This window comes from Jaculus jaculus, chromosome 7, assembly GCF_020740685.1.
Source record: "Jaculus jaculus isolate mJacJac1 chromosome 7, mJacJac1.mat.Y.cur, whole genome shotgun sequence".
NCBI lineage: Eukaryota > Metazoa > Chordata > Mammalia > Rodentia > Dipodidae > Jaculus > Jaculus jaculus.
The window spans coordinates 81,846,235-81,990,413 of NC_059108.1; the positions used below are offsets into that span (position 1 = coordinate 81,846,235).

Below are 144,179 nucleotides of genomic sequence, written 5' to 3' on the forward strand. Positions count from 1 at the left end.
TGACAGGGTATCAATATCAAAAATATACAAAGAAATCAATAAACACAACAATAAGAAATCAAACAACCCAATCAAAAAAAAGGGGGGGCTATGGAACTAAATAGGAGTTCTCATCAGAAGAAATACAGATGGCATATAAACATCTAAAAAAGTGTTCTACATCCTAGCCATCAGGGAAAAGCAAATTAAAGCTACCTTGAGATTCCATTTCTCCCCCATCAGAATGGCTACCATCAAAAAAAAAAAAAAAAAAAGACAATAAGTGTTGGCGAGGATGTGGTAAAAGGGGAACCCTTCTGTACTCTTGGTGTAAATGTAATCTCGTACAGCCATTGTGGAAATCAGTGTGGAGGTTATTGAGATAGCTAAAAATAGATTTACCATATGATCCAGTTATAGCACTCCTAGGTATATATCCTAATTACTCTTCTCAATACTTTAGAGATACTTGCACAACCATGTTTATTGTTGCTCTATTCACAATAGCTAGGAAACAGAAACAGCCTAGATGTCCATCCATAAAAGAATGGATAATAAAGATGTGGTACATCTACACAATGGAGATCTATTCATCAGTAAAGAGAAATAAAATTATGAAATTTGCAGGGATGGATGGATCTGGAAAGGATCATACTAAGTGAGGTAACCCAGGCCCAGAAAGCAAAACATTGCATGTTCTCTCTTATATGTGGATCCTAGCTACAAATGTATAGACATGTGAATGATCTGGAACCAAAACTCAGTAGCAGAGGCCCATAAGCTAGAAAAAAAGCTATAAGGGAGGGAGGAGAGGGAAGGTTTTAAGGGGATGATATTGTATATATGTAAGTAGAAGAACAGATTACAAGGAGGGGAGAAGCCTAAACAAGGTCAGGGGAAAGGATTGTATAAAACAAAGGTGGGGGGCAATCAAAATTCAAGATATTCTATATAAGACATATGAAGATCTACTTTCTCAAATAATGGCACATCCAGAAGCCATATATTATTACTAGAAAATTTTCAGTGCCAGGGATAGGATACCTTCCAGTGAGTTGTTGGCCAGGGAGATCCCTGTTGCCTCCAAAACATTATATGCTATTGCCAAGGCCCTTCATTTTCCATGAAAAATAGATGGCAATACCATATTGCTGAAGACTTTATATGCCTGAGCAGCAAAGTCACTGAGAAATCAAGCTGGTGCTAAGCAGAAACTTTCTCCCTGTAGACCAGTCAACTGAAAACTGGAAAAAGCTGCATTGTATGCAGTCTTATGGGAGACATAAGTCATCAGTGGTGAAAACAGTGGACACTGGAAACCTCAAGTTTGGCCAGACAGGCCAAGTCACTGAACGAGTGCAATAGTGGCATGTCTGCTCCAGGGGAAACCAACTGCTCTCTAATTGGGCTGAAGGCCCACTCTCTGGGAGGGAATACATGCCTGGTACTAAAACCTATTCAAAAGCCTATGGCAGAGAAGGTCATGAGCCTGAGGGGTATAAAGCCTGCTCTTGTCTGGGTAAATGCATATATTATTCTCACCAAATTGCCGTGAAAGCAATACACTTAATGTTCATACTCATATATTAATGCTAATCTCACTTCTGGTTAGTGAATTTTCTCTTTTCAGATGGCGATATCTGCTGGGATGACCCAAACGTCAACATAGTGCTGAGAAGAAGGGACAGAGGAGTGTTCAGCACTGAAACATCTCACACCCTCCAAGGCTCAGGGTCCATTGCAGAAGAGGTGGCAGAAAGAATATAAGAGCCAAAGGAAGGGTACCACTCCCTACATACAACTGTCTGGACAGAATTTGGCCTTGATATCCAGGCCCTAGCAGTGCCTAGCAATACCCACACAAGACCCTCATGATAGGAGAAAAAGATGATGACATCATATTAAAAGAGAGACTTATGGAGAGAGAGAGGGAATATGATGGAGAGCAGAGTGATGAAAGGAAAATGAGGGAAAGGAGGGAAGGAGGGGAGGGGAGGGGAGGGAAATACCATGGTTTGTTGTCTGTAAGTATAGAACTTGACAATATATGTGTGTGTGTGTGTTTAAAAAAATCAGAAAAAAATCTTTTAAAAAGTTGTGGGTCAACATGCCCAGCAATAAAATGTTAAACATTTATAAAATAATATTCAAATCCCATTCTTTTAGCTTTTTTAACACATAATACATAATCATTGCCTGTAGTCAGTCACCCTACCATGTAATAGAATACCAGAATTAATTTTCTCCTATACAAGTATAACTTAGAACTTGTTGATGAAAATTTCCCATTAACATTTTGATATAGAGAACAGAGGAATACAAAAGGAATGAGACAATAAAATGAAGAAATGACTACCTTGGAAGAAGAGGGTGTTCAGTGAAATAGGGAGAAGGGAATGGGGACAAAAGAGGATAACATGATCAGAACATGACCAAAGTATATTATGTTTATATGTTATAATTCTCAATAAAAACTTTAAAAGATGTTACATGGAAATCATTGGAAGTTTTGAAGTAAATTTGAGGTAAATAAAAATTTAAAGAATTATAATACAATATCCCTTCTGCTATTAAAACTATATAATTCAAAATGTTACAACTATTAGGAAGGGATAATAATTTAACTTCTAATGTATTATTTATTATCTCTACTACTATGAGAACAGAGGCAGCAATACTGATACAAGCATGTGTATGAGAGTAAGGATTCAGTCAGTCATCTGATGAAACCATCACATGCCTGCTCTGTATCAGGAATGTGTAGTGCACTGAAGTGTGACAACAGAGCATTGTCTGCCACACAACTTTACCAAATAAAAGACAATCTTCTTGACTTGTGCACATTAAGATTCATAGGCCATCTTTTATTTGGCAAGAGAAGTATCATAAGAACATCCACTAAGTTTTTATCCAGACTTAACCACTAATACACCTTTTTTAGATATGCAAATTTTCCAATCATGTGATGTGTTGATACCTGTGTACACAACTAATTCATCTCCTCAAATATCTGTCATTTTCTTGTAGTGAAAATATTCAAATCCCATTCTTTTAGGGTTTTTTTTTTTTTTTTTTTTTTGAGGTAGTGTCTCACTCTTGCCCAGGCTGACCTGGAGTTCACTATGGAGTCTCAGGTGGCCTTGAACTCACAGTGATCCTCCTACCTCTGCCTCCCAAGTGCTGGGATTAAAGGCATGCACCACCACGCCTGGCAATTCTTTTAGTATTTTAAACACATAACACATAATCATTGTCTGTAGTCAGTCACCCTACCATGCAATAGAATGCCAGAATCAGTTTTTTCCTATACAACTCTAACCTAGAACTTGTTGGTTAAATTTTCCCTATCATTCTGTTTCTTCTATCCTTTCTAGCTACTAGTAACTAACTACTGTTCTACTCTCAACTTCTATGAGATCAACTTTTTTAAGATTCCATGTATGAGTGAGATCATACAGATTTATCTTTCTGCGCCTGTAAATTTGGCTATTTGTGATAAAGATCTTTATCCATGTTATAAAATGAAATGAATTTCATCCGTTTCTTTTATTGGCTAAATAGTATTTCATACCACATTTATTCTATATTCCATTCCTTCAGTTGACTCTTACTTTTTTCCATTTCTTGGTTATTGTGAATAGTGCTATAATAAACGTGAGAATGTAGAGGTCTCTCCAATAAACTGATTTCATTTCCTTTGGATCTATACCCAGTGCTGGGATTGCCATATTATAGGATAGTTCTGTTTTTAATTTTTTGAGAAACATTCATACTGTTTTCCATATGGGCATATGAATTTACATTCCCATCAAGTATCTTAGGGTTGTCCTTCTCTGAATTCTTGTTAACACTTGCTACTTTTTCTTTTTTGACTTTCTAACAGGTATGAGGTACTCACACATTTTGGTTTTGATTTACATTGTCCTGAAGTTCATATGGAAGTACAAAAATTCCAAATAGCCAAAGTCATTTTGAACAAAGAACTAAACAGGAATCATTATGCTAATTTTACTGCCTAAGTTCAAAATATAGTTTGAAGCCATAGTACTCAAAGCAGCATGGTATTTACACAAAAAGAAACGCGGAGATCAAAGGAACAGAATGGTAAGCCTCAAAGTAAACCTGCAAATCTCCAGCTAACTGACCTCAACAAATCTGCTAACAGCATGCATTGGAGAAAGGACAGTTTCTTCAATAAATAGTGCTGGAAACATTGGGTATGACAAACAGAAAAGGCCAGATTCTATTCTTACCTAAAAAAACAAAAGGGACTGGGGAGATAGTGGGGGGAGGGGGGTGCTACTTGCCTTGTAAACATGAGGAGTTGAGTTTGATCCTCAGTGCCTTTGTAAAATGCTGGATGTGGTAACACACGTCTGTAATGCTGGTGAACTTCCAGGCCAATAAGAGAGCCATTTCAAAAAGAAGACAATAGCATTCCTAAGTGTTGCAGTCAGGTTTGCATTGCTGACAGAAATCACCCTATCAAGAGCAGTTTTTGAGGGAAAAAAAGTGGGGGGTTATTGGCTTACAGACTTGAGAGCTCCATGATGGCAGGGTAAATGAGGGCATGAGCAGAGAGGGTGGACATCACCCCCTGGCCAACATAAGGTGGACAATAGTAAGAGGAGAGTGTGCCAAACACTGGCGTGGCAAAACTGGCTATAACATCCATAAGCCTGCCCCCAACAATACACTGCCTCCAGGAGGTGTTAATTCCCAAATTTCCATCAGTTGGGAACCAAAGACTAACTGGAAACCAGTCAGAACACCTAAGTTTATAGAGGACACTAAATCAAACCACCACATTCCACCCCTGGTCACCATAAACTGATAACCATACATGACATAAAATGCAATGCATTCAGTCCAACTTTAAAAATTCCCATAGTTTTTACCAATCTCAATGGTGTTTAAACATCCCCATAGTCCAAGGTCTTTTAATTGAGTCACAATACCAAAAAAATCCCCCCCAAACAACCCATAATGGCACAGAAAACAACACTCACACTGAAAAAGATGGCACTGGGCATAGCAAAGAACTATTCAACCAACACAAGATTTAAGGAGGGCAAACATCAATCTCTGTAGCTTCAAGTCCAACAACTCTAGTCAGTGGAAAGTATGCAAGTCTGATAACTCTAACCAGCAACAAGTCTCAGGAGTCCTAATTCTGCCCCTCCAGCTAGGCTACTCACCGTCCTGGAAAACTTCATCGGGGCTGGCAGCTTTCCTTAGCAGCCTTCTCATGATCCCAGCATCTCCACTGGGTCTCCACTGCAATCCACAGTGCATCCTCACAGCTCCATGGGGTCTCCATGCAGGTATCCAGCAAACCTGCTTCACACTGCCCATGGCCATTTCCAAAACACAAGACCATGCTGCAAATTCAATGACCCTCTCTTTTCTGCATTTCTTATACTCCATAATACCAAGTGGGGTGCCAATTTGGTAATCCAGGGAAGGAATAAAGCAGACTTTGAAGAATAGGACACTCCTTGAGCACTCAGGCCCCTTCAAAAGAGTCTACAATAATGAGTGAAGAAACATTGGCAAAAGACATCTGAGCAGTGGGGTGATATCCAACATGAAGAAGAGACATTCAAACAAGACTGTCACAAATAATAATCAGACTTGAAAAAAAATGGCCAAGTGTCCTACACAGATATTTCTCAAAAGAGGCCATATAAATAGTGAACAGATATGTGAGTAGAGGCTCAATATCACTGGTTGACCTGGCTTAAAACACTTCTACAAGAGCTCATAGAACCAGTGGAATTTTTCAATTTAGCAGTCAGGATATTTTTCCTTCTTTTTCACCATATAGCAATGTGAGCTCATTTCCTTTTGTTCATTCCTCATTGCATCCATCATAGGCTCATAAATAATTTTTCTTTTCTCAAGCAAAAGCATCCAAGTTTCTTCCATGCTTCTCAGGAGTATTTCCTATAAATTAGCATGCTCAGAAGCATTTATATTAAATCGTACTCTGTGTGGACACAGCAGCACAAACATTCTGCCACAAGTCTGCATAAGGTAAGGGCCAGAAAAGAAAGAAAAAAAGAAGAAAGAGAGGGAGGATGAAAGAAAGAAAGAAGGAAGATAGAAAAGAAAGAGAGTGAGAGAGAAAGCAACCACACCGAGGCTTTCCACGCAGATGAGACCTTGAGGAGGGAGTCGGCATATGACACCGTTTCCCTGCAGCAAGCCAGTGGAACAGCCATAGTCCAAGTGTTCCAGTTTTCCTCTGTGGGGTTCATTTTCACCTGAATTCATGTGTCTCATTCCATTAATTCTCACAAGTCTTACCAGCATATCAAAAAGAGCTGGGGCTGGAGAGATGGCTTAGCAGTTAAGCACTTGCCTGTGAAGCCTAAGGACCCTAGTTCGAAGCTCGATTCCCCAGGACCCATGTAAGCCAGATGCACAAGGTGGCGCCTGCATCTGGAGTTGGTTTGCAGAGGCTGGAGGCCCTGGCACGCCCATTCTCTATCTGCCTCTTTCTCTTGTCTGTCGCTCTCAAATAAATAAATAAAAATAAACAAAAAAAATTTTTTTAAAGAGCTGACTCTCATATTTGGGGGTTGCCATGCTCAGGAAACAAGATGCAATCAGAATGCTACATCAAAATAGCCAAGGTCTTCCTTAAGGCTTCCTCTCCTTAATAGAACATATCCCACTATTTCTGTTTGCATTAATGCCATTTTGAGGGCTGGAGATATGCTCAGTGGCTAAGGCACTTGCCTGTGAAGCCTAAGGACCCAGGATTGATTCCCCAATATTCATGTAAGCCAGATGCACAAGGTGGCACATGTGTCTGGAGTTAATTTGCAGTGGCTAGAGGCCCTGGCACACCCATTCTCTCTCTGCCTGACTCTCTTTCAAATAAAAAAAATATTTTTTTTTAATTAAGTGTTTTGAGGCCGGAGAGATGGTTTAGTGGTTAAGTGTGTTTCCTGTGCAAGCAGGAGGGTCTGAGGGGGCCTGAAACCACCCTAATTTGAATCTCAAAATCCCATGTATACAGCTGGGCATGGCCATGCGTGCCATAACATCCCATGAAGGGCAGCTGAAATTAGGGAACCTTTTCTCCCCAACACCAGCTTGCAAAAAAAATAGCAAACTCTGGTATCAGAGTATCCTCATCAAAATGTCTCTCAAAATCATATGCATACCCCCTTAATCAAAGCTGCTGTCACCCTTGGCTGGAGAATCTGCTTATTTTACAGATGGCAGCAGATGGGGAGATTCAAGATCCACCAATTCAACCAGAAAAGATAACTGCTTACCATAAGATGTGCCACCACTGCCACATTTGCCAAGGCCCAGGAGAAACCACAGAGGAAGCAACAGCGTGAATATTGTCCATTGCTAGCCTGACAACTGCCGCCAGGGAAATAGCAGCAAACAAACACAGAGATGAACTGAAACACATTGTAACAGAAATACAGAGGCTCCAGAGAATGCAGTACTAATGACCATCTGCAGACACACCCAAGGCTCAGGGATCGTTGGGAAGATTTTAAGAGCCACAGGGTGGGTAGAAATATTCTGAGGCACAGCACCACCAGAAACTAACAAAGGTCCTAATTACCCCACAATGAACACCAAGGTCCCTACTGAGAAGGACCATCAGGGGAATTGGAGACTGAGGATGAGGATATATAAGACTATAACCTATGTAAAAAATTATATATTATAAAAATTATATATTATTAAATTAAAGAAAGAGAGACTCAGACTCAAGATGAGATCTGAACACCCAGTTCTCTTCAGCCACCTCAGGTGAGCACATGACCCACTCCAGGGGCACACACACCACACACACAAACCACACACTCACACACACACACACACACACACACCTCACTCATGCACATACCACATTATATACACTTACAAGCAAGAAAAAGTAAAAAATAAATAAAGTGTTTGGGTTTCTCTGTGAATGGTGGCACATGCTTGTAATCTCAACAGTTGGGAGGTGGGGTCAGGGAGAGCAGGAGTTCAAAGTAATTTTCATCTACATAGGGAGTTTTAGGATAGCCTGTGCTACATAAAATCTTATTTTTTTTAAGTGTTTGGGTTCTGAATCATTTTTTTCATTTAAAAGAAAAAAAACAGGGGGATGGAGTGATAGCTTAGCAATTAAGGTGCTTACCCGCAAAGTCAAAGGACCTCGACTTGATTCCCCAGGACCCATGCAAGCCAGATGCACAAGGTGGTGCATGCATCTGGGCTTCATTTGCGTGGCTGGAAGCCCTGGTGATGTCTCTCTTGCTCTCTCTCTCTTCTTTTTTTTTTTTTTTTTTTTTTTTTTGTTTTTGTTTTTGGTTTTTCGAGGTAGGGTCTCACTCTAGCCTAGGCTGACCTGGAATTCACCATGGAGTCTCAGGGTGGCCTCGAACTCACGGCGATCCTCCTACCTCTGCCTCCCGAGTGCTGGGATTAAAGGCGTGCACCACCATGCCCGGCTCATTGCTCTCTCTCTCATTCTGCCTCTTTCCTTCTCTCAAATAAATAAAAAAATAAAATATTTTAAAAACGAAAAAGAAAAAAACAAGATTTTTAGATTAAAATATTTGACCATGCAGTAAAACCTACTTTTATTTAAACAATTTGAAACCACACATATTGCTAAATAATGGGGATTATTATTTGTATTAGATCATCTGGTGCATGTATATAATTTTTTAAATTCAGGATTTTCTGGATTCATTTAACAGGATTTCTCTTTTAAGCACTTATGCTATGATTTTTATTTTCTGTATAACTACCAATTCTGCAGCTATTACTATTAATACAGCCAGGACTGGCTGTATAAGAAATTTGTGCTTTGCTTATCTTAAAACTCCTCCCTTCATCACTTTTCTTGGAATGTCCTGCTAAAAGCTTAGTTACATGGAAGGAAATTGAAACAGTATATGAAAGAGGGATGGCTTTTATGAAATGGAATTTGAGGAATGCCCTTATTTTGGATGAGTTGCAGGCTTCCAAATTCCACAGAAACCCAAATAAAAACAGTTATATGCCAGTTAAAACAAGACTTCACTCAGTCTCAGAATGTCCTCTGTTTCACTTGATGGCATGGCCCTAACCTGAACACTGCCAAAAATCTAAACCACGAGACTACAAATCTGACAATAGCAGAGGAAAACAGCCGAGTTCATTCAAAGTGCCTCTAACACTAAAAATGTGAGTTTTGAAAACACCCTCATCCCCAGAGTGATTTGAACAAGTTATTTAGTCAGTTTGAAAAGGGTGAAATTATTATCTTTCACATTTTTCTCTCTCCAAAATACTATCTTACTGTGCTTGTCATATTTAAAATGAGGAGTCATAAATGATAAAGCTATTATGCCATGACAGAAATGCAAAGATTTATTTGTTATTTACCAAAACATCATCTCTAGGCATACTTCTTAGTTAAGAACCAGTCCTAAAGTGAGACAACGAGCTTGTTGCAGGCAGGCTCGCGCCTTTCATCCCTCTGTATCTGACGCAAGCATAGTCTGGCACATGGTGGATGCGAGTCAATGGTTGTGAAGTAGGAGACTGTCTTAAAGTAGCACTTCAAAGAATCAGTGTATCTAGGCCTCAAAATTTGCGTTGGTCAGCCAGATGCGGTGACTCATGCCTTTAATCCCAGCACTCAGGAGGCAGAGGAAGGAGGATCACCATGAGTTTGAGGCCAACCTGAGACTACATGGTGAATTCCAGGTCAGCCTGGGCTAGAATGAGACCCTACCTCAAACAAACAAACAACAGCAAAAAACTTATGTTGATCATATTGTCCCCATCAGTGCAATTTTCAGAATGTTTTGAATGGAAAGACACATTTAACATGCACAACATTATAAAATACTCCCTTCTCTTTTTTCAACTCTAAAAAAGTTTAAAGATATATGAGAAAGTATTCCTAAGAATGTAAGATAAAGTGTAACAAAATATAAAATGAATATTTTTTTGGACAATTACTGAGAGATGGCTATTGTTAATTTTTTTCACATTATTTCTTGCAGGTTATTTAACTACCCTACTTTTTTTTATCTGTACAAATTTGAAGTCATAACTGAATTTTCAGAATATCTAAAACCTTAAGCAGGGGCTGGGGAGGTATCTTAGTTGATACATAAAATGCTAGGTTCAACCACCAGGCATAGTAGCTCATGCCAGCAGTCCTAGAACTCATTAGGTAAAAGTAAGAGGATTAGGACTTCAAGAAATTTTAAAGCTAGCCTGGGGTACATGAGACTCTGTCTCAAAATACACACACACATGAGAGAGAGAAAGAGCGAGAGAGAGAGTGCCCACAAAATTTAACCATGGTGGCATGTGCCTACACTCCAAGGATTGGGGAGGCAGAGACAACAGGACCCCTGGGACTCACTGGCCAGCCAGTTTAGCCTAATTCATGAACTACAGGGCAATGCTGCAAAGGAGGTAGAAGGTGTTGCTGAGGAACAATGCTTGAAGTCCTCTGGTCTCCACATGTGCACACACACATACACACATGCACACACACACATACACACACGCACACATACACATACTCGTGCCCATGCACACACCTGCATGTAGAAGAACATGTATACACACATATAAAGTACTCCAAAGTAGGGCAATATATAAAATGATTCAAGCTGGTGAACTAGAAATTCCTTTAAAAATAGCTTAAATAGGAAGATGGAGGGATAGGTTGGCAGTTAAGGCACTTGCCTGCAAAGCCATAGGATCCAGGTTTGATTCCCAGGACTCACGTAAGCCAGATGCACAAGGTGGCATATGCATCTGGAGTTCATTTGCAGTGGCTGGATGCCCTAGCATGCCAATTCTCTCTCTCTTCCTCTCTCTCCCTTTTCCTCCCTCTCAAATAAATAAATTAAATTAAAATATTTTTAAAAAGAGTTTAAACATAATACATTTCACTTTTAAGCAGTAAGAGTTGCCAACAAGATAGGCATGGTGATGTATGCCTGCAATCCCAACACTCAGGAGCCTGAGACAGATGGATCATGCTCCCTCAGACAGTTCTGGCTAGACAGAGTGACATCCTGTCTCAGAACAAACAAACAAAAACAAAACAAACTCAGTTCTCAACAAAAATTTTTAAAAAATCAAAACACCAGAACTAGAGCCGGGCATGGTGGTACACACTTTTAATCCTAGCACTCAGGAAGCAGAGGTAACTGGATTGCTTGGAGTTCAAGGCTACTCTGAGACTTCGTAGTGAATTCCAGGTCAACCTGGGCTAGAGAGCAAGGTCCTACCTTGAATGCTTCTAACCCTCCAAAACAAATCAGAACTAAATAAGATCTGCATCAATTCAGTAAAACTAGGGTGCAGCTGAGGAGAGTTCCTGAATCTCTAGATTGTCAATATTCCTAAAGTGTTTTCTACTTTGTTTTCAGATGAAGACATCTCCTCTTAATAACTTACAGAGTATTATCTATGTCTCAGGGGAATTTGACAGGCAGGTGTTTTAAGCAAAGGCTTCATAAAGTTTTTCTATTCATAACCACCTTTTCCTAGAGAAAAGTTAAAACAAAATAGGTACACAAATCAAGCATTCACTGGTAATAAGTCATGACAAAATATACTTTAAAACTATTCTTTGGTATAAATTTAATTTTATCACATTAAAGATTAAGACAAATCTGCATGCCAGTAAGATGATTATGTTTGATTATTTTTAGGTAAAGAATTAAGTCTTATCTGAATATTTGCTATTTCAGGTCATGAAGCATATTCATGGTTTTTTGGAATTGATCAATATTTTGTTATAATGGTCACTGGTGACAATTCGGCTTCACACACATAGTGTAAGATGACTGAAGAGTATTTAGGGCCATTTAAAAAATCGTTGGAAATCCAGTCCTATCTCAAATCAAAATTCATTTAATGATTTTTTTATGAAACCTAAGTCATCAACTCAAATACTCATTTTAAAAATCAAACATTCTAACAGCAAATTTAAATATATACTAATTTAATACATGCTGAGGAATGATCATAAGAAATCATTGTCTCTTTTTTGTAAATAAACCATTATGTTTCTGTAACAGCAAGAAACTGTATATACAGTAAAAAACCCATCAATTTACAACATACGACAGTCTTCAGTCTGAGCTGGATGTTTTAGGCAGCAGCAGGAAGCATCCATTGGTGTTGATGGTGTGACGAGAGGCACCATGCAAAATGAGCATGTGTGTTTAGAAGCAAGACTGCAGCACAGTTGTACAATGCAACATGAGCACTGCCAGAAACACCTTACACGTTTGATTTTGAATTAAGTTTTGGTCACTGAATGTTCAGAAAGATGTTTACTATTGCCAATTTTTTGCAAGCCCACATTTAAGTTTCCCAGTCATACAAGGGGCTGTGACCCACGGCTGGGTTCTAAGCTGTGGCTGGACATAATAGCATAGGATCAGCAAAGTTTTGCAAATACTTACCACCCTGATGACATAGCTCACAATGTTTATCTTGGGGGTGGGCTGTGGCAGTGGATTACTACGAGCTGGCTGATGAGATGACTAGGGAGAATTGAAAGCTTTGCCCGCAAGTACATTATAAGAATTGTCAGACGCTTGTCCCATTACAAATATGCAGAACACTGTCAAAACCAGACTTCTGTTATTAGAATTAGCATGACACATGGGATTTGTACCACTGAACCACCATAACATGAACCTGCAGATCGCTGATGGATGTACACACAATAAGTCAGAAGTAACCTCTTCTTTCTTTCTAATCTCTAATTCACTGTTACCCATGATTTCTTTGGAGCCAACACATTGCCTTGCACTGTAAAATGCTAAACAGCATGGCAGTATCCAATTAAAAATATCAATTTGAATGATTCCAAAATTGTGTTTTCTTGGCTTATAAGGGTTAATTCAGTTTCCAAAGCACTAACTGGAAATGAATTAGACACTAAGGAGAAAGTGAGTAACAACTTTTGTTTGATATGCATCCAGTCATGCTTAAGACTCACGAGATGAAGATCCCAATGGCAAGTGGACTGGGGAACACTGTGGATACCATATAATAGCTCATTGCACAGTTTCTGATAGAATGACTATAGTGTTTCAATCAACCAACCAACCAAACCAACCAACCAATAAACCATCAAACAAAATATGTGACATGTACCTATACTATTTGAGCAAGGAAAAAATAAGAAAAGGAAGTGTAAATACTATCAACGAAGTAGGCTGGCCCAATGAATTTCCGAAAGAGAAAAAATGGATTATGCCCAATGACATTGCATTTTTTATAATATTTGTAAGTTTGGAAAAAGAAACACTGCAAACATACATGGAAATGAATTTTGGGAAGTATTACAGGGAAAATATTCAAATAAAGTTTTCTTTTTTTTCCTTTTTTTAAATTTAATTTTTATTAACATTTTCCATGATTATAAAATGATCCCATGGTAATGCCCTCCTTCTCGCCCCCACACTTTCCCCTTTGACATTCCATTCTCCATCATGTTACCTCCCCATCTCAATCATTCTACTTACATATATACAATACCAACCTATTAAGTACACTCCTCCCTTCCTTTCTCTTCCCTTTATATCTCCTTTTTAACTTACTGGCCTCTGCTACTAAGTATTTTCCTTCTCATGCAGAAGCCCAATCATCTGTAGCTAGGATCCACATATGAGGTGCTTGGCTTTCTGGGCCTGGGTTACCTCACTTAGTATAATCCTTTCCAGATCCATCCATTTTTTCTGCAAATTTCATAACTTCATTTTTCTTTACATTAAGAAAAATTGTAAGGATTTTGTTGCAGTCCGGTTCGCATTGCTGTTAGAAATCACCCAACCAAGAGCAGCTTCTGGGAAAAAGAGATTTATTTTGGCTTACAGGCTTGAGTGGAAGCTCCACGATGGCAGGGGAAAACGATGGCATGAGCAGAGGGTGGACATCACCCCCTGGCCAACATAACGTGGACTATAGCAACAGGAGAGTGTGCCAAACACTAGCATGGGGAAACTGGCTATAAAGCCCTTAAGCCCACCCCCAACAATGCACTCCCTCCAGGAGGCATTAATTCCCAAATATCCATCAGCTGGGAACCTAGCATTCAGAACACCTAAGTTTATGGGGGACACCTGAATCAAAATACCACAGATTTATTTTGAAAATTCAGTCCAATAATATAATACCCAAAAGAGTCTTAGCTCAATTATAAGAAAATAATCCAGTTTGAAAATGGACAAAATGCTGAACTAATACAGTAAAGAGATATTAGTAACTAATAAACACATAAAAATTAATCTGTGCTCACTTTGGCAGCACATATACTAAAATTGGAATGATACAGAGAAGATTAGCATGGCCCCTGCGCAAGGATGACACACAAATTCGTGAAGCGTTCCATATTAAAAAAAAAATTAATCAGCATTATCAATCATACAGGAAAATGTGAATTCAAACCATAATAAAATTTTTCTGTACATCTATTAAAATGGATATTATAAAAATATTGACAATAATATATTGACCAGGTTGTGGAAAAATTACAACACTCATACACTGTTGGTAAGAATATAAAAAAATACTATTGCTGTGGAAAATGTTTGGTATTTCCTTGTAAGGCTCAACATAAATACCATGAACTATCAATTCTGCCCAGTAAGTATCGTCTCAAAAGAAATGTCAATGTGTTGGTTGTGGTGGTACATGCCTTCAATCCCAGCACTTACTTGGGAGGCAGAGGGAGGAGGCTCTGATCCCTGTGAGCTTAAGACCAGCCTGAGACTACATAGTGAATTCCAGGTCAGCCTGAGCTAGAGCAAGACCCTATGTCAAAAAAAGAAAAGAAAAGTAAAGAGAAGGAAAGAAAAAACATATGTCCATAATATTCATACATTATTTTTCAGAGCAGTATTGCCCACAATAATTAAAAGATGAAACAATTTAAATGTCAATCAATAAGTGAATGGACAAACAAAATATAGTGTATTCATGCAATGGAATGATAGTAATGAAAAAGAAGTACTAAGGCATGTTAAACATGTATGAACCACAATATATTAGATTAAGTAGAAGAGAAACCCTAAAGATCACATATGATAGGATTCCATTTATATGAATGTCCAGAATAGGCAAGTCTCTGGAAAAATAAAGTACATTAGTGGTTGTCTGGGGCTAAGGATGGAAACAAAACTGATCATAAATGGGCAAAAGGAGGAAAAGACATGGCCTGAATAGATTACTAAACATGGTTATGTTTTTAAATATTTTCTAAAATATTTTATTTACTTATTTGAGAGAGAGAGAAAGAGGCAAATGAGAGAGAATGGGTGCATCATGGCCTCTAGCCACTGCAAATGAACTTCAGACACATGTGCCACCTTGTGCATCTGGTTTACATGGGTCCTGGGGAATTGAACCTGGGTCCTTAGGCTTTGCAGACAAGTACATTGACCCCTACGCTATCTCTCCAGCCCTTAAATATTTTTATTTATTTATTTGAAAGGAGAGAGAGAGAGTATGAGTGAGCATGATCACAGTAGGGCCTCTTGCCACTGCAAACAAACTCCAGATGCATATGCATCTGGCTTTATGACAGTACTGAGGAGTCAAACCTGGGCCAGAATTCTTTGTAAGCAACTGCCTTTAACCACTGAGCATCCCCCTAGCCCTGAACATGGTTATTAAGACCCAGAATGGGCTACTGGATGCTCTGAGTTGTGCTGTTTGGGGACAAAGTGATGACTAAATTTGTGGACTAAATTCTGAGCTTAGAAAGTACAAGGCAACACTCTGGCAAAGAAGTTACAGAGCAGGAGACCATCAAGCAATATAGAACACATTTGTTCAGAGAAGTCTGGAAACTCAATCCTAAAGAACAGGATCTTAGAGCTGGGGGTCGCATAGTGGCAGAGTGGTTGTGTAGCATGTGCAAGGCCCTGGATTTAATCTTTAACACCAAGAAAACAAAACTAAGAAATGGATTTTAGGAATGAGGTTTATACTTTTTTCTGTTTGGCTTGTTTGTTTCTGAGAGTTCACTCTGCAGCCAAGAATGGCCTGAAACTGTGTAACTTAGGCTGGCTTCGAACTTGTAACGTTGCCCCTGCTTTAGCTCCCCAAGTGGTGGAATTGCAGAAGTGAGCCACCACACCCAGCTTAGGAATGGGGTTTAAAGGAACATGAATTTACTTGGTTTCAGTGAAATGAAAGGTTTTGTTTTTTGGGTTTTTTTTTGTTTTTTTTTTTTTTTTTTGTTCTGTTTTGTTTGATTTGGTTGGTGTTTAATCTTTGTGGAGAAGGGTGTAGTAAAAAAGCAAAACCAAAAGGGAACCTAACCAGGAGGAACAGCTTTGTGTTGGGTGTGATGGTGGGTGTGGGTGAGTGTAAATTATGTTGAAACTAGTATGAAGGGAAGCCTGGTCTGTGGGCTAACTGTGCAAAATAACTTCAACTAAACAACACTGGAGTGGCAAAAGGATTATTTCCTGCATATAAACACACATACCCCAGTGACTTGATGATCACAACAGTGAACACAGCCTAGATGAAATTCAGATCTCCTGGCTTCAGTTCAGTAGTCTTCCCACCGCAGACTAATTTGTATATACTTATTTGTTTGCACTGTAGGAGGATCACGGTGAGTTCGAGGCTACCCTGAGACTACATAGTGAATTCCAAGTCAGCCTGGGCTAGAGTGAGACCCTACATCGAAAAAACAAAAACAAAAAAAAAAAGAAAGAAAAAAAAAAGAAAGAAAGAAAGAAAGGAAGGAAGGAAGAAAGAAAGAAAGAAAAAACCATGGACTATCAAGGCAAATATTTTCTATGTGTTCAGGAATGTATTGGAGTAAAATGCGCTGCAAACGAAATGCCCCGACTTGGGAAAGTGACCCTCAGTGACCTAGGGTGGTAGAATACAAAGGTACACCAGGTGCCAGCAAATCCAGGTGGGAAGTCATCCAAATGAAACACATTTTTGCCATAAACCTTTTAGTCCAAAAGGGAAAGAGTAAGCCTGTGGAAAAGTCAGCTTGCTCTACTAGCACTGGTGAAAATTGTCTGTAGTCTGTACTTGAAAGCTTGGGAGAAGTCCTCCTACAGAAACAGTTTTCTCCGTGAGACCATTTTCAATATGGCAATGCTATTGATTAGCAAATTCACATATTTAAAAATTAAGAGGGTTGGAGAGATGGCTTAGCAGTTAAGGTGCTTGCTTGCAAACCAAAGGACCCAGGTTTGGTTCCCCAGGACCCATGTAAACCAGATGCACAAGGTGACACATGTGTCTGGAGTTCATTTGTAGAGGCCCTGGCATGACCATTCTCTCTCTCTCTCTCTCTCTCTCTTCCTCTTTTACTCACCCTCAAATAAATAAATAAAATATTAAGAGGATAAAAAGGAGTCATGGAATATAATGAAATGTGTGTTCTTTGCTTGGTATGTTTAGTATGTAAGTACTTTACAGAAATGAAATCTAGTGGTGGTAATGATGTCCACCTAAACTGTTTCATTCCATCAGAGGTTGATGCAAATGGAACCAGATAATGCCCAAGGTGGCTGGTAAGGTGTCAAAGATATGAGAGACAGAGAGGGGGGGAGGGAAGAAGGGAGGGAGGGAGGGAGGGAGGAGATAAGTAAGAGGGAGAAAAAGAAAAAAAGGGAAGGGAAGACCAAGGAGAGCATAAAGAGATATATGTGGTAATCCTGCTTTAAGCAGTTCTCTTTCTTGGTCTTCACTTCAGTAAAATACAAATGTTCATAGTATAATAAATAATATGTTCATTGTATACTATTAGGGAATATCAAAAAGCAAACAGAATAAAATGGACATTAGCTGTAGCTCCACTATCTAGATTAGATATTAACATTTTGATAAATAACATTGTATTTTGTTTTCAAACATGCTCTTTTTAACACAAACCATAATTCCATTTATTTCTGTATTTTGTAGTCTGTCTTCCCTCTACATAAACTATTATGGCTATTTTTCTCAATGAATATATACTTCCAAAATATCATTTAAATAACTGCCTCCAGCACTCTGGTTGTAGCTCAGTGATTGAGTATTTAACTGGCATTTTTAAGTCCCTGGCTTCCATTTTCAATCCCATTAAAAAGGGGGGGAGGGCTCCACTTAATTTTGTAAGAATTTGATTTACAGAGTAAATATAGTACTTTGTAAATTTCTATGATATCACTTTTGTCATATTTATAAAATCCCAGAGTCCCCAATGTAAGAAATTTTGTGATAAAGAATAAAAAGTAGTTATTTAATAGCCATTCTTATAGGAACAAGAATTAGAACTAAATGAAGCATGTTGACACAGGCTGTCCAGCTCTGGGCTGAGAAGGGGTGGGAAGCCTAGTTAGGGAAAGATTTTTAGGTATTAATATTCTTTATTATAAATAGATACATGTGAAAGAAGCTGTGTCTATCAGAACAACCACAATGTAACTTGAGAAGCACAGACATATTTAGAAGTATGAGAGTCATAGTCATACATACTTACAATCCCAGCAATCACAAAGCTCAATGAAGCAGAAGAATGAATAGTTCAAGGCCAGCCTGGGATACATAGTGAGAACTGATCTTTCTTTTTTAAAAAAAAAGGAAAGAAAAAAATCATGCTTAGAATTATTGAATTAGAAAACCAGTCATATTTTTGGCCTTTTTAAAAAAGAAAATAAAAAAGCCGGGCGTGGTGGCACACGCCTTTAATCATAGCACTTGGGAGGCAGAGGCAGGAGGATTGCTGTGAGTTCAAGACCACCTTCAGAATACAGAGTGAATTCCAGGTCGTCCTGGGCTAGAGCGAGACCCTACCTTGAAAAAACAAAAACCAAAAAAAAAAAAAAAAAAAAGAAGAAGAAAGAAAAAACCATGGACTGTTAAGGCAAATATTTTCTATCTACTATAATTTATAACAAATCAGGAGAACTGACAAAGCTCTAAATGCAGAATGATTACCTAATTGTTGATTTCAGAAACTCATACTGCATGCACTTGTTGGAACATTCCCTGGTGTTTCCCACCCACAGTTATCTGTCGCTAGTAACTCACATTACCTACTAGAGGGATGTTTTGTAGAAAGTGTGGGCTGTACTTGGGGAAAGACATCTAACTCAACTTTCACAGCTAATTCAGCAATTTCTTTAAAGGATTTTTTTTCTCAACATGATTATCTCAGCTAGTACTTCACAACATAATCTAAATCCTTCTGTTAGCAATAAATCCACAGAAATCCATAAAACCTAGAGTGTTTCATGTTACCCAACATTTGCTAACCTTTTGACCAATGATCATTTATTCTAGTATTGCATAGAGCCAGTCGTTGGTAATTCCCATCTAGAGATACAATCTAAATTTGACCTAAACTGAGTGAGAATAGGAAGATTCAAAAAATTAAAGAGCAGGGCATGGTGGTGCACGCCTTTAATTTCAACACTTAGGAGGCAGAGGTAGGAGGATTGCTGTGAGTTCAAGGCCACCTTGAGAATACAGAGTGAATTCCAGGTCAGCCTGGGCTAGAGTGAGACCCTACCTTGGAAAACAAAAACAAGAACAAAATTTAAATAATGTGCATGTGGCTCAAGAGTCAAGCAATGCAAGTTCTCATTCCCCATCAAAATGACTGACTAATAACAATCTCAAAGATAGAATTCAAATCCTCCAGCTAGCAACCCTTTCAATTAACTTTTTGCTTTATAGGGTTAACTTTATTGGGGTTGATTAAATTCAAGCTGCGATCTTACATAAAAACTCAATGGAGGGTCCAGATGGCCCAACAATACCACCTTTTGTGAGGAAATAACTTAAAGACTTTTTGTCTAATTAAAGTATTTGTGCTGATGGGGCCTGAGTGAATTGTTATTACTTTAAGAAAAGTCTATGTTACAAATAATCTTTACAAAAGAGTAATTATTTTCAAATAGAGTGCTGCTTTCGTTATTTCAATCATGTCCTAGGACAAGGGTGGCATGGACATGACATTTTGAAGCTAGACTGATACCATCTTTGGGATTTCAGTCAGAAAATACAATTCTGGAAAATCAACAGAACAAGCAAGGTTCTGTGGAACAAAATGCCAGGAAGGTCAATACATTACTTTTCTCCTGTTCCAGTGCATGCTTGTGATTACCTTAACTCTTATAAAAATATTTTCTATGGTAGCAGTCAAGACATAGTTAGCCCCCTTCATTGATAGCTATAAAATAAAGTTGTGGGAAGGCTCAGGCATTTCAACAAATGGCTCCCGTGCCATTGGTATACTCTGGGTTTACTTACCTTCATGAGTGATGTCTGATTTTGTTCTTCCTCCACATCCCAGGAGTCCTAACTGTTTGAGATAGGGGGAAAGAGGGACTTCTAGGAAGGAGGTAGGAATAAGGCAGAGGGGTCAGAATTGCAATAGAAAATTAGACAATAATTTTATAAGTGCTTTTGAATATTCCTACTTGCACCATTACTGTCCATGTTCTTTGTGTATTGAATCTGTAATCAAGGTGAGAGTGTTTGTTCTCCAACAGCCATTGTGTCATACAGTCACGAATGGAAAGGTCCTGTATTTGACTTACTTTCTTAGTTGAGGCTATAGAAGACAAAGTTGTTATGATACAAGATTTCCAGCAGGGGGTGTAGACGCTTCTGTAGGGTAAATTCTTGCAAGGCCATCATATTTCATTCATTTGAATATTGTAGTGTTACCCGCACTGTTACCAACAGAGGATGGAGTTATCATAACATTTTTTATGGCAAGCATCTCTTTTGATCCAAAAACGACCATGCATATTAATACTCCGTTAGGATATGATGAAGAACAAGAAATTAATGGAGAAGAATGTTTAAGTTAAAAACCTAAAATACCTGACTGAAACCTTATTTTATCAAATTTTTTTTAGGTAAACGAAGAACAAAGCTCTGGGTGATTTTAATTATACAGTACAGCAGAAAAAGTGCTTAATTTCTTTATTCTAGATGAGAACAGTGATTGATCTGAGGGGGCTTGGTAATATTTACCCCATCTCCCCCATACTTGCACATAGGAGTATAAAGAATTTCTTTCTCAAAACATCTCCTTTTGGGCAGGAGAGATGGCTTAGTGGTTGAGGCACTTGCCTGCAAAGCCAAAGGATCTTGGTTTGATTCCCTGGGACCCACGCAAGCCAAATGCACAAGGTGGCACATGTATCTGGAGTTCATTTGCAGTGGCTGGAAGCCCTGGTGCACCCATTCTCTCTCTCTCTCTCTGCCTCTTTCATACTCTCAAATAAATAAATAAAAATAAAATATTTAAAAAAATAATAAAAATCTTTAAAGCTTGTGTTTTCTCTGAAACATACGCCATCAGTTTGAGATGGCATTAACACCCCCTTCCCCACTCTTTACTGCCTTATACTTCTAAACATGTCAACAAAATTAATCACAGTTCCCATTTCCAGATTTCTATGAGCACTACATGCTTCATTTTTTTCTCTTTGAGAAACAAGTAATCTAAAAACTATAGCCTGGTGCGGTGGCACACGCCTTTAATCCCAGTACTCGAAGCTGAGGTAGGAGGATATCTGTGATTTTGAGGCCAGCTTGAGACTACATAGTGAATTCCAGATCAGCCTGGAATATAGCAAGACCCTACTTAAAAACAAACAAACAAACAAAAACAACCTTACAAAAATGGTACATGTAAGCTGATTTAGATTATTAGTATTAATAAGAAGCAAAATCCTAAATTTCCAGATACCCTATATCAAGTTGAATGATATAAAACTAAAAAAAAAGTCAGCTGTGAAAATTATTGTTTGCAAACTATGATTTAAAATTTTTGTGACATTATGAGAAATATTCCAGTCTTCAACCCCCCTCCTCCCGCCCCTAGTATCATGTTGTATAACTGATAATTACAATCTTTATAGGTCAATGTTTCCTTTCAGGTCCTGATTTATTTGACTTTAGTTTATATTCATACAGGTCAATGGCTGAAAAGTTTTCTGATTGTTTAGGAAGTAATTTTAAAATTATTTTTAGGGTGGACATACTATATAGTATTTAACATCTTATTCAGGTTATGACTTTGCATTAGCTTCATGCATTTTAAAAAATACACAAAAAATGCATTAACATTCCAGTCTATAGAAGTGGTGTACCTATGGGATTAGTACCACATTTTGGAGGCTTAACCTCCCAGTTCCTTCACGCCTATTCTTTCGTTGCAAGCTGCCTTCAGTGTTTTCTTCACCTATGCTTTATAACGGAAAGAAGTACTTACAGATTTTAACCCACTCTTTTTGTTTAAGAATTAGCTGGGCACGGTGGCTCACACCTTTTTAAAAATTTATTTAATTTATTTATTTGAGAGAAAAAGAGGCAGAGAGAGAGAGAGAGAGAGAGAATGGAACTGCCAGAGCTTCCAGCCAAGCGCATAACTGCTAAGCCATCTCTCCAGTCCCCACTCTTTTTTAAAATTTTATTTTTTAATTATTTATTAGAGACAGAGAGAGGGATAGAGAGAGAGAATGGGTACGCCGGGGCCTCTAGCCATTGCAAATGAACTCCAGATGCATGTGCCACCATGTGTATCTGGCTTCCGTGGGACCTGAAGAATCAAACCTGGGCCTTAGGCTTCACAGGCATGCGCCTTAACTGCTAAGCCATCTCTCCAGCCCCTTAACTCACTCTTAAGTAATCTGCTTGATAGCATTCAGATACAAGCGAGTGGCTAAAACAAGGAATTTTAATGATGCCTTCTTAAAATTAGGGAGCTAATGACATAGATTGAAATTAGAATTTTTTTTCTGCTTTTAACTATTAAGTTTACCTTTGAGAAATATGGACAGTGGGGGGATATGGGCAAAGAACAAACAAACAGTACTGCTGGAATATTGTGACAGATTTACTGACAAATATTTTCTAACAGATTTTTACCAACAGGCAGTTTTTGTTTTCTTTCCTGACAGAGCCTACATGTACTTCTGGTTGGCTGCAGCTGCACCATTATAACACTGAAAAGCAACCTTGGCCAACTTCAGTACCTTATGTAGCATAAAAATAATAACTTGAATTTTAGAGTTGTTACATGCTTACTGATGATAAACTATTTTCAGCTCAGGAAATAAATCTTTCCCCAAAGAGATATTCTCCCCAAATTACTTTAGACGAAACAACGAACTGGAGTAGATTTGGTTTTTGCTCATTTGTCTGTGGGCCACTATTTTAGACCTCTGGGTAAGACGGATTCTGATGACCTTGGCAAAGTCGCAGGATGTCAGTTTCTTCAATGCTAAAAGCAAAGGCAATGGTTTCTATGTCCATCCTCTTTACTATTCAGCGTCAATGCACATCTGAAAAATACACCAAAAGCCCACCAACTCTCAAACTTAAGAAATTTCTAAACCGAGCATGTTGACACAGGCCTTTTAATCCCAGCACTAGGGAAGTTGAGATAGGAGGATTGCTGTGAGTTCAAGGCCACCTTGAGAGTACATACTGAATTCCAGGTCAGACGTCGAAAAACCAAAGGGGGTGGGGGAAACAGAAAGAAGAAATAAATTAATTTCTAGAAGTCTCAAAAATATACTGAGTATATTTAAGGTAATATAGTAAAAGTCAGGTGGTCCATGATTCCTGAAGTTGGGCTGCTGGGATGTCAACTGGGGGATCTTTTGGGCCATCCCAAACCAGTGGAGTCATCGCATCTCGCTCAACTTCCCTAAGGACTAACAGAATCAAGGGCCCGAATTCTTCCCTGTCCATGGAAGAAAGGATTCCTTGCTTCTGGGGCTCCGGCTTCGAGGTATATGCCAGGTCCCGGGCTGGTGATGTCTAGTTGGCAGGCAGACGACTAACCTTTCCCCCGCCCCCCAACACACGCATCCTGAGAACGAGCTTGGGCACATTCCTTCCTCCTTGGCATTCTTCAACGCTCAGAGGCCACAGAGGCGTTCGGCGGGTGCCTGTGCCCATGCCATGCCATGCGTTGCAAGGGCTCACTCAGCACTAAGTTCCTTTGCAATGCTGTGCGGTGCTGAGTTACCGCCAGAGCCTGGAACGCAGGCCGGGGAGAAGACGGCGGAGGCTCGGGACGCCGCGGCCGGCGTGCAGCTTCCACGGGCGTGGAGGATGGGGCGGAGGAGGCGCCGAGCACAACCCCGAGCGAGGGCAGCGCGCACGGAAAATACTCACGCCGATGGGCAAAAGGGAAAGGTGAGAAGCAATGGAGTAGGAGAGGAACCAATGGGTGGGTGGGGCGGAGACTGGGGGAGGGGCAGAAGCCAATGGGGGAGCGCGGCCGCGGGCGAGGACGCGGCTCCGCGCTCCCGCGCCCCTCCTCCCCCGCCCTGCGGCGCGGCCGCTCGCGCCGGTCCGGACTCCCGGGAGACCAGGCAGGGGCGGGGCCGAGGCGGGCGGGCGGGCGGGCGGGCGGCGCGCGGCGGCGGCGCGGGAGGCGTCTCGAGGTGAGGGCGGCGGGCGGGGGGTTCTGGGGCGAACGTCGCGGGCGCGCGCGGGCGCGTCCCGGAGGTCGGCGGCGCGCGGGCGCGGGCGCGCGTTCCGGCGGCGGTGCGCGCGGGGAGAGATGCTGAGGTAAAGTTCGGGAGAGAGGGAGAGAGGGAGACCCGTCAGCGCGAGGGAGCGCGAGCGGCCGCCATTACTGAGCGCAGCGCGACGGCGGGCGCCGGGGACGGGGCGGGCAGGGCGGGAGGGCCGGGCCGCGCCGCCGCGGCCGCGGGTGGGAGCCCGAGGGCTGAGGGGTTCGGGGCGTGTGTGGCGGCGGGGGCGGCGGCGGGGGGGCGGCGGCGCCGGGTGAGCGCGCTCCCCGGCACGAGGAGGGGAGAGGCGAGCCGCGAGCGGAGGAGGCGGCGGCGGCGGGAGCGCTCCCCAGGAATGTCGCTGCCGCCGCCACCGCCACCGCCGGGGCCGCTGCCGTGGACGAGGACGCGGAGGAGCGCGACGGCGCTAGGTAGGGTCCGCGGGGCCTGCGCGTGCCCCGCCGGCTCGCCCGGCCGGTGGGGGTGGGGGGTGGGGAGCTGGCGCGGGGGCCGGGCGGGAGCGGGGCCGCGGCCGGCGTGAAGGGCAGCGAGGCCGGAGGTCGGCGCCCGCCCGCTTCTCCACAGGTGACCGGGCCGCGCGGGCCTGCGGGCCGGCCGGCGGGCGTCCGCTCGCTCCCCGCGCCGCCCGGGCTCGCGGGGTCCCGGCGGTTCGCGGGGAAGGGAGGTGGCGGCCGCGGCGGGGCCGCCGCGGCTAACGAGTTCCACCTGGAGCGCGGAGAAGGGTGGGCGCCGCTCGGCGGAAGCGACCCCGCCTGCAAACTTCGGCCGCCCGGCCGGGGTGGCGGCCCTTTTCACTTTTCTCGTATCTCCGCGACTCCTCCCCGCGTGCTCCGCCGAATCCCCGGCGGCGCGGCGCGGCGCGGCCCGAGCTCGGAGTGCCCGGTGCGAAGTTGCACTGCGCAGCCCACCCCCGGCTCCGGTCGCAGGTCGGCCCTGCACTGGGCTGTGCAGTCGCGTTTGTGCTAGCGTAGCCCTGGATTTCCCCTCGGTTTCCACGGAGGAAAAGTATCGGGTGGGGGTGGGGAGCCGCGCGGGAGCGCGCGTGCACTTATCCACGCATAAATCCACTCCCTCTCGCTCCCGCCTGCCCGCCCTCCACCGCGTTATTAGAAATGCAAGGGAGGCGCAGGCTCTGCGAGGAGCTGAGCCTCAAAGGTGTCGGGAAGTGAGGGCAAACTATCGGGAAGAATGGTAAAATTTCCAGAAAGTTGTAAGGGACACGCTCATGCTTTTATCCCAAGATATGCATCCAGTTTGGGCCAGTACTCAATACGTGACAACTAAAGTGCTGGAAAACTACCTCAGAATAGTTACACACATGGTTTTTAATATTTAATATTTCTAAATTTCAATTTCCATCAATAATTGGCTTTTTGTGTGTGAGTAGGAAACCAGGACAATTAGAAAAATGTGAAATAGTGAAGTGTTTTTCTGTGTTTACTACTCTAAGGCAAGGTGTTGGAGGTGGGATTGATTGCCCATACCACGTAAATTCAAAACCAGTATCCACCTTGAATACAATGTAAGATGTTTGTCTGTATTGTCATGACTCACTTCATAGATTTCTCTAAGTCTCCATTTAGCAAGCATTACATCCAGATAATTATTTGAGAAAAATTTTAGTTTAAATACAGACGAGTTTACTGTTAACTTCAGTTTATTTGTACCTTAAATGACATTCTTTTTTTAGTATTTTGGCATACTTATATTAATAGTATAGGATAACTCAGCTTACATTGTAAATTTTGTTTCAGTTTTAAATGTCTCATGTTTTACTTTTTCATCTATTCTTTATAATTGACCCACATTTCTCCTTTATACAGTAAATAGAGCCGAGGAAGAGAGTGGCAAGTGTGAATCACCAAAACCTTGCAGAGGCATTGGCACTGTTTTTGATGAACCAGATTGAAAGGCTAGGTATAGATGTGCTTAAATTTGAAGAAGCAGAGGAATGGATCTGATTGATTCAAAGCACAATTAGTACAGATTATTAGATAACTGTCGGGTTGATTGACTTATTTAGGCTACATTTTTAACCTAGGTCAATATGTGTTTGCCTTATTTTGTACATTAATTATTGAGGTCATTGGGAGTGGGCTTGGTTACACTTTGAAAGACCAAATTCTCTTATCAGTTCTTTTTTTTTTTTTTTTTTACTGAACCTATGTTCATTTATACTACTTTAGTAATAAAATTTTTTATTTTGTGATGGGGATTGAACTGTGAACAATTGTGCTCCATCTCTGGCCCTTTTCAAAATTAATATCTTAGTGCTGGAGAGGCGGCTTAGCAGTTAAGGTGCTTGCCTATGAAGCCTCAGGACTCATGTTTGACTGTCCAGGTCCCACCTAAGCCAGACACACAAGGTGATGCAAGCATGCAAAGTCGCGCACTCACAAAAAATGGCACATGGGTCTGGAGTTCCATTTCAGTGGCTGGAGGCCATGGTGTGCCAAGTCTCTGTGTGTGTGTCTCTTGCTCTCTCTCGGATAAAAAATAAAAATTGGTATCCTAGTACTGTCACGTTACTTGCCCCTCCCTCTTCTATTTGAAAGGCAGATTTACTACGTTTTTGTTTCTGGAGAAAATAATTTTGACCTTGAAAGATAAGATATTCTATGTAATAAAGTACTGTATTTGCCTTTTACAATTTTGTTTGAAGTTATGAAACAGCTTAGAATAATATTTATGTAACTTCCTCCTCCTTTTGTTGGAGGGGGGCTGGTGGTAGGGATTAAACCTAAGGCCTTGAGCACAGTATACAGCTATGCTACCACAGAGCTAAAAATAACAGATTTAGTTATTTTATAGTAAACACAGAATAAGTTTTATCACTTCCGTTTCTGTGGGTACTGTTTTTAAACTGTTAGGCTATAGATTTTGTAGTTTTTTTTCTTTTGACACCAAGAAGGTGATGTGGGTTATATAATTAATTGACACAAGACTTACTGAGTAGTATTGTATTAAAGTATAAGAAGGAAACTGATTTCTAAGAGCACAAGAGAAATTTTAATAAAATCATCCGTTATTTGGTAATTTGAGTAATCATTTTGTGTAGTTTGTTGACGATTTCATCAAACTAGGAAAAAATATTGTGTCTCTTGACTAATATGTGCCAGGTCTTTGGTACATTCCCCAATACCTCAAGCAAGCTAGGAAAAAGCCCTTTTAGAAATTATGAAAAGTAATTGCAAGCTAAGAGTGTACTTGAGTGTCAAAATCTGTACCTTGAATACCTAGAGTTTGTCCCCTAGGTGCCCTGACAAGCTGTGCTTCCAAACCAAGGTAGCATCAATGTGTACCTGTGAGAGTTAGTCTGCATTAAAAGGTGTTAAACCTCTGATGTGTTATTCATTAATTCTACTATTATTTAGCACTTAGTACACATCCTGGGAATACAACAATAACAGAAATAAAGGTAGCTTAAATTTTAGTTGGAGAGGTAGTATCTGTAAAAGTAAATAGACAAAAGTACTGTGAGGTGCAGAATAGAGAACAATTTCCATCAGCTCTTTGGGAATCCTTTACAGAAGAAACGTTTGGGTGCTGTAGTCTCAAGTATGAGTTTGAGTGTAAAAGAGAAAAACAAGGATTGTCTTATTTTCTCCCCACTGTGTTTTGGATACTGACTGTACAGAATGCCTGAGATATGCACTACAATAATCTAACTTTGTAATTTCATGGTTAAAATACAACTAAGATGTGTAACTTGATTAGATTCTTAAGGTTTTCATCATGAAGAGTTAAAAGTGGAAGTGAGTTTTTATTTTTTTTCTAGCTTCAGATTAGATTTGTCTTATTATACCTGGCAAATTATTTGATTGAACAGCTAGGTACTATGAATAATACAAGAAATGGAATTTGCCACCTTAAATGCTCTTACAGCTTATAGCTTTAAGGGAGCTGGGGAGAACTTAAGCATATATCATAACATAGGAATAGTTAAATGCTAGTTTACTGAAGAATAGTTGAGGATAGTATCTTACCGTTTTAAATTTTGGTATTAAGGAACTTAGCTAAAGGACTCAAAGGTACCATAGGATTGGGTTAGTGAGGAAGAAAAAAGATGTGTAGATAGTAATGCCCCAAAAGTACCTGGGAAGTGTAGGCCATATTGGCAAATGAGAAGAAAATAGGAGATTAACAATGTAAGTGTATCAGTTTGTTCCTTATGAACTAACTTGAAAGATTTAGGGATGTGTTAATGCAAGGTTAATAAAAGGGACCATGGAGAAATAAACTATTTGTTCTGCCTTTGCCATTATTAAACAGGCTTAGAAAAACACTTAACCTTGGTTTCTGATATACTATAGTTTTGTCCATATTCTTTGTGTTGACCATTGTCTTACTGATTGAAAATTGTGTGCTATTTTTGTGTTTACATTTTTGGAGTCAAGATAACACTTCTTTTACTGTTATTGTTCACTGTTTAAGTTTACTGGTAGAAGATTATGATCTGGTGAGATGGCTCAGCCGTTAAAGGCACTTGCTTGCATAGTCTGCTGCCCTGGTTCAATTCTCCAGTATCCATGTAAAGCTAGAACCTCAAAGTTGTACATGTACCTGGAGTTCATTTGGAGGGGCAGTAGGCCCTTGTGTGTACATCCTTTCTCCCTCTCTCTGTCTCTCTCACACACACATAATAAATATTTTTAAAAGGGAATTAGAAAATTAATATTCCTATGGTCTAGAGAATTGAAAGACTTTATTTTCTACTCTTCTGTATTTGACTAAGTATTTTATTCCTCAGATGCTTCTAAGAATACCAAATAGGGACTGGAGAGATGGTTTAGTGGTTAAGGCATTTGCCTGCAAAGCCTAAGGATCCAGGTTCCACATAAGCCAGATGGACAATGGGGCACATGTGTAAGGACTTCATTTGCAGTGGCTGGAGGCCCTGGCACATCCATTCTCTCTCCCCTTCTCTCTGTCTCTAATAAATAAAAATAAATTTTAAAAAAGAATAGTAAGTAGTCTTATAGATACTTTCGTGAAGTTTATAGTCTTGGTCTTGTTTGGCTATTGCAGTCAGGTTCGCATTGCTGGTAGAAATTGCCCAACGAAGAACAGCTTGTGGGAAGAAAGGTTTATTTTGGCTTGCAGGCTCAAGGGGAATCTCCATGATGGCAGGGGAAAATGATGGCATGAGCAGAGGGTGGACATCACTCCCTGGCCAACATCAGGTGGACAACAGGAACAGGAGAGTGCTAAACACTAGCAAGGGGGAGCTGGCTATAACAGCACCCATAAGCCTGCCCCCAATAATGCACTGCCTCCAAGAGGTATTAATTCCCCAAATCTCTATCAGCTGGGAACCTAGCATCCAGAACAGCTAAGTTTATGGGGGACACCTGAATCAAACCAACTCATTACACCCCTGGCCCTCATCAACTGATATCCAGACATGATGTAAAATGCAATGCATTCAGTCCAACTTTAAAAGTCCCCATTTTTTAATCAATTCCAATGATATTCATAAATCCTCATACTGCAAGATCTTTTAACTGAGCCATAATACCAACCCCTCCCAAACCCATAATGGCACAGAATAAACACTCGCACTGCAAAAGATGTCATTGGACACAGCAATATTCACTCAATACAAGATTTAAAACAGCCAAGGAAAACATTAAACTCTGCAGCTTCAAGTCCCACAACTCTAGTCAGTGACAAATCTCCAAGTCGGATAATTTTAACCAGCAACAAATCTCTGGAGTCCCAATTCCACCCCTCCAACTAGGCTACTCACAGGCCTGGAAAACTTCAACCAGTGCTGGCAGCTTTCCTTGGCAGCCATCTCATGGTCCTGGCATCTCCACTGGGTCTCCACTGCAATCCATGGTTCATCCTCATGGTCCCACGGCGTCTCCATGCAGGCATCCAGCAAACCTGCTTTATACTGCCCATGGCCATTTCCAAAACTCAAGACCTTGTTGCAAATGCAATGACCCTCTCTTTCCTGCATTTCTTGTACTCCACAATACCAGGTAGGGTGCCAATTTGTTAATCCAGGGGGGCATAAAGCAGACTTTGAAGAACAGGACACTCCTTGAGCACTCCGGCCCCTTCATAAGAGTCTACGTTCTTCCTGTTGCCCTAATGCTGGTCAGCTGACCCATTCTCAATTATAGCTGAATAGGCAGCAATTTTGGCCCAGAGATTTCATTTCCGTGCCATACCCCTCTGCTCACCCCAGTCCATTTCAACACAATGCAGCCCTGCACAAATTCTTAGGACACAGGCATAACAGCAAGCATCTCACACAAACTGCTTCTAGCCCAGCCATGGCAAAGCTCTTTCTCACCCTCACAAGCCAAACCTCACAGTCCAGAGTTTATACTGCAGTTAGATCTTTCATTTCAGACCAGAATAGTCCTTCATGCTGTACTTAAAGCGCTGCAAGGTGTCTCTTAGGCCAAGGTTTCAAATCCTTCCACATTCCTCTTAAAAATCAATTCCAAAAGGCCAAAGCCACACATGTGTCTTAGCAACAACCCCACTACTAATACCAATACTATTGCAGTCAGGTTCACATTGCTGGTAGAAATCACCTGGCGCAAGAGCAGCTTGTGGAAAGAAAGGTTTATTTTGGCTTGCAGGCTCAAGTGGGAAGCTTTCACGATGGCACGGGAAAAATGATGTCATGAGCAGAGGGTGGACATCACCCCCTGGCCAACAGAAACAGGAGAGTGTCCAAATACTGCAAAGGGGAACTGGCTATAATACCTATATGCTCAACAATGCATTGCCTCCTGGAGGTGTTAATTCCTAAATCTCCATCAGCTGAGAGCCTAGCATTCAGAACACCTAAGTTTATGGGGGACACCTGAATCAAACCACCACATTCATCTTAACCTTGCCTCATTTCATTACTAAAATTTTATTTGTCTTTTGTGATAACACCTGAAACTCAAGTGATATCACCAGTCTCTTGCTAAAACTGGTTTGCTTTTCATTAAGAAATATTGACTCATTTATTTCTTATGTCTAATGCCAATCACTAAGTTCTCTGTCTGGGATTGCTATTTTCATTTCTACTAAGATAGTTTAGGTATTTCAAACTTAAAAGTACCCATTTGGGAGAGGGTTGGGTCCCCTCCAAATACAGTTTTGTATTCTACTTTTAGACTGTTTAGTTGCTTATTGGCGTCTGCCTCCTGTTGGTCCTTAGGGTATGTATTATACGTATTATATACATACAACTTTATTTCTCTGTTTTCTAATGAGGCTATTGTATCACTCCACATTATTTACACACCTGGAATGACTGTCCTGAAAAATCAAACCCTGTGTATTCTAAGGTTTAGTTAAATCCATTCTAGTTGCAAGAAACACTGTGCTTCATTTGGTTTATAAACCAATGAAGTCTTTGGGTCAGACTTGGCCTGTTAGCTGTTTTTGCATTATGGCTTTTTACAGTGACACGAAATCCAAATACCTGAATCTAAATAAATAAAATTATTGTAAATATTATATTATTAAATAATATATTATATAATAAGATATATATCATATATAATACATCATATTATATATTATATAATATAATTATATAACATTATATATTATATAATATATTGTAAAGTTATTGTAGTACAAATAAGATCATTTAAGCATGGACTACAACTACTTTTGTACTATGATGGCAGAGTCAAGTAGTGTAGCAAACATTATAGTGTACACAAGCTTAAACTATTGCCCGGCCTAGTCTGGCATATATTTATCTCTTATTTCTTTGAATCCCTACTGCATTTTCACCTCCATGATAACAGTACATTTCTTTTCTGTCTTATAGTTCTATAAAGATTTAATTGGGGGAGTAATTGTTGTAACTGAGTAGATGGCTCAGCAGTTAGAGGCATTTGCTTGTAAGCCTACTGGCCAGAATTGAGTTCCCTGGCACCAGAAGGACACAAGATGACACATGTTTGTAATCTCAACATGCTTATGGCAATGCGATGTGGAGCCAGGAAAGTCCGCTGGCTTGCAGGGACCAGGTAGCCTGGTGCATGTGAATTAATAGAAAACAACAATAAAATTTGACCCTGGCTCAAAGTGGAAGGTGAGGACAAGCATCTCAAGGTTGTACTCAGCCCTCCATACTTGTATGGCAATGTGCCTATGCATGCACGCACACATACTCACACACATGCGTCATCATCATTATCCACATATGAAACTTAAAAGAGAAAAGGACTTTTTTTTTTTTTTTGGAGGCAGGGTCTCATGTATTGCAGGCATGTAGGATCACTTCCTAAGTGAGATTACAGACATGTTACCATAAATGTATTTTTGAGACAGGTTCTCACTCTTAGCCCAGGCTGTGTAGTCTATATTGACCTGAAATTCATGGTGATCCTCCTGTGTCTCTGAAATGTTGGTGTTACAGGCATGAGTCACCTCAATTTACTAGGATTCTTATCTTGCTTTTCAGCTCCTTAATACCTTTAAAAAAAAAATCTGGGGGCTCAGCCATCTTAAGACACTTGCCTGCAAAGCCTGAGGACTAGAGTTCAATTTCCTAGTACCCATGTAATAATGCCACATGTGCCAGGGTGGTGCTTGTGTTCATTTGCAGTGAGAAGCCCTAGTGTGCCCATTCTTGCTTTCGCTCAAATAAATTTTTAAAAAATCTTTTTTTTTTTTTTTGGCTTTTCGAGGGTTTCATTCTAGCCCAGGCTGATCTGGAATTCACTATGTTGTCCCAGGATGGCCTTGAACTCTCAGTGATCCTCATACTTCTGCCTCCCAAGTTAAAGGCATGTGCCACCACACCCAGCATAAAACATCTTTTCAATTCTATGCCCCTTCCCTATGATTATTTTACCTGTTAATATTTTCATCACCAAGTGTTCTTATTTTATTATTTTTCTTTATTAGTTATATACATACTCAGTGTGTAAACAGCCATGTTGGTATCATTAGCCTCCTCCCTGTCCTCCCCCCTCCGAAGGGACTCTCCTGGTTGGGGATTGTGACTCATGCATTGTGGGTGTAGCCATCAGTTATGGGTAAGAGGCAATGTCTCTCTGCATAATGTCTCAACTTGCGGCTCTAACAATTTTTCTTCCCCCTCTTCCACCAATTTTCCTGAGCCATGTTGGATTTGTTTTAGGTCTACTTCACTGAGCAATGGTAGCTAGAGATGGAAAGAGATTTTGTTTTTGTTTTTGTTTTTGTTTTTGTTTTTGAGGTAGCGTCTCACTCTAGCTCCTGCTGACCTGGAATTCACTATGTAGTCTCTGGGTGGCCTTGAACTCACAGTGATCCTCCTACCTCTTCCTCCCAAGTGCTGGGATTAAAGGCGTGTGCCGCCACACCCGGCTTTTTTTTTTTTTTTTTTAATTCTTAAACTCTTGTGGACAAGTTTGCCTTAAATTGTGCGATATAGAATAATCTTTTTCTGTAATTGTTTTATGAGAGGGAGAAAGAGAATTGGTGTGCCAGGCGTCTAACCACTGCAATCAAACTCCAGAAGTGTGCACCACTTGTGTACATGTGTGACCTTGTATGCTTGCATCACTTTGTGAGTCTGGCTTACTAAGTCTGTCTTGTAAATAACTGATTACATAGGAATATTTATTTGACAATATTTAACAGGTAGTTACAAAATTGTTTCTGCATAATGAAGTCTTAGAAATGTAATTTCCTGTAATACTGTTAATTATTGAAAAGCAAGATATTTTCAATTAGTTATATTTAAGTTTATACTCTCATTTTAAATAATTAGGTTTAAGGCTGCAGAGATGGCTTAGCAGTTAAGGCATATGCCTGCAAAGCCTAAGGACCCAGGTTCGGTTCTCCAGGTCCTACATAAACCAGATGCACATGGTGGTGCATGTGTCTGGCGTTCATTTGCAGTGGCTAGAGGCCCTGGAATGCCCCTTCTCCCTCCCTCCCTCCCTCCCTCCTTCCCTCCCTCTGTCCCTCCCTCTCTCTCTCTCTCTCTCTCTCTCTCTCTGTCTCAAATAAATAAATAAAATTTTCTTAAAAATTAGATTTAGGGCTGGAGAGATGGCTTAGCAGTTAAGGTGCTTGCCTACAAAGCCAAAGGATCCAGGTTTGATTCCCCAGTACCTATGTAAAGCCAGATACACAAGTGGTACATCCTTTTGGAGTTTGTTTACAGCAGCTAGATGCCCATTCTCTCTCTCTAAATGCCCTCTCAGATAGATAGGTGAAATTTTAAAAATTAACCTTAAGTGTTAGGAATAGAAATTATATGATTATTCTGGTCAAATATATTACTATAGATTATAATTTGCCTTCATTTTCTTGTGTGTATATGGGCACACATATGCCATAGCGCACATGTAGAAGTCAGAAGACAACCTCAGGGTGTTTGTCCTCTCTCTACTTGGAGGTAAGGCGTCTTGTTTTTGCCACTGAGAAGTCTAAGATTATTCTGACTCCTCCTCTCATGAATTTAGCTTCATTGTGATTAATAAGCTTTATGTGGGTTCTGAGGATTTGAACTCGGTCAGCAAGCACCATTAACCACTGAGAAGTCTTCCTAGCCCTCTCATACCTTTATTTTTTCATTTTAATATTTGTTAGAATTCATGTATTTATTGAGAGCCTTTATGTAAGAAGTACTATCTATCCTAGGATCTTGGACTGTTCTCATGCTGTAAAGTTAGATTTGTTAAATAATAAAAAATAAATCAAGATTAAACCTAGAATATATTGGGGTTATGGATAGAGTTATAGGTTATTTAATATCTTTGGGAATACTAGGAATGTATAGACTAGAACATGTGACCATATTGTTTTCTTCAGTGTGATTGGGGCAGATTGTGAATGGAAGAAGAGTAGTAGAGTTAAGTCAGAGAGGGAAGAGGTTTGGAAAAGGTAAATTTTGTAATAGTAGGTCTTGAAAGTACTTGGTGTTTACCTTTAGGAGCAAGCATTAGTTTTGAAGAGAAAAATCGAAGGCTCTGATTTTAAAAAGAACTTGCCTGCTTTGATAAGAATGGAATAAGGGAAAGGAATAAGAGTGATGCAGTGAAATGAATTTAGAAAGCTTTGGAATCTACCAGACATGATGGTGAGTGTAGCAGTTAAGTTATGGATAAGGTATGGTAAGTTACGGAAATATTTTAAGGACAGGGCCAGTAGGAATTTTCAGAAACAGCACAGTAATGTAAAAGCATAAGCATTTTGAAAATTACATATTTGATGAAACAATTTTATGAAAAGGCACAAAACTTTTGTCTAAAAATTAATGCTTATAAATTTACTTTTATTTACATATGTTTTGATTAACAGTAATTGTACATATTTACAGAGTAAGGTGTCATTTCAGTACATGTAATGAATGTTGACGTCAGGTTGATTGGCACAGGTATTACCTTGAGTATCTTTTCTTGCTGTTGGGAAGGTCCAGAATCATCTCTCCTAGCTGTTTTGAAATATTTTATTGTTCACTCTGGTTAGCATAGTATGTATGCCATAGTACATTAAAAGTTATTCTTATCTAACTGCATTTCAAAACCCATTAACCATCCTCTCCTCATTCCTCTCTCCCGATACCTTTCCTAGGTTCTGGTTACTACTGTTTTGTTATCTAAAAATATTTAGGGCTAGATTCTGAATTCATAAGAATCTTTTCATTTTTCTAGATTCCTCATCAGTAAAAAATATGCATTATAGTAGATGTTATGAGAGCAGATTAGTGCGTATGAAAGTAAAGCTACATCAAAAATAGAGAAAATTTTTGTGTGCATGATTGACCCAGTTGTTGCAGTTACTTTCTTGTTGCTGGGATACCTGACCAGAAACGTCTCATGGGAGGAGAGAGTTTATTTTACCCAGGCTTACCTATTCCAGGGGAAGCTTCATCATGGTGGAAGAGCCTGGCTCACTTCATCCGTACATAGCAGCCAGGCAGAACCAATAGCCAGAGCTCAAGCTGGCTTTGTACACACCTAGTAGGGCTGTCCCCAGTGGCATACCTCCTCCAGCAGGGCTCACCCATTAAAGACTAAGTAGTAAGCTTAAACTTAATCAAAAATAATTCAGGTGATGGGGGACATAAGTTTATCTTCCAACCACTATGACTACTGACTGTATTTGAAAGAAACTTTTAACTTAAATCTAACAAATATAATATAATACATACATATTACAAAGTTAGTAGTCATTAGTTTATTAAAGACTTTAATTTTTAGCACATATACCCAAAACTACTTTGTATAAATAAAGGGCAATTTTGATCAGGATATTAACAGGCCAATGGCTGATTTATATATGCGGTAAAATCCTTGTCTAGACTAAGCTTTTTAAACATTATTTGAAAACATTGTTTTCAAATTAAAGTTTCTCTGTTAAACTTGTAAATCAGGTAAAGGAGCCACTGCTCCAGTGAGAGATGAGAGGAAAGGACAACTATGTGCCCAGTATCCTTCTCTCCAACCCTTAGATTAAATAATTTTTTTCACCATAGTTTAAAAGTCACTGTATGGTGACTCATATCATAAGTTCTGGAGCTGACTTGAGAATAGTAGGTAACTTGCCAAACAGCATTGTGAGAAGGATGGACCTGGATGATCTGCACTGTGGCTAATTGGTGGTTTACTGTGAATTGGTGTGAAAATCATAAAAGTCATGAGACACTTCCTTTAATTTAAACTTTAATATTCCTGATTCAGGGATTGCCACTGTCAGGTTAATTAGGATGTATTGAAACCTTAAAATTAAATCTCAATAAATTTAACCTTAGTATAATAAGAGTTTTATTTGTCTATTAGATAAAAAGCTCTCCAGTTTTTCATGACCAATGATGGAATGATGACTTACTTAATGCCTTTACTTATTTTCATCTTATTTTAAGACCCTTTCTAAAATTTCTAAATTTTTCTTTGTTTATGAGTAAAGGCACGCATGTGTCTTGGCACATTTGTAGATATCAGTGGACAACTTCAGTTGTTGGTCCTTACCTTGTTTGAGTAGCGAGGTCTCATTGTTCACGGTTGTGTTCACAAGGCTAGCTGGCCCATAAACTTCTGGGAGATTCTCTTGTTTCTGCTTATTTTTTTCATTGGCACACTGAGATTACAGATGCCTGCCATAGTATATATTCAGCTTTTGCATAGGTTCTAGAGATCTGAACTCATGTACTCATGCTTGGTAACCATTTTTACACTGAGCCATCTCCCCAAGTCCCCTAAAGCTTTGAAAATACATTTTATAGTAGTGTTTTCTTAAGCTGTAGAGTATGTCAGTATTTTGGAATTTAGCTTTAGCCTTCTGTCTGTCTGTCTTTCCCTGGGCATTGAAACTGGGACTTCATACATACTAGGCAAGTACTCTTATCACTGAGCTACATCCCCAGCTCCAAGTCTTTTCAGTAAATTATGGTATCCAGAATCACATGGTGTTTGGATATGGACATATAAGCAGTAGTATTGAAGATGTGTCTGTTATGGTAGAGAATGGGTTTTAGTTGAAATTTTTATGGTAATCAAGTCCTCTCTCCTGTCCCTTCCCTTGCCCTTTTTCTCCTCCCCTCTCATTTATTTGGAATGAGAACATGTGATAGATTTCACAGGAGTGTTGGAACTTACTGAAAAGTGTTTCTAAAGTTCAAAAAGTCTTAATAAATTCATACGAATTTCATAAGGGGTAAGTTTTAGGGAGTAATTATTGAGAGACTATGTACTCTGTTAATATGTTAAACACATTGCTTTATAGTTTTTTAAAAGTCTTGGGGGAAGGGATAGACCTTAGTTTTAGAGCTCTTAGAGCAAGTACAAGGCCCTTGATGCTATCTCTGTTCTATCCCTGATACAGCAAGAATAAAAATAAAAATTAATCAAGTAAAAGTTGTCAGGGTTTTAATAAAGTAGTACATTTTAGTTATTATCAGCATAGTCTTAAAAGGCAGGAAAATTATAGGAGTGGAAAGGACTAGTTTTCTTCAGATGTACAGGAAAGAGTAATTAGAAGTAAATGTACATTTGGGTACTGGAGAGATGGCTCAGCCATTAAAGGTGCTTGCTTGCTTTCAAGCCTCTAGTTCTGGGTTTGATTTCCCAGTTCCCATGTAAAGCCAGATTTACAAAATTGTGGGTGTGTCTAGAGGTCATGTGCAATGGAAAGGGGCCATGTTGTGCCCATTCTGCCTCTCCATCTCTCTTTCAAATAAATAAAATTTTTTTTAAAAGTGTAGTTTTGGATAATAGTAAATTTTAAAGTTTACGAGCCATTAAATTTTTTTATTTAATGATCTTATTGTTAGGTTTACCCTAAAATTTTTATCATATTCATAAGTCAGGTATACATTGTTTATGATTTCTTAACTCATGTTACACATTTAATAATTTGCGTGGTGCTTTATGAACATTATTTGTTTATGCATACTTCATGATTAAAATTTGTCTTTTTTTTCTCACTTTCTAGGTAGATGATCCATATGCTCTTGAAGACCTTTCTGTGGAAATGAGGGAGCTACAAAGAACCAAATATATTTCTGAAATTCAGGATCTGTTTTTTGAGATGATTTTATTTTCAGAATGAAGAGTATATATGGTTACCCTTATGAATGTAGAGACATGAGAAGAGAGTTATGATGGCAAAAAACAAAGAGCCTCGTCCCCCATCCTATACTATCAGTGTAGTTGGACTCTCTGGGACTGAAAAAGACAAAGGCAACTGTGGAGTTGGAAAGTCTTGTTTGTGCAATAGATTTGTACGCTCAAAAGCAGATGAATATTATCCAGAGCATACTTCTGTGCTTAGCACCATTGACTTTGGAGGGCGAGTAGTAAACAATGATCACTTTTTATACTGGGGTGACATAATACAGAATGGTGAAGATGGAGTAGAATGCAAAATTCATGTCATTGAACAAACAGAGTTCATTGATGATCAGACTTTCTTGCCTCATCGGAGTACAAATTTGCAACCATATATAAAACGTGCAGCTGCCTCCAAATTGCAGTCAGCAGAAAAACTAATGTACATTTGCACTGATCAACTCGGCTTGGAGCAAGATTTTGAGCAGAAGCAGATGCCCGAAGGGAAGCTCAACGTAGATGGATTTTTACTGTGCATTGATGTTAGTCAGGGATGTAATCGGAAATTTGATGATCAACTTAAATTTGTGAATAACCTTTTTGTCCAGCTATCAAAATCTAAAAAACCCATAATAATAGCAGCAACTAAGTGTGATGAGTGTGTAGATCATTATCTGAGAGAAGTTCAGTCATTTGCTTCAAACAAAAAGAACCTTCTTGTAGTGGAAACATCAGCACGATTTAATGTCAACATAGAGACGTGTTTCATTGCATTGGTACAAATGTTGGATAAAACTCGTGGCAAGCCTAAAATTATTCCCTATCTGGATGCTTATAAAACACAGAGACAACTTGTTGTCACAGCAACAGATAAATTTGAAAAACTTGTACAGACTGTGAGAGATTATCATGCAACTTGGAAAACTGTTAGTAATAAATTAAAAAATCATCCTGATTATGAAGAATACATCAACTTAGAGGGAACAAGAAAGGCCCGAAATACATTCTCAAAGCATATAGAACAACTTAAGCAGGAACATATACGAAAACGGAGAGAAGAATATATAAGTACCTTACCAAGGGCTTTTAATACACTCTTACCAAATCTGGAGGAGATTGAACATTTAAATTGGTCGGAAGCTTTGAAGTTAATGGAGAAGAGAGCAGATTTCCTGTTATGTTTTGTGGTTCTAGAAAAAACACCTTGGGATGAAACTGACCATATAGACAAAATTAATGATAGGCGGATCCCATTTGACCTCCTGAGCACTTTAGAAGCTGAAAAAGTCTATCAGAACCATGTGCAGCATCTGATATCAGAGAAAAGGAGAGTAGAGATGAAGGAGAAATTCAAAAAAACTTTGGAAAAAATTCAGTTCATTTCACCCGGCCAGCCATGGGAGGAAGTTATGTGCTTTGTTATGGAGGATGAAGCATTCAAGTACATCACTGAGGCTGATAGCAGAGAGGTGTATGGAAGGCATCAGCGAGAGATAGTTGAGAAAGCCAAAGAAGAGTTTCAGGAAATGCTTTTTGAGCATTCTGAGCTTTTTTATGATTTAGATCTTAATGCAACACCAAGTTCAGATAAAATGAGTGAAATTCACACAGTTCTGAGTGAAGAACCCAGATATAAAGCTTTACAGAAACTTGCACCTGATAGGGAATCTCTTCTGCTTAAGCATATAGGCTTTGTTTATCATCCCACTAAAGAAACATGTCTTAGTGGCCAGAATTGTACAGACATTAAAGTGGAACACTTACTTGCCAGTAGTCTTCTACAGTTGGATCATGGCCGCTTACGGTTGTATCATGATAGTACCAGTATAGATAAAGTTAATCTTTTCATTTTAGGAAAAGATGGCCTTGCCCAGGAACTAGCAAATGAGATAAGGACACAATCCACTGATGACGAGTATGCCTTAGATGGAAAAATTTATGAACTTGATCTTCGGCCTGTTGATGCCAAATCGCCTTACATTTTGAGTCAGTTATGGACTACAGCCTTTAAACCACATGGGTGCTTCTGTGTATTTAATTCCATTGAGTCACTGAGTTTTATTGGGGAATTTATTGGAAAAATAAGAACTGAAGCTTCTCAGATCAGAAAAGATAAATACATGGCTAGTCTTCCATTTACATTAATTCTAGCTAATCAGAGAGATTCCATTAGTAAAAATCTACCAATTCTCAGGCACCAAGGGCAGCAGTTGGCAAATAAATTACAGTGTCCTTTTGTAGATGTACCTACTGGTACATATCCTCGTAAATTTAATGAATCCCAGGTAAAGCAAGCTCTAAGAGGAGTATTGGAATCAGTTAAACACAATCTAGATGTGGTGAGCCCAGTTCCCACAAATAAGGATGTATCAGAAGCTGACTTGAGGATTGTCATGTGTGCCATGTGTGGTGATCCATTTAGTGTGGATCTTATTCTGTCACCCTTCCTTGACTCTCATTCCTGCAGTGCTGCTCAAGCTGGACAGAATAATTCCCTAATGCTTGATAAAATTATTGGGGAAAAAAGGAGGCGAATACACATCACAATATTATCATACCACTCTTCAATTGGAGTAAGAAAAGATGAACTGGTTCATGGGTATATATTAGTTTACTCTGCAAAACGGAAAGCATCAATGGGAATGCTTCGAGCATTTCTATCAGAAGTTCAGGACACCATTCCTGTACAACTGGTGGCAGTTACAGACAGCCAAGCAGATTTTTTTGAAAACGAGGCTATCAAGGAGTTGATGACTGAAGGAGAACACATTGCTACAGAGATAACTGCTAAATTTACAGCATTGTATTCTTTATCTCAGTATCATCGGCAAACTGAGGTCTTTACTCTGTTTTTCAGTGATGTTCTAGAGAAGAAAAATATGATAGAAAATTCCTATTTGTCTGATAATACAAGGGAATCAACCCATCAAAGTGAAGATGTTTTCCTTCCATCTCCAAGAGATTGTTTTTCTTATAATAACTACCCTGATTCAGATGATGACACAGAAGCGCCACCTCCTTATAGTCCAATTGGGGATGATGTACAGTTGCTCCCAACACCTAGTGACCGTTCCAGATACAGGTTAGACTTGGAAGGAAATGAATATCCTGTTCATAGCACCCCTAACTCTCATGATCATGAACGCAACCATAAAGTGCCTCCACCTATTAAACCTAAGCCAGTTGTACCTAAGACAAACGTGAAAAAACTGGATCCAAACCTTTTAAAAACAATTGAAGCTGGCATTGGTAAAAATCCAAGAAAACAGATCTCCCGGGTGACCTTGGCACACCCAGAAGATATGGATTCTTCAGATAACTATGCGGAGCCCATTGACACAATTTTCAAACAGAAGGGATATTCTGATGAGATTTATGTCGTCCCAGACGATAGCCAAAATCGAATTATTAAAATTAGAAACTCATTTGTAAATAACACTCAAGGAGATGAAGAAAATGGATTTTCTGATAGAACCTCAAAAGGTCATGGGGAACGGAGGCCTTCGAAATACAAGTATAAGTCTAAAACTTTGTTTAGTAAAGCTAAGTCATACTATAGAAGGACACATTCAGATGCAAGTGACGACGAGGCTTTCACTACTTCTAAAACGAAAAGAAAAGGAAGACATCGTGGTAGTGAAGAAGATCCACTGCTTTCACCTGTTGAAACTTGGAAAGGTGGCATTGATAATCCTGCGATCACTTCTGACCAGGAGGTAGATGACAAGAAGATGAAGAAAAAAACCCATAAAGTAAAAGAAGATAAAAAGGTAATTTTGTTTATGGTTAGCCATGTTTATAAAGATGTTTGCTTTGGCCTTTTTAAAAAATATATATCTGTAGTTAATAAATTTGATATCAATAGGAACTTAAGACTTTAGCATGTATAATTAGAACCTCTTTAATTTGTTCAATATTTTGTAGAGGCAATTTTTTTGTTTTAATTTTGGTGCATTTTTTTCCTATGCTTTATTTGGAATAGAAATTTGACTTCTTATCCATCGTGACAATTCTGGGTGAATATATTTGTTCTTTTTCAATAAATGTTAATTTATCTAGAAGCGTTAAGCACTAAAACTTAAATATATGTTAAGTTTCTTTTTATTTATTTATTTATTTGTTTGTTTATTTATTTATTGGTTTTTCGAGGTGGGGTCTCCTGCTTGCTCAGGCTGACATGGATGGCCTGGAACTCACAGCAGTCATCTGTAGACTAAGCATGTAAACTCTTTTTAAATGAGACTCATTTAGACATAAAGCATACATTCTTCATGACATATACTACTAGTAGTAAATATCTCTAGCATCTTTTATACCTAACCTTATGTGACTGGCCTTATCTACACTTCTGGTTTGGTTTTGTTTTTTGAGATAGGATCATATATTATATAGCTCAGCTGATGCTTGAATTCACTGTGTAGTCAAGGCTTGCTTATGCTTGAATTCACTGTGTAGTCAAGGCTTGCTTTAAACTTGTGATATGCCTGTGTGGCCCTTTTCTCCTGGGATTATAAGAGTGTGTCTTCACACCTAGCCTCATCAATTTCAATGATGTAGGGCTTTCATTCCTTTTTAGAGTGCATACTATTTTTATAGTCACAAGTATCTTTGACACTTTAAATCAGATACTTCAAAAATATTTTTATTGATTGATTTGAGAGAGATTGAATATGGGTTTGCACTGGCAAGGCTTCCTGCCACTACAAACAAGCCAGAATAACTTCATTTTTTTTCCCTCTTATTTGCATACACAAGTTGAACCTACCTAATCTGAAATGTTTCAAAATCTGAAACCGTTTGAGCTCCGGCATGATGCCAACATAAAGTTTTATACTTGCCTTTCAAAGTATACTTGTAGTTATTATTTCCATGTAGCAAATTGATCAGAACTGGTTGGTTAGGGCCAAATTTTAAATGCTGTCATTTTTGGTTCTTGCAGTGGCTATTTTCTATAAAAGTTTGTCCCTTTAGGATTATTTTTTATAATACATTGTTGAAATCATGAGATTAAAAGGCCTGAGTATTTTAGTGATTCAATGTTTAATATTAATTTCTTTTACTTTTTCACCTGAGCTCAAGATGTGGATGTGTGGAATATTTAGCGTGGTCTTTAATTCCAGATAATTAATGCTAATGCTTCCTGAGTTGGATCTCATTTTTTGAATTTTATTCTCCTTAAACCTAAATTAGTGACTTTATAGTGCAGTTATTTGAGTTTAACGATCCTTTTTCCTCCAAGTCTGGAATCTGAATGTGTTGAACTCAAGCTATGAAAGCATATCAGTTTCGGATGATGTTTCATTCCTTTTTAGAGCATATACTGTGTTTATTGTCACTAGCATCTTTCAATCTTTAAATCAAATACTTTTAAAAATATTTTTATTTATTTAAGAGATTGAGTATGGGTATGCCAGGACCTCCTGCCACTGCAAACAAAACTCCAGGTGTATGTGCCACTTTGTGCATCTGGCTTCACATAGGCACTGGGGAATCAAACCTGGGCTATCAGGCTTTGCAAGCAAGCCACCATCTTTAACTACTGAGTCATCTCTTCAGCCTACTTCTTTCTCTCTTAATTTTTCAAGTTTTGTTGTTATTTATAGGCTTTTCTTCACTTGCCCAAAAGTGGTAAACTTGCTTTAACTTATACTCTGCTCTTAGTTGACTAAAGTCACACTCTTCAACCATGTTTTAGAGTTCTTTTCAGAATTGCATTGTATTTTTATATAGCACTAATAATTAGATTCATGGTTTATGTAAATATAAACAGTGAAATGCTTTGGATCTCTTCCGAGGTTTTTTTTTTTTTTCTTTTAAGCATTACAGAATGGTTAGAACATTACTTGACACCTTAGTTTGCCTACAAATTGTTTTGTTCTGTGTATTGTTTTTGTGATATAAAACCCAGGGCCTTGCACATATACACAAGTGCTCTACCACCAAGCTGTCTCCAGCATTTTAACAGTTTTTTCATGATATAAACTGGACTCAGTAATTGAAGTTGTATTGGGTTTCGAGAAGCTGTTGGAGATTGTAACCATGTGAATATCCCTTAATGATAATCTGGGAATTATAACCCTGTGGTTGGAGTAGGTTTAGGAAAGCACTATTGGAAGAATTGAAAGACATAGTGGTACTTGGTTAACAATAGCTCATGGTAAAGAGTCAGACTGTTCAGAGGTTTGAGTCCAGGTTCAGCAGATATAAGGGTGATCTGGCTGTGACATCTGTCATCCCATTGATTGCCAGGGTTGATTTGGCTGATGTGGCTGGCTAGGTGGGTGTCCCTTTCCTCCCTCACTGCCCTTTGTGTGTCACTTTGGAAGCTGTGCCCTCAGTCAAAATGATACCCTTTCCTGAATCAGAACAGAGGAGAACCAGTCTTCTGTCAAGAGTATAGGACTAGTTGCGCTCTCCCTCCATACAAGCTCTCAAGGTCTATTTGAATCCAGGCTCAGCCACTTCTAGCTGTGTAACTATAACACCATGTTTGTGCCTCCATTTAGGAAAATAATCATACTTATTACAGCTGCTATTAAAGAAAGTTAATATTCATTTAGAACAATGCCTAAAATATGTCAAATTTATTAAACAGAAGTAATTGTATTTTTTTTTTATTTGAGAACAACAGACAGAAAGAGGCAGAGAGAATGGGTGCATCAGGGCCTCCAGCCACTGCAAACCAACTCCAGATGCATATACCCTTTGTGCATATGGCTTACGTGGGTCCTGGACAGTCGAACTTGGGTCCTTAGGCTTCACAGGCAGCTTCACAGGCAAGTGCTTAACCACTAAGGCATCTCTCCAGCCCAGTAATTTTTGACAGGACAATCCTAATATAAATATTTAGGGGAAATTAGGATGGGAAAAGATCACCATAGAGTACTGTATTAGTTTCACAAAACTTGATGAAAAAAGTAAATCATTAGTCTTCAGTGTTTTTATTTATTTATTTATTTATTTGAGAGAGGGAGAGAGACGAGAATGTGTTCCAGGGCCTTCAGCCGCTGCAAACAAACTCTAGACGCATGTGCCACCTTGTGCATCTGGCCTACTTGGGTCCTAGGGAATCAAACATGGGTCCTTTGGCTTTATAGGTAATTGCTTCAACTGCTAAACCATCTCTCCAGCTCTTCAGTACTTTTTTTTTTTCTTATTGTGACATGTAAAGTGTTTGCCTCACAAGCATGAGGGCCTGAGTTTGATGCCCAAAACCTATGTAATAAATGGCAGGTATAGTGGCCAACACTTGGATACCTGGTGCTGGGGAGGCTGAGACAGGTAAATTCTTAGGCTCACTGGCCAGCTAGTTCAGCCTATGGGCAAATACTAGGCCAATGAGAGACCCTCTCTCAAAAAGAAAAGGAGAGCTAGCCCTGGTGTTACATGCCTTTATTTAATCCCAGTACTCGGGAGGCAAAGGCAGGATGATTGCCATGAGTTCAAGACCACCCTGAGACTACATAGTGAATTCCAGGTCAGCCTGGGCTAGAATAAGACCTTACCTCAAAAAACAAACAACAAAAAGATGATATTAAAGATATTTTAGATGGAGAGAGGCATATACTTACTAAATGAGTAAATCTGTCTTAAACTGTTCAGAAGTACTGAAATAACACTACATTTATAAGGGTCTTTCTTAAATTAAAAACCCAGTTCAGAGCTAGAATTAGTTAAGCAGAACCTAGCCACAAGGAGTGCTGTGTTGGAACTCAATTTGTAACACATAATCTAGTTAGGAGACCGTTGTAAACTTTCAGTTATAAAGTGAGGGAAGTTCAGAGGCCACATGAGAAATCAAAGAGTTGAAAGTTGATTGTTGGGAACAATGAAAGATAGACAAGCCTGACATGATTGATGAGAAAATAAGAGAAGACAAACACTGAGAATAAAAAGGATTTAACTGAAGGTAAATATAAAAGATAACAGAAAAACCTTTTAGTGATTCTGTGTCAAAAAATAAGTTTAAGAAAAAAAACAAGAAAAAGTAAAATTTGCCTAAATAAGAAAGCTTTGAGTCGGGCGTGGTGGCGCACGCCTTTAATCCCAGCACTCGGAAGGCAGAGATAGGAGGATCACCGTGAGTTCGAGGCCACCCTGAGACTCCATAGTGAATTCCATGTCAGCCTGGGCTAGAGTGAGACCCTACTTTGATAAACCACTAAAAAAAAAATAAATAAATAAAAAAGAAAGTTTTGAATAATCCTGTAGCCATTAAATTGTGCAGTTAATTGTTAAATGTTTCTCCCATGGCAATACCAGACCAGGTTAATTTTATTGGAGAACTTGCAGTCAACAAGTCATTTTGATGTTGTACAAATTAGAGAATAGAAATCAAAACAATATATTCTTCATTCTCATCTTTACCAGGCAAGGATGGTGTAAGAAAGGAAAAAATACACTTATTTTACTCAACTTTGTGTATTCAGAAATAATAACTACACCAAGTGTGGTGTAGCATGCCTTTAATCCCAGTACTCAGGAGGCAGAGGTAAAAGGATTGCCATGAATTTAAGACCAGCCTGGGACTGCAGAGTAAGTTCCAGGTCAGCCTGGGCTAGGGTACCTTGAAAAAAAAAAGAAAAAAACCCAAAAATTATAATTAAAGGACAGGTCCAGACAGGTCTACAGACCCACAATTGTAGTTGTGAAATCCAATACCTTTTTTGTTGTTGTTTTGTTAGGCCAGGCTAGCCTCTAACTTGCTCTCACTTCAGCCTCCCTAGTGCTAGAATTGCAGGTATATGTCAGCATGCCAAGCAAAATCCAGGAATTTGAAAACCAAACTTTTTTCTTTTCATAATTTGACAGCAAATCCTTATTTGATCTGTTTTCTTTTTTGGCAACTTGAATAGATATGAACTTCTTATAATCATTAGTTTGTCTTTTAAAAAAACTATTTATTTGATAAAGAATGGGCGTGCCAAGGCCTCTAGCCACTGCAAAGGAACTCTAGACGCATGCACTATAGAAAGGCTGTGTGTGTCTTTTTTTCTCCATTATTTTTCATTTTTTTCTTTTTTCAAAGTAGGGTCTTGCTGTAGCCCAAGCTGACCTGGAATTCACTATGTACTCTCAGGATGGCCTCGAACTCATGACAGTCTTCCTACCTTTGCCTCCCAAGAGCTAGGGTTAAAGATGTGCGCTGCCATTTCCAGCAGCTATACATGTTTATACAGTAAACTTACTCTACAAACAACTTAAAGGTGAAAAATACAATGGCAGGGCTGGAGAGATTGCTTACCAGTTAAGGTACCCATATTCTATTCTCCAGATCCTGTGTAAGCCAGATGCATAAAGGTGACACAAGTGCAAGGTGATGTACATGTCTGGAGTTTGGTTGCAGTGGCTGAAATGCCAATTCTCTCTCTCTCTCTCTCTCTCTCTCTCTCTCTCTCTCTCATTTAAAAAATAAAAAAGGCCAGTCTATTGGGCTTGCCTCAAAAAAAATAAAAAATAAACATATATACATATATATATGCTGAAATATCTATATGTTTATTTTTTATGTTTATATATGTTTAATGTGTGTGTGTGTATATATATATATATATATATGCATGCTGAAAAAAAGACTTGATAAAATTCAGTTCATGGGAAAGCTAATATAGGAATGAAATGGGTAAGAACTTTATTAACTTGAAAAACTATTTCTATGGTCATACAACCAAAATCTCCATTAAACATCTATCATTTTAAGTGGGGAATTCCATTCCCTCTAAAATTATCATTGTTGACTTGTAATATGATTCTTAATATAAAAGTAAAAAATGACACACAGGCAAATTATTAGTAAGTATTAATGAATTAGCAAAGTAGCTTGATACATGATCAATAACCCAAAGTAAGTTGCATCTTTGTATATCAGCAGCAAATAGCTAGAAAAAGTAATTACAAAAGTATGGCAAATTTTCAAGTCTCTAGAATAACTGTTACATGAAAACCTCTGCAAAAAAAAAAAAAAAAATGTATAAAGGAGCTTAGTAGTTAAGGTGCTTGCTGGCAAAGCCAAAGGACCGAGGTTCCAGGTTTGATTCCCCAGTATCTATATAACACAGTATGCACAAGATGGTGATGCATCTAGACTTTGTTTGCAGTGGCTGGGGACCCTAGTGCTTCCATTCTTTCTCCCTCCCTTCTTTTTCTCTCTCAAATAAGTAAAGTTTAAACTATTGAAAGACATTAAAGAAGACTCAACTAAATGGCAGAGTTATTGCCTTGTTATGGATGAATAAGGTGTGCATATATATATATATATATATATATATATCATACTGAGCTTAGATTTAGTGTTTGCTTGAAAGCTTCAAGGGTTTATGAGAAATTCCACATGCTGATTCTAATTATTGTAGTAGAATAAAGGATTCAGAATATCCAGGCTGTTGCTGAAGAGAAAGGCAAGATGGAGTGTTTATGATAGTGTCATGTCTGCTTATTCTATTAAGTAGAAAATTTTAGTATTTAAGAGTGTGGCACATGTTAATAGCCTAGAGAACCCAATAACAGAGACTTGCGGTTTAGTGCGGTCCTTCCTTGAACTTTTGATCCTCTTGCTTCCACCTCCTGAGTGCTGGGATTACAAGCATACTTCACCTCACCAGGTTTATACTGTGCTTGTGTTCTGGGGTGTGTGCCTTGGGAGTTCATGAAAGTCCTTGAACTCCAGATCTTGAGTTGTGTTGAATTCAACCACAGAATTGGGCAAATGAAACTGAGAAGGGCAATTATTTATTTAATAAAACCAAGGGAAGGGAAATGGGCACCCCCATGTGGTCTGAGACCCCATGTGATGATGGTCCTTGAAGCAATGTGAAAAACAAGTGATTTAGAGAAGAAGGAAAAGAAAGTGCAGAGAGCTCTTGTCATGTGACAGGGCAGCCTGAGAGATAGCAACCACAATGTCAAGATCCTATTCAAATACTAGAAAAGGGGACCTTTCTCCCAGGAAGGGACTCAAGTTGTTCTAGGGAACTCCTTTAGGCAAGAGATAAGGAGAAGCCAGCCTCTTTTCTGCCTGCCGCAGAGGAGACTGCAAGGATAGGCCAAAAGACATTCCTGCTTTTTACTTTCAAGGGCACAATCACCCTAACTGCCTCACTTGGGATTGAACCCACGGTTTGGTGCATGCTACCAGCTATATCTCAAGCTTGGATGTTCTGGTTTAACTGGTTGAGGAAAGAGCTTTTTTGTGTGTGTTTGTTTTTAGTGTCATTTTTAGTCAGATCTGGTTGATGACTATGAGTTAACGAGACAGTGAGTGGACTAGACGACTGAAATAGCATGTGTATGGGATGGAGAAAATATAGTATGTTCCTTAGGATGTCAGAATTTGATCATTGATCTAGAGCAGGCATTGGCAAGCTTTCTGTGAAGGATGAAATAGTATAAATTTTAGGCTATAGTCTCTATTGTAACTGGTGAGATCTGATGTTGTAATGCAAAAAAAAACAACAGTCATTAGTAACATGTAAACTAATGATCATTGCTGTGTTCTAATGAAATTATTTTTAAAAACAGATGGCAGGTTGGGTTTGGCTTCCAAGCCATGTATTTTCTTGGCTGTAGGGGAGTGATTGGTATAAGGAAAGGCTTGGAGAGACCAGATTCTGAGGCCTGGTGTTGTATTTTTGTTGTTGGTAGTGCTGGATTTTGTTTTGTTTGTTGTTGTTGATTAAGTCATTTGAAACTGGGATGAATGGATTTGCTTGACAATGACATGGATTCAATATGGAGAATCATTTGAGGAAGATTAAAGAGGATGTGGAAAACCTGTTAGCATATCATCATAATTTAAGCAAAATAAAATGAAAGCTAACACTTGGAATCAGGAAGGAGAATGGAGTGGATTTGAGAGAGACTTTAAAAATCCATCAGATTTAATATGCATATGTGATGAAGATAATAACATAAGAAAGACAAGCTAGGTATCATGGCACATGCCTTTAATACCAGCACTGGGGAGGCAGGCAGAAGTAGGAGGATCGCTGTGAATTCAAGGCCACCCTGAGGACTACATAGTGAATTCCAGGTCAGCCTGGGCTAGAGTAAGACCATACATTGAAAAACCAAAAGAGGGCTGGAGGGATGGCTTAACGGTTAAGGCATTTGCCTGCAAAGCCAAAGGACCCAGGTTTGATTCGCCAGGACCCACGTTAGCCGGAAGCACAAGGTGGTGCATGAGTGTGGAATTTGTTTGCAGTGGCTGGAGGCGCTGGTGTGCCCATTCTCTCTGTCTGTCTGTCTCTCTCTCTCTCTCTCTGATTCTCTCAAATAAATAAATAAACTTTTAAAAAAAGACAATAAGAATAGAGATGATGATAGATGAAATTTCCTTAGGAGCAAATGTAAAGGATGATCTAACAGATTTTGTATGTATGGGTGCATGTATGTGGGGGCCAGATGTCAACATTGTGTGTCTTCTTAAAGGTCTCAACACTGAACCTGGAATTCATTTATTAGGCAGACTATTTAGTTAGGACCACATGTTTCTGCCTCTCTGGTGCTGGAGTCATGTACCTACTTTTTTTTCTTTTTGAGGTAGGGTCTCTCTCAAACCTATACCTACTTTTTTTTTTTTTTGAGGTAGGGTCTCTCTCAAACCTAGGCTGACCTGGAATTCACTATGTAATCTTAGGGTGGCCTTGAACTCACAGAGATCCTCCTACCTCTGCCTCCTGAGTGCTGGAATTAAAGGCGTGTGCCACCACGCCTGGCTTCACCTACTTTTTTTTTAAAATTTTTTATTTATTTATTTGAGAGCGACAGACACAGAGAGAAAGACAGATAGAGGGAGAGAGAGATTGGGCGCGCTAGGGCTTCCAGCCTCTGCAAACGAACTCCAGACGGGTGCGCCCCCTTGTGCATCTGGCTAACGTGGGACCTGGGGAACTGAGCCTCGAACCGGGGTCCTTAGGCTTCACAGGCAAGCGTTTAACCGCTAAGCCATCTCTCCAGCCCTTCACCTACTTTTTAATATGGGTGCTTGGGATCCAAACCTCAGGTCCCTAGGCTTTCATGGCAAGCACCTAACTGACTAGGGTATTTCTCCAGCCCCTAATACATATCTGTGAGCAACTGCCAGTGTTAAGTGGCCAAATAAAAGGTAATCCTAAATAAGCTGATGGTAAAAGTAAATCATGCGGGTGTTTCTTAGTGGTAGAGCACTTGCTAGTATGGATGAGTCCCTAAGTTTGGTTCCCTGCCCCATGAAATTTAAAATCCTCTCCTGTTATTTTTCTGAGGTTATGCACAGTTTTGCATTTTATCTACCATAGAACAAGATTTTGTTTACCTTAATTCCAAGATGGGAGTCATAGTCTAGTAGTCTTTTTTTTTTTTCCAGATTCTTCACCACCTGGAGGATTGGAAATACTAGCAGCTGAGGAAGGTTTTTTGTTTGTTTTGTATTTTGTGGTAGGGTCACACTATAGCCCATGCTGACCTGGCATTCACTGTATATTCCCAGACTGACCTCAAACTCACAGCAGTTCTCTTATCACTTCTTCTGTGTGCTGAAATTAAAGATGTTTACCACCATAACTGTTACAGAGAAGCTGGGTAGAAAGCTTCCCAATTCATTTGTATAGCTGTATGTTTTACTTGGACCCTGTCTAGGTTGCTCTAGGCTTATTTTGTTGTTAATGTCATTAATAAAATAATCTAACTCATAAATCCTATATGGTAAAGCAGTTTTGTAGGAAGATCTCTTAATATAAAAGTTTACTTAATTAAGGCAAGAATTTGTTTCGCCCAATTTGTGCAAGAATCCTGACCACATTTTTTTTTTTTTTTTTTGCATTAGTTATTTTTCTCTTCCCTCATTTCACCTAGTGTTAGTTTGAAGAGTGACCAGTTTTCCTTAAGGGGACAAGTCCCTGTTTTGCAAAACCCCTTTGGAATATCAACCAGTGTTTATAGCTTTTATAGACTTTTTAAAAAGAGGTGATATAAATTCTTGTAGAGTGCTGGAGAGTTTTTTTTCTTACATAGATATGTTCAGTCTTTAGTTCATCGAGGGCCCTGTTTGCTTGCTTACTTGCTCACCTGCTTGATTTTGAGATAGGTTCTTCCTATGTTGCCCAGGCTGAGCGCAAGTGATATACTGTTTCTGCCTCTTGTATGCTGGGATGACCACCATGCCTGGATTTTCTTTAAAGTTCTCATACTTTTCAGGAATGTATCTTTAGACATTTACCAAACTTGAGTTCTCAGTCCCTGTTTGTACTAACCTGTCTCAGTGGTTCTCAACCAGTGCCAATATTGACCTCCAGGAAGCATGTGTCAATGTCTAGAGACATTTTTAGCTGTCACGACTGGGCATGAGGGTTGCTTCTGGTATATAAGCATGTAGAGAGGATTGCTACAAAGCATTCATTGGTCATCTCTTGCAACAAAAATGTATAGCCTAAAACATCTGTAATGCTGATGGTGAGAAACGGTGTGGCTAAATGTGGTCTTTAAGGAAATTCCTATGAGGTTCTGAGAAATAGCATGTTTATACCTGTTGAGTAGGAAAGGCAGGTTTTGCCTCATTGGTCATAGCTTTTACTTCCCTGTCTTCACTATGATTGAGCAAGAATGTTTTTAGCGAGGTACTACTATAGATCAGAGCTACAATTCTACTGTTATTTATCCTACTTGGCTGCTTTTATTGTGATACGAAATATGTTGCCTTTATTCCATTATCACAGTTTTAGTTGAGGTAGTCATTGCTTCTTGGATTATTGCAATGATTTTTTTTTCTGATTATACATTTTGTGGTAATGAATAGATTCATGGCATTGTACAGTGTAAAGCAGATCTCATGTGCTGTTTTTCCTGTTTTCTGCAATGGTAAAACATCTTATATCACTGTAGTACAGTGTGCTGATGACCCATGGGTCTGATTCAGAATTCCACAACTGTACTTGTAAGCTCCTATATTTAATTCTGTGAAATTATCACATGTATAGACTTGTATATCTGCTACCACAGTAAAGGTGCAAAACCGTTCTTTCACCAGCCGATCTCTTGTGTTCTTTTCCTTTTTTTTTGTTTTTTGTTTTTTGAGGTAGAGTTTCACTCTAGCCCAGGCTGACCTGGAATTCACTATGTAGTCTTAGGGTGGCCTCGAACTCATGGGGATCCTCACTAGTGCTGGGATGAAAGGCATGTGCTACCATGCCCTGCTCCCTTGTGTTCTTTTCTAACCATACCTTCTTCCTTTTCTTTTTCCCCATTCCTAACTGCTTATATAGCTGGTAACCTGTTTTGTTCTTATGCATGTTTGTCATTTCAAAGAATGATACATGAAAGAGAGCAAATAGCATGTAACTTTCTAGGATTGACTTTTTTTCACTTAGCATACTTCTCTTCAGATTCATTTAAGTTATCTCATTTTTTCAATTATCTGTTGCTTTTTAGTGCTAAATATGCCATCAAATATGATTTATACACACACACTTTTTAACTTGTTGAAGGGTATTGGGTTGTTTGCAGTGTTGGGCTATCATGGATAAAATTTCTATGAATATTTAAGTGTAGGTTTTTATATAAACATTAGTTTTGTGTCTTTAGATAAAAGACCTTAGTAGCTGGGTCATGTGATAATTTCATATTTAGTCTCATAGAAAACTGCCTGATTAATTTCCTTGGAGAATATACTATTTTACATCCCCACTGACAGTGGATGATCTACTCAGGATCTCCATATCACCGCCAGTATGGTGTAATTACTTTTTGAGTTTCTTTGTTTCACTCAGCATTTATTCAAGACTGCTTTTTATGTTGCTTTCTGAGGGATAGGGCTAAAAAAAAAAGTACCTGATCCCTCTTCGTACAACATAATATTTGCAGTCTCTCTATAAAGTTTAAACTCTTCAAGAACTTAAAGCCATTTGAAGTGTGACTCTTACTTTTCTACCTTCATAATTCACTACCATACAGTTTTAAATCCATGGAATATCAAAACAGATGCCTGATCGTGATTATGTAGAGCTGCTGTGAAGATTAAGATCGTGTGTATTATCTTACAAAGTGTCTAATATATACAGTTAGTGGCAAGTTAATGACAGTTTCTAATTTCTCAGTCATTAATCTTATATATAGTAGGAACATGTTTCAGAGAAAAAGGTCTTAACAGACTAGATCGTAAATGCTTGAAATATCTCTGACCTCATCCTTTGTAGATAGGTGTACTGTTTGAATACTGGGCTTGAGTCCTATCTAGATATTTTGAGACTTAAGTACTGGGATGTAAGTATTATTAAATAGCTAGTAGTGATATTTTTTCCTTCTGATAAATATGTTTCTGACTTTTCTGTCCACAGTAATCTGGTATGTTATACATGTGGGAATGCCTCAGTTCTTATACATTTGTTTCCAAATGTACACAGAGCTGGCTGTTTTTCCCTATAACTTTATGACAAGTAGTCATTCTTTTCTATGAGTCAGTTGGGATGCTTAAGATTAGGCACAGCCATTTAGTAACACTCCAGAGAATGGAGAATTAGGTAAATAAAACTTTCAAAGAGTTGGTAAATAAACCAACAGTACTTGGTATATTTATTAGCATAACCTTATATAATAGCAATTCCTCAGGTTACTACTGCTTATAGTATGTTTGCTTCTTTCAGTGTTTTGTTACCATCCATTCTGTGTTAGTTATTGTGCCTGATAGAGGAACTGAAAAAAGAAAAGTTACCAGATTTTACCTAGTATTCTGGAGGTTGTACTAACTACTTTGATTTGTTTACTGTCAAAAGTTAGTGGCAATGAGAAAATCAAGACTGACTTCTAGATTTATAGTTTGAGCAACTGGGTAGATTTATTGTCTGTGAAGACTAAGGCAAAGAGGGACTTGTTCTGTGTTTTTTATATTACATTCAAAAATATCTGTATTGGCCTGGAGAGATGGCTTAGTGGCTGAGGTACTTTCCTGCAAACCCTAAGGACCCAAATTTGATTCCCCAGTACCCACGTAAGCCAGACGCACAAGGTGATGCATGTGTCTGGAGTTTGATTGCAGTGGCTAGAGGCCCTGGCATCCCCAGTCTATGCATCTGCATCCTTTTCCTTCTCTTTGTCTCTCTTAAATAAATATATATTTAAAATACCTGTATTGACACCCAGCTGGAAATAACAAAGTCTAAAGATTAGATTTTAAAATCTGGGTCTTATAGACAGAGTTCCCAGAATCTAAAAGAATTTAAATCTGGAATTTGATAAATTCTCTTAAGGGCACAGAACAGTTCTAGATAAAAAGAGAACTCAGACGTAAAGAGGAAGAGTTGTGGGCAGGTGAGAATGAAAAGAGAAAAGAATAGTGATAAGGAAGCAAAAGAACAAGTGCTTAGCTTTCGAAGAAGTGTTAAAGAATTGGTGAGAAGCCAGGTGTGATGACACATGCCCTTAATCCCAGCATTTAGGAGACATAGGTAGGAAGATTGCCTTGAGTTCTGTTTACCATGAGACTACATAGTGAATTCCAGATCAGTTTGGGCTGGAATGAGACCCTACCTCAAAAAAAGAATTGGTGAGAACACAAAGATGAAAACTTTCTTTCTTTCTTTCTTTCTTTTTTTTTTTTTAGGCAAGCCCAACAGGCTTTTTTTTTTTTTTTTTTTAATAATGAGAGTCTGAGAGAGAAAATTTGTGCTCCAGGGCTTCCAGACACTGAAATCAAACTCCAGTTGTGTGCACTACCTTGTATGCATGCATGACCTGGTGTGCTTGCATCACTGTGTGTCTGTCTAATGTGGGACCTGCTCAGACGAACATGAGTCCTGAGGCTTCACAGGCAAGCACCTTAACTGCCAAGCCATTTCACCAGCCAGAAAGGTTTCATTCCTGTTTAATCACATGAAAGTATCTGATGTTGATTATTTAGTAGAATGATAAGGGAAGCCAAATGTAAGTGGGTGGTATTCTTTGAGATTTGTGACAATTTGATAAAGAAAGATTCATTTGAAATGGGTAGGCTAGAAATGCTGAAAATAATTTTTAAAAAGTCAGATTGGCCAGGTGTGGTGGCACCTGCCTTTAATCCCAGCACTCCAGAGGCAAAAGTAGGAGGATCACTGTGAGTTCGAGGCCACCATGAAATTACATAATGAATTCCAGGTCAGCCTGGGCTAGAGTGACATCCTACCTCGAAAGTCGGATTGACATATTCAGAAAAGTTGTCTGTGAAGAGAAAATTGAGCTGTAATCAGAAGACAATATGGGAATCAAAGGAAGGTTCTGATGCTTGCTTTGTTTCTTTTTTGTTTTGTTTGTTTGTTTTGGTTTGGTTTGGTTTTCGAGGTAGAGTCTTGCCTCTAGTCCAAGCTGACCTGGAATTCGCTATGTAGTCTCAGGGTGACCTCGAACTCAAAGTGATCCTCCTACCTCTGCCTCCCCAGTCTGGGATTAAAGGTGTTTGCCACCATGCCCGATGGTCTTTTCTGTTTCTTAATGACATGTGATTTAAGGACAGTAGGAAGGGATAGTTAGGTAATACTTGTACCTCAGTGAGTTTCTTTAATTGGACTGTATTGAGAATCTCTTGAGTGAGGGACAGAAGTACCAAAGTATCAGTTTTCGTCAAGGTTCTCACTTTTTTTTTTTTACCATATGCATATAGCATATAAGATATGTGTTAATCGGCTGTTTGGTTGTTTACAAGGCTCCTTTCTGGTCAGCAGCAGGCTATTAGTAGTTAAATTTTGGAGGAATTAAAATTATTTATAGAGTTAATGTAGAGTGGAGAGCAGACTCTAGAAAGTCCTGAGCAGCTCTTTGGTTCCTATTACATCCTGGAAGGAGCATAGCTGTTGTAATGACTAACACTCAACCCCAAGCCCAACACCATAGGCATCATTGAGGATAAAGGAAGGGAACAGCTCACACGTGCAAGTACTGAAATGTGACCACCATGAAGGTTTGGGGAATAGTAAAATGATTAAATATAAGATTGCAACAATTATGATTTCATTACCAGAATGACACTGAGAAAGGTATATCTGCATATTTGATGGCCCCAGTGAAGTACTTTGCAATGTAAAAAATAGAGACAATGGGGGCTGGAGAGATGGCTTAGTGGTTGAGGCACTTGCCTGCAGAGCCAAAGGACCCAGGTTCAATTCTCAGGACCCACATAACCCCAATGAACAAGGTAGTTCATGCTTCTAAAAAAATAGAGACAATGGAATTTGGTGTCAAAGGAAAGTATGTGGAGACAGCAAATGTTACAAGGCCATTGTAGTTTCAATTCAAGACAATATGTATCAGATGGTAACCACTATAGATCTGTCCATGTCCTAGAGGTCCTCTGCACAATTACCAGCAGAATAACAAATTGGTGAGAATGGGGTGAGGGAGCTAGTAGTCTGAAGGTCTTAATAAATACAGAGATTCTATGGGTGTGAACAATAGTTATTAGTGTTCAGAACAGAAAGATCATGAGATAATATGAATGGGAGACACTGATTACAATTACACAGGGGTTCTCCTAGCTGATGATTGACCAGAGAATATAACAGTGAAGAAGGCAAGAAAAATCAAGATGAAGTCCAAGATAAAATATAGATTCTCTGGGCTAGAGAGATGGCTTAATGGTTAAGGTGCTTGCCTAAGAAGCCTAAAGATTCCCCAGTATCCACATCAGCCAGATGCATAAGGTGGCACATGCATCTGGAGTTCGTTTACAGTAGCTGGAGGCCCTGGCCATCCATTCAAAAAAACAAAGATTTAGATTCTCAGTATTGGCAAATACAGCTTTGATTACCAATATAATTCCTGGAAAACTTAAAACCACAGGATTGCAAAGAAACAAAAGCAGCTGATTTACCTATCAGCTGAGAATCTGCTCTAGAGGTTGAGCAGGGTAAGACTGGGTAAATGTCAGTTTGCATATCTACTATTATCTAGTCATCCAAAGAAATTCCAGAACTAAGTAATGAACAGATTTGTCCATTTTAGTTAGATTGAACACCTTGCGTGCTTATTTACCTTTCATCCATTGATTATATAACTAGGCTATTCTGCATTGTCTTTGCAGCTTAAGGCTTTTTTATTACTTTTACCTAAAGACATGTCTTTGGTAAAACAAAGGTGTGGAGGGTTTTTTGTCTTTTTTCCTCAATATACCTTTAATAGTTTCAAGATTGCTTCACATCTTGTCATATATAACTTTTTTATATATAACTTAAAATTTTTAATTCTTTATTTATTTGCGAGACAGAGAGAGAATGGCCACACCAGGGCCTGTAGCTACTGCAAATGAACTCCAGACGCATGTACCCCTTGTACATTTGCCTTATGTGGGTCCTGGGGAATTGAACATGGGTCCTTTGGCTTTGCCTTAACTGCTAAGCTATCTCTCCAGCCTTAAAAATACTAATTTAGGGCTGGAGAAATGGCTTAGTGGTTAAGCGCTTGCCTGTGAAGCCTAAGGATCCCGGTTCGAGGCTCAATTCCCCAGGACCCACGTTAGCCAGATGCACAAGGGGGCGCATGCATCTGGAGTTCGTTTGCAGTGGCTGGAGGGCCTGGCGTGCCCATTCTCTCTCTCTCTCTCTCTCTCTCTGCCTCTTTCTCTCTCTGTCGCTCTCAAATAAATAAATAAAACAAAAAAAATTAAAAAAAAATACTAATTTATAAAAAATGTTTACAATGCCATTTTTAAATATCAAGTCAACAAACTACAAATATCTTTTAATAAAAGGTCCTAAGTTTTTTTTGAAGTTAGACTCTTGATTTTCAACTAGCAGTGAACGATGACACCCCAATTCCTTCATGTTAAAGGGTCACCCTTACTTATATTAGTATATATGATTTATCTTTGGAGAAAAGTGATATTTTGCTGTTTATACTGTTCTTAAGCTTTATATTTGAACTTAAAACTCAGTCTTCATTCAAGTCTAGGGTTTTCTTTCCTTTTAAAAAAATGAACACATATCTAATTATATATATTGATGGGTTCATTCTGTGATTTCCATTCATCTAACACACTCTGATAAAGTTCAACTGTTCTTGGCCCCTTCTTTGAGTTGATTTTGCTTCCACATATAAGAGAAGATACATGATGCTTCTCTTTCTGTATCTGGCTTATTTCACTTGTCTTTTCCAGTTCTATCCATTTTGCTGCAAATGACAGGATTTCTTTATTTTCTGTATTCATTCATTTGTTTGGTGGGTACTTAGACTGATTCTATCTTACCTATTGTGAATAATACTGCTAAAAACATGGATATGTAAATTGTTTAGTATGCTAATTTCATGTCCTTTGAATGTTTACCCAGAAGTATAATAGGTTGGATCATATAATAGATCTATTTTTAGGGCTTTTAAAATTTTACTTATATACTTAAGAAAAAGAGAATATGGGTGTGCCGGAACCTCTTGCCACTGAAAACAACTTTCAGATACATTTGCCACTTTGTGCATCTAATTCTTCATGGGTATTGGGGAATTGAATTTGGGCTGATAGGCTGTGCAAGCAAGAATCTGCTGAGACATTTCCCTAGCCCTCTTTTTAGTTTTTTTGAGGACTTTTCCATACTACTCTCCATAGTGGGTGCTATGTTCTTTATCACTAACAGTAAGTTTTATCTACATTTCTTTCTTCACATCTTTGCCAGCATGTATTTATTTGTTCTGATAGCCATTCTAACTCTGAGCTAGTATCTCATTCTGTCTTTGATTTGCATTTTACGTGGCTAGTGATGAGCATTTTCTTACACATATTTGATAGCTGTTGTATGTCTTCTTTTGAGAAATGTCTTTTCAGTGCATTTGTCTATTTTAGTTAGTCTTTTTTCCCCATAACTTTGTTCCTCATGCTTTCTCAATATTAACCCTCTGTGAGATGGATACTTTACAAATACACTTTTCCCATATAGTTTGTCTGATCTTCACTGTGTTGATGGCTTCCTTTTCTGGGTAGAGGCTTTTTAGTTTGTTGTAATCGCATTTGTTAATTTCTATTTTTGTGCTTTGTGCTTTTGTAATCCTATTTAGAGAAGTCATTGCCTGTACCATTGTCTTTAAAGTGTTACCCATTATTTTCTATTAGTTTCAGTTTCCGGACTTAAACTACATTTAGGTCTTCATCTTGAGTTGATTTTTGTGCATATAGGCATGAAGGATAGGATTGAGTTTCAGTGTTCTACATGTAGATAGTCAGTTTTTCCAATACCATTTATATTCTTAGAAAATTTATTATTGGTGTTTATCAATTCTAATCATATCATCTGCAAACAAGGATAATTTGACTTCCTTTTTTACTATTTGTATGCTTTTTGCTTCTTCACTGGCTAAAGATTCTAGTTTGTATTGAGTAAGAGTCATGACAGTGGATGCCTTTGTCTTCTCCTGATCTGAGAGAAAGCCCCCATTCAATATGAGATTGGCTATGGGTTTGTCATATATACTTTTATTATGTTGAGATATAATCCTTCTGTTCCTTATCTGTTCAGTTGCTCATCATTTTAACTCTGTGGATTCTCATTAATGGTTAGCTCATTTTATTTTTGTATGTAATCTGAAAGATTTTAAGATAGCTGTTATTACTCAATTTGCTTGTGTTTCCTTTTACTTCTTTCTTGGTTTCTAATCTATTTATCATTAGCAGAAAACTTGAAATATGAAGAAACTATTCACCTTAGTCCTTTTTAGAAAATATATTAAGCTACTCTTTTAGTTTATTCTTACCCCAGTATATACTAATACCCTAGCACTGTTTCTTATATCCCACCTTATGTTTCCTAGTAGAGTAGGTTGAGGCTTTTGGTTCTGGCCCCTTGACAAATAATTTTTATACTTTATAGTTTTACCTAGAAAATAAAAGGTTATTTTTTTCTAAAAGGTTATATATTTTTAAATATTTTTTATTTATTTGAGAGACAGTATCCTCAATCTTTGGTAATAAAAATGTATTAAAATTCCTTCCTTTATATAGCACTTGTGACATGGAAACCCTCCCATGTCCCGCCCCCCCAAAAGAGAAGATGAGACATGTAATGTTGTAGGGGGCAAATAAGAGGTAAGACGGTGTAAGGCTACTAGGACGGGACTGGAAAAGAACAAGTAACAGGGTGGGGCCTTGTGCTACCACCTATACCTGGTGATGCCCTCCTGGGCTGCCTGGTTTACTGTTTCATGAGCCTTTCAGGTTTCCATGGGAGAATGATGTTAGTAGGCCCAGTTTTGTGAGGATCTCCTTCAGGTCATCAGAATTGCTGTGATTTTGAGACAACAATGACCTTGTCATATCTAGAAGATAGGATTCCACAACAGATGAAATGGAAAAGGCAATAGAAATGGCCTGTTTTATGGAAAACTTTAGGAGTTTTGGACATTAAGAATTCTCTCAGACTTTCAGGTGACAATACAGTTCATTGAGGAAAAAAATGAATTCAGAGTATTCATTTGCAAGAACATGGGTGAGTGGTTATTTACCTGAGCATGAGTGCAGCTTTGCAGTGAAAAAATTGATAATATTCACTCTCATCCTATTCTCCTCTCTTGTCCTCTTCCCCAGCACAACTATTAACTTCTAGTAGTTCCTCAGAGTGTAATGGGGCTTCATGAGCTCCTTTTCCGTCCATGACAGAATGGTGACTAGCCTAATCTTGGGCATGTAAACCACAGGTTACTATTAGTTAATGAGTATAAGGACTATGTCATGGCAGAAGAAAGCATTCCACAGCCCTTCTCTCATCCTTAAAGCTTTTTCATTCTTTCTACTCTCTCCTCTGTAATGTTCCTTGAGCCTTAGAGTACTGACCATGCAACAGTCAACTTATTTCAGTACTTTCATCAGTTTTGAGTCTCATCAGTAATTGCCTGAAAAAACAAAAAAGCTGTGAGCAGCACTTACCTATGAGCATAAACATAAACCTTTGGCAGGGACAACATGGTCATTTAGAAAAACAGCGCTACTAGGTTTTCCCCCTGGGGTCTATAACCTTCCCAGCCATGGAGTTTTGACCAGCCTTACTATGCCAGGTATGGATTCCATTCTGTGAAATGGGCTTCATATCCAATCAGAAAGCAGTTTTTTTAATCTTTTAACAGTCATGCCATTATTGTACTAATGGAGCACATCTTACCTGGCAGATTGTGGGTCTCATGTGTCCACAGTTGGGTAAGACTGTTGTTGACTTTTCTTTCCCCATCAATCTGCATACCACCTTTTGGCACTATGAGAGCTCACCAACAGGGCATAAGTCTCCATTCCAGTTCCAGCTTGATTTCTTGGTGTTCTTCAACTGATGTGTGTGGTGTCTTCAGCAGTAGGGTTTTGCTATGTAGTTGAGTTGGGCAACCAAGGGCAATAGTTGTGGCCAGTGTTGTTTGAGGACCTCAGGAACCTTCCAGAACAACTCTGCTTAGCACTGGGATTTTCATTAATAACCTATGGCTTTATGGAACAGCATTATCCATCCCTGGAGTATCTCCACTCAGATTCATTTTAATTAATTAAATTGATTATTTGAGAAAGAGGCAGATAGAGAAAGAAAGAATGGGCATGACAGAGTCTCTAGCCACTGTAAACAGACTCCAGACCTTGTGCTTACGTGGGTACTGGGGAATAGCATCTGGGTCTTTAGGCTTTGCAGGCAAGCACCTTAACCACTAAGCCATCTCTCCAGCCCCAAACTCTTTTTCAAGTTAATATATATATTTTTTTTTTGAGGTAGGGTCTCACTGTAGCTGAGGCTGACCTGGAATTCACTATGTAGTCTCAGGGTGGCCTCGAACTCATGGCGACCCTCCTACTTCTGCCTCCCGAGTGCTGGGATTAAAGGCATGCGCCACCATGCCCGGCTAGGCTTTTTCATACATTTATGGTTTTGATTAAACCCCCCTTGCACAATGCTTTTTTAATATGGAAGTCTCATTTCTCACTAAATGTTTATATAAATAGATTTTAAAACTTGTAAATGATTCTGAGTTGATGTGACTTAGTGGCTATCAGGGATGAATCTCAGAATTATGTAGAGAGTTTTCCAAAAATCCTGTGTTTGAACCAGGCATGATGGCTTGTTTATATAAATCTCAGTATTTGGGATACTAAAACAGGGGGATTATTGTGAGTTTGAAGCCAGCCAAGGCTACAGAGAGAAACTCTTACCTCAAAGCAATGACCAAAAAAACCCAAACATGTCCTATGCTATACATTTTCATTGACTATAAAAGCTAATAATCGGTATTTTGAATCCATCACTTACTGTTTTTTGAAGCAAATTTTTACTAGGATTACATGAACATATGGTTCTGTTTTGATGATGGTGGGAGTGGATGGGTCATATAAGGAATGAGGATCCAGGTCATTTCATTAGGTAGATTAAGTTTTGAACCAGCACAAACACTCCAGAGCTCTGTTAGCATCTCAAACACCTTTATGTTATGTTGTGTGTTGTATGTTATGTGCATAACTTGAGTTGCACATAATCTGTATCACCAAAGAGATATGTATATATATATGTATTTATGTATGTATGTATGTATGCATGCATGGATTTCTTGAACTCTGGCAGCTTGCTGGGTGGAACAACCTAAAAATGAAAGGACAAAAATATTCCAGGAGACTAGACTTGAAAGAATATTAAGGGATCCATCAGAAGGCAAGACTCCTCCAGAAGCAAAATAAAGAAATATGAAAGCTATTTTTGGACATTATATGCTATACTTGCTCTCAATCTTCTGCCCTCCAGTTTTACAATCAGAAATGTTTTTGTCCTATTTGTAAGTCTTTGATAATATTTATAGTCAATATGAATAGATTTGAGAGTTTTAACCAGAGATGGTGTTGGACTGAAAAGGAGCTATAGCTGTCAAAAGTTTTCTAATATTCTTTCTCATCTTCCTATACTTCAGAGGGTATGTGTGTGTGTGTGTATGTGTGTGTGTGTGTAATTGAGTTGTTAAATTGTTAAATTGCTTGTTAAATTCTATTCCAGAAAGACTGAATTAGAATTTCAACAGTTTGGTTCTCTACAGTACTCCTTGTGTTTTTGAGTTGTATACACCCTAGTTAAAAATCCCATTTTCAGGAATATCTATTCATGTTTATCAGATCTTTAAATTTATCAGTCATTTAAGTTTTAGGAATTGCTGAATGGAGAATGACTTCGAACTATCTTGTCAACATTAGAAGAAAAAAATTTAAAACTTATTTTTATTGACAACTTCCATAATTGTTGACAATAAACCATGGTAATTTCCTCTCCTCCCACTTTACCGTTCACAACTCCACTCTCCATCATATTTCCTCCCCTTTCAGTCAGTCTTGTCTTTTATTTTGATGTCATCATCTTTTCCTCCTGTTACGATGGTCTTTTGTAGGTAGTATCAGGCACTGTGAGGTCATGGATATCCAGGCCATTTTGTGTCTGGAGGAGCACGTTGTAAGAAGTCCTACCCTTCCTTTGACTCTTCTTTCTGTCACCACTTCCGCAAAGGCCTTGGAAGGCATGATAGAGATACAGTACTGGGCACTCCTCTGTCACTTCTTCTCAGCACCATGGTGCCTTCTGTGTCATCCCAAGGTTACTGCCATCTGAAAAGAGAAGCTTCTCTAACCAAAAGTGAGAGTAGCATTAATATATAGGTATGAACATTAAGAGAAGTACTTACTAGGCAGTTTGGTGAACATAGTATATATACATTTAGTCAGGCACCAGCAGATGTTAATGTTTTGGGGGTGTCAATGACCTCCCTGGCCAACAACTCACTGGAAGGTATCCCATCCCTGGTACTGAAAATTTGCTGGAAACAATCTATGACTTCTGAGTGTTTCATTGTCCAAAAAAGTAGGTTTCCATATGATTTATTTATATCCTCTTAGATTTTGATTAGTCCTCCCTCTACCTTTCCTTTACTCAATCTCTTTCTTCCTCTGACCTCACTTAGGCTTTTTCACCCCCATTAGTCTGTCCTTCTACTTATCTATAAATGATACCATCCTGTTAAGTCCTACCTCTATTTCTATTCCCTTTATGTCCCCTTTCTTACTGGCCTTTGCTACTGAATTTTATTCCTACTCACATAGAAGTACAATCATTTGTGGCTACGGTTCACATATGAGAAAGAACATGTGACATTTGGCTTTTGGGGAAGAAAATTTTTATCTTCATTTTCATATTTCAATGAATAAACCATAAAACAAAATAACCCATTTTCTCTCTAGTGTTAGATTAAAGTTAGATTCTGGAAACTCTTACTTAAATTTAATTTTTACTGTTTTGAAAATTTTTTGAAGTACATTTCTTTCGAAAATTATCTTGACATTAAAAAAAGGCAGTAGGTAAGAATAAAATGGACAAACAAGGGAGAAAGGGTGGCACTAAAGCTTTATGGAGTCATATAACCTCATTTATAATCATCAGTAATTTGTTTTTGCAAATACAGATTTACACAAAAACTATATCTAATTCTACCTCATAAGCTAAATAAAATTAGCAGACCACACATAAGCTTAATTGGGCATTCCTGGTTGTCATCAAGAAATGATCATTTCCAGTCTCTCGCCATCCAGTATTCCCATTCTTTACCTATCCAGTAGTATTTTCCAAAGAGAGTATTTTTTCTAGCTAGCCAATTTTTTTTTTTTTCTATTTATCTTTGTATCACCATTGTTTAAGATTGCCTGTAGCAGAATTGAATTGAGGTCATTACTGTTTGACATTAAGATTGGATGTTGCAGGCTGGAGAGATGGCTTGCCTGTAAAGCCTAAAGACCTAGGTTCGATTGTCCAGTACCCATGTAAAGCCAGATGCACAAGGTGGTACATGCATCTGGGGTTTATTTGCAATGGCTAGAGGCCCAGGTGCACCCATTCTTTCTGTATATGTCTCTGTCCCTTTCTCTCTGTCTCAATTAAGTAAAAATATTTCTTAAAAGATTGGATATTGTTTAAAAGTGTTTTTTGTTTCAAATATAAACTTACATTGCTTGATAACATTGTGAAGAAAATTAATAGTTTTAACTTGAATATGCTTTATTGTAGCAGAAAAAGAAAACTAAGAACTTCAACCCACCAACACGTAGAAATTGGGAAAGTAATTACTTTGGAATGCCTCTTCAGGATCTGGTTACAGCTGAGAAGCCCATACCACTATTTGTTGAAAAGTGTGTGGAATTTATTGAAGATACAGGTAAGATAGAAGATAGAAGAGATTTAATTTAAAGCTTCAGTTTTGCTAAAATTGTAGTTGGTCAAATGTGATTGTTTTTAAAAGCTAAATTTTCAAGATTGATAGTTCTTATTAGTATCATCTTGAGTAGTAGCCATCTGATACTTGAAGGAAGTTTTGCTGTTGATCAATAATGCTTTTGATGGCCTGGAGGGATGGCTTAGCGGTTAAGGCATTTGCCTGAAAAGCTAAAGGACTCTGGTTCGATTCCCCAGAACCCACATTAGCCAGAGGCACAAGGGGTTGCATGCGTCTGGCATTCATGTGCAGTGGCTGGAGGCCCTGGTGCGCCCATTCTCTCTCTCCCTCTTTCTGTCAAATAAATACATAAATAATAGTGCTTTTGATGGTCTTCTTTTGAACCTAGTAAAGACTAAGTTGAAAGCTAAAATGTTAAGCTTACTTTATAGTGGAATTTAAGATAGCTTCATCATATTCTATTAAGAGAGCATTATGATTTCAATTGATAATTACAACGTTTTCTTTCTTTCTTTCTTTCTTTTTTTTTTTTTTTGCTTTTGTTTTGTTTTGTTTTTGAGGTAGGATCTCACTGTAGCTCAGGCTTACCTGGAATTCACTAGTCTCAGGGTGGCCTTGAACTCACAGTGATCCTCTTACCTCTGCCTCTCAAGTGCTGGGATTAAAGGCATGCACTACCATGCCTGGCAGTTTTCAATGTTTTTAACTTACACTATTTACATTACCTGTTTTACACATGAACTTTCAAAATTAGAGCTGTAGTTACAGGTGTATAAAGGGGTAGTCCAGTCTATATATGATGGTATTTATTCAGTAGTTCTAGCTTGATGTGATTTATATAGTTTGAGGGGTTTTATTTGGTGGGGAGCAGGACACTGAGGCAGGATGTCACTCTAGTCAAGGCTGACCTGGAACTCACTGTGTAGCCCCAGCCTGGCCTTGAACTCAGCCTTCTATGTTAGGCTCCTAAGTGCTGGGATTCAAAGCCAAACCTGGGTAGTTTGTTTTGTTTTGTTTTTCAAGGTAGAGTTTCACTGTAGCCTAGGCTGATCTAGAATTCACTGTATAGTTTCAGGCTGGCCTCAAGCTCACAGCAATCCTCCTACCTCTACCTCCTGAGTGTTGGGATTAAAGGCATGTACCACTATGCCTGACTTTTGAGTTATTTTCTAAGAAATGTTACAATTTTTTTTAAGAAGTTTGCTTTTATGTTTATTTAGCATAATGTAAATTGTTAAAAATGAGACTCAGAGGTGGAGGAATAGAGGCAAAAATGTTTTTCTTATTACTTGAAAAATACTAAGGTAAATGGTGAATTAGCATTTATTAATAGAATGAAAATTTGTTCAAGTTAAATTCTTTTTTAAAAAAAAAATACATATTTTTTTGCAAGCAGAGACAGAGGGAGAATGTGAATGGGTGTACCAAGGCCTCTAGCTGCTGCAAACTACTCTAGATGCATTGGCCACCTTGTGCATCTAGCTTTATGTAGTTACTAGGGAATTGAACTCAGGTCATTAGGCTTTGCATGCAAGTGCCGTAACTGCTAAGCCATCTCCTCAGCCTTTGTTAAAGTTATATTTTTTCTTGAATATTTCACAGCAGTTGAGTGACTTGGTTTGAGGTGAGTAAATGAATGTGAAGTGTAAGGTAAATGCAGTTCTAACACAGTTCTTAACAGTTCGATTAGTCCAGGTCAACTAACAAGTGGTTTTTATTTTCAAGTGCTTTGGCAGAAATATACCGGGGTATAGAAGATTAAAGCTAGTTCTTTTGTTGATATTCCTTGCTTTTATTTACTGAGTTTTAAGTGCTCATCATTTGTAGCACAGATGGTCAGTTGCTTAAGAATTCAGTTTAGGGCTGGAGAGATGGCTTAGCAGTTAAGCGCTTGCCTGTGAAGCCTAAGGACCCTGGTTTGAGGCTCAATTCCCCAGGACCCACCTTAGCCAGATGCACAAGGGGGCGCACACATCTGGAGTTCGTTTGCAGTGCCTGGAGGCCCTGGCGCACCCATTCTCTCTCTTTCTCTCTGCCTCTGTCTGTCTGTCACTCTCAAATAAGAATAAACAAAAATTTTTTTTAATTCAGTTTTTATGGTGAAAGCACCCCTATAATCTCAGTATTGAGAAGGCTGAGGCAGAAAGATCAAGGCCAGCCTCAAAGAGAGGGAGGCAGGGAGAGATGCAATAACTTTAAAACAACAACAAACAAACAAAAACCCTGTAAACTTTTTTGCCCAACCTTCATGAAAACATAATGATAACTCCAAGAGTTGGCGAACCAGCTTTATTGCTATAATTTATATACAACAATTTTTTTGTGTGTAAGATATGTATGCATGTATATACACAGTCTCACATGTATTTGGGCATACATGGAGTGTGTTCCTTGATCACTCTGCACATTATTTACTGAGGCAGAGTCTCTCTTTAACTCAGAGCTTGCTGATTGAGCTAGTGTAACTAACCAGCTGCAGGAAGACCCCTCTCCACCTCCTAAACACTGGGATTACAAGGGAGCTGCCATGCCTACCTGACATTTATACCTGGGTGCTGGGGATTTGAACTCTAGTACTTGAGCTTATGCAGCAAGTGCTTTATCCATTGGGCCTCTCCCCAGCCTCTTCTATCAACTATTATAATTGTACAGAATTAATTATATTTATTTATTTGTTTATTTATGAGAGAGAGAGAATGAATGGGCACGCCAGGGACTTTAGCCACTGCAGATGAACTTCAGATGCATGCACCAACTTGTGCATCCGGCTTACATGGGTTCTGGGGAATTGAACCTGGCTCCTTGGGGTTCTCAGGCAAGTGCCTTAACTGCTAAGATATTTCTCCAGCCCCAGGATTAATTTTTATTACTTTAGGTAACCATGACCACAGTAAAGATAGAGGTCATTTTCATTACACCTTATGATTATATATAATTTTAGCTTATTTTTCCCCTAGTGCTGGGAATCAAACCCAGGGCTCTGTACATTACAGGTAATCTCTCTATTACTAATCTATTCTTCAAGCTTTATGTTAATTATACATAATAATGAGTTTCTTGGGCTGGAGAGATGGCTTGGCGGTTAAGCGCTTGCCTGTGAAGCCTAAGGACCCCGGTTCGAGGCTCGGTTCCCCAGGTCCCATGTTAGCCAGATGCACAAGGGGGCGCACGTGTCTGGAGTTCGTTTGCAGAGGCTGGAAGCCCTGGCGCGCCCATTCTCTCTCTCCCTCTATCTGTCTTTCTCTCTGTGTCTGTCGCTCTCAAATAAATAAAAAAAAATTTTTTTTTAAATAATGAGTTTCTTTGTGACATTTGTGAAAATGTATATAATATATTTTGATCCTATTCATTCCCTGTTGCAGTCAGCTTCACGTTGCTGGGATAAACTTCCAAACCAGGCACAAGTTACAAAAGGAAGGGATTTATTGCAGCATACAGATTTAGCAGAAGTTCCTTAATGGTGGAAGAAGCTGGCCCCCTTTCACAGATCCATGCACAGAGGGGAAAAAACAAACAAACAAAAAAATGCCACCAGCACCATAAGCAAACACACTAGGAACTCCAGGCAGAGCACAAGAATTTTGCAAACCTTTAGGCTGGCAATTCCAGATCTGTCCACAAACACACCTTAGGGCTAGCCAGTGAGTCCCAGGAATTCTATCTCACTTCCCTTACACTGGGGTTATAAAGCACACTTCCATGCCTGGTACTTTTTAGGTGGGTAATGGGACCCTAGGATCCACCCACAGTGACACCTCTTCTAGCCAGGCAGCTAGAAGTCCAAAGAGCTTTTATAAAATGATCTGCTGGGGGAAATTCATTCAAGTAACTACACGCACCTATTACCTTCTCTTGACCACCACTGATCAGCTAGTCAACCTTCTACTTTCATGTCTATTTTTTGTTTTGCTTTTGATAACCCAATGCATTAAATTAGGGTTGTTCATCTTCTTTCACCTCTAGAGTAATGTTTTTGAGATTCATCTGTGTAGTCACATGTATTTCTGTTAAAACTACCACATTTTGTTCTTCTTTCATTGTCTGATAGACACATTCAGTTTATTCTACCTTTTGGGAATAGTCATTCAGTAAACATTTATATACAAATATTAGTCGAATGGTAACGAACTGAACAAACTGGCAAACTGTTTACCAGATAATGTACACCACTTCACAGTATCACCACCAATGTATGAAGGTTCAAATCTGCTCACATCCTCACTAACATTTGTATTCTCTGTGTGTTGTGTTAATTCTCACCATATCCTTTTTAATATGAGTTACAGTTAACCTGTAGATTATTTTGATAGTATTGTTAATTTAGCAATATTGTTTCTCAGTTCATGAATGTGTCATATCTTTGCATTTATGTAGGTCTTTCTTAAGTTTTCCAAGTCTGTTTTGTAGTCTCCAGTATACAATTCTTACATTGATTAAATATATTCCAAGGTTTTTATTGGATGCTTTATAAATTGAATTGTTTTCATTTGGGGGCATATGTATCTGTGGGCTGTATGCCTGCCTACCTTTCTTTATGTGTATGGGAACATGTATTTAGGTCTGAATACACTGTGTGTATAAGCTAGAGGTCAACATTCAGTGTCATCTCAACTGCTGTCCACCTGACTCTTTGAAGCAGGGTCTCTCACTAAAGCCTAAAATTACTAGCTAGCCAGTGAGTCCCAGGAATTCTATCTCACTTCCCTTGCACTGGGGTTATAAAGCACACTTCCATGCCTGGGGTACTTTTTAGGTGGGTAATGGGATCTGAAAGTAGGTTGTTACCATGCTTGTCCAGAAAGAGCTATATCCACTCAGCCATCTCCTGAGCCCAAAATTTTAACTGTTTCATTAGTATCATTTTTGCAGTACATATGCAGGCATATAGAAGTGTTTATCCTGTAGCTTGCAAGAATTATTTTATTAGCTCTGTTAAGTGTTTTTGTATGTAAATATTTGGAAGTTCCCCCTCTCTCTCTCTCTCTCTCTCTCTCTCTCTCTCTCTCTCTCTCTCTCTCTGTGTGTGTGTGTGTGTGTGTGTGTGTTTCTGTGGATAGGAGTAGTTGTGCTTGTTTCTGACTTGGGTGGTTTTTTTTTTTTTCTTTGTTCCGAACTGAAATTTTAATACACTGGTGCCCATTGTGAAAGCTGGAACCCTTGCCTTCTTATCTTAGGGGAAAGCTCTGTCATTATTGTGATTTCCCTGTAACTTTTTCATAAATATTCTTTATCATGCTGAGGAAATTCTTTCTGTGTAGCTTCCTGAAGCTACCATAAGAGTCTCATGAAATGAATAAAATAAAATAGCAGAAAATTAGTCTGTCAGTGTTCTGAAGCCTGGATGTTTCAAATCAAGGTGTCAATCAGCCAGTTGGACAAGGATTCCTCCGAATTCTTCCTTGCTTTTGATTTTTAGGGGGAATTCATGACTTGCAGCTATTTATTACTCCAGTCCCTGACTTTGACATATTTTTGTTTGTTTGTTTTGTTTTTCAAAGTAGGGTCTCACTCTAACTCAGGCTGACCTGGAATTCACTATGTAGTCTCAGGGTGGCCTCGAATTTATGGCAATCCTCTTACCTCTGCCTCCCAAGTGCTGGGATTAAAGGCATGTACCACCATGCTCAGCTGACTTTGACATATTTACTGTCTGTTTTCTTTTTGATATGGACACAAAATATATTGGGTTTAAAGAACCACTTGACAACAGCCAATATGACTTAATCTTGAATTATCTCTGCAAGAACCCTGTATCTGAATAAAGTCTCCATCTGAGATTTTGGAAGCTACTATTTTAGAAAATCTTTTGAGGATACACAGTTTAACCCATTAGTAGGTTTAATTCCTAGTATATATTGTTTTGTGGGTTTTTTTTGGTCTTAAAAGGTGTTGATTATGTTGAATAATTTTCCTGTGGTCACAATAATGTGACTTTTCCTCTTTTCTGTTAATTTGCTGTACTGAGTTCACTTGCTTGTTTAAAGTTGAACCACCCTTGCATTCCTGGGATAAAAGTCTCACTTGTGGGGCTGGAGAGATGACTTAACGCTTAAGGCACTTGCTGTGGAGCCTAGAGAACCAGGTTTGATTCCCCAGAACCTAGGTAAGCCAGATGTACATGGTGGCACATGCATCTGGAGTTCATTTGCAGTGGCCAGAGGCCTTAACATTCTTATTCTCATATTGTCTCTCTCACACACTTGCATGCATACATACATAAAAATAAAAAGATATGTCTCGCTTGCTCATTGTGCAGGTATGCAGTTTGCATTTTATTGAAGAGTTTTTTGTTTATGCTTAACAATATATTGTTGTACTTTGCAATTTTCTCATGTCTTTGGCTTTAATGCCAACCTCACAGAATGAGTTAGAAAGTGTTTCCTCTTACAGAATGGTACCATGGTATCAGTGTTCTCCAGTTTGAAAAGTATGCAGTCTTCAGAGTTTATTGAGACATTTCTATGTTACAGGCTTATGTTCCCTAATTTTTACTCCTACATCTTGTGAAATTTATTTTTTGGGTCTCTGTTTTGTTTTCAGTGTGCCTCCTACCATTGTTGTAATGCCATTTTCTATTTCTAATTTGTAATTTCTGATCAGCTGTCAGGAAAACACAAGGCCAAGTCAGATTAAATTGTGCTTTTTGTTAAATTATATAGAATCTGTAGAAAAAAGATGTGTCTGCTATAAAGGAACTTAGGTATTTTATTGATAGGGTTTTGACTCATCTTATAGACTATGGTAATTCATAGTCCTTTTTGGTCACTTTTTTTTTTGTTTTTAGTTATGGTTTATTAGTTGATCAGATGACCAAGTTTCAGATAGATGAGTTTTACTTTGCCAGAATTTTTATTTGCATGTGGATATAGTGAACCTCAAATGCCCCACTATTACACATTAATTATAAAGATATAGGAACAGTCTCTAAAGCTTAGATATTTCTGGTAAAAATAAGTTAGAAGGATAAGTGCTAATGGCATTCTTTATGTTTTTGTAAATATTGTATTCTGACACATTAATTATAGATAAAATAATTGACATGCAATATATGAATGCATTTTTATTACTAATGTCAACATAACTCTTAAACTTTCTTATGCAAACTTCATCTTTTCTACCTGGAATCATTTGTTACTCCTATCGTTAAACAAGTGTGTGCCCTGTGCCTTGTATCAACTAATTTGCAATTAATGCTGACATTAAGTTACAATAATATAAAAAGGGTTTTGAGTGGTTTTATGTACAACAAATGTATAACATTTGGTGGTAAAGGTGATACACTGTGATTATGCTAAAGACCATTCTTGGGCAAAAAGAAAGCACTTTGCTGTTTTTTAGTATATTTTCATATATTTATTTGCAAGATGCCAGGGCGTTTTGCCACTGTAAATGAGCTCCAGACACATGCACTCACCACTTTGAGCATCTGGCTTTATGTGGGTACTGGAAAATGGAACTTGCTCAAGCAGGCTTTGCAAGCAAACACCTTTAACACTGAGCCATCTCCTTAACTCCATCACTTTTTGTTTGTTTTGTTTTATTGAGATTAGATCTCACTCTAGCCCAGGCTGACCTGGTGCTCAATCTATAGTCCCAGGCTGGCCTTGAACTCACAGTGATCCCCACCCCCATGCTGGGATTAAAGAGAAATCTGGTCTTTTGCATGGGGACAATAGGAAATGTGCCCTGAAGGCAAGATCCCACCCACTGTAGAGTCCATCTTATGAAAATGCAAATTCATTTGACTGGAGAGAATCAAAACTGAGAGGATGGCACTGAACTGTCTGCCCAGTGTCCTTGTGTGTTCACATCTTCCCCCTCCCCCACATACATATGAGTACATAGAAGCTAATGGAGATGTGATGTGGGGCTGGGGGGGGAGACTTCATCCAAAGTTGACAACAGGACTTGGCAGATTTGACCTTGTTCTAATGGTCTGTAAACTTGAAAGCTGCAAGATGGAAAGGGTCATGAAGGCTCACTCCAAGTAGTATGTGGCAGGGTCAAAGTCCCTGCAAGGAAACCCTGAGGGGCCATTGTGTGAAACTGTGAAGATGAAACCCAGGGAAGTTAAGTGGAAACTCCAGGGTGTTGGAAATTCCAGGAACATGGGATGGCTGCTGAGGAAACACGTAGGCACTGAATGGAGCCCAGCACAAGAGAGGCTGTGTGTGTCACAGGTGGAAGAGCTGGAGAAGCAGGGCTACCTAAACCTTTGGAACCCAGATAATTCCATCACCAGCCCAAGTTGCTGGACGTGGATCCTTGGTTTTGGTGTTCGCCCCTCTGTTTGGGGCTCGCTTTGGTTTAATCATTCCTTGTTTACACCCTCATTCCTCTCTTGGGTTTGGATGCTCACTGTATGTCATTACCTACTGGAAGTAGGTAAAACTTTAATAATTTCATAAGGGGTCTCAGTTAAGAAGTTGGTTTTAGTCTCAGAAGGTATTTTGGACTTTTGAAGTGTTGGGACTGGTAAAGAATATGGGGACTACTGAAATTGGACTGAATGCATTTTGCAGTACGAGATGGCCATGAGTGTATGGGAACAAAAGGTTAATGCTCAACAGTCAGGAGTGTGCCAGGTGTGGTGGTGCATGCCTTTAATCCCAGAATTTGGGAGGCTGAGGTAGGAGGATCGCTGTGAATTCAAGGCCAGCTGATTCTGCGGAGTGAATTCCAGGTCAGCCTGGGCTGGAGTGAGACCCTATCTCAAAAACACAAACAAAACAAAACAAAAAAACAACATGAGTTGGGTGGACTAGTCATCCTTGTACTTGATCATAAGCAAAAGACTAAAAAGCATTTTATAGTTAATCCCTGTCAACTTGATTAGATCTAGGATCACCTAGGGAACCAATTTATGGGCATGTCTGTTGAAGAGTTTCTAGATTCAATTAATTGAGTTGGAAAGACTCACCCTAATTTGAGCTGATGTCTAGAACTAAATAAAAAGAACGCAAACTAAGCCAACAGCATTATCGATTTCCTGCTGCCATGCCTTCCCTGCCATAATGGATTGTGCCCTTAAACTGTGAGCCAAAATAAATCTTCCCTTCCTTTTTTATGTACTCCTACTCCATGGCATTAAAAAGTGCTTATTTTTATTAAGGAAAAACACTGCCTTTAATCTTCTTTATATGACAGTTTTGTGCCCGAAATGTCACACACTTCTGGTAAAAATTCTTCTGTTAATATTAACTTCATCCTAATCTTTTTAGCATATGATAAACCTCATTTCACTTAGCTTGAATGAAGTCAGCATGAACATTATTCAAACACAAAGAATAACAGGCTTCTTGAACAATACACTGCATAGTATCAAGGGGCAATACATTTTATGACTTGGATTACACATGGGTATTCTTATACACAGCACAGTGACATTTGATCAAGAAACACAAAATCTTATTTTAAATGACAAATATAATGGGTCTCCACATGTTCATGTTTCTTATGTTGTTACTTAAATACATTGTTACAGGCTTAATCATTTGTAGCCATCTCATTTATTTGTGCCATTTATGCATATGTGCTTTCTAGTTGTTCTCTCAGCATTGGAGGCACAGGCATATGCAGCCATGCCCAGCTTTTTATGTGGGTGCTGGGGATCATACTTGCACAGCACATCTTACCCACTGTCTCTTCATCCCCAATTCTCTGTACATTTTAAGAGAATGTATATTGTGTTGTTGGGTGTTCGTTATCTGTCTGGTCTAGTTAGCTTATCCTGTTATTCAAATCTTAAAATTTCCTTGTTGATCTTTATCTGGTTGTTCTTTTCATAATTGTAGTACACTATTATAGTCTAGTCTATACTTTTATAGTTGACTTTCAGTTTTGTCCAGTTTTGCCTCCTATATTTTGGAATGTGCATTGGGAACATATGTTTATAATTATTATATCTTTTGGATTGATTCCTTCTGTTAAGATATAATGTCCTCTGTGATAATGATTTTTTTTTTTGTCTTATAGTCTTATTTTTTCTGATAGGAAAACTGCCCCAACTGTCTTTGTTTCTATTTTCATGGCGTATATTTTTCAATACTTTTAGGTTGTATTTTGTTTTGTTGGGGTCAGGTTCTCCAGTGTTATGTAGGCTATCCTTGAACTGCTAGGTTCAAGCATTTCTTCTTCCCTCAGCCTTCCAATAGTTGATACCACAAGCATGTACATCTTCCATCCTTTTACATTCAGATATTTGTGTCTTTGTTTTTATGATAAGTATCATATAGACTTTCCTTTAACCCAATCTGTTAGTCTCTGTTACAATGGAAGGAGAGTTAAATTTTAATCATTACCCTGGGGAGGTTACCATTAATATCTTAACTTTTTAATAATCATGTCTTAAATTATATCCAACTTTGTTTCAAAAGTATACAAAACTCCATTACAGGTCTGTGTTCCATCCCTTCATTATTCTCACAAATCATATCTTTATACTTGGTATGTCTGTTAACATCAAGTTGTATCTATTATCTTGTGCATTTGTCATTTTAAATATTATCAACAAAATAAGGACTTATGGGTGAGAACTGAAATACAGCTACTGGTTGATGCATTTGACTATACGTCTTTAGGGGTTTTTTTGTTGTTTGTTTTGTGTTTTGTTATTTTTGTAACTTCAAGTTTCTATCTATTCCATTTCAGCTTAGAATACTCCTTATCATTTTTTACAAGACACATCTACTAGTGGTGAACTCTTGACTTTTATTTCTCTCAGAATGCCTTATTTTCTCATTCATTTTTGAAGACTGCTTTTGCCAAAAAAATTTTGGTAGGTAGTTGGGGATTTTGTTTCTTTAAATTATAGCACCATAAATATATCACCCAGTTGCTTTCTGACTTCCATGGTTCCTGGAAAATAAATAGGGTGCAGCTGTCAGAAGCACTGTATGTTATGTGACAGTCCATTCTTTTTCTTGTTTTAATTTTTTTTCTCTTCTTTTTTGTTTTTTTGAAGTAGGGTTTCACTGTACCCCAGGTTGACCTTGAATTTCCTGTGTAGTATCAGGTTGGTCTTGAACTCACAAGGATCCTCTTACCTCAGCCGTCCATGAGCTGGGATAAAAGGCCCGCACACCATGCCCAGCTCCCCTTTTCTTTCAAACTGGATAATTTCAAGTATGCTATAAGTTCACGTGGATGCTTCCCTCCTCTTAACCCACATCTGCTGTAAACCTTTGTAGTGAATCCTGCATTTGACTTATTTCTGTGTCTTTATTGACATTCTCTATTATGCTTTTGTTTTGTTTTTGTTTTTGTTTTTGTTTTTTTTTTTCCAGATAGGGTCACTTGTAGCACCCCTGCCCTGCAACTCACTGGAGTTGAGGATGGCTTTGAGCTCCTGATCCTCCTTCCTATACCTCCAAAGTGCTGGAGTACAGGTACACGCCATCATGCTCTAACATTCATTCATTGTTTTCCTATAGTTTTTTGCTCATTCATGATTTTCTTTATCTCTTTGTTGATATGAAACCTGTATAAGTGTAATGGCTGGACTTCCTCAAAAACAATTTCTGTTTATTTGTTTTCCTGTAATGGATCATACTTTGTTGCTTAATTGGTGAAAATAGGTTGCTTTGAATATTATAGTATGGTAGGTCTGAAAATCAGATTGTTCCCACTCACTGGGACTTGTTTTTGCTGTTTGCTCATTCAGTAAACTTCTCAACCACTGTTGTTGTGTATATTCTTTTGTTAATTTTTGCCTCTGAAACCTGTGTTCTATTAACTTAGTGTTTTGATAATTCCCTTTAAGTGCTTGGAACCAAAAGGAAAAATCAACTTTCTAAGTCCTGTGGGTGAAAGAAAGGCACTCCTTTGCACTTTTCCTTCTAGGAGCCACCAGAAAAGTTAACATCTATAACCAGAATTGTTCATGAAGAATTGGTCTGTATTGCTCTCTGGCACTTGGCAACATGTAGCCAGAATGCAGGCTGTCCTCATGGCTCTTCTCAGTCTAGGATGTGGAGCATACTAAAGGGATTGCCCAAAGGTTCTTTCGTCACAAACAATTCTCTGTGGGTAGGAGGGTGTTGTTTTGGTTTGGTTTTTGACTAAATTCCAGTTCTGTAAAAGTTAATTTTGGCCCTTTTGGCTTAATAGTTTTGTTGCAATACTGAGTCCAGGAATACCCTTCTCCATCGTATTTGATGGTATCACTCCCTATGAATATGTTTATCTAATATGTGGATAGTGATACATCTTGCTGCTTTGCTATTTATAATATGTTCTGCGTATTAATTTGAAACTGAAGATATGCACACAGAGGCACTAAATCTCTTGGGTTTATATTTGCAATTCAAATAGGATTTAGACTCTTTTTACCTTTACAAATGAATAGAATGATAATTAAAAGGTAATTTTTAATTAACAGAATTTTTATATTTTAGAATGTTGGGATATACTTTTTCACATTTTATTGATGGTTCTTAGTTCTCCATTTTCTTTGTGTTATGTAAAATAAAGCAGATTCTCCAACCAAAAGTGAGGGCATCTTGGCTTAAAGGGGTTATGCAAAATTATTTGAAAGCTATTTGTCTCCAGAGAGCAGTGGGGGCTTCTCTCTGAAGTTTGGGTTCCCTGACTATGGTAATCTGACTTGGTTTCTAGTACCAGATGTGAATTCTCTCCCACTGAGCAAGCCCCATGTCCAATCAGAGAGCAGTTGGTTACCTGCAGAGGCTGTGTACCATGATTGTACAAGTGTGTACTTCTTGTCTGGCTAGTTGTAGTCTTTAGGATTCCCTGCTTATTCATCCTGTTGGTAGACATTGGCCTCCAACAGCTACTGTATGTGACAGCCTCAGGTTGCTGTAATGAACTTCCAAACCAGGTACAATTTATGGGGGGAATGGCATTTATTTGAAGCTTACAGATTGAGGTAAGTTTCATAATGGCAAAAGAAGTTGGCCTTCCTTTTACAGGTCCTTGCAGGTCCATAGAGAGAGAGAGAAGCCAAAAGCAATCACTATCAGCATACATAAGTACACTTGAGGAACTCCATAATGGCAGAGCTCAAGCACTTTGCATATCTTTGGCTGGAATTTATATCCACCCCCAGTAACACCTCCTCCATCCAATTTACAAATTTGAATAAAACTCCTGAATGTATTGGGGAACATCTGTTCAAACCTCCACAGCTACCATAGAACTTTTCAGCATTGTGAGGGCTAACCAGGAGGGAGTTAGTTTCCGTTTTGGTTCTAGCATGGTATTCCGATGTTTGGTGATCACAGCCTGTACCTTTTAGGTCTGGCAGGTAATCAAGTGTTTTGGCACTGGCCTACATTGTTTTGGAGAACTCATGGGTCCCCCTGGACAACAGCTTACTGTGTGGAGCAACCCAGTTCTTGGCCTGGCATTTACCAGCAGAGTCCATGGTTGTAAGGTTAAACTTTTCTCCTTTCTGTCCAGACTATACCCCTCCTTCTTTATTGGTGGTTATATTTTATAGAATGCTAGCCAGAATGAGGGTTGTGTTTTTTTTTTTTTTTTTTTTTTAGAGAGAGAGAGAGAAAAAATGGGTGCTCCAAGGCCTTTCTTTAGTCACTGCAAAAGAACTTCTGACACATGTAGTACCCCTCTTTGTATATCTGGCTTATGTGGGTTCTGGGGAATCAAGTGTGGGATCTTTGGGTTTGCAGGCAAGTACCTTAACTGCTAAGCCATCTCTTGAGCCCCAGGGTTTTTATGGAACTGATTCATGATGTCATAACTCTTTTAATTCCCTCCCCAGCCTCCCAACCCTCTCTCCCTCCAACCTGTTCCTCCCCTAACCTGTCAAGTAGCTCCTCTTTTCCTCTTCCCCTATTTTTTCTCTCTTCTGGTTTCATTGTAGTTTCATGCCCAGATTTCTGGTGCTTACTACTGTTTGCACTCATCTCCAGTTGAACCCAGTTAGGGACTTCATATGAGAGAGAGAGTACTGCGGCATTTATCTTTCTGTTTCTGTGACCTCTCAGTTAGAATGATATCTTTTCTAATTCCATCCATTTTTTGGCAAATTTCATTATTTCATTTTTCCTTACCTCACTGAGTAGAATTCCATTGTGTATATATATCATGTCTTCATTACTTATTCATCAGTTGATGGGCTGATCCCAAGTCCTAGCTAATTTGAAATATAGTAGTAGCAAATATGGCTGAGCCAGGTATTTCTAGTGAAGAATATGGTCTTCAGCGGATATGTCCAGGAGTGAGTTATAGCTGGATCAAATGGTAGATATATTTTCATCTTTTTCAGGCATCTCTGTACCATTTTCCATAGTGATGTACAAGTTTGCACTTCCCATTACCAGTGGGTAAGTGTTCCTCTTTTCCCACAGCCTCCCCAGTATTTATCATTTGATTTTTGTTTGTTTGTTTGTTTGTTTGTTTTGTTTTGTTTTTCAAAGTAGGGTCTCACTCTAGCCCAGCCTGACCTGGGCTATGTAGTCTCAGAGAAGCCTTGTACTCACAGCAATCCTCTTTCTTACCTCTGCCTCCCAAGTGCTGGGATTAAAGGCTTGGCCACCATGCCCAGCTTCATTTGATTTTTTTTTGATGACTGCCATCCTGATTGAAGTGAGATGAAATCTCAGAGTCGTTTTGATTTGCATTTCTCTGATGACTAAATATGTTGAATGTCTCTTTTAAGTGTGTACTGGCCATTTGTATTTCTTCCTTTGAGAATTGTCTGTTTGAATCTCTACCCCATTTGGGTGTGGCGGCGCACGCCTTTAATCCCTGCACTTGGGTGGCAGAGGTAGGAGTATCACCATGAGTTCAAGGCCACCCTTAAACTACATAGTAAATTCCAGGTCAGCCTGGACCAGAGTGAGACCCTACCTTGAAAAAGAAGGGGGAAGAAAAAAGAAATGAGACTAATTTCATTCTTCTACATGTACTTATCCAACACCGTCTGTTGAAGATGCTGCCTTTTCTCTGGTGTGTATTTTTGGCCTATTTGTCAAAGATCAGGTAGTTGTACTTGCCTGAATTTTAGAGATGGTTCTTCTATTCTGTTCCATTGACTTGTGTTTCTGTTTTTGTGCCAGTAACATGCTGTTTTAGTTACTGTGGCTTAGTAGTGTATCTTGAAATCAGGTATAGTGATACCTTCAGGCATTTTTCTTTTGTTGATACTTTTGGCTATCCAAGACCTCTTGTACTTCCATCTGAATTTTGAGACCTTTTTTTTCCTATTTCTGTAAAGAACATTGCTGGAATTTTCATTGTAATCGTATTGAATCTGTTTAATGCTTTTGGTAGGATGACAATTTTCCTAGTATTAATTCTTTGAATCCATGAGCATGGGAGGTGTTTCCATTTTCTTGTATCATTTCTTTCTTTCTGCAGTGTTTTTACGTTTTCTTTGTATAGGTATCTCACTTTTTTGGTTAGTGATATGCTAAGGTATGTAATTGTTTTGTGACTGTTGAAAACAGAACAGTATCACTTATCACTTTCTCCATGTGTTTATCTTTGTTGTATAGGAAGGTTACTGTTTTAGTTTGTTGATTTTGCATTCTGCCACTTTATTGAAAGAATTTATCGCCATTAGAAGTTTTTTGGTGGAATTTTTTGGGTCACTTGTATATAAAATCTTATCATCTGCAAAAGTTCTTCCTTACCAATTTGTATCCCTATAATTTGTTTCTCTTTTTGCATAAGTTGAGATTTCAAGTACTATTTTGAAAAGTAATAATAGTGAGAGTGGGACACCTCTGTTTTGTTCCAGGTCTTAATGGAAACACCTTGAGTTATTCCCATTTAGCATGATCTGGACCTTAGGTACATTATAAACAGCCTTTGCTATGTTGTTCCTCCATCCCTAGTCTCTGGTATTTTAATCATGATGGGGTATTGTATTTTGTTGAAGGTCTTTTCTGAACCTTTTGAAATAATCATGTGATTCTTGCATTTATTCATGTGGTGAACTACGTTTATTGATTTCCATATGTTGAACTATCCTTGCATCCCTGGGATGAAGCCTTTGTGTTGTGGTGTATAATGCTTTTGATTTGTTCTGGAATTGTGTTTGTAAGGATTTTATTGATTGCTTTTTACATCTAGGTTCATTAAGGATATCCATCTGTAATTTTCTGTTTTGTTACATCTCTGGCTTCATAGAAGGTGTTTGGTAGCATCTCTCTTTTTCAGTTATGCAAAATAATTTGAGAAGTGGTTTCAGTTCTTAAAGGAAGGCTTGGTAGAACTCAGCGGTGAATCCATGTGGGCCTAGACTTATTGTTTGTTTGTTGGGAGATTTTTTATTACATTTTAGTCTTGTAAATTCATAGAGGTAGTAGGTTGGTTTAGGAAGTCTGTTCTGGATTTAGTTTTGCAAAGTGTTATCCATTTCTTACAGGCTTTCCAATTCTATGGAATACAGATTTTTGAAATACGCCCTAATTCTTCCAATTTCATTGGTATCAGTTGTGATGTCTCCATTTTCATTTCTAATCTTGTTGACTTGAATCTTCTCTTTTTTTCTTATGATCGATTTGGCCAGTGGCTTGTCAATCTTGTTTGTTTATTTATTTATTTTTTTGAAGAAACAGCTTTTCATTTCATTAATTTTTTGTTTTATTTATTTCCAATTCATTGATTTCTGCTTTGATGTTGATAATTTCTTTCTGTCTGGTACTTTTCGGCTGAGACTACACTTGTCTTTCCAGCACCTTCAAATGGGTATTTATATTACTTTTTTGAGATCTATTTTTGCAATGTAAGCATTTAGTGCCATAAACTTTCCTCTTAGAATCACCTTCATTTTGTCCCATAAGTTTTGATATGTTGTGTTTTCACTGTCATTTAGTTCAATAAATTTACTGATTTCTTCAACAACCCATTCATTGTTTAATAGTGAGTTATTAAGTCCATAGAAATTGTTGGGTATTCTTTTGTGTTGTTGGTTTCTAGTTTTAATGCACTGTAGTCAGATATAATGCAAGGAATTATTTCATTTTTTTTCTGAATTTGTAAAGTGATGCTTTATGCCCTAAAATATTTTTGTATATTTTGGAGAAAGGTCCATGATCAGTTGAAAAGAATGTGTATTCACTAGACTTAGGGTGAAATGTTTTGTAGATGTCTGTTAAGTCCATTTGATCTATGCTGTTGTTTAGCGCCATTGTTAATGTGTTTGTTTTCTGCTTAAAGGGTCTGTATATTGATGATAGTGTGGTATTAAAGTATACTGCTGTAATTGTATTGGGATTTATATCTATTTTATAAAATATTGTTATTTATTTTTTAATTTATTTGAGAGAGAGAATGGGCGTACCAGGGCCTCTATCCATTGCAAATAACTCCAGATACATTTACCACCATGTGTGTCTGGCTTTCATGGGTTACTGGGGAATCAAACTGGGTCCTGAGGCTTTGGAGGCAAGTGCCTTAACCTGTAAGGAAACACCTCCCAGCTCTATGTCTGTTTTATTGTCTAGTAAATTTTGCTTTATAAAATAGGTGCCCCTGTGATGGTGCATATATGTTTATAATTTCTTCTTATTGAATTGTTCCATTAATGAATATGAAGGTAGCCTTCTTTCTTTTGATTTAAAGTCTATTTTGTCAGAAATCAGTACAGCCATTCCTGCTTCTCTTTTTCTGTTTGTTTAGAATATCTTTTTCCATCCTTTCCCCCTAAAGTAGTGTTTATCTTTAATTGTAAGGTGGATTTCTTATAGACAGCAAATGGATGGATCCAACTTTCTGATCCAGCCTGTTAACCTGTATCTTTTGAGTGGGGAGGGAGTTGATCCCATTAACTTTCAGAGTTATAATTATGATATGTGAGTTATTTGCTGTTATTTGATGTTGAAGGTTTTATGGAGTTTGTTGTTTTCTTGGTCTTCACATGCTTTGATGTCCATTCTAGTTTTTATTCTTTTTCTCTCTTTATGTGCATCTTGATTCCTGTCCTGGGTGTGGAGTATTACATGCAGTATTCTCTGTAGGGCTGGTTTGGTGCTCATGTAATCATACAGCTAGTTTGTAACATGAAAGGTTTTTCTTTCACCTTTCATTCTGAGGAATAATTTTGTTGGGTATACTAGTTTGGGTTGACAGCCATGCTCATCTAGCTTTTGAAATACTCTGTTCCAAGCTCTTCTGCCCTTTAAGAATTTCCATTGAAAAATTTAAGGCAGTTCTAATAGGCTTACCTGTATATGTAACAAACTGTTTTTCTCTTAAAGGTTTTAGCTCTAGCCCATGCTGACCTAGAATTTACTCTGTAGTTCCAGGCTGGCCTCAAACCCACAGCAATTCTCCCATCTCTGCCTCCCAAGTGCTGGGATTAAAGTGATCCACCAAGCCAGGCACTTTAGTCTGCTTTTGCTGGTAATTCTTTGTAATGGTTTAATATTGATTGTCTACAGGATCTAGAATCACCTGGGAGACAAACCTCTGAGCATACTGTGAAGGATGATCTAGATTAGGTGATATATATTAGGTGGAAAAGCCCTCCCTAAATGTTTGGTACACCATTCCATGGGCTGGGACCTCAAACCGATGAAAAAGGCAAAAGTAAGTTGAGAAGTAGCATTCATCTCTCTCTGCTTTCTGCCACACAGTACTGCCACCATATCTTCCCTGCACTGGTGGACTTTACCCTTAAACTGTAAGCCAAAATAAACCCTTCCTTAACTTGATTTTGTCAGTTATTTTGTCACAGCAATGAGAAAATTAACTAATACACTCTTCCTCCTAGAGTATTCAAAAATGACTCTAGGGCTGGGGAGATGGCTTAGTGGTTAAGGTGTTTGCTTGCGAAGCCTAAGGACCCCAGTTCAATTCTCCAGGACCCATGTAAGCCAGATGTACAAGGGGGCACATGCATCTGGGGTTCACTTGCAGTGTCTGGAGGCCCTGGTGCTCCCATTCTCTCTCTCTCTCTCTCTCTCTCTTTCTCTCAAATAAATTTAAAAAATATTTTCTTAAAAGTCTGTAGACATTACCAAGTGTTCCTTGAAATGTAATCCCCTACCCAAAGAATGATGCAAAGAATCTTGAGGATGGAAGGATACTGCTAATACTGACACTGTTAACATTTACAGCAGAGTAGAAGAATATGTCCTATAACAATGTAGAAATTACTGTGTGGTAGTTTCTGTACGGTGCTGTAAGAGTTAAAAGGAAATTAGCTTTAACTGGGAATAACAAGGAAGGCAAGGAAAAAGTGTTCTTATTGGAAAAATGAGGCAAATTACTTTTATAAAAATTCATTCACAAAGTCAAGAAAAATTACAGAACAATGAAATTTTGTAGGTAATATATACCTGTAATACAGATGAGTGCAATGTGGGGAAAAGATATGTTGGAACTAAATCTTAGGAAAAAATTGGATATGAATTTTTAAAAATATTTTATTTATGTACTTAAGAGAGGGCTAGGGAGAGAGGCAAATAGAACGGGCCTGCCAGGTCCTCTAGCCACTGCAAATGAATTTCAAATGAATGCACCACGTTGTGCATCTGGCTTATGTGGTGTGGTAGTTTGAATAGATGGCCCCAGTATAGTCAGTGTTTTATTAGTTTGAAGTTTGCATCTGCAGCCACCTGGCTGGAGGTGGTGTCACTGGGCAGATCTGAAGTTATGGTGGTGGGTTTGAGATTTCAGTCTAAAGATATGCAAAATGTGCCTCTCTGGAGTTTCTGAAGTGTGCTGTGCTGTGTGTCTTTTGGCTTGTGCTTTTCTCTTTCTTCTTGGGCCTGTGAAGGCAGGCCAGCTTCTTCTGCCATTATGGAACTTCCCCTGGATCTCTAAACTTTAATAAATATCCCTTCTTCTGTAACTGCCTGGTCTGGAAGTTCAACTCAGTGAACCTGAAGCTGTCTGTTATAGAAGTTGGTACCAGGAATAGGGTGAGATGAACCTGACCATGTGGATTTTGGTCTTTTAGAACCTTTGGAGAAATGGGCATGGACTTGTTCCTTGCAACTGAATGAAGATGCCTTCTGGAGTGGTAAAGCAAATATTATGGACTGTTCTGATGAGAGTTTGTGAATGCTAGGTACAGACAGTATTGAACTTTGAAGCTTGGCTTATGAACTTTCTAAGGGGAAGGAAGGACTGCAGAGGACTTTGTTGGAACTGAGCTACTGGCATAAGGGCTGACTGTGTCCTGCTGCCCAGGCCCATAGAGTTTGATTAACGTTAAATATATAATGGATTGATGTGCTTGGCTAAAAATAATGGTCTGACTTATTTAAAATTTTAGTTGGAAAACCTCAAGCAAGTTAAAATTACAGACACTGAGACTGGTTTTAGATTACTGAAGCTGCTATTGTCAACACATTAGCAATCTTAAGGAAGATGGCCTAACTGCTTTACATTAAAACAATGGAGAGGATGTCTGAGGAAACACTGTTAGAAATGCAAACTCTTTTGGAAAGAGATAGAGAAGGAACCTGCTTTTTCAAGATTAACGATTTATTTTGTTCCTGAATTAAGAATATGGCAGTGTCGTGCACACCTGGTATTAGCTTTGGAAGCATGAGAAATGCATGGTGTGGTCATGAATTGCACATGGTTCCAGGAGCCACTGCTGAGATGTGATATGAGGCAGGGCCTCTTGCCCTGATAGGCTGAAAGAGCCTTTGGAAGATGGACCGTGGTTTTCATGTTTTGGATATACCAGCTATGGAAGGGCTACCATGGAATGTACTGATAGCCTGGGCTGGAAGTGTTCCCTGACTACTCTGCCCAGCTGGAAGTGCAGAATTGGAAAACCTGGAGACTTGTCAGACTTGAACTTAAACTGCAGAAATTTAATGTTTGTTTGGTGGTTAGTTTGAATTGTTTTAGTCTCTCCTTGCTATGCATTATATCAGCTGAAAATGTTTGCTCTGTACCTTTATATGTTGAAAGTATTTAACTTGTTTGATTTTACAAGACTCACTATCTTAAATTGGTCAAGACTTGGGGGACCTTTGAAATTGGACTGAATGCATTTTATAATGTGTGATGGTTATGAATCTATTGGGGACCAGGGGTGGAATGTGGTAGTTTGAATAGATGGCCCCCAGTATATTCAGTGTTTTATTATTTTGTAGTTTGCATCTGAAGCCACCTGCCTGGAGGCAGTGTCACTGGTTGGATCTTAAGGTGTGGTGAGGGGTTTGAGATTTCAATCTAAAGATATGTAGAGTATGCCTATCTGGAGATTCTGAAGTGTGCTGTGCTGTGTGGCTTTTGGCTTCTGTTTCTCTCTCTCTGCTTGGACCTGTGAAGGCAGGCCAGCTTCTTCTGCCATTATGAAACTTCCCCTGGATCTGTAAGCTTCAATAAATGTCCCTTCCTCCATAAGTGTGCCTGGTCTGGAAGTTCATCTCCATGAACCTGAAGCTGTCTGCTACACTGGGGAATTGAACCTGGGTCCATTAGACTTCACAGGCAAGTGCCTTAACTGCTAAGCCATCTCTCCAGCCCCATGAAATCTTTATTACTGGGAATTACATGTTCTTGAGAGATGATGTTTCTTGTTTATAGTATTAGGATGCCTGATTAAAAAAAAAAAAAAGTACTAGCCATATTTTTTTCTCTTATAGTTGATCTGTAGCAGATTTCTTCCCAGGTAAAAACCAGTAATATATAAGACATTTTTAAAAGACGCTGGCTGAACTGATCATGCAGTTTTGGTTAAGTTCAGAAGCATAGCACGAGTAGTGAGAAATTGTTAACTAGAAACTGTTGGACAAGGACAAGAAAAATTTATTCTTTGATTTAAACCCTAATACTTTTTAACTAATAAGTTAACTCTTTTTTGGGTGGGGGGAGGGTTCAAGGTAGGGTTTCACTCTAATCCAGGCTGAACTGGAGTTTACTATGTAGCCTCAGGGTGGCCTTGAACTCACAGCATTCCTCTTACCTCTGCCTCCTGAGTGGTGGGATTAAAGGCATGTGCTACCATGCCCAGGTCTACCCAGCTGATTAGTGGTAAATGTTATTTGGTTGTAGATGCTAGCCATATCAGCCAAGACTGTCATGATCAGCAACATCTGGACTAAGATTTGATCAAATAACTAGGTTCTGTAGCAAAACTGATCATTTTACTATTTGTTCTTAGGAAAGAATGTTAAGAATAGGCATGTATTTTTCATGTCTTTTATAAATGGATAAATGAATTGCCTAGTGTGAAACTCATAAAAATATAATTTCATGTTTACAGAAAAGTACAAAACTATTACAAGGAGTTGCCATATATTTGCATTTGCCTCATTTCCTTCTCCTGTGTATATATGTGCCTTCTTCTTCCAAACCATGTGACAGTAAGGTGGGAGCATCAGGCCTAAATTTGTGTATTTTTACCATAAGAATACATTCTTATAAAAAAAAACCACAGTAATCAACCATGAAAATAACAAACAATACTATTAATTAATGTGTAGTACACATTTAGTTTTATCACATGCTAAATCCCATAATGCTTTTTTGTGGTAGAAAGTGGAGAGCAGGCAGATGAGAACCTAGTTTAGGTACATTGTATCCTGATCCAATCTTTTGTGTGTGTGTGTGTGTGTGTGTGTGTGTGTGTGTGTGTGTGTGTGAATGATAACTTTATTTAGTCATCTGCTTATAACTGAAACTCTGGGAATTCAAAATTACCATCTTTGCCTGTGAGCTTCTTATAGACACCAGAAAAAGTTTCAGCCTTGTGCTCCACGTTGTTCTGCTGGGCTTTTTCTAAATGAACCTTTATGAGCCGGCTGCCGTCCGGTTTCACGGAGATCCTCTTGCCCACAGTTTCACTTGGGAAAGCCAAGTCCTCAAGGACAGCATCATGCACAGCAGTCAGAGTACGGCTTCTGGAGTGCTTTTGCTTATTTTTTGTGCAGCTTGTTGGTTTAGGCAGAATTCTCCTCTAAGCAATGAAAACTACATGTTTTCCACTAAACTTTTTCTCTTAATTCATGCACTAGCTGAACTTGGATCTTCTGGAAAGATTTCAGTTGAACTGGAACAAAAATTATGATAGCTTTCTGACCACCACCAACTTCAATTTCCTTGGCCACAGTGATGTTGAGCTCCCACAGCTGAGCCTTGAGGTCCAAGTTCATCTCGCCATTCGGCTTCACAATCTTGGCACTCAAGCTGAATATGGCTTTGTCCTTGAGGAGTGCCAGCTTAGAAAGAGTAGTCTTTTTCTTTCTGATTAATTAATTGATGGTAGAATGAGGGTCTCATGTAGCCTAGGTTTGCCTTGAACTCATCATCTAACCAAGGATGGCCTCCAACTTCTGATCATCCCAGCCTGTACCTTTGAAGTGCTTGGTTTACAGCTGTGAACCACCATACCTAGTTGTTCTGGGTATCAGAACTGGATCACCACAATTATTAGGCAAACATGCTCTATCACTAATCCTGATTGAGTCTTCAATTTCCTTAATTTGGAGGAAAACCTTGTCCTCCATTGTCTTTCTTGACCTTGATGGTTTTCAACAACACAAGCTAATGATTTGTAGGATGTCTCTGGATTTGGGTTTGTCTGTTTCCTCATTAGGTTCAAATTAGACATTTTGCCTGAAGCTTTACAATAGTGATATTTTTAAGTTCCTACTTACAGAATTACATTTTAGTCTTAGTCTCCCTATTTGTATCAAGTCCCTCTTTTCTCCAACATTGAAACACCTTGCTCTTATTTTCAATATTTTTACTTATTTGTTCAAGTCTAGAATCCAGAAAAAGTATACATACCATTAGAATGGAGACGTAAATATTTGTTTACAGTTAATATGTAAGGGCTGATTACATAAAAAACGCTAAACTTAGAGGTACATTTTGACAAATGCATATACCTGTGATGATACAGAATGTTTCACCTCCCAGTTTTGTCCTTTTCTAACTAATCTTCCACCCATTGGAAACAACCACTTTACATTTTCCCTTATTGTACTGAAGAATCACCTGTTTTAGAACATCACTTAAATCAAATAATGGAAAATACATTCTTTTGTTTCAGACTTCCTTCTGTCTATCTGTTTTTTGAGCCCGGGCTGGCTCAAGTCTCCCAACTGCTAGGTTTTCAGGCAAGCACCACCACATCTGACTCAGCTGGCTTCTTTCACAAATCTGAGTATTTATGAGATTAATTGCAGTTTTTTATAGCTATGAGTATATCTCCATAAAACTCTTGACAGTAGTTTTTGTCTATTTTTATCAGCTTCAAAAATTTTTGGAAACTGGTAACGTTTGTCTCTTTCATAGAATAATCTTTGTAAAGAATGAAATGCTTTGTAGAGAGAAGTGGAGAATTATGTCTTTCTATTCAGCAGCCCCAGGGGATAAGCTGGACACAACCTACTTTCTAACGTTGCTAGTGATACATGATGCCTAAACAAAATGAGGCCTTTGAAAAATGCTTTTAGGTGCTTCTCATTGAACATAGGAATACATACTTTTGGCTAGTTATAGAAAAATAAACTGTAAAATTTTGTCTCAGAAGTCTCTAAGACTCTGTCTAATCTCTTTCTGTTACTTCTGAATCTTCAAGTTCAATAATTATTTGTTTTGTCATATCTATACTGCCATTGAGCTTTTAGTAAATTTTTTGTTTCTGTTACTGTATTTCATTCTTAAATTTCCAGATGAGGAGAGGGATTTCCATGCAGTTTGACCTGAGTGACTTAAGTAGAAAAGAAAGAATTGTCTTGCTAAACTGCAGTTTTCACTGAGGAGGTTTTTCTTTTTGATATTTTGGTTTGTTACATGATTTAGTTTTAAGGGGATTTGCCTTAAAGAGATTGTTTTTGTTTTTATATGTATGTTTCAGAGTTTTGATCTATACTTAGTGGAAAAAAATAAGGCAAAAATTGTCTACTGATACTGTTTGGGAAAATTTATCTATTAAGAACTTACTTAAGGGCTGGAGAGATGGCTTAGCGGTTAAGCGCTTGCCTGTGAAGCCTAAGGACCCCGGTTTGAGGCTTGGTTCCCCAGGTCCCACGTTAGCCAGATGCACAAGGGAGCACACGTGTTTGGAGTTTGTTTGTAGAGGCTGGAAGCCCTGGCACGCCCACTCTCTCTCTCTCCCCCTCTATCTTTCTTTCTCTCTATGTCTGTCGCTCTCAAATAAATAAATAAAATATTTTTTTTAAAAAAGAACTTACTTAAAAATGCATTATATTCAATATATTCAATTATATTTCAGTAAGTCAATAAGGACATGGGACTAAGTACATTCTTTATTATGGATATATACACATATATATTTTTATATGATATGTGTATTTCTTTAATTTCAGGACTATGTACTGAAGGCTTGTACCGTGTTAGTGGAAATAAAACTGATCAAGACAACATTCAAAAGCAGTTCGATCAAGGTAAGATAATTGTTGTTTTCCTTATTGGGGGAATTGGTTTTTATTTGAACTTTTTAAGAAAATGAGTTCGGAAAGGACAGTTTGAAGGTGTGACTGAAAGTACTAAAAAAAAATAGATGACATAGTAAAGGTACAGAAGAGCTAGGAATAGTCTGTTGTCTTTATACCAACAATAAAGTATTAATTCCTTTATAGCCTTTTGTTATGGAGCTAGGGATTGGGAATTATAAGAAAATGTGGGAAGCATTGTACTTTTAAAACATTTAAAATAGAAGGAAGGTAGAAGACAGTTGTATCAAAAAAATACAAAAAGGGTAGGGCACTAGAGAAATGCCTCACAAGGGGGTGCGCACATCTGGAGTTTGTTTGCAGTGGATGGAGGCCTGGCATGCCCCTTTTCTCTCTCTTTCTCTCTCTCTGCCTATTTCTCTCTCTCTCAAATAAAGAAAAAGAAACATTTAAAAAAAGAAGAAGAAAATACAAAAGGCTCTCTCTCTCTCTTTCTATCTCTTTCCCTCATTCTCTCTAAAATAAAAGTAAACAAAATACAAGAGGGCTGGAGAGATAGCTCAGCAATTAAGTCTCTTGCCTGTGAAGCCAAAGGATCCAGGTTTGATTCCCTAGCACCCACATAAGCCAGATGCACAAGGTGGCACATGTTTGCAGTGACTAGAGGCCCTTGCATGCCCATTCTCTGTCTGTCTGTTCCTCCCTCCCCACCAATAAATAAATGTTAAAAAAGGAAAATACAAGATGGTATGTATATTTTGATGTAAGTACTGCTGGGGCTGGGGACATGACTCAGCAAATAAAATGCTTGCCACACAACCCTGGGTACCTAAATTTGGGTTTCCAGACCCCATGTAAGGGACTGAACGAACCCCTGGCAGGCATTCTAGCATGCTGTTGTCGAGATGGGAGGCAGATACAGGAAAGTTTCCCATAAGTTCATGGACCAGCTAGCCTGGTGAACCGAATAGGGAACAACAATAAGAACAAGAGACCTGCCCCCAAATGAGTTAGAAGATGAAGGCTGATAGCTGAAAGTTGTCCATTGTCCTTCACATACATACAGTGGATATGTGCATGCACGTGTGCACATGCATACACTAAAAACAGAAAGAACTAACTTCCTGAAAAAGACACTTCAAAGTCTATCATAGGCTCAAGGAATTTACTTGACACGTTTTGTATTTCCTAATCCAACAAGTTATCTCACAAATAAAAGACTCTATAAATCCATCATGAGAACTAGGAAAAAGATAATTTGACTTACGATGGATCTGCATCATTTATATCAAAGTTATTACTGTGTGCAAGTGAGTTACAAGTGAGATTTTGTTTTTCATGATGATCCACTAGCAGCCTTTAAGAGTAAAATCAGAACTGAATTTTCCCTACGCATAGAGTTAAGGAAAGCCTAAACTTGATAGATTAAAAAAAAAAAAAAAACCAGAAAGCATGAACCAACATAATAAACTGCACTGCTGAAAATTATAAAATTCTTTGAGGATAGAAATAAAGCATAAAGAAAATCAAATGTGTAAGTTACTTTTTTTCTTATTGCTGGGACAAATACCTGATCAAAGCAACTTAAGGAAGGAAGTGTTTATTTCAGCTTCAGCTTATAGTTTGAGGGAATGCAGTCCATAATGGCAGGGAAGGCATGCTGACAAGAGCATGCAGTGTGGCTGGTCACATTATGTCCACAGTCAGAAAGCAAAGAATGGTTGATAATGATGCTTAGCTTACTTTATCATGGAACCCTGTGAAATAATGCCACCCACCTAACTTAGTCTAGATAAAGTCTAGATAATCCTTCACATGGTAACATACCCATAGGCTGGTTTCCATGATGATTATAGACCCTATCAAATCAACAATAAGGATTACCCATCATAGGAGACAAACTGTGGAGAATACCTATACAGATTAAACCACCAATAAATATTTGAAAAGAAACTCAGCCTCAGTGCCAAAGAAATAAGGATTTTTTTAAGGCTATATTTATTGTGGCTGGAAAGGTGGCTCAGTGGTTAAAAATGCTTGTTAGGCAAGCCTGACTACCAGAGTTCATCTCCCCAATAAAAGCCAGACAGAGTAGTATAGAAATCTAACCCCTGCAAACCTACAGCAAGATGGAATGTGGGACCAGGAGAATCTCAGAAGCTCATAGGTGAGATAGCTTGGTGTATGTATCAGCAAGCAACAAGAGAGACCTCAAACAAGATGACAGGAAGCCTGGATGTGGTGGTGTATGCCTTTAATCCCAGCACTTGGGAGGCCAAGGTAGGAGGATCACTGTGAGTTCAAGGCCAGCCTGGGGATACATAATAAATTCCAGGTCAGCTTGGGTTAGAGTGAAACCCTACCTCAAAAACAAAACAAGCTGGGTGGCACATGACTTTAATTCCAGCACTCAGGAGGCAGAGGTAGGAGCATCGCGGCAAGTTTGAGGCCATCCTGAGAATAAAGAGTGAATTCCAGGTCAGTCTGTGCTAGAGTGAGACCCTACCTCAAAAAACCAAAAAGAAAAAAAGGAATGGAGAGGAGAGGAGAAGAGAGGGGAGAGAAAGAAAGAGAAAGGTAAGAGGAAAGAGCTAAAGTCATAAGGCTGTCCTCTGGTCTCTATGTATGTGGTGTACATGCATGTGCATGCACACGCAGACACGTAACACACAAAAGATTATCAACATAATACAATTGTTGGTAGAGTATTAGGCCTTTTGTGCACTTGGTTATGGGCATGTTTTGGAGGTAATATTGATAGTAAAATTCAGGTAGCTTTATTAGAGAACTTTTATTTAAAGGAATTTGTTGCAGAAGCCCTTTCACAAGCACACCAAAGGCATTTGTTGCAGCATTGCTCATAATAACAAAACAAAAAAGAAAAAATATGGTAGGAGGAAAATAACCCCATGTCTCTATAAATGTTGACTAAATGTAGAATAATTGATGTGTTTGATAAAACACCAAAATATTGCTTATATGTGTAAAAATATGCCATTGTCAGAAAGTAGTTGTTGCAGTCCGGTTCGCATTGCTGGTAGAAATCACCCAACCAAGAGCAGCTTCTGGGAAAAAGAGGTTTATTTTGGCTTACAGGCTCGAGGGGAAGCTCCACGATGGCAGGAGCAGAGGGTGGCCATCACACCCTAGCCAACATAAGGTGGACAATAGCAACAGGAGTGGTAAGGTTTCACTTCCAGTACTGATGTTTGGATTTGATTTAGTGGTTTTGTTTTATAGTCTTGCTTGTCTCTTACAGTCCTTATATGCCTGACAGGTTGATCTTTCTAAAAAAAAAATTAATTAACTTGTATTTATTTATTTGAGAGAGAAAGAAAGAGAAGGGGCACACCAGGACCTCTAGCCACTGCAAATGACCACCAGGCATAGGCACTCTCTTGTGCATCTGGCTTACTTGGGCCCTGGGGAATTGAACTAGGGTCCTTATTTCCCCAACCCAAGGTTGATCTTTCTAGATCTTGTCCTTTTTATTGCTACATTGATGGTAATGAGAGTGAATAAAAGGATAATGAGATAATGCATTTGATGAATTTTCTCTGCCAAGTACCATATCAAACATTCTCCAAGTATCTATTATTTCAAGGAATGTAGCCTGAGAATATGAACTTTTATCAGTGTTTCTTCATATTTTACATAAAATAAATTTAAATGTTCAGTAATATATAACTTGGTCACTTTGGGAAATATTTTGTTTGCATTACTATTTTTTATGTAGAACTAAATGCTAGTTAGTGATTCTGGGGTAAGGACTGAAGCAAGCATTTCATGCATCTAGGCAAGCTGTATTCCCAGTTCTCTTTTTGTGTTTGAAAAACAGGGTGTGGTGGTTTGAATCAGATGTTGTCCTCCATAAACTCATATTTCTGAATACCTGATGCCTAGCTGATGGAAATTTGGGAGGTGGAGCCTTAATAGAGATGGACTGTGAGGTTTATTGGCCTTAGGTTGCCAGCATTAGTTTGGGTCACTCTCCTACTGCTATTTTCCACCTGCTGTGGCAGAGTTAACATCCAGCCTGTCATGGCATGGTTTCCCTTGCCATTGTGGCACTTCCCCTCAATACTGTAAGTCAGAATAAACCCTTTCCTCCCATAAGCTGCTTCTGGTTGTGTGTTTGTCCCAGCAACACAAAGGTAACTGTAACACATGGTTTCACGAAGTTCCCTAGGGTGATCTTGAACTTTTAATCCTCCTGTCTCAACTTCCTGAGTGATGGCTTACACATCTGCACTACAAGTCTGGGCTAGAATTATTCTTGTAACTCTTCTGAAAGTTTTCAATTATATTGCAATTAAATGTTATCCAGGAAAAACAAAATGTTTTTAAAAGTTGTTTGCATTTTAATTTTAATTTTAATAGCCTGAGATAATGCTTTAAAGGTGAAATCTAATAAAGTACTAAAGTGATCATATTTTCGTGTGTGTATATTTGTGTATAAGGGTGGGTGTACATGTGCCATAATGCCCATGTGGAGGTCAAAGTACAACCTTTCTGAGATAGGGTCTTGTTCTGTGCTGGATTTGCCAAGCTAGTTAGCCTGCAAGCTTCTTGGGGTGGAGGGGTTCTACTGTATCTGCTTCCATCTTGCTGGAGGTGAGCTGTGATTATAGACATGTGCCACTGTACCTGATTTTGTTCCTTTGTTTTATAAGCTTGATTTTTCATTGAGAAAGTAATCATTTAAACTTTTCTAAAAAATATTTTTATTTGAGAAAGAGAAGAGACAGAGTAAGAGAGACAACAAGCATACCAGGGTCTCCAGCTATTGCAAATGAATTGCAGACACATGTGATATCTTGTGCATCTGACTTATGTGGATATTGAGGAATCAAACCAGGGTCCTCAGGCTTGGCAGGCAAGCCCTTTAACTGCTTAAGCCATGTCTCCAGTCCTAAACTTTTATATTAAAAATTAAATATGACAGGAGTGCTCAGCACTACGATATCTCTATCACACCTTCCAAGTTTCTGGGTCTATTGCTTGAGAAGTGGCAGAAAGAATGTAAGAGCCAAAGGAAAGGTAGGACTCCTTACAACGTGCTCCCCCCAGACACAAAACGGACGGCCTGGATATCCATGACCTCACAGTGCCTGACACTACCTACACAGGACCATCATAATAGGAGGAAAAGATGATGACATCAAAATAAAAGAGACTGATTGAGATGGGGAGGGGATATGATGGAGAATGGAGTTTCAAATGGGAAAGTAGGGGGAGGGAGAACATTACCATGGGATATTGTTTACAATCATGGAAGTTGTTAATAAAAATAATAGTAATAAAAGGAAAGAAAGCCAGTCTGCTGGGCTTGCCTCAAAAATACAATAAAATAAAGAAGCATTTTTAAACCAAAAAAAGGTCTAAATTAGAATTTATATACTTAATTTCTATTATCTTTCTATAAACAGGCTCTATGTAAGAACAGGAAATTAAAAGAAAGTATTAGTAAAGTTCCTGAACATAATAAGTATCTTATATACTGATGTATGCTAAGTAGTTTTCTTCAACACAGTTTTATTTGCCAGTTATTTTTCCCTGATCTAATCAGGTAGTTTTGTCAGCCTCTAAAGAAAAGTGAGTGAGAAATAACTTGAATGGAGAAACGCCTTTATGGCTTACCTCTACAGTAAGTTAAATTTTCACATAAATTTTTCATATTTGTCTTATAGATCATAACATCAGTCTGGTGTCAATGGAAGTGACAGTAAATGCTGTAGCTGGAGCTCTTAAAGCTTTCTTTGCAGATTTGCCAGATCCCTTGATTCCATACTCACTTCATCCAGAGCTGCTGGAAGCCGCAAGTAAGTATAACTTCCTTCTAGAGGAGATGGTGATAGCAGGCTTTGAATTGTTTTTGTTGAAATCAAACATGTTCTAGGATTTACAACTCAAAATTGAGCTTTTCTAAATCAATAGAAACTCAGATTCCCACAGTTGGCCCTAGAAATACTCAGTTTTAGCTACCCTAGCAGATCATTTAAGTGCTTCTAGGAGATCATTATATGTGCTAAAAGTTTGAGTTGTATTTTTAATTCAAACCCAAAGACATTACAAGAAAATTAAATAACTATTCAAATGAATGTATATGCAATATACTTCAGTAAAATATTAACCTGTGTGAATGGTCAGGTATACATGTATATGGAATTAAGGATCTAGCTTCATTGAATAGTGCTTGTCTAACACATCTATTGAAAATTTTTAAATTTTTATTTATTTTCAAGTAGAAAGATACAGAGAGAGAGAGAGAGACTGGACACACCAGAGCCTGTAGCCACTGCAAACAAACTCCAGATGTATGTACTACTTCGTGTGGCTGGCTTACATGGGTACCGGGGAATACGGCCCAGGATGTTAGGCTTTGCAGGCGATTGCCTTAATGGCTGAGCCATTTCTCCTGCCCCCTTTAAATATATTTTATGTATTTATTTGCAGGAAGAGCGATAGATAATAAAAATTTACTTTTAAGTCTTGAGTAACTCTTAGAAAAGTAAGACAGAAACATGTAACACTTAATTCAGTATGTTTTCTTACTTTGACATCACTTATATATTTCTAGCTTGTACATTCTTTTATCTGGAAAATGGAGGTTTATTTGGGTATCAAGAAACCTAGTACCTAATTTTTATTAAAATTTTAATTAGTTTTATTAATGAGTAATATGATTTCTAATTTTTCCTTTTTAATATTTCCTTCACATTGCAAATTATTTTAGGTGAGATTGCTTCACTGTATTTTTTTATTATATTAACAGCCTCAGGTTTGTTTTTTTTTTCTTTTTTTGGGGGGGGTGGGGTTTCGAGGTAGGGTCTCACTCTAGCCCAAGCTGACCTGGAATTCACTATGGAGTCTCAGGGTGACCTCGAGCTCATGGCGATCCTCTTACCTCTGCCTCCCAAGTGCTGGGATTAAAGGCGTGCCCACTACGCCCGGCTTAAAGGGTTTTTTTTTTTTTTTTTTTTTTAATTAAAAACTTTCAGTATAACATTAGAAGATACAGCTGCCATATACATATTCCCATATGTGAACTGGGAAAAGGGCTCATTTGATAGCTTAGATTTTATGTCTTGACCATAAATTGTAGCCTCAAAACTTCCTACTTAAGACATATTAAAGGACCAGTTTAGAAGTAAAGTGTGAGAAGTGAGGATTTGTTAGTACTTAACCATACTACCATGGTGATATGATACCCATATTGCCCTCTAATGAAAGAGGAAGAACAGGTAAGATACCATTTATGTATGACAGGACTACATCTTAGCTACTGTTTTATAATTTGCATAAACTTGGAACATAGCTACATTAAGTACTTTATACTGTGTTTAAAGGAAATATTTTGGCATGCAAAGTGGTTTACAAGTAATTGTAGTATAAAAATTTCAATTTCATTGGAAGACAGGTAATGCCTATTTGTTACATGTTATCTGTTCCCACTTTTCTGGTCCCGTTGCAGGATTGAGTAGTGCTCATAAAGCCTGAAACATTTACTCTCTATAGCATGAGTATTAAGAGGCAAACAGATTTGCAAGTAGTTAATTCTAAAAAGATATATACTTATATAAATGTGCATAAAACACATGCTTAATTATTAAAACTTTCATGAAATATTTAAAAAAGTATTAATTTTACACAAAATTTTCTCTACTTTTACAGAAATACCAGATAAAATAGAACGTCTTCATGCCTTGAAAGAAATTGTTAAGAAATTTCATCCTGTAAACTATGATGTATTCAGATACATAATAACACATCTAAACAGGTACTTGATTTGCTTTTGCCTATAAAATGTACTACATGTTTTAAACCTGTAAACTTTACAAATTGGGTAATTAAGTTTTTTAATGTGTTTATTTATTTGAGAAAGAATAAGGACGTGTCACAGCCTCTTACCACTGCAAACAGACTCTAGATGCATATATGACTGTGTGCACCTAACTTTACATAAGTACTAGGAAATTGAACTTGGACCAGCAGACTTTACTACCAAGTGCCTTTAACACTGAGCCCCAGCCATATGTGTGTGTGTGTGTGTGTGTGTGTGTGTGTATTTTAATGAGGATGCAAACAGTTGTTCAGTTTTGGTTCTCTGAAATGGCTGTCAGTATTCTCTAATTTGTATCTGAAAAGGTATAACATGGTTATTGTTTTGGGGCATATAACTGCATAAGTAGTATAATGTATGTTTAATTGCTATACTAGGGGATAAACCTCTGGGCTTTGCACATGCTAGACAAGCGCTCCCATTGAGCTAGCCCCAGCCCATCAGCTTATTTTTCCTTTTGTATTTCTCTGGTGTAGAATCTTAGAGGGAATGACAGTTATATAATTAATCAAATCTGTCTATTAGGAGCTAAAAAATGTGGGGCTTAAAGAGAGAAATGATACCCAAACTACTTAACTAATTTACTAGAGTGCAAGTTTTAAGTGGCTTGCTTTACCTTTCGGCTTTACTGTTGTATGTTCCTTATGTATTCCACATGGTGAACTCTGACCACAAACTATTCTGCTACCAAGATTACAAGGCACTAATTCTTGTATTCATAACCTTACAGTTGTTACACTTCAGTTTATGACTTTTTTCCCCTCAGAATAGACTCATAGTAGTTTTTATTAAGTGAAAAGTACTATAAAATCTTAGAATGCAAGGTGTGGTGGCACATGCCTTTAATCCTAGCACTTGGGAGGCAGTGGTATCTTTGTGGCATTTTAAGGAATTGCAAGTTTAGGGTGTCACTCAGTGGTGGAGCATTACCTGGCATGTATAAGGCCCTGGGCTTGATTTCCCCAACACCACAAGAAAAATGTATGGATGGATAAATAAACTGCAATAATAATATCAGACCCAAGTTAAGTACATTGTAGTCTATATGTATTAAAAGAATATTAACCAATATGTCCTATGATTTCATCAACGTGCAACATAAAATTATATTAGCATTATTTATAACCCTTTCACCAAGTCTTCTCTAAATAAAATAACAACTTGATAAATAGTAGTATAGTAGATAGTGGAATTTCTTCTTTTGAAAAATAACTAGAACAGATTAGGGAAAAGGAGTCAGTGGGTAGAGTATATTTAAAGAATCACAGTACTGGCTCACCATCAAGTTTATTTTAAGTACTGTATTCTAGAACTGGTTTTGGCTTTGGTATAATAACAAATAATATAGCCAAAAGTTTATTTGTTGTATTGAAGAACAAGGAATAAGGACTTGTGCGGTATTTAGTGTTGTTACAATTTGCTCTTCCTCTGCCAACTTTTAAAAAAAATATTTATGTGATAAAAAGAGGCAGGAAGAGAGATTGGACATACCAGGGCCTCTAGCCACTGCAAATGAACTCCAGATGCATGTGCCACCTTGTGCATCGGGCTTATGTGGGTCCTGGGGAATCAAACCTAGATCCTTAGGCTTCGCAGGCAAATGCCTTAACTGCTAAGCCATTTCCCCAGCCCCCTCTGCCAACTTTTATTACTGTTCTCCCTTGATTCTAATGCCAAAATGATGTTTTATTTATTTATTTTTTTTTTACTTTGTTGAGGTAAGGTCTCACTGTAGCTCAGAGCTGACCTGGAATTCACTATGTAGTCTCAGTGTGGACTTGAATTCACAGCAGTCCTCCTACCTCTGCCTCCCAAGTGCTGGGATTAAAGGCTTGAGCCACCATGCCCAGCTTCAAATGTTCTTTTGAAAACATTTTTTTTTATTAGTTATGATGGGGGAGAATGAATGAATATGAATGGGCAAACCAGGGCCTCTAGCCACTGCAAACAAACTCCAGATACATGCACCACAATGTGCATCTGGCTAACATGGGACCAGGAGAATTGAATCTGGGTCCTTAGGCCCTGCAGGCAATCACCTTAACCACTAAGCCATCTTTCCAGCCCTTGAGAACACTTTTGTATTAAGATTTTTTTATGATTAAATAATCCTCTGTCATCAAAATCAAAACTGCTTTAATACTAACTTCTTCAGTCTTGCCTTCTGTCTTTGTTTTTATTCCCCATACACCAATTAAGCTTTGTTGTGTTAAACTAATAACAGTTATCCAGAAATGTCTATTTGTGTTCTAAGTTCACATCCCTGCCTCAATGGTTGGTTATTTATTTATTTATTTATTTGGGAGAGATGGAGACAAAGAGGGAGGGGGGAGAGAGGCAAAAAGAGAGTTGAGTATGGGTGCACCAGGGCCTCCGGTCAATACAAATGAACTCCAGACGCATGTGCCACTTTGTGCATCTGGATTTAAATGGGCACTGGGGATTTGAACCCAGGCCGTTAGCTTTTTCAAGTGCCTTTAACAGCCAAGCCATCTGTATATATAGCTCACCCTTATTTTTAACTTTCTTTTGTATTATCAGACTCTTCAGTTAGACCTCATCACCATACTCCTGACTTTATAGATATTTTCAGAGTCTAGTTATATAGAAAAAATATAATGAGCCTGCTAGATACCTACAATATATTAACAAAAGGCTGACTTTACTTTGAATGTTCTTTTTAATTCTTTTTGAACAAGTAATAATGACCTTTATCACAAAACTGTTACGCTTCAGATGAGTATCTTCTGTATTTATGAGTTACCTTTCATTTAGCCTTCATTTCTTTTTTATTTTTTTTTTTATTTTTAGTCTACAAGTTTAAGATTTTCCTGTTATTCTACAGACTTCTGGACTGTATTCCCTTACCAACTGATCATACTATCCTGCTTCAGCCTCTAGAGTATTGCGGATTATAGTGTACTACCATGCCCAGCTCAGAGTGTTTTTTTAAAAAATATTTTATTTTTCTTTATTTGAGAGAGAAAAAACATGGGAGTGTCAGGGCCTCCAGCTGCTGCAAACAAACTCCAGATGCATGCACCCCCTTGTGTATCTGGCTTACCTGGGTCCTGGAGAATTGAACCTAGATACTTTGGCTTTACAGGCAAGTGCCTTAATTAATCACTAAGCCAATTCTCCAACCCATAGATTGTTTCTTTTTGTGTGAAGTAACAGGGCTGGATAAACTCCTAAAGATCTCTCCTAACTTAATTTTGAGTTCTGTTTCAAGATTTGATTTTTATGCCTTGCTTATTAAAGGTGGTAGAAGGTCCTGCTCATGTACCTCGAGGAGTGGATGCAAGACAGTTAATCTATGACCATTGGTAAATTATTAAATTGTGAGAATTTTTCAAATAGAGCTTGTTTTGAATCAACTATCTTTCAAATGAAATTTGTAGCAATGTAAAAGCTATTTAATAAGTTTTATGAGCTATGGGAAAATTTTCGAAGGTTAAAAATATTCTTGGTTGAATGATAAAGATAGGTTTAAAGAGGTTGCCATACCCTGGCTTGCTTTTTAATCTCCCACAATAGTCTTAAAAATTTGGGTACACAGTTAGAATTGGTTGCTTGGAAGCCCATTAGTATCTGTTATTTGGTCTTATCCTAGAGGGAAAAAGGTTTTTATTTTCATACAATTAAAACTTCTATGTGTACTTTTTAAAAATTTTTTATTTGAGAGGGAGAGAGAATGGGCACACCAGGGCCTCTGGCCACTGCAAATGAACTCCAGATTCATGTGCCACCTTGTGCATCTGGCTTACATGGGTCCTGGGAAATCGAATATGGGTACTTTGGCTTTTCAGGCAAGCTCCTTAATCAGTAAGCCATCTCTCCAGCCCTGTATGTACATTGTTTTTCTTTATTGGTTATGTACATACTCTGTGTGTAAACAGCCATATGGGTATATTGTTAGCTTCCTCCCTGGCCTACCCCCTCAGAAGGGATCCTCCTCATTGGGGATTGTGGGTCATGCATTTTGGGGGTAGCTATCAGTTATAGGGAAGAGGCAATGTTTTTGTGCATAATGTCCCAACTTGTGGCTCTAACAATCTTTCCTCCCCATTTTCCACAAATTTCCCTGAGCCATGTTGGGTTTGTGTTAGGTCCACTTCAGTGATGAGGTCTTGGGAGCCTCTGTGTCTCTGGATATCAGGTTTGGTAGGAGTTGAGTATTCTCTGTATCTATCTCCTTCACCTTTGTGCTGGTACCAGTTTCACCAAGAAAGCAGCACTCTTGCTCATTTCCCTATATGCTGTGGTTTCAGCTGGGGCCCTGGTGAGGTGCGATGAACTGAATCTCTCCTCAGGTTCTGCATCCATCTGAAAAAGAGAAGTAGATTCTCCAACAGAGAGTGAAATCAGCACTGAATAAATGGGATAACCATTATAATTTTAGAAGGAATTTAATAGGTGTAGGCCCCCTTGTAGCCCAAGATTGGTGGGAGCTTGATATTGGAGAGTGGACTTGATTTTTGGAAATGTTTCCGAATTGTTTCCCAGCTGTAGCTATGGGTTCTGTTCCATTGAGCAGATCCATTAGCCAATTCAAGAGCAGTTGGTTACCCACCATGGCTGTGTGCCACTATTGCACGTGGGTGTGTATGTACATTTTTAAGACTGTTTGGCTTTCATACAATAAAAGGATTTGGCTTGTTATCTCTTGGTTTAGAAAATATTTCAATGCAAAATTCCTGGAAGAAAGATATGTTAAATTTGATGATAGGATAAAAGGTAAATAAATAATACACCTTGGGATTCTGTAATGGTAATAAGTTGTAATTCCTGTGTTTTCTTTTTATAATTTTAGGGTTAGTCAGCAAAATAAAATCAACCTAATGACAGCAGACAACTTATCCATCTGTTTTTGGCCCACCTTGATGAGACCTGATTTTGAAAACCGAGAGTTTCTGTCTACCACTAAGATCCATCAGTCTGTTGTGGAAACATTCATTCTGCAATGTCAGTTTTTCTTTTACAATGGAGAAATTGTAGAAACTGTGAACACTGTAGCCCCTCCACCACCTTCAAACCCAGGACAATTGGTGGAATCAATGGTACCACTTCAGTTGCCACCACCATTGCAACCTCAACTAATTCAACCACAATTACAAACAGATCCTCTTGGTATTATATAAGTAGAATGTGATTGCAGACAGCCTGAAATTGGGCAAAAAGCAAATCTAGATGTGCATGTTTCAGGGTTCAGTAGTATACTTCATGTTTCATACAGATATCCACATTCAAATTCATGAGACATTTTCTCTTTCAACTATATGGTATTCCTTACTGACTTACATTACAAATCTAAAAACATGTGGTAAGCATGACCGGAGAGGTTTAATTTTGATAAACAGAAATAGTTATAAAATGCAAAGCTGCTGTTGCATGCAACCTTATTGCAATCAGTATATCATTCCTGTGGCAATTTCTGTCACATTATATTGTGAATAAAATTTTTCTATAGAAATTAAATGATTTAAAAACTCACCTATATGAAACGTTTAATGCTTTCAGCCTGCTTTATGGCTGGTTTTGTTATTTGATGTGCTAATTTGGAAACTTCATTTACATTTTAGCAGTCTGTGTAGATACCTAAAGCCCAGTTAAGTGTTTTATAATTTCAGGACACTTATGCCATGCTTGGGATGTTGTTTGAAAGAAAGAAAAAAATAACATGTAACATATCTCACATTTCTGCACCTTCATCTTCTGTGAATGATTTGATGAGGGGGTAAATGAACCTATTTCTTTTATGCACATACTGAGGACATGTGTGTGGCTAAAGTGAGTTGATAATGTGGTGCAAAGGGTAGTTGTTGCCACCTCATTTCTTCATGGTCCATAATGAAATAAACATTTTGTATACGGTTAATTCTGTAAACAGATGCATGTTCAAGAGATCTATGATGGTCTTGTAATCTTAATCTAATATATTTTAGATATTTTAATTTTTTCCCTCTTGGGGAATACATTTAGTATAGTGTAGAAAAATACTTCATGACATTTTCATATAAGGTTATATAACTTTTCATACATAACCATGAAATTTGTTTAAATTCTTTAAACCAAACATTTTAATCTAGGACTTCAATTAAATATGTTCCTTGAATCTATTTTTATGTGGCCCTTGAACATATCCAAAAAAATCCATTGCTAATAATAGCAATAAAAATACCTTGGGTACTGACAGACTCCTTGGAGTATGTGTATATATAATCAAAACTTGTATTCATATTCCTTTTCTGTGATACGTTGTACTAGAATCCAAAATGGCTTTTGCACCATTTTATTTTTCCCTTTGATGTTGGTACCAGAGTTGCTATAAATGACTGCTGCTTTTGGGGTTAAATATTTTGTTAGTGAATATACAACCAGAACACTAAATTATGGATGAAATTTTCTGAGTAGGTAACACAGGTAAATTTAGTTGGGCTTTTTTCAGAATTCTTTCATTATCAAGTCATACCTTTTTTTTCTGGAAAGGGAAACAATGTTTTGTTTTCCTTTACTAGGTCATATTTTGTCTAATAAAGAAAAAACTCCTCAATGTTGTAATCTTCATACTGCAATTTTAAGGTGACCTTATGTGTATTATAGTAAATAGATGGTTTTGAGATTCAAGGCTCCTAAGAGTTTGATTTGCTCCATTTTTTTCCTAAAATAAATATTTGTTCCCAATTGTTACGTCCTAGGTATTGTACTTCCAATTTCAGCTTCAGAACCAAGATGTCAAAATGAACCAGCTGCTGTTGAAGTACATGTATATTATAAATTATCCTGTTTGTGTTACACGCTTACATGTTGTTATCTTTTCTAAGAAAACAAAGTCCCTATTATTCCTATTGCAAAGCACACAGGAATTAAGAAAGTACAGTGATTTTTTAAAAAATCCGGTAAATGTAGTATTCTTAACTTGTTCTATATTACTTATACATGTTGTCTATATAGCTTTAATTTATAGCTGTCAGTTAACATTGGCGTGTCTGGCAAAGAAAATTAAACTTTAAGAGTTTTATAAACTGTTTCTAGGTTGCTAAAGAATTTATTTTTCTACTATAAATGGTATAGACAAAGCATCAAACTATGTACAGGAAAAAAAGCCTGACTATTTCTATTGCAAGTAGGCTGAAAAGAATTTTCAGAATTATTCATATCTTTAATTCATTCTGCCATAACTGTACTGTTTAATATGTGAATCCCAGTTTATTTAAGCTATTCTCTTTTATACTGTGTTAATTTAATATCATCTACATTTAAAACCATTTTATTATTAATATGAGTGCTTATCATTTTCCATGCTAGCCACCTTACACCTTTGCTAAAACATACCTCTGCTTTTCTGTGCATTCTGTCATTGATTTCACACACTACATAGTGAGTCATTTAAATATTCTACATTTGATTCAGTTAAACAGTAAATTATAGTTGTTGAAAATTAAAGTGCCGTTTAAAGCTCAGTCAGCTATATTTACTTGTGTTTGTTTTGCTAAGGTTTTAATTATGTTTTTAAATATTAGAGAAATAATTCTAAGAATAACAACATAATTAAATTAACTTTTTTCTGGCAAGTTACTGGAATATTTCACTGTTGCAGAGCATATATATGAGATTTCATAAAGGGTTAAAGGAATAGTAACATAGTCTTATTATGGGTCAGCATTAAGGCATTATGTTTTACAATATGTAATAAAATTCCACTTACACAATTTTCCATTGTTTCATTTAAAGTTCAGTGCTTATCATTATTACAGTTATTGACTCAAAAGTATCTAGGTTAGCAATATAAAGAAGCATAGCTGGTCTCTGAAACATTGAATAGATTGTTTTAAAGTCAAATTCTGTTCAATGTATACTTGTTAGGATAGACAACTCTTAAGATCAAAATTCTAGGCACAATATATTTCTGTTGGAAATAATATTTTTATTAGTATGTTTTCTCCTTAACATTTACAGTGTAAATACTATAGGTAACATCAATCTAACTTAGCCAAAAAGCAGCATTTATTTTCCATACTGTATATAAATAATGTAGACCTTTTTTTATTTTTTTGAGGTACTGGAATCTAATTTCTAATATCTCTTAGATATATAAAAAGGGAACAATTAAAGCGAGAACTTAGGCCTTAGCTTCCATGGTGATTTTTAGTTTTTTTTATACAGTATTAATTGTGATGCTATTTGTCAACTGGATATAAATATATATATATTATATATAATTTTTAAAAGTCAAAAGTGGTTTGTTTGTTTGTTTGTAATTAATGTAATTTTGTGCTTCCCCCAAAGGATGCTGCAGTAAATTTAAGTGTTGGTAAAGCTGATGTACAGAGTGCTGTGAATAAACATGAAGAAGCTGTGCAATTTTAAGTTAGAGTTATCTCTGTTTTTACCATGTTGTTAGTAAAAATCCACTAATTTTTTCAAGTAAAATATGAAACAATTAATTTTATATTAATAAAATATAATTTATTAGCTATATTATTGAGCTTTCCCTGTACTATGAAAGAAAATCCAAAAATCAGTCTGGTTGTATGTGAAAATTAGATTTTAAAAAAAAAATGAGGCAAAAAAAAAAATGAGGCAATGCACAGATTTGAACCTGAATTTTGAACCATTGGAAATACTTTAAAGCTTGTTCTAGTTGTCACAGAGCTGTTAACAATGGAGAATCTATTTTTGTTTTCTTTTTATGGCTTACCAATAAGCTAAACTTTATGGGTATATGTTGTCATTTTCTGTGGCTCTGGTGAGGTCTGTTTCACTTGAATCTGTTTATCTTAAATTTAATAATCTTTCATTAAGTAGTGTTTACTTTTAGGTTGAACAGTTTGTTTCAATGCCTATGATACATGTTTAATTCTAATAGTATTTGAATTCTTGAAATTCTTGACCCTTTCAAATTACCAAATACTTGAAAATAAAAGTGTATAAGATTTAATACAGAAAGGGACTACTCTTCAAAACTATTTTCTTATGGTTGCTTCTGCATGTTCTTGAAACGATTGTTTAAACATTATTTCCTCATAGTCTTGCATCTTATGATACCTACATATCAGTCATCAGATAGCAGTTCAAATCTATTCTAATGAACTCTGGGATCTTCACTTACATCTCACACATACACTTCTTAGGGAGAAAGATATGGAGAGCTACAAAATACCATTCACATCTGAATTAAATAGTGTAATACTAGTTTTTAATGGAAATTTTGCAGGTAGTAGGAATGGTTTGAAAAGTCAGTAGGTGATGGTGAGAGTTAACATTTTTCTTATAAATAAATAATGTATAAAATTATAGTCCTTTAATACAATGTTGACAGTTATTGTTTAGTTGTATTTACCAGTTAGTCTTAAGATCTGCAATTTATTTATATTTTGGCACTTTATTCCCACAGAATAGACTTTCTGTTCAATTACATTTTCCTCAGATGTAAAGTTATTGTGAGCAATTTGGTAATGGCTCTCCTATCCTAACAGTTTTCCCAATGTTCAGTTAAATTTTTTTTAGTGTTTAGCCTATTTTTTTTTTTCAAGTTTGTTTCTGTGTTGCTTAATTTCAGTGTAAGTGCTGTGGATTTTGCAATTGCCTGTTTATTGCTTCACAACTCATCTTAAATCTTTTAAATTATGTATATTTCTTCATCAGGTCATTTATTGTGTTTTTGGGTTATAAATGTTTTATTTTTATTTTCAAAATATTTTCTGTGAGTTCTTAAAACATGTTACCACGAGCTTTACATTTTGGAACTTGAATTTTCTTTTTCTCCATATTCTTGGTATTTCATTTTCTCCAAATAAATTTAGGTGCTCAAGAAGTAGACATAATACTTGTCCCTAAAATAGTAAGAGACTCAGAAACAATATATACTATGTTACTATTTATGTAGGATTCAGATAATTTTTACATGTATAGATGAAATGATAAAAAAAAATCTAGCTGACTGAGAAAACATAGTTTATTCCTAGATTTGCTTAGGAGAAATATGTAGATTATTTTTTATTTGTTGTCAATCAGGCATGATTGATGAATACTTTTGAATTGTAATATTTGAAATAAAACTATTCCTAGCAGTATATTTTTAAAACACAAATTTTTTCACTTAGTACTTCAATTACAAAATGACTAATGGTTTACCATAAAATGACTGTCTTCGTGTTGTAGATCAGAAGCTAATACATATTTTTTCTAGGAAGTTAGAGAGTTAATATCTTATACTTTGCAGGACATATGATCACGACAGCACAACTTAACATTACTATTGGAGTGTGAATGTAGCCATAAACCATTTAGCAATGAACGAGCATGGCTGTGTTCTAATAAAGTTACATTTTTCCCACAGAACCCAGTTGGCTGATGGCTGGCATAAAATGTTAGTAAAATAAAAGCTCCAGTTTGTATGTGTGTAATAATTTATGATTTCAAAGTAATACATATTGGAGTAAAATTTTACAAAGGAAAATAATTTCCCTTCTATTCCTTTTATTTATCCAAAGGAAATAATATTTTTTTCTTTGTCATAAATAGCGAGCTATGAGGAACTGTGTGTTTGTGCCCCTTACTGCTACAAATAAATAACCAGGCACACCACTTTTTACATCTGGCTTATGTGAGTGCCTTGAGAAATGAATCCTGGCAGGGTGGCTTTTGCAAGCAAGCACCTTTAACCCCTGAGACATCTCAGTCCCAGGAATGGTCCTTTTAAAAGATCTTACTAAATTATTAATTTTTTTTTGTTTTGTTTTTGTTATTGTTTTTTGAGGTAGGGTCTCACTCTAGTCCAGGCTGACCTGGAATTCACTATGTATTCTCAGGGTGGCCTCAAACTCTCAGTGATCCTCCTACCTCTGTCTCCCAAGTGTTGAGATTAAAGGTGTGTGCCACCACACCCGGCTACTATTTTTTAAATAGAGAAAATAGGGCTCATATTTTTAATTGTGTATGTTAAGTGCTGGGTTGCTTGCAAAGCTTCTTTCTATTCTGAAGGATTATTTAAAGACTTGAAAGCATTCATTACATATCCACATGATGTACATTATTCGTGACTGCAGTAAATATTTCAGTAAATTGTAACAGGGATTTTGAAGTGATAGTTAATCAAAAACATCAAAATCATACCCATAGTGGTTATAAAAGTATACAAAAATGAGTGGTCTGTACTGTATGTAGATCACACTCACGAGACAGAATGCTCTGTATTTGAGCAAGTCTTCATTCACAGGTATGTTTTGGACATCAGAGAATTCAAAATGAAGAATATAACTGTAATCATAGGACATTATGAAGTCATACTTCAATGTAGAGAATTTGTATGTTAAATACAGAGGGATGGTCACCAAAGGGTCATATGATGCTGTTGAGACCAATAGTGGGAAAGGCACAATGATAAGTGATGGAAAGCTCCCATGGGAGCAAATACAATGCAATGATATTCTGGAACAAGGCCATACTATCTACAGTGGGCCTTTCTATGTTTTTTGAAAAACAGACACTGGGACATTTTTGGACACAAAGGAACGTCTGGCAAATATCCATCTGGAACTGCCTATAATAAGTGAGTTTTCTTAAGACTCATGAGGCATAAAGACAGTCCTAGCAGCAATCCACTGTTAAGTGGAAGTAGTACATCTGCGTCTGCGCCTGGGCAGAACTATATAGCGCATGTATATATGGTGTAGCTTATTTGTGCTAGCTATGTACCCATCATCTATGGCACCTGTTTTCCTTCAACTTAAATCTATGGTTGTGTGAAAGGCCCGTATGGAAGAGAATTAAAACGGCTTGGTTTATAAACTGGAAGCATGTCTTTGATACCTAACCCAATTTCAGAATCATACTGTCTCTGGATAACTGGACCCATTTAACAATATACTTCTGCCATAATCATCCCAGGACCAGGTAGCCAACAGTGAGGGACCACACAGAGTAGAGCCCTCCAAAATTACCCAGCACTGCCAGTCCTAAACTACTCATCATGCCCAGTCTTTCCTCCAAAAACCCCAATTAAAGCTCATTCTAATGCTTCCCCTTAGTACTGGTTTGGTTTGATTTTTGCCTTCTGGCCATCTTGGTTTTTTTTCTTCCTTGTGTGGCATGCTGTGCCTTCTGTCTCAAGGACCTGCCAATATGGCTGAGGCTTGTCCTTTTGTGGTCACATCTGAATGACCCCTTACATAAAAGAATACATAACAGCTCAAAGACTGGTGAAGCAGGGTTTTCTCACATTAGCCTGAGGTGGCAACATCTATGGACATCAGTGTACAGGTAAATCGCCTGGCTAGGGACTCAAAGACCTAGAAGAGAACAGACTAGAAAGTCAAAGATGAGGTCTGTAGAAACATTCAAGTGGCCACATAAGAATGAGTGTAGAGTGTGATTTTGTTGTATTTTTTAGTATTCCCCACTAAAAAGTATCAACAACAGGCATTTATCACAAGATGAGCCAGTCAATTGTCATTAGCTGATCTTTGTCATCAGTCACCTCAGTGCCTCCATGAGATCATGAGCAGAGTGGCCACTGAGGCAGAGGTGTAGGCCATCTGCCATAACAAGGGCTAGCTACTGGTTCAGGCTGACCCAGCTACTCTTGGTTTTCCAACCTACCAATATGGTCCATAGCTTAGCTGCACTAGGCCAAACTTCCTAATGGGGAAACAGATTAAAACACTAGTGGGATAAGGTCCATGAGGAACCGGCACAAGACCAACTATGGGGCTCAGAAGATGGAAGGTCCATTGGTTGCCTGGTAGCACTTACTTCCACAAGCTTCTCTACCAAAACCTTCCAGTAGTGCTTATCCTCCTCACAGTAGTGATGGAGCCTGCTCCAGCAGGATAAGAGGGCTAGACAAGCAACACCTCTGTCATCACCAGTCCTCACCAATATGCTTACCCTCCTGAAAGCATGATTTGGAAGTGCAGTGTTCATGTGCAGGACTTAAGCAGTACTTAGTCTCCTGTCCACAGAGCTGTGTTGGGTGCTTGCTTATCTTCTTCAATGTGCCTCTGCAAAGAGCCACCAGTGGCCAGCTGGACCAAGAGCAGTTTCATCTCCACGAGGCTCCCTTACCACACCCACAGAAGTGATGGCTGCATTTATTTAGCTGGCTTTGTCCCTGTACGGCCAGAATTCCAAGGAATAGCTGACTTGGCATGCACATAAGAAGCAGGTTCCCTCTTACACAGTCTCCTTGCTTGCTTAGTTCCAAGTGAACTTGGAAGGTGCCAATGTTATCTAAACAGTCTTGCACCTAGCTTGCTTCCATTGCAGGCTTTGGTTTTGAGGCCGGCTAGCGTAGGAAATAGCTTACTCACCCAGGACCCTGCTTGACTTAAGCTCCACACACCTCTGTTAACAAAGTATTTAGTAACCCAAAACCCTCACCTGCAGTGAGCTACACACCCCTCCAAAGAAAACAAGGCCAACTCTCCTTTTGTACTTTCAATCCAAGTCGATACATCCTGGAGCTAGAGACAGTGGGCCCGTCTAGCCTGATCTGGTTTGGGGTACATGCACAGTAAGGCAAACTATGTCCTCAAAATGAACTTTTAGGGAAAATTCTTCATTCACCATCCTATGCATATGCATGATTGGGCACACACGTGATTAGGATCAGATTCATCATCTGATTCGTGGGAATGGACATTTGCAGTGAGCAAAGGCTTACATAACTGAGTCAGTCAAAACAGAAACCCATCCCTAGCAACCAACTGCTCCTCCTAGATCTTCAAAAGGAGCCTCCAAGCATTAGTCTAGTGCCCTTGAGCAAATTCACTCAAGTAGCCTGCTGTTTCCTTACAGTGTATCCTGTACCACTGCCTTAAATAAAACTTAACTGCTTGCTGGTTTTTCTGTTTGTGCGCACCTTTTCAGTTTGTTAAATAAGACACCAAGACCCTGGAAACATCAGCTCCACACAAAACTACTTATCCAAAAAACAAAAGGGGGTGTTTCTGACACTTAACAACTGATGTCATGAAATATTCATTCATTTGTTTACTTCAGAGACCCTATAAAGACCAGTCAACCAGTTGCTGGTATTACATTTGGCCTATTCTGCCCTAGAAGGACCAGTTCGTTATAAGAATAGACAACAAGGCTAATGAAATGGCTCAGTGGCTAAAGATGCTTGCAAAGCCTGCCTGTCAGAGTTCAACTCCCCAGTATCCATGTAAAGCCAGACACACAAAGTGGTGCATATATCTGGAGTTCACTTGCTACAGTGGCAAGAAGCCCTGGTATGCTCATTCATTCTCATTCTCTCTCTCCCCTGTCAAATAATTAAAAATATTTTTTCATGGTATTACCATGGGATATTTTCTATAATCATGGAAGTTGTTAATAAAATATTGAAAAAAGTATTGTTTCAAAAAGAATGGACATCAAGCTGGCCATGGTGGTGCATGCTTATAATTCAAGCACTTGGGAAGTAGAAGCAGGAAAATCACAAGTTCACAAAAGAATAGACATCAGTATCAGGTATTGGTTTGCCTGTACTTGTCTCCAGACCCTCTGCATCACCATCAGGACTTGGGAAGTACCCAGTCAGTAGGCATGAAAGTCTCATAATGAGCATTCAGTGAGAAAGCAGCAAGAATGGATCAATGATTATGGGATCCCCTGTGTGTCCTGCAGCACACATCTAGAAGCTTCTGGCCTCACAGGCTTCCTGTCCTGACTTCTCTTCACAGGTGTCACTTCCAATACATAATCCTGCATTTCCAACTTTGTCATGCTGTGTGATTCTCAAGGTCCCAAAATAACACTGGCAGCACTGTGGTGGGAGCGGCTGCCCTAGAACCAGCTAATAACAAAAAAAAAAAAAAAAAAAAAATTAAGCTCATTTTATGAGTCATCTTTGTGTGGTGGTAAAAAGGACAAATGCACTGCAACTGCACCATCACCCCAGCTATAATTAGGAGTACTTATAATGGACAACAGAGAGAAGGAAATCCCTCTCCTGAGCAGGGCCACGTTGGTCATTCACATCCACTGAAGAAGAAGTGGCTCAAGGTTAACAAATATACAGACTCATGAGCAGTGGCATATGACTAGGGGTCTGTAGTGTAAGACTGGACTATAAAGAACAATGTATCTGGAATAGATGTATAAGTGAAGATTTTCATATTGTGTGTTAGTGCCTACCACAGTACACATGCCATACCAAAGGAAGTAAAGAACTAATTCCATAGACTGACTTGGCTGATCAACAGCAACCAAGCTGTGTCATTGCCCCCCTCAGTGCTGGCACCATGAGCACTCTAAGTTACTAGGATGGCAGAGCTGGATATTATGCATGGGCTTCCACTCACCAAGCTTAATCTAGCACTTCCACCTCAAAATGTCCAACCTTCCCACGCTTCCAGTACCAGAGATAAGCAATGACTCCTCAAGCCTCACAAGGAGACTTTCTAACAGGGCATTGCTCAAGAAGACCGGTGAACTACCTGGTGGTACATTGATTATCTTGCACCCCATTCACCCTGGAAGGGGTAGTGACCCATTTTGACCAGAACAAGATACATTATTCACTATCTGAATAAGTTTGATCCACCTGTAGGTTCAGTCCATGAGTTCAGGAACCACAAGACTGTTTCCTACAGCTCTTGGGTAAGTTGTGCTTCTCACGCCCCTAACACCAGACTTTATGAATTTTGATGCTTGAGATTAAACTATATCATCCAAATACATTAGGATTCTGTGTCAAAGGATCCAGCGAACCAAAATAGTCACTATGTTGACAGAGGCCATCAGATAACCTTAACCATCAGAAGTATAAGGACTGTATCTGACACTCAGGTGATCCACTTGGGTGTCACTTGGTAGGACTGGTTTAAACCTGACAGTTTTAAAATGTAGCCACAATGGCACTAGCACTACATGGTGAGCAGGCACTCATGGTTAAGTGTCTGAACTATGTGCCAGATCTGGAAGGGGCAGAGGCTGGGATGGAATGAAAGACACTGTGAGTGTCATTTATGGTTTCTTCAGAAGAAGCCTGCTGAACTGGAGGGAGACTGCTGCTTGGACTTGAAATATGACTCCAAGCTGTGCGAGGGGTGGAGTCTAGTGGATATTGTGTCACACTGCCCAAACTCTACTTGCTCTAATGATGAATTCAACTCAACTCCTAAGAGTGACACTGGGTGTCAGCCTTCTCTGTAATTACTCTTGATAAAGAAAAAAAAAAAAAAAAAAAAAAAAACCTTTTTGCCAATTTTGTAATCCTTTCCTCAGGTAACCTATATCCAGTTGCTGGCATTATATAGGCACAAATATCCAGCATCCTTATCCTAACTTGAAGTAATTCTGAAGGGTCATATCAGTTTCAGGGTTCTGGGTACAGTTGCCTGAAGCCTTCTTTGTGATGTATCTTTTCTCTCTGTTCAGCACAGCTCTCTTCCTTCATAGGCAATGATCTCCTAGAGCTACTTTGTAGCAGATTATGAAGTCCATTGTTTACAAGGTGGTTGGCATCAGGGAGACAGCTTAAAACTAGCCACTGTGGGAGTATTTATACTCCAGACATCAGCAAACCCTACAAACCCCTCTACCCCTAGAAAGCGAGTGGTAAGCACGTAGCAGCATGTGACTGCCCACAGGTCTTGCTCATAAGAGCATTCTCTAATAAACTTTCTATGTTGTTTTCTGAGATGGCTTCTCATGAACACATCATATAACAAGTAATAGGTCATTAAATATATCAATCACTTTTTATGTAAAGCACAGTAAGAGATCCTTGGATGAAGGCACAAATTCAAATCAGAATTGAGAAGGAAATTCCATTACCTGCTCATCTTGGCTTTCCCCACCTTTGGTTTTAGCACTGAGAGTCTCATATTCCAGAAAACTCTTCAAAACTAGGACAGTTGGTCCTTCTGGTAGCACTGAGAAAGCTAGGCCTCAACTGTTAGGCTGACTGCTGAGTAGGACACGCATTTACTGACACCTATGGTTATACAAGATGCATTTGGAGAGCCTAAGGTGGGTTATAGATTGTGGGCTGAATAAGCATAGCATAGACCTCTACAAAGCATGCAACCCTGGACCTGGGATTCAGGAGGAGGATTCTAGCACCCTAGCATATTAGCAAGAAATAAGACCCAAGCCAGATCATGAAATGGTAGAATAAGAAATGAAAAAAAATGACACAAAGCAGTTATTTACATCTTTAAGAATTTAGGCAGTAGATTAATGAATTATATACATAGGTCTGATTTTTAGAAGCTGTAAAGAATTGGGGGCAGGGCATTTGCACAACTGACCTAATGTAGAACTGATGTACATTTGTTATGAGATGCATTAATTCACCAATTTGGGAGGCTGAGGCAACACTGAACCTAGAGGAGAAGCTAAAGGACCCTGGCTCTAGGATTTAAACAGCTTTAGTAACTCTAATGCTGATGCACCTTTTCACAGTGTCCTGAGAACCAAACTGACCTATTATCTGAGAGAGGAACTTGAGATGTTATTTTAAGTAATAAGTTCTGAATTCCAGGACTCAAGTGTAGAAGGAACACAATTCAAACATCTAAGTACATTATCTAACAATCATAGTGAGGCTGCAGCCAAATCAGAATAAATTCTCCATCTTACAGACCACAAGGCATGCTATCTACTTGTAGCCATCTGCTTGCTAACAAGAAACACCAGCCAGATAGGAGGCCTAGAGGGGTATTGTTCATCTTTGATTTTACCTCCCTTTTGTAGCCTTCCAATTCCTTATAAAAAGGAATTTCAAGATCTGAGTTCACACCCCCAGCACCCATATAAAAGCTTGGCTGTGTGCCTATAATCACTAGAGCTGGAGAGGTAGGGACAGGAAGAACCCTGGTACTTTGTGAGTAGCTTGTTTAGCTGAATTATTGAGCTCTGGGGTTCAGTAAGAGACTGTCTCAAAAAAAAAAAGATATTTCAAATCTTGCTAAGTGATACTTTAATTTTCATTTTCTCAATCTAAAACAATGCTTACTAAATATAAATCTACAAGTATCACTATACACAGATTTTTTTAATAATATGGCTAAATGGATGATTCTCTAATCAGTCAATACTATCTTGAGTCAGAAATAGATTATTTTATATTGGTCATAAGAAAACTGAAGATTTAGGGCTAGAGAGATGGCTTAGTGGTAAAGGCACTTGTCTACAAAGCCAAATTACCCAGGTTTGATAGTCCAGAACCCATATAAGCCAAATACACAAGGTGGCACATACATATGGAGTTCATTTGCAGTGGTTGGAGGCCCTGGTGTGCCAATTCTCCCTCTATCTTCCTTTCTCTCTCTATCTCTCAAATATATTTTTTAAAAGAAGAAAACGTATGATGTGGGCTGGAGAGATTACTTAGCTGTTAAGGTGCTTTGGCTTGCAAAAAAGTGAAGGCATATAAGGAATTATCAACCTCAGCGGAGAAGCAGGAGAGAACCAGAGCTTCTAGGAAGCAGGCAACCAGTCAGAATAGGCTCCTGCCACATTGCAGGTCCACACAGCCACCTGAGTGCTGCCAACCACTGGAGAACCACCCCACTGCTACACAACATCCAGCATCGCCGATCAAAACACCAGATCCAGCAACGCAAGAAGCCTAATGGAGCCCACAGCACAACAGAGCGGGACCAAGGTGGGCAATCAGTATAGGTGACATTGGAAGCCATCCCAAAAGGTAACAGAGCCTACCTACACAAAGTGAGGTACATAGACCTGCACTGGAAGTGCTAATCTCACCTTGCATGTCAGGGAAGGGTATGTGTTAGATTTGGTTGATGTGTTCTTGGTCAGCTTTATAATTCTCAAATAAGCTATATTTTGGTATTGACTATTGTTGCCTTTGACATTTCCTGGCTTATAGGGCCTTTTGTCTTTTTCTTCTGTCATTACTGGGGGGCAGGGTCTCACTCAGCACCAGGCTGACCTTGAACCCATTTCAAACCAGAAATCTCAGCCTCCCAGTTGACAGGATTAAGGGAGTGGGGCAACACACACCCTTAGAGACTCTGACTTTATTAGATTGTCTGTTTGTTTCAATTGTCATTCTGGCATAAATACTCTGTGCTGGTTTTGATCATATGTCTATATTGCTCAGTAGAAGTTTAGAATTTGCTAGTAATTTGCTTCACCCAGCCTACTAGAATACCTTCATAGTAGGTGTCAAGTTTGCCTGCTGTTACTCTGGGAGTAATAGAAGAGCCACGCTTGGCACTTTAAGCTCCTACCCTGAAGATATATAAAGTTGAATTTACACATCTAAGAATACTGCAGATAACTAGAAAACTCAAGCATCAAGTGAACTCAAGATGCAAAAATCTCTACATTATAATACAAGAAACACACACACAAAAATCAAGATAATACAATTCCACCAAAAATTATAAATCCATCAGAAATGGCTTCCAGTGAGATGAAATGCCTGGCAAAGAATTTAAAAAAATGGTTATATCTATGTTCTAAGAAATCAAAGAAGAAATGAAGGGAATCAGAGAAGGAAACACACTCCTGAAGGAATCCCAAAAGAACACAGGAAAATAACTTAAGGGAATAAGGAGGTCAATACAAGACATGAGTACAGAAATAGAAATAAGAAAAAAAATACCAATCAGAAATACTATAAATGAGAAACAGAGTAAGTCAAATAGGAGTGCATACAATAAATGGTTTGTATCTAGTGCACAATGTGTATGCTCTTCCCACCACCCACACTCCTTATTCCATTGTGAGGAGGAAGGGTACAATAAAAGGAGATGTTAAATTATCAATCTATGGAGGAAGAAGAGACTTCAAGGTTCTTCTCATTTTGCTCCTGAGGCCCCTTAGTCCAGAGATTTGTGACTGCTTTAACCAAAGTAGTCACCAGGTTTGTAAGTCTTTCACTTCAGAAATGATTACATGTCCCTATGGAACATGGTTACACATGATTCTTAGCATGCTGAAGTGTTACTGTAATAGTACATCAGAGGATAACGAGACGTTTGTGGCCTCACTTGAAAAGTCCTTCTTTTATGTGATGAACTATGAGACCCTCCAAGCTGACTTACAAATTGGACCACTGGGAAACACTCAGTGTGTGGGCTGGTATGTGTGGAATGCAGCATGGCTCTCAGGCTTTAGGACTACTGGACAGACACTCACCCTTGGCCCACATTCTGGGACAACCTTTCTATGAGTTCATGTGGAACTGCAGCTATCCTTCTTTTATTTAAATTAATTATGTTTACCTTGTGAACATATTGCATGTTGGTTCAACCAAGACCCAGACTAAGAAATACTTCTGACATCATGACTCAGTTCACATGCACATGTGCATGTATACACACACTCTCTCTCTCTCTCTCACAAGTAACAGCTATGAAAGTATCTCAAAAAACATTTCCTCTGCCGGGCGTGGTGGCACATGCCTTTAATCCCAAAACTTGGGAGGCAGAGGTAGGAGGATCCCTGTGAATTCATGGCCACCCTGAGACTACAGAGTGAATTCCAGGTCAGCCTAGTCCAGAGTGTGACCCTACCTGGGGGGGGGGGGGCGGGGACACTTCCTCATTGTATGATATTAATGGTTCCTATGTATATTCTAGTATTGCTCATACTTACCTGATAATTGTTTCTCCTAAGCAGGTGATTTAAGAACTCATTAATAAGTTGGGTTCTACAATTTAAAAAAAAAATTGATCAGTTTTAGGCCTAACAAATTCAAGAGTCTAAAAGTAGCTTCATAGGATAATGTTCTCAGAGGTTAAGTTTCCAAATATGAAATATTTATTAGAAGATAGCTGTTTAGATAGAAACCAGGTTTTCAAGATATAAAGCCAGTTGGTTCATAAAAGTATGTCTCTATACTCTTGAATACACAAGTAGAGTACCATGAGGGTAGCTACTTAGGAGCTGGCAACCAGCCACTTCATGATGCCGCTTTGGTTTCTTCTATTGTCTTCTTCCACAGCCACTCAAAAAGTGAATACATGAGTTCAGATCCTTCAACCCACATAAAAGCCCATGGTGTGGTGAGCATCTATAATCACAGCATGCCTATAGTGAGAAGAGAGGAGGAAACAGGAGGATTTCCCGAGTTTATAGACCAGGCAGGCTGGAGAATGCAGAGGTTAAAGAAAAATGAGAGACATTACCTCAAAATGGTTGGAAGGTGAGGACTGACCCCTGATGTTGTCCTCTGGCACATACATACACACACACACACAACAACAACAAAAAGCCTGTGGAGGTCAAGCTAATTGGCAAAAGCTAATCTTTGTACCGGCTAAGCCTGGGGACATGGAAGACTGTGTGCCTTGGGTGGAGCTTCTTGAAGATAGGAAACTCATAGCTTCTCCAAAGATTTCCTGATTAACATAAACAAACAACTCATGATCTGATCTGATTGGAACTCGTGATCTGTGTTATGCTCAGACTTCCTATAGCTTGACTGTCTGAATCTGAATAAAATCCATGAGTAAGTCACTTGGGGGGGGGGGCAGAACAAGTGCATACCCCTGACCCTCCATTAAGTCACATTTTGCCTGGTGTGTGTTCATTTTGCATTTATCTAAAAACTGCTGGGCAGTATACACATAGCAGGACATTTTCTTTTATACTAAAACAAAACAGTGTTCATGAGTCTCTCAGAAGTATAGTTAACCAAAAATGAAAATATCTTCAAACTTAATTTTTTTCTAAATAAATTATTAAATATGTGATGCTTAGAATTTCCTAATCAGATCCTTGTAGAAACATTTTCATAATATGTGAGTTATACTCAGAAACCCATCTCTACCAACACAGATAGGAGCAGACAGCAGCTCACTATTTTAATAGGCAGCTCCTTTCTGGACCAAACTTAGTAAGTCTATGAACAATCATATCTTATATAACCATGTAAAATATATGGTGAATCTGAGTCCATATTTCTGTGACTCTGTGGTAGTTTGAATGTATGTCCCCCATTGACTCAGATATTAAAATTAAACTTGTATAGTTTGAGACTACATAGTGAATTCCAGGTCTTTCTGGGCTAGACCAAGGTCTTACATTAAAAATAAAAGGACTGGACAGGTGGTTTAGCAGTTAAGACACTTGCCTGTGAAGCCTAAGGACCCAGGTTTGATTCCCCAGTACCCATATAAGCCAGATGCACATAGTGGCACATGTGTCTGGAGTTTGTTTGCAATGGGTAGAGGCCCTGGTGTATCCATTCTCCTTTTTATTTAACTTAACAAAAATTAAATATTTTTAAAAAATTAAATTTTGTACTTGCGTCTCCAAACACTTGGCTGGAGAAAGTGTCACTGGGGTGGATTCTGGAGTGCAGCCCTAAGGTGTCACTGGGAGCTGATCAGCATTCCAACCCAAAGGTGTGGAGAGCAGTCTGAATTCTGGGGGCCCTGCTTGCTGAAGGTTTGTGTTTGTAGCATTTTGGTGTTTTGGGCTGGTGGTGGTTTCTCTCTGCTTGAATCTGTGAAAGGGAGCCAGCTTTTTCTGCTAACGATGGAATTTCCCCTGGATCTGTAAGCCTGAAATAAATCACTTCTTCCCATAAAACTGTGTTTGGTTGGATGTTCATCACAGCAATGTGAAACTGTCTACTACAGACTCCAAATCCCATGTTTTTACACAACTTTACTCAAATATCAATCACGTGATTTGCTGATTGGGCAGAGGTAGAGGAAACTGCTGATTGTGTGAAAATGTGCATAGTGTTATGAATTTTTACTATACCAGGAAGTAACAGGTAAATCTGAAAGATGTTCCTTCAGCCTATGGATCAAGCTAGAAAAAGTCCAAGTCTAAAATCAAGGGTGAAATTTATGAACTTCTGAGGTTGCACCAAATGACAAGGAAATGAGCAATGACGGTGCTCACCTAAGAACTCCTTTTGACTTCATGATTTTCTCCTTAATTCTACCTTCAAATCATACTTCATTTGTGCTCCTGTTTACTATGAGAAGCTTAGCATGAAACTTGAGACTTATTAGGAAGTATTCAAGTTTGAAAAGACCATAAGGAAATTTTTCGGTGCATTCTTTGTGATTTTCCAGTTTATACCAGACTATTATCTCATTAATCTAATATGATTGGCAATATTTTCCTATGAAATTACTTCTTTTATTTAAGTTTTCAAAGTTATTGACATAAAGTTGCAGGAATTTTTCATTACCCTCTTAATCTTTGCTGTATGTGGGATGTCCTCCTTCACATGCTAAACACTGATTTTTCACATCTAATCCTTTTTTTCTTTACTTGATTTTTGTTTCATCAGAAGGATTTGTTTTGGCTCATGGTTTCAGAAGTCTCAGTTTGATTATTTCTGACGTGGGGTAGGAAACGTCTGAAACCATGAGCCAAAACAAATCTTCATCCTTTAAATTCTTTTTCTCAGGTCTTTAGTCCCAGTGATGAAAAGATAATACAACTCTAAACTAAAACTTCAACTTATCTAATATGAATTCTGTCTTGGAACCACTATTAAGGGTATATACATGATTAGAAAATATTGAGAGAACATGTGCCCTGCTCTATTCACAAAAAAGGCTAAGATGGACAGGCTTTCTAATTATCTTTCTCTGACAGATGTGCAGCGTGGAGTTTCACCTAAGTTCATCTTTTCATTAGAGAGATACGTTTCAGAATCTCAACTTATGCCAACACTGCTCTGACTTCTCATCTACACAAACTCCTAGTTTTGTCTCTTGTATGTAGTCAGTTAATACCAAAATGTATGTGCCATCAGGGACTGCCAGACTGTGCAGGCAGCTATCATCCCCAGTGCTCATTGTCAATCTGAAGGCGATTTTCTTGCCATCTTTCAGCTATGTGTTTATAAAGACTTTATAATTATATTTGTGAGACCTAATATAACCATTTTAAGTAAAAAAAAAAAAAAAAAAAAAAAGGCCCAGGCCTGACTTAGATAGAGAACTAGCCGGTCAATGTGCTGAACTTTTGCTTCTGTAAACTTTGCTTGATTAATTGCTGCCTTTCCCCCTAACATTTCTGAGGAATCTCCACTTCAAGGACATTGCAGAAACACTCCACTGTGGGGGGGGGGAGGGGAGGTGCTCCCTCCAACCACCTGCTTAGATAAGAAACTGAGGAATCTCCACTTCAAGGACAATGGAGATGACTTCATCTGCCTGGAGTGCCCCTAGCTCCTGCCCCCAACTTTGCCTGCTGAAACCCCAAGCCAATCAGAACTGTTTAAATCAACCAATCATGTATCTTTCCCCTACTTCTTTGTTCAAATTTCTATATGAACCCCTTCCCCCAAAAGAAAGGGGCTCTCTCCCTCACTACCACTGTGCAGGACTGTGGGGATGGGGCCCAGGCCTAGGCTTGCAATAAAGAAACCTGTTGCTTTTGCATTTGAGTGTCTCGGCTTTTGTGGCGGTTCTCTGGGTGACTCCTGGGTGACTGGGGGACTTGGCTCCTGGTCAGGGGTCTTGGCACAACAATATTTATCAATCTCTCTTTTATTCTTAGCATTTTGCACAGATAGGATTCCTTAGGGCATCCTCTTCTCATATTTCCAGAAACAGAAACTGAATCTTTTATGACTCATAGTCAATACTCCCATCCTTTGCTTCTGGGATGTCCAATTTAATTGAACCATTACACTTGCGCCATATACTCAGATTTGTGAGTTAATAGCTCATCCTCAGGCATTCAGCCTTGTTTAAGTAAGGAATGTGACAGATACAGTCCATAATTAATTCTTTTATTCAAATATATAATTCTAGTCTATAATTCCAGTGCTTTGTTTCAGGTAGTATGTTAGAAAATTGAGTTTAAATAAAGATAGGGTCTTCAAGGTCCTCAGGATATAGAAGGAGAGACATTAAAGAGACAAGTCTAAACTTGAAGTAACTCAGTCACAGAAGCAATGAAAGAAGTTTGTCCTAGGGTTATGAAAGCTTAGACAATGGGCATCTAATTCAGGCTCCAGAAAGGTGAAAGAATTCTTGGAAGGTCAGCATGCACAAAAAGTCATCAGTAAAATGGTTACCAAAACCATTTAGTCAATCGGTTAGCATAAACTGGTTTGAAATACAACCTCAGGTGTACTTTCCTGCAGAAGCATCTCATCTTAGCCCTGATCTATTGCAACAAAAGCTATTTCTATCCCTAATCTTAGTGCTAGCAAATGCAAGGTAACAGTTGATAACCATGTGTCTTAGAGACACAGAGATGGATGAGTCCATCATTCCTGTACCATGACAGGACAAAACAGCCTACATGATTCTGTAGGAATGACCTTCTTATTTCTGGGACACAACAGCTGGGCAGAGCAGCATATAGAAGGAAAGAGTTCATTTTAGGCTTATATTTCGAAGGGAAGTTTTATGGTGTAGAAGGCATGGCAGGAGCAGGAACCCATCACATATCTTTTTAAGGTTCTATTGATTTATGTTGCAGTCAGGTTCGCATTGCTGGCAGAAATCATCCAACCAAGAGCAGCTTTTAGAAAAAAAAAGGGGGGGTTGTTTTGGCTTACAGACTCAAGGGGAAGCTCCATGATGGCAGGGGAAAACGATGGCATGAGCAGAGGATGGCCATCATCTCCTGGCCAACATAAGGTGGACAACAGCAACAGGAGAGTATGCCAAACACTGGCATGAGAAAACTGGCTATAAAGCCCATAAGCCCGCCCCCAACAATACACTGCCTCCAGGAGGTGTTAATTTCCAAATCTCCATCAGCTGGGAACCTAGCATTCAGAACACTTAAGTTTATGGGGGCACCTGAATCAAACCACATTCCTCTCCTGGCCCCCATAAGCTGAAAACCATACATGATATAAAATGTAATGCATTCATCCAACTTTAAAAGTCCCCATAATTTTTGACAATCCTAATGATGTTCATACATCCCCATAATCCAAAGTCTTTTAACTAAGCCATAATACCAAAAAATAACTTCCCAAAACATAATGGCACAGAATAAACATTCACACTGCAAAAGATGGCATTGGGCATAGCAAAGAAATATTCAGTCAATAAAAGATTTAAAACAACCAGGGCAAACATCAAACTCTGTAGCTTCAAGTCCAACAACTCTAGCCAGTGACAAATCTCCAATTCCAATAATTCTAACCAGCAACAAGTCTCTGGCCTTCCAATTCCACCCCTCCAGCTAGACTACTCACAGTCCCGAAAAATTTCATCCAGGATAGCAGCTTTCCTTAGCAACCATCTTGTGGTCCCAGCATCTCCACTGGGTCTCCACTGCAATCCACAGTTCATCCTCATGGCTCTATGGGTCTCCATGCAGGTATCCAGCAAACCTGCTTCACACTGCTCATGGCCATTTCCAAACCACAAGACCATGTTGCAAACTTAATGACCTTCTCTTTCCCACCTTTCTTATATTCCATAATACCAGGTAGGATGCCAATTTGTTAATCCAGGGGGGAATAAAGCAGACTTTGAAGAACAGGACACTCCTTAAGCACTCAGTCCCCTTTAAAAGAGTCTACATTCTTCCTGTTGCCCCAGTGCTGGTCAGTTGGCCCAATCTCAATGGTTGTAGGTTGTAATGTCTCAATTGCAGCTGAACTGGCAGCAGTTTTGTCCTAAAAATTTCTTTCTGTGCCATATCCCTCTGTTTACACCAGTCGTTTCTACACAATACAACCCTGCACAAATTCTCAGGACATGGGCCTAATAGCAAGCCTCTCACATAAACTGTTTCTAGCCCAGTCCAGGCAAAGCTCTTTCTTACCCTCATAAGCCAAACATCACAGTCCATAGTTCTCACTGCATTCAGGTCTTTGAATTCTGACCAGAATAGTCTATCAAGCTGTACTTACAATAGTTCAAGGCATCTCTTAGGCCAAGGTTTCAAATCCTTCCACATTCCTCTTGAAAATCAGCTCCAAAAGGCCAAAGCCACAGAGTCAGGTGTCTAGCAGCAAATGACACCATTCCTCGGAACCAACATTACCATTGCAGTCAGGTTCACGTTACTGAAATAGCACGACCAAGAACAGTTTTGGGGAAAGGGGGTTTATTCTGGCTTATACCCTCAAGAGGAAGCTCCATGATGGCAGGGAAAACAAGGGCATGAGCAGAGGGTGGACATTACCCCCTCACCAATATAAGGTGGACAATACCAGCAGGAAAGTGTGCCAAACACTGGCAAGGGGAAACTGGCTATAACACCCATAAGCCTGCCACCAACAATACACTCCCTCCAGGAGGCATCAATTCCCAAATCTCCATCAGTTGGGAACCTAGCAGTCGGAACACCGAAGTTTATTGGGGACACTGAATCAAACCACCACAATTTCCTTGTTTATATTTTGTGCTGATACCACTTGTTCTGAGTTAAGAATGTATTTTTGAGATTAGAGAGAAAACAAAGGGTATGTCTCAGGAAGGTTTGACTACAGCAAGAGTGACAGCACACGTCCTGTTCCAGCTAAGCTTGGTATCTCACCTCCTTGGTTTCCTCAGGTTCTCACTCCATCCATGATAGTCCTGTGGTCCTATGTCTTCAACCTCTGCTCCATTCCTTCCCATCGACATCTGAAGATACCCAGGCCTCACTAAGCAAATAAAACAAAAAACAAAAAAAATCACCTTTTTTATATCTGCTTCTAGATGGATTCTTTCAGAGTCAACCTTTTCACCTTATCTCCCATTAATTTAGCTTCCTACTGTAAACTAGTTTATACCTCCAGCAACTCTCCCAGTTATTGGCATATTTTCTTATTCTCTTTGTTTTGCACTGCACTTTATTACTAATTAGACTCACATTAAGCCCCTAGTAGCATAGGTGGAGCTGGGTTAATGTTAGCAACTGTCATCTATTGGTTTTGACCTGGCTAGTTAGTTAGGTACACATTATCATTTCTCAAATGTCTTATTTTGTTCTCGACTTAATATAGGAGATTATGTGTATGAACTTAAAACAGACAATGATTTTAGTTAGAGGAGAAGTGGGCTGTGAAGGTGGTTCAATGAATAAAGTGCCCACCACCCAAGCACAAGTACCAAAGTTTGATTATCAGACTCCACATAAAGGGCTGGAAGCCATGGTGGACTTCTGTAATCTCAACACACTGATGGTGAAGTGGGAGGTAGAGACAGGATAATTTCAGCAAGAGTTGTAAATTGAAAAACAGCAAAGATGGAGAGAAACCCTGCCTCAAATGAGGTGAAGACAGATTCAAATAGTTGTGCTCTGACCTACATGCACACCCTTACTTACACACATGAGCATATTTACACATGCCTATGCACACATATGCACACAAAAAGAAAAAGAAACAATGCATAATTCATAACAGAAAAATTAACAAATATGACTATGTACAATTATATATATATACATGTATATATATATATACATACATATATATATATATATCTGGCACAAACACAGTTAAAAGACTCAAAAGGATAATGAGAAGTTATTAGTAAGCTATATAACATGAAAGAATGCTCCAGGAAAAAAATACTTCTTGAAAATAAATAATAAAGTGATAAATTTTAAAAAATGAGGGTGTGGGGAAAAAGTAATCCTTGTTCACTGGTGCTAGGAGTGTAAATTACTGCAGCCACTATGAAAATCAGTGTGCAGCCTCCTCAAAAAAACCTAAAAATAGAAATACAATATTACCTGCTATACCACTCCTGGACAGGTACCCAAAAGACTTTACACTCTACTACAGACATACTATTGCTGCACTCTTCACAGTAACTAGGAAATGGAATCAGCCTAGATGTCCATCAACTGATGGATGATGGGAATGTGGTATGCAATGGAATTCTATCCAGCCATAAGAAAAAAAATGAAATTAGGAAACTTGCTAGAAAATGGGTGGGAGAAGAAAATAATGTATTAAGTAAAGTAGTTCAGATACAGGAAGACAAACTCTGCATGTTCTCTTTCTCATAAGATCTTTATCTGAAGTCTCTTTCTCATAGCTTAGAACCTTTAAATGTGTGTGTGTATGCCTGGAAACTAGAATGAAAGAGAAACCAGGCTTTAAAACAGGGAAGGAGCAGAGCTTAAGGGACATGAGAATCAAAGGGAGAATACTGGGGGTGGGAGGGTGAATGCAGGAGGCATGGGAAAGGCTGGGCAGAGAAGAGGGAGGAGGAGGGAGGGTTAACCAAACTGAGTAGGTCTATTAATAAAAAATAAAAAATGAATAAAATGAAGTAAATTAAATAACACTGTGTGAAAAAAAAATAGGAAACTGCATGGCAATTTATAATAAATATAGGAAAACATGATTATCTTCCTTAGTAATTATGGAAATACAGACAAATCATAATGAGATACAATTTCATCCCAATCAAATTGGCAGTCTTGAATATAAAATTAAGAATTGATGAATTAATCAATAGGAAGATTCACACAGTAGTGTAAACTGGGATAGTTACCTGGACTCCAATTTTGCTATGACTTGCTACTTTAGGTACTGTGGTGGTTTGAATAGAATAGATGGCCCCCAATATATTCAGTTCTTTATTGTTTGTTGTTTGCATCTGCTGGCTACCTGGCTGGAGGCAATGTTACTGGTGGATCTTAAGGTGTGGTGGTGGGTTGCAGATTTCAATCTAAAGATATGCAAAGTGTGTCTACCTGGAGTTCCTGAAATGTGCTGTGGCCTTTGGCTTTTAGCCTTGTGCTTCTTTCTTTCTCTTCGCTTGGACTTGTGAAGGCAGGCCAGCTTCTTCAGCCATTATGGAACTTCCCCTGTATCTGTAAGCTTCCATAAATATCCTTTCCTCCATAACTGTGCCTGGTCTAGAAGTTCATCTCTGTGAACCTGAAGCTGTCTGTTGCAGGTACTGAAAATGTATGCTCGAAAATGTGTGCTCAAAAATGAGTTGCATTCCAACTATTATTTGTGGACATTGATATTTTAATTGCATACAATTTTTATCATCATAAAATATAAGTACTCCTTTTAAAATGATTTTAAATAAAAATCATTCTTCACTCATAGACTGTGCAAAAAATTTAAAAAACAAAAGAGTAGGCTCATGAGTTGTAATTAGCCAAACCTTTGCTCTATAAAGATGTCTCCAGTAGTGTTATTTTAGTAGCAAAATATTCAATACAGCTTAATTTTTGTGGGAAAGTGAATAAATAAAATATATATATAGGCAAGGAAGACTGTCTGGCAGCTACATTTAGTAGCATGATAAGTATGAAGCATACAATTATGAGCTGAAAATAAACCAAAACAAAAAAAGTTCAATAGGATTTTATAATGTGACAAATGAAAATGAAGCTTGCGTGTGAGAGAGAGCATGCACATGAGTGTCTGGGTATGTCAGAGTCTCTTGCTGCTGCAAACAAATGCCAGATGCATGTGCCAATTTTTGAAGGTAGCTTTTGGTAGTGGCTGAGATTTGAAGCTGAACCAGGAGTGTTTCTAAATTTTTTATTGACAACTTTCATACATAAATGAAAAGTACCTTGATCATAATACTGTCTTACCACTCTCTTTTTCTGCCCTCGTGTATCTCCCCATCAGAGAGACTCATATTCTTTCGCTCTTCTGTTTTGATGTCATCTTTTTGTTCATTTGTTTTTTGGTATTCTCCTCATATTATGTGGGTCTTGTTGTAGGCTGCATCAGCCACTGTGAGGTCATGAGCACAAGGGCCACTTTGTGTCTGGAAGACAATATTCCAAAGCATTCTTCCCTATCCTTTGGCTCTGACGTTCTTTTCACCACCTCGTCCACAATCAAACTAGCAGGTTTTGCATACACATGCCTTTAGCTACTGAGTCCCACCCCAAAATAATATATATTTATGGTTTCATATACATGTATGTATATATATATATATATATATATTATATATATATATATATATATATATATATATATATATATATATATAAAGTTATTTTCTTTAATCCATGTAAGAATTCTTTCTATTTTTAGGCTAACAATTTATTCCCTACAAACACAATTATAGCATGTGAACCATGCACAATATAATTTTTTTGATTTTTATTAGCATTTTCCATGATTATAAAAAAATCCCATGGTAATTCCCTCCCTACCCCCCCCCCAATTTTCCCCTTTGAAATTCCATTCTCCATCATATTACCTCCCCATCACAATCTTTGTACTTACATATATACAATACCAACCTATTAAGTACCCTCCCTCTCTTCCTTTCTCTTCCCTTTATGTCTCCTTTTTAACTTACTGGCCTCTGCTACTAAGTATTTTCATTCTCACACAGAAGCCCAATCATCTGTAGCTAGGATCCACATATGAGAGAGAACATGTGGTGCTTGGCTTTCTGGGCCTGGGTTACCTCACTTAGTATAATCTTTCCAGGTCCATCCATTTTTTGGCAAATTTCATAATTTCATAACTTCATTTTTCTTTACTGCTGAGTAGAACTCCATTGTATAAATGTGCCACATCTTCATTATCCACTCATCAGTTGAGGGACATTTAGGCTGGTTCCATTTCCCAGCTATTATGAATTGAGCAGCAATAAACATGGTTGAGCACGTACTTCTAAGGAAATGAGATGAGTCCTTTGGATATATGCTTAGGAGTGCTATAGCTGGGTCATATGGTAGATCAATCTTTAGCTGTTTTAGGAACCTCCACACTAATTTCCACAATAGCTGGACCAGATTGCATTCCCACCAGCACTGTAGAAGGGTTCCTCTTTTTCCACATCTCCGCCAACATTTATGATCATTTGTTTTCATGATGGTGGCCAATCTGACAGGAGTGAGATGGAATCTCAATGTAGTTTAAATCTGCATTTCCCTGATGACTAGTGACGTAGAACATTTTTTTAGATGCTTATATGCCATTCGTATTTCTTCCTTTGAGAATGCTCTATTTAGCTCCATAGCCCATTTTTTGATTGGCTTGTTTGTTTCCTTCTTATTTAACCTTTTGAGTTCTTTGTATATCCTAGATATTAATCCTCTATCAGATATATAGCTGTTGAAGATTTTTTCCCATTCTGTAGGTTGCCTCTTTGCTTTTTTCACTGTGTCCTTTGCAGTGCAAAATCTTTGTAATTTCATGAGGTCCCAGTGATTAATCTGTGGTTTTATTGCCTGAGCAATTGGGGTTGTATTCAGAAAGTCTTTGCCAAGACCAATATGTTGAAGGGTTTCCCTTACTTTTTCCTCTAGCAGTTTCAGAGTTTCCAGTCTGATGTTAAGGTCTTTAATCCACTTGGACTTAATTCTTGTGCATGGAGAGAGAGAAGAATCTATTTTCATCCTTCTACAGATATATATCCAGTTTTCCCATCACCATTTGCTGAAGAGGCTGTCTCTTCTCCAGTGAGTATTTTGGACATTTTTATTGAATATCAGGTGGCTATAGCTACTTGGGCCTACATCTGGGTCCTCTATTTTGTTCCACTGATCTACATGTCTGTTTTTGTGCCAGTACCATGCTGTTTTTGTTACTATGGCTCTGTAGTATAGGTTAAAATCAGGTATGGTGATACCACCAGCCTTATTTTTGTTGCTCAGTATTATTTTAGATATTCAAGGTTTTTTGTGATTCCAAATGAATTTTTGGATTGTTTTTTCTATTTCCATGAAGAATGCTTTTGGAATTTTGATAGGGATTGCATTAAATGTGTAGATTGCTTTTGGTAAGATTGCCATTTTCACAATATTGATTCTTCCAATCCAGGAACAAGGGATGTTTCTCCACTTTCTAGTGTCTTCTGCAATTTCTCGCTTGAGTGTTTTAAAGTTCTCATTGTAGAGATTCTTTACTTCCTTGGTTAGGTTTATTCCAAGGTACTTTATTATTTTTTTTAATGCAATTGTGAATGGGAGTGATTCTCTGATTTCATCCTCTGTGTGTTTGTTGTTAGCATATATGAAGGCTACTGATTTCTGTGTATTTATTTTGTATCCTGCTACATGGCTGTAGGTTTTGATCAGCTCTAACAGTTTGCTAATAGAGTTTTTAGGGTCCTTTGTGTATAGAATCATGTCATCTGCAAATAATGATAACTTGATCTCTTCCTTTCCAATTTGTATCCCTTTTGTGTGTGTCTCTTGCCTTATTGGTATGGCTAAGACTTCCAGAACTATATTAAATAAAAGTGGGGACAGTGGACATCCTTGTCTTGTTCCTGATTTTAGTGGAAAAGCTTCCAGTTTTTCTCCATTTAGTAATATGTTGGCTGTAGGCTTGTCATAAATAGCTTTTATTATATTGACATATGTTCCTTCTATTCCCAGTCTCTGTAGGACTTTTATCATGAAGGGATTTGGATTTTGTCAAATGCTTCCTCTGCATCCAATGAGATGATCATGTGATTCTTGTCCTTCAACCCATTTATATAATGTATTACATTTATAGATTTGCGTATATTGAACCATCCCTGCATCTCTGGGATAAAGCCTACTTGGTCAGGGTGAATGATCTTTTGATATACTCTTGTATTGTTTGCCAATATTTTGTTGAGAATTTTTGCATCTCTGTTTATGAGGGAGATTGGTCTGTAGTTTTCTTTTTTTGTTCTATCTTTGCCTGGTTTTGGTATCAGGGTGATGATGGCCTCATAGAAGGAGTTTGGTAGAATTCCTTCTTTTTCTATTTCCTGGAAAAGCTTAAGAACAATGGTGTTAGCTCTTCCAAAGTTCTGGTAAAATTCAGCAGTGAATCCATCTGGGCCTGGGCTTGTTTTTGTTGGGAGATTATTCATAACTGTTTGGATCTCCATGTTTGTTATAGGTCTATTTAAGTGATTAATTTCATTTTGATTTAATTTAGGTAGGTCATATAGATCAAGGAAATCATCTATTTCTTTCATATTTTCATGCTTTGTGCAGCATATGCTTTTATAGTAAGTCCCTATGATTTTTTGAATTTCTCTGGAATCTGTTGTGATGTTACCTTGTTCATCTCTGATTTTATTAATCTGTGTCTCTTCTCTCTTTCTTTTGGTCAGATTTGCTAAGGGTTTATCAATCTTGTTTATCCTTTCAAAGAACCAACTCTTTGTTTCATTAATTCTTTGGATTTTTTTTTTTTGTTTCTATTTCATTAATTTCTGCCCTAATCTTTATTATTTCTTCCCGTCTACTGATTTTTTTTTTTTTTGTTTTGTTTTGTTTTTCAAGGTAGGGTCTCACTCTGGCCCAGACTGACCTGGAATCCACTATATAGTCTCAGGGTAGCCTTGAACTCACAGCGATCCTCCTACCTCTGCCTCCCGAGTGCTGGGATTAAAGGCGTGTGCCACCACGCCCGGCTCCATCTACTGATTTTTGGTTTGCCTTGTTCTTCTTTTTCCAAGGCTTTAAGGTGAAGCATTAGGTCATTTACTTGTGACCTTTCTAATTTCTTAATATAGGCACTTAAGGCTATAAATTTACCTCTTAGAACTGCCTTCATTGTGTCCCAGAGATTTTGGTATGTTGTGTTCTCATTATCATTTGACTCTATAAATTTTTTGATTTCCTTCTTGATTTCTTCATTGACCCATTCATCATTTAGTAGTGTAATATTTAGTTTCCATGATTTTTGTGTATGCTCTATAGCCTTTCTTGCTACTGATTTGTAGTTTAATTCCATTGTGCTCAGATAGAATGCAAGAAATTATTTCAATTTTCCTGAATTTGTTAAGATTTGCTTTGTGTCCTAATATATGGTCTATTTTAGAGAATGTTCCATGTGCTGCTGGAAAGAATGTACATTCTGCAGCCTTTGGATGAAATGTCCTGTATATATCTGTTAGGTCCATTCCTTCTATGACCTCATTTAGTCCAGATGCCTCTCTGTTCATTTTTTCCCAGGATGCCCTGTCAATTGATGAGAGTGGGGTGTTGAAGTCACCCACTACCACTGTGTTTGGTGTTATCTGTGACCTTAGTTCTAATAGTGTTTGATGAATTTGGGAGCCCCCATATTAGGTGCATATATGTTTAGGATTGTAATGTCCTCCTGTTGGAGTGTGCCCTTAATCAATATAAAGTGACCTTCCTTATCTTTCTTGACTAATGTTGGACTAAAGTCTACCTTGTCAGATATTAGGATAGCAACCCCTGCTTGTTTTCTAGGTCCATTTGCTTGACACACCATCTTCAAACCTTTCACCCTAAGATAATGTCTATCCTTTGTAGAAAGGTAAGTTTCTTGGAGACAACAAATTGTAGGATCCTGCTTTTTAACCCAGTCTGCAAACCTATGTCTTTTTTGGGGGCATTGAGGCCATTGATATTAAGAGATATTATTGAAAGGTGTGTATTTATGTTTGCCATTTTTTTTTGTGTGTGTGGTTCCATTTCTACCTGTGCTCTCTTGTGTTAACTGGTATTTGAGTATTGCTTGTTTTTTCTAGGTTCCTTATATGTGTGCTTTTCCTTTTCTTCAGCATGGAGGATTCTATCAAGTATTTTCTGTAGAGCTGGTTTTGTCTTCTAATAGTCCTTTAACCTGCTTTTGTCATGGAATGTCTTTATTTCTCCATCTATTTGAATGGATAACTTTGCAGGATAAAGTAACCTTGGTTGACAGTTGTTATCTTTCAGAACTTGGAATATATCACTCCAAGCCCTTCTGGCTTTAAAAGTTTGTGTTGAATAATCTGCTGTAATCCTGATGGGCTTGCTTTTGTAAGTAACTTGATTTTTCTCTCTAACTGCTTTCAATATTTTTTCTTTGGTGTGTGTGTTTGGAAGTTTGATTATAATATGGCGAGGAGAGGTTCTTTCCAGGTTTTGTCTGGCTGGGGTTCTAAAGGCTTCCTGTATCTGTATTGGCACCTCTTTCCCAATTTGGGGGAAATTTTCTTCTATGATTTTGTTGAAGACGCCTAGTATGCCTTTGCAGTGGAATTCTTCTCCTTCTCCTATGCCCTGAATTCTTATATTTGATCTTTTCATAGTGTCCCGAATATCTTGAAATTCCCACTCATACTTTTCTATAAGTTTGTCTTTCTCTTTGTTGGCCTGTATTAGATCTGCCACCTGGCGGCTAGCTTAGATATTCTGTCCTCTCCTTCATCCATTCTACTGGTGAGATTTTCTACAGAGTTTTTTATTTCATTAACTGTGTTCTTCATTGCTAGTAATTCTGACTGGTTTTTCTTTATTATTTCTATTTCCTTATTTATGTCTTGTATTGCCTTCTTTATTTCATGAAATTGGTGTCCTGCATCTTCTTTGATTCCTTTGATTTTCTCTTTAAGTTCCTCTTTGACTCCTTTGATTTGTTCTCTGACTTCTTTGAACATATTTACAATCATTCTTTTGAACTCTTTCTCAGGCATTTCCTCTAACTTTTTCTCACTGGAGGTCATTTCTGATGCATTAGTACTTTTAGGTGGATTGATATCTTCTTGCTTTTTAGTATTTTTTTTGTGTTATAATGTATATATTTTTGCATCTTGGATTAAGTTAATGCTTGGATTTTCTAGCTAGCTGGGTATTCTTAGCTATATCAATTGATTTGATGTTATATATTTTCAGGGTAGGAGCTTAAGGTGTTAGGTGTGGCTCTTAAGACTCTCAGAGTCTCTACAAAGGTGCTTCTAGGGGTTGAGTTTCCCTGCTATGGGAGTATTCAAGTAGGCTGAGTGGAATAAAATACAGGTAGATTCTAAGAGTTAACTAAACACTGTACCATTCAGTCAAAAACAGCCCCAAGTATGTATGCCAGAGTAGTTATTATAACAACCAGATCCTCTATCAACAAAGAGGTTAAGATTTCTGGTCTGTTGAGGGATCCAAGTCAGCTTGTGACCAAGTGAGACCCTTCCCTGGTGCAATCCCAGTTCCCTTGAATGATTTTGGTCTCAGTCAAGTTGCTTCATGGGTCGTCGGGCTGCTGTTATGATTTCTGGAGCTGGGCATTGGCTTTTCCTGTGGGGCAAACCAAGCCTGGCAACTGTGGCCCTGCAGATCAGCACCCCTGCTGCTGGAACTGCTGCTGCTCAAGCTGCCACTGCTGGGACTGTAGCTGCTGCTGCTGGGTCTTCCACGGCTGCTGCTACTGGGTCTGCTGCTGCTGGGGCCGCTGTTACTGGTGCTGGAGGTGCTGATGTTGCTGCCAGTCTCTGCTCCTGCTTGGGTCCGGCTGTCAGCCCATGTTGGCGTGGCCAGGTCCCGGGACACTGCTCTGTTCACTGGAGCTGGGCTCAGGTGGTGGGAGAGGGGGAGGGAACCGCAGCTACTCTGGTTCTCTTGCTGTTCCATGTGTTCTTCTACCTCATGGTCTGCTCCTCTGTTGCTCATTGACACTCTCCCTTCACGTTTCCTGAGTTGTGGAGAGCGCCGGTGTGAGCGGAAGCTCCTGCACCTGGCTTTTCCTGTGGCTGGAGCTGAGCCTGGTGGCTTTTTGGTGCGCTGCCGCTGCCGCAGTTTGCGGAGCTGCTGGGGCCACTTTCGCCAGCCTGTGCGGGCTCTGGATGATCTGGATCTCTCCTACTTCTCTGCTGCTGCTTCAATTTCCTATACACCTCACTTTTTAGTAAAAGTGTGTATTTTGCTGAGTTTTTTTTTTGGTCTTTTTTCTCCCCAGGCTGCTTTGGCATGGTACCTATGCCGCCATCTTAACCGGAAGTCCTGAAGTTATTTTTTTTTTTAATTTTTTTTTTAATTTATTTGAGAGCAACAGACACAGAGAGAAAGACAGATAGAGGGAGAGAGAGAGAATGGGCATGCCAGGGCTTCCAGCCTCTGCAAATGAACTCCAGATGCATGCGCCCCCTTGTGCATCTGGCACGTGGGACCTGGGGAACCGAGCCTCGAACCGGGGTCCTTAGGCTTCACAGGCAAGCGCTTAACTGCTAAGCCATCTCTCCAGCCCCTGAAGTTATTTTTTGATGTCTTTTTTCTTTTTAATTTTTATTTATTAATAAACCCCATGATTATAAAAAATATTCCATGGTAAGTCCCTCCCTCCCCCCCACTTTCCCATTTGAAACTCCATTCTCCATCATATGCCCTTCCCCTCTCAATCAGTCTCTCTTATTTTGATGTTATCATCTTTTCCTCCTATTATGATGGTCTTGTGTAGGTTGTGTCAGGCACTGTGAGGTCATAGATATCCAGGATCTTTTGTGTCTGGGGGAGCATGTTTTAAGGAGTCCTACCCTTCCTTTGGCTCTTACATTCTTTCTGCCACCTCTTCTGCAATAGACCCTGAGCCTTGGAATGTGTGATAGAGATACTGTAGTACTGACCACTCCCGTTACTTCTTTCCAGCACCATGATGCCTTTGAGTTATCCTAAGGTCACTGCCATCTGAAAAGAGAAGATTCTCAACCAAAAGTGAAAGTAGCACTAATATATGGGTATGAACATTAAGAGAAATGCTTACCAGGTAGTTTGATAAGCATGGTATATACATTTAGCCAGAAATCAGCAGATGTTACATCCTTAGGGCTCCTGACTAACCCTGGTTTAAGTTTTCAGTATCAGGGACATATTCCTTCCCATGGAGCTGGCCTCGAGTCCAATTAGAGGGCCATTGGATTCCTCCATGACAGACATGCCACTATTGTACCCATTGGTTCATTTGGCCTGGCTGGCCAAACATAAGGCTTGCAGTATCCACTATTGAGTATCTTCACTGGTGATTTCTCTCTCTCCCATTGAACTGCATGCAGAATGGCTTCTTCTAGCCTTCTGTGAGCTGGGCTACATGGAGGAGGTTATCATTTCAGTTCCAGCAGGATTTCTCAGTGGCCTTGCAGCCCAAGTATATGGAGTCTTCAGCAATAGGGTATTGCCATCTATTCCTGGTGGGAAACCAAGGGCCTCGGCAATGGCCTATAATGTTTTGGGGGAATCAAGGACCACCCTGGCCAACAACTCACTGGAAGGTATCCAATCCCGGGCACTGAAAACTTTCTAGCAAAAATCCATGGCTCATGAGTGTTCCATTGTCCAATAAAGTAGGTTTCCATATGATTTATTTATAACGTGTTAGATTTTTATTAGCCCTCCTTCCACCTTTCCTTTACTTAAGATCTTCCCCTGATGTCACTTTGGGCCTTTTTACCCCAATTAATCTATTCTTCTATTTACGTATATACAATACCATCCTATTAAGTACCTCCCTCCCTTCATTTATCTTCTCTTTATATCTCTTTTCTAGCTTACTGGCCTTTGCTACTGAGTTTTCTTCCTACTCACACAGAAATCCAATCATCTGTATCTAGGATCCACATATCAGGGAGACCATATGACACTTGGCTTTCTGGGCCAGGGTTAACACACTTAGCATAATAATTTCCAGATCTATCCATTTTCCTAAAAATTTCATAACTTCATTTTTCTTTACCACTGAGTAGAACTCCATTGTATAAATGTGCCATATCTTCATTATCCACTCATCAGTTGAGGGACATCTAGGTTGGTTCCATTTCCCAGCTATTATGAATTGAGCAATAAACATGGTTGAGCAAGTATTTCTAAGGTAATGAGATGAGTCCTTAGGATATATGCCTAGGAGTGCTATAGCTGGGTCATATGGTAGACCTATTTTTAGCTGTCTTAGGAACCTCCACACTGATTTCCACAATGGCTGGACCAGATTGCATTCCCACCAACAGTGGAGAAGAGTTCCTCTTTTTCCACATCCTTCCCAGCATTTATGGTCATTTGTTTTCATGATGGTAGCCAATCTGACAGGAGGGAGATGAAATCTCAACGTAGTTTTAATCTGCATTTCCCTGATGACTAGGGATGTAGAACATATTTTTAGAGGCTTATATGCCATCCATATTTCTTCTTGTGAAACTCTATTTAGTTCCATAGCCCATTTTAATTAGCTTGTTTGATTTCTTATTATTTAATTTTTTGAGTTCTTTGTATATCCTAGATATTAATACTCTATCAGATATATAGCTGGCAAAGATTTTTTTTCCCATTCTGTAGGTTACCTCTTTGTTTTATTCACTGTGTCCTTTGCAGTGCAAAATCTTTGTAACTTCATGAGGTCCCAGTGGTTAATCTGTTGTTGCATTCCTGAGCAATTGGGGTTATATTCAGAACGTCTTTGCCAGGAACAATATGTTGAAAGGTTTCCCCTACTTTTTCCTCTAGCAGTTTCAGAGTTTCAGGTCTGATGTTCAGGTTTTTACTCCATTTGGATTTAATTCTTGTGCATGGAGAGAGAGAAGAATCTATTTCCATCCTTCTACAGATACATATCCAGTTTTCCCAGCACCATTTGCTGAAGAGGCTGTCTTTTCTCCAATGAGTATTTTTGGTATTTTTATTGAATATCAGGTGGCTATAGCTATCTGGACTTACATCTGGGTCCTCTATTCTAGTTGTCTGCTTTTGTGCCAACACCATGCTGTTTTGTAACTATGGCTGTGTAGTAAAAGTTAAAATAAGACATGGTAATACCACCAGCCTTATTTTTCTTGCTCAGGATTGTTTGATATTCAAGATTTTTTGTGTTTCCAAATGAATTTTTGGATTGTTTTTTCTATTTCTGTGAAGAATGGCATCAGAATTTTGATGGGCATTGCATTAAATGTGTAGATTGCTTTTGGTAAGATTGCCATTTTCACATTTATTCTTCCAATCCAGGAACAAGGGATGTTTTTCCATTTCCTAGTGTCTTCTGCAATTTCTTGCTCAGTGTTTAAAAGTTTTCATTGTAAAGATCCTTCACTTCCTTGGTTAGGTTTATTCCAAGGTACTTTATTTATTTATTTTTTGATGCAATTGTGAATGGGAGTGATTCTCTGGTTTCATCCTCTGTGTGTTTGTTGTTAGCATATATAAAGGCTACTGATTTTTGTGTATTTATTTTGTATCCTGCTCCACAGCTGTAGGTGTTTATCAGGCCCAACAGTTTGCTGGTCAAGTCTTTATGGTCCTTTATGTGTAGAATCATGTCATATACAAAAAATGATAATTTGATCTCTTCCTTCCAAGTTGTATCCTTTTTATGTACATTTCTTGCTTTATTGCTATGGCTATGACTTCCAGTACCATATTTTAAAAAGTGGGGACAGTGGACACCCTTGTCTTGTTCCTAATTTTAGTGGAAAAGCTTCCAGTTTTCGCCCATTTAGTAATATGTTGGCTGTAGGCTTGTCATAAATAGCCTTTATTATATTGATATATGTTCCTTCTATTCCTACTCTCTGTAAGACTTTTATCATGAAGGGATGCTGGATTTTGCCAAATGCTTTCTCTGCATCTAATGAGATGACCATGTGATTTTTGTCCTTTAGTCCATTTATATAATGTATTACATTTATTGATTTCTATATGTTGAACCATCTCTGAATCTCTGGGTTAAAGCCTACTTGGTCAGGGTAAATGATATTTCTGATATACTCTTGTATTCTGTTTGCCAATATTTTGTTGAGAATTTTTGCATCTATGTTCATGAAGGAGATTGGTCTGTAATTTTCTTTTTTTGTTATATCTTTGCCTCGTTTTGGTATCAGGGTGATTCCAGGAGTTTGGCAGGATTCCTTCTTTTTTTTATTTTATGGAAAAGCTTAAGAAGCAATGGTGTTAGTTCTTCTCAGAAGGTCTGGTGAAATTCACCAGGGAATCCATCTGGGCTTGGACTTTTTTTAGTTGGGAGATTTCTGATAACTTCTTTGATCTCCATATTTGTTATCAGTCTATTTAAGCGATTAATCTCATCTTAATTTAATTTTTTAAATTAAACTTAAATTAAATTAATTAGGTAGGTCATATAAATCAAGGAAACCATCCATGTTTTTCAGATTTTCATACTTAGTGGAATATATGTTTTTATACTATGTCCCTATGATTTTTTGAATTTCTCTGGTATCTGTTGTGATGTTGCCTTTTTCATCTTTAATTTTATTAAGTTGTGTGTCTTCTCTCTTTCTTTTGGTCAGATTTGCTAAGGGTTTATAAATCTTGTTTATAACCAACTCTGTTTCATTGATTCTTTGGATTGTTTTATTGTTTTCTATTTCATTAATTTCTGCGCTAATCTTTATTATTTATCTCCATGCACTGATTTTTGGTTTGCCTTGTTCTTTTTCCAAGACTTTAAGGTGAAGTATTAGGTTGTTTACTTGAGACCTTCCTAATTTCTTAATATAGGCACTTAAAGCTATAAATTTCCCTCTTAGGACTGACTTCATTGTGTCCCAAATGTTTTGGTATGTTGTGTTCTCATTGTCTATCTATTGGCTATCTATTTTTTGCTGCAATGACCTGTCAATTGATGAGAGTGGGGTGTTGAAGTCACCCACTACAACTGTGTTTGGTGTTACCTGTGACCTCAGTTCTAATAGCATTTGTTTGATGAAGTTGGGAGTCCCCATGTTAGGTACATATATGTTTAGGATTGTAATGTCCTCCTGTTGGAGTGTGCCTTTAATCAATATATAGTGACCTTCCTTATCTTTCCTAACTAATGTTGGACTGAAGTCAACCTTGTCAGGTATTAGGATAGCAATCCCTGCTTGTTTTCTAGGCCCATTTGCTTGGAATATTGTTTTTCAACCTTTCACCCTAAGATAGTGTCCATTCTTTCTAGAAAGGTGAATTTATTGGAGACAACAAATTGAAGGATCCTGCTTTTTAACCCAGTCTGCAAACCTATGTCTTTTGGTTGGGGCATTGAGGCCATTGATATTAAGAGATATTATTGAAAGGTGTGTATTTATTTTTGCCATTTTTTTTTTTTGGTAATTGTTCCAGTTTTACCTTTCTCTCATGTGTTAACTAGTATTTGAGTATTGTTTTTTCCAGGTTCCTTATATGTGTGCTTTTCTTTCTCTTCAGCATGGAGGATTCTTTCAAGTATTTTCTGTAGAGCTGGTTTTGTCTTTAAATATTCTTTTAGCCTGCTTTTGTTGTGGAATATCCTTATTTCTCTGTCTATTTGAATGGATAGCTTTGTAGGATAAAGTAACATTGGTTGACAGTTGTTATCTTTCAGAACTTGGAATACATCACTCCAAACCCTTCTGGCTTTAAAAGTTTGTGTTGAATAATCTGCTGTGATCCTGATGGGCTTGCCTTTGTAGGTAACTTGATTTGTCTCTACAACTGCTTTCAATATTTTTTCTTTGGTTTGTATGTTTGTTAGTTTAATTATAATATGGCGAGGAGAAGTTCTTTTCAGGTTTTGTCTGGTTGGTGTTCTAAAGGATTCTGGTATTTGCATTGGCACCTCTGTCCCAATTTGGGGGAAGTTTTCTTGTCTAATTTTGTGGAAAGCACCTACTATGCCTTTGGAGTGAAATTGTTCTCCTTCTACCTTGCCCTGAGTTCTTATGTTTGATCTTTTCATAATGTCCCAAATATCTTGAAATTCCCATTCATACTTTCCTATTAGTTTGTCTTTCTCTTTGTTGGACTGTATTAGATCTGTCACCTGGTCTAGTTTAGATATTCTGTCATCTCCTCTATCCATACTAGTGGTGAGCTTGTCTACAGAGTTTTTTTTTTTTATTTATTTCATTAACTATGTTCTTCATTGCTAGTAATTCTGACTGGTTTTTCTTTATTATTTCTATTTCCTTATTTACATCTTGTATTGACCTCTTTATTTCATTAAATTGGTTTCGGGTGTCTTCTTTGATTCCCTCTTTGACTTCTTTGAGCATATTTATAATCATTCTTTTGAAATATTTCTCAGGCATTTCCTCTAACTCATTCTCACTGGAGGTCATTCTTTTAGGTGGATTTATATTTTCTTGATTTTTGGTATTTCTTGTGTAATAATGTATATATTTTTGCATACTGGATTAATTTAATGCTTGGCTTTTCTAGTTAGCTACAGTATCATTAGATGCATCAATCAATCTGATGTTATATATCTTCAGGATAGGAGCTTCAGGTGCTAGGTGTGGCTCTCAAGACTCTCAGAGCATCTACAAAAGTGACCCTAGGTGTTGGGTTTACCTGCTATGAGAGTATTCAA

General features: G+C 38.4%; 1 protein-coding gene, 1 non-coding gene and 1 pseudogene across 2 annotated transcripts; 2 read left to right on the forward strand and 1 right to left on the reverse strand.

Annotated features, from left to right (window-relative positions):
• The first annotated feature begins 14,270 nt into the window (after positions 1–14,270).
• On the forward strand, positions 14,271–14,377 carry LOC123462425. The gene has a single exon (XR_006638247.1). It is a non-coding gene; the product is annotated as a U6 spliceosomal RNA (small nuclear RNA).
• A 10,448-nt stretch (positions 14,378–24,825) lies between these two features.
• On the forward strand, positions 24,826–108,933 carry Arhgap5 (Rho GTPase activating protein 5). Its single transcript, XM_045155634.1, has 7 exons — positions 24,826–24,919; positions 38,910–42,795; positions 67,000–67,147; positions 92,401–92,478; positions 98,178–98,309; positions 100,162–100,267; positions 105,144–108,933. The coding sequence occupies exons 2-7, from the start codon at positions 39,076–39,078 to the stop codon at positions 105,469–105,471; spliced, it is 4,512 nt and encodes a 1,503-aa protein (XP_045011569.1). The 5' UTR covers positions 24,826–24,919; positions 38,910–39,075; the 3' UTR covers positions 105,472–108,933.
• LOC105944266 lies at positions 89,733–90,216 on the reverse strand (annotated as a pseudogene).
• Positions 108,934–144,179: the final 35,246 nt, after the last annotated feature.

Bases quoted from the DNA above. Each gene is read 5' to 3' on its own strand.
- Arhgap5 (XM_045155634.1), top strand. From the start codon at position 39,076: ATGATGGCAAAAAACAAAGAGCCTCGTCCCCCATCCTATACTATCAGT. The intron at 67,148-92,400 runs GTAAGATAGAAG...CTTTAATTTCAG, and splicing joins GGAATTTATTGAAGATACAG to GACTATGTACTGAAGGCTTG. The intron at 100,268-105,143 runs GTACTTGATTTG...TTATAATTTTAG, and splicing joins ATAATAACACATCTAAACAG to GGTTAGTCAGCAAAATAAAA.